This window comes from Cibotium barometz, chromosome 63 (assembly GCF_041138505.1).
Source record: "Cibotium barometz isolate CiBa-2024 chromosome 63, ASM4113850v1, whole genome shotgun sequence".
In the NCBI taxonomy this organism is placed as follows: Eukaryota; Viridiplantae; Streptophyta; class Polypodiopsida; order Cyatheales; family Cibotiaceae; genus Cibotium; species Cibotium barometz.
In genome coordinates, this window is record NC_141108.1 from 6,118,461 (window position 1) to 6,262,639 (window position 144,179).

Genomic DNA, 144,179 nt, shown 5'->3' on the forward strand with positions numbered 1-144,179 from the left:
AACAAAGGATCCCAGCTAGTACCGCATCAAATGCAGCACCATCCACACCGAAATGTATGAGTCGATGATGAAACTGCACTACAATGTATACCAGAAGGCCCCAACCAACATGGAAATTTCCTCTGCATTTGCAAAGGGTTTCGTGAAAGAATTCAGTCCTATCGTGATTGCAAGCGGGACAGCCATTAGGTTCAATTGGGCCGAGTTTGCAGTGCAGTACTTGCAGGATATTCGAGAGAAGGGCTATTATGAGGGCCATGTTAAGAAGTGGAGACTATGCAATCTTCAGCTTCCAGCTTCAAAAGTTGAGGATGAGTCTGCTGACATCTGTGAGGAAAACATGGCATTGGCAGGAAAGAGTACTGCCAAATCTACCAAGGCCACACTTCAGCCTCATCAAGATAGTCGATAGGAGATGGAAGCTTCTTCATTTTGTGGGTTGGAGGAACGGCAGTGCATGAAGGCAGCTGTCCTTCAAATGAAAACACAGCTACATTATGAGAAACAGAATCTAAACAATGTGCAAGAGGGCCTGGAACTTGCTAGGGCTTTGAATGCAAAAAATGCGAAGGTCACTCCTATTGTCACGGCCATGAGACAGAGGTTGCAAGCTAAGATGGAGTTGCAGGCTCTATTGCAAAGCAATGATGTGGATGCCCGGTGAAAGATGGAGCTTGAAGTCAGAATAGAGATAACCAAAGACACCATAGAGGCTATGGGGTTTCCTCTTCGTGAAGATGACCCCATAGATAGTGACATAGACATAACCTGTAAACTGGTAAGTGTCCGTAAGTTTCATCTCTGCACTTTATGTTTGGTACATGTGCTCAGGTAACTCATGTACTTACCATGCTCTTTTTGTCTTGGTTTTGTAGGTTGAGGTGGAAATTGCAAAATCCAAGGTGCAGAACTCTGAAAGCCAACTTGAACTTCTGATGCACATGTAGTCCAAGCTGCAGGGCTCGTTTCTTCAAACTGCCCTAACTAATCTAGCCCTTGCTAGTTTTATGAAGGATAGAGAGGTACAAGACAGCATCGGAACAAACCTGTGTACTGGTTGTGGTCTGCCCCTTGAGGTCCAACCATTCCTTGCAATGGTCAAGCTCCCTTGTGAGCATAATTATCACCTTCTGTGCTGCTACATGCTCCCTTGGGACCGTATGTAGGGCTCCCTTCTGCAAAAAAAGCATACCTACCGCATGGTTGTGCAACCTTGCAACACAACGACATCCAACCACACCAGAGATTGGTAAGAAACCATACTTGAATGTATGCTTGATAGCTATCATACAGGATATACAGTCTGCAAGCTTGATCATATTGGGAATAAAAGGTGTGCTAGTTAGCATAATGAATATGCTAATTAGCATGCCAGGTATGCTAGTTATCATACTAGATATGCTAGTTAGCATATACAGTATGATAGTTAGCATATTGCATATGCTAATTAACATATCCAGTATACTAGTTAGCATACTAGATATGCTAGTAGGATGCTAACTAGCATATACCGTATATGCTAGTTAGCATACCCTGCATGCTAACTAGCATCCTCTTTAGCACACTCTGTATGCTAACTAGCATCCTAGTAAGCATACCCTGTATACTAACTAGCATAGCATATATGCTAACTAGCATCCTCTTTAGCATACTCTGTATGCTAATAACTAGCATAGCATATATGCTAGTTAGCATACCCAATACGCTAACAAGCATACCGGATATGCTAACTAGCATAGCATATATACTAACTAGCATCCTCTTTAGCATACTCTGTATGCTAACTAGCATAGCATATATGCTAGTTAGCATACCCAATACGCTAACAAGCATACCGGATATGCTAATTAGCATATCAAGTAGGCCTACTAGCATATCCAGTATGCTAACTAGCATACGGGATATGTTAACTAGCATGCTAACTAGCATACCGGATATGCTAAAAAGCGTATCCAGAATGCTAATAAACACAATGGATATGCTAGTTAGGATACTGGATACGCTAACTAGCATACAAGATACGCTAATTAGCATAACCAGTATGCTAACTAGCACACTGGATATGCTAGTTGGATGAGTGGATGCTAATTAGCATACCCAATATGCTAGTAAGCATATTGGGTATGCTTATTAGCATACCAGAGTTAGCATATTGAATGCTAATTAGCATATCCAGTATGCTAGTTAGCATATTGGATTGCTATCTGAAATGCTAATTAGCATACAGGATATGCTAATTAGCATATCCTGTATGCTAACTAGCATACTGGTTATGCTAATTAGCATACTGAATATGCTAGTTAGCATACTTGATATGCTATTAAGCATGTTGGATATGCTAATTACCAATTTTTATATGCTAGTAAGCATTTTGGAGCATATTGGATTAGCTTAGAGGTTATAAGGTCTACTAGTTAGCATACTAGGTATGCTAGTTAGCATATTGGATATGCTTATTAGCATACCAGATATGCTAGCTAGAATGATAGTTAGCATACAGGATATACTAATTAGCATATCCAGTATGCTGGTTAGTATACTGGATATGCTAATTAGCATATCTTGTATGCTAACTAGCATACTGGATATGCTAATTAGCATACTTGATATGCTATTAAGCATGTTGGATATGCTAATTAGCATATACTGTGCTCTAGTAAGTACATAGAAGCTTTTGGGTACACTTGAATTGCTTAGAGATTATAAGGTTTATTAGTTAGCATACCTGGTATGCTTGTTAGCATACTTGATATTCTAGTTAGCAAATATGATTATGCTAGCTAGCATACACAGGAATGCTAATTAGCATACTGGCCTAGCTGCACACATAGTTAGCATATGAAACATACTATGTAGCATACATGACATGCGTATAAAGGGTGTAATCAAAGATTTTTTTGTTGCAGGCCTCTCAAAGCCCCTACATGATGTGGGCAGTGTGCATGACACCAAAGGTAAGGGAAAGGCTACAAACAACTGAGAACCCTTTGACTGAGAAGGGTGGTGAGCTAGATACAATGAATGAAGGAGTAGATGCAGGATCCCAACAAATGCAAAGTGCAAGCATGAAAACAACAGAGGAAGGCAGTGACATTAGCAATAAATCAAAAGAAGATGATTTTTTTGTCATGGTTCCTCATGCGCATGCCATGCCTGCTGCAACTGACACGGTAAAAACTTCTCAGCAGACAATGGCTAGTCCCAGTGCATCAGGGGAAACATTGAAGACTAACAGCATAGAGGACCCGCATGAAGTTGGTGATAACAGCCCTCTCGAGGGTTTTTTGTGAAAGGCTAAGGCAAAGAGAAAAGTGGGCCCGGAAGAGGTACCTGAAGAAACTGCAAGCAACGGCTATGGTTCCCCAAAGAAGATGGAGGATAAAGCTGAAAGCACCAAAGGTGAAAAGAAAGCCACCCGCTCAAGAGCTTGCAAAAAACTGTGTTAAGACCTTTCCTTTTTTTCCAGATTCTGTACTGTAAGCAGGCAACTGTCACTTTTCAGTTGTTTAGCCTTTACTTAGTGTTCCCATACCTATGCCCTTCACTCTTATGGCTATGCCATTTTGAAAACCTAATGCCTCTTGTGGCTATCATGTAAATTTTTTTATTTTCCCGGTGAAAATGTCTTTGTGTAATATAATGTTGAGCAGTAGTCCATTATAATTTTCTGCCAATCTATGAACTTCTTCACTTCTATCGCTGTTTCTTTGCAGAGGAAGAGAAACTAGCATTAATTGCCTTTCCTGATGTAAATGCGGCCATGCGATTGGCAGAAATTACGGAAATGGCGAGTCCGCAAAACCAGGCAAATAAGGAGACAAAAATTGGAGATTGAAAAGCGGCTCGAACGATATTCACAGCGTGCCCGTAGAATTTTTGAGCGCCTAAATTATGTTCACCCATCAGGGGAGGTTATATATGCTGAATGGTATCCTCTTCCAGACCCAATATGGGTGCCTAAGCGACTGTGTGATGAAAAAAGGGCTCTTTTACTAGATCTCAATGGTCTTTTGCAGAGGGTGGTAGAGACTCGCTTCGGCGAAAAGCCCCCTGTATATGCAGATGAAATGTTAAAATACAATGTAGAGGATAAGCAGGTGTTCTGTCTCGCAAGGACAGCCACATGTTTTTGGACTGGTGCCTTCACTTCTTCAGTGTGTATATTTGGAGCACAAGCATGCATCGTAAAGTCATGAATATTTGCAGGGCTGTTTTTAAATTACAGGTGCCAAGGATTGCTGGTTTTTTTGCGCAAGAGCACTGCAGTCCGTAACCCTGGCAGATCTTGAATAAACCTGTGTTTATGAAAGATTTAGCCTTGTTTTGGAAATACAATCCGGCGTACAACGCCCAGAACACGCTTCTGATTAATGATAGCCTCTACAAAGTGTTTCAGAACCCAGCACAAGCTTGGCTCGTTACTCCGAAGCTAGAGGACCAGAGTGCTGAGGAGAGAAGATAGTTTCTTATAGAAACTTTGAAAGACTGGCTTTTTCTTTGGCTGCAGTCGGATGTTCGGGCAGCGTATGTGGCTGACAATTTCTTTGATACAGGCTCTGATAACTTCTCTGATGCATTTATCAAACAATTGCTAGAGGCTGAGAGACAAGCAGAACTTCGTCACAACCAAAAGGAAGTTGACCTAGAAGCAGAGAGAGAGAGAGAGGAGAAAGCTAGGTTGGAGAGGGAAAGAAAAGAAAAGGAATAGCAGAGAGGCGACCTAGAAGCAGAGAGAAAGGAAAAAGCAGAGGAAAAGGAGAAAGCAGAGAAAAAGGAGGGAGAAAAAAAGCCCGGTCACTACAAACGCCCTCTGAGGAGGCCTAAAGATTTTTGGCGGGTGTGACTCATTGTAAAATTAAACCCTATGTAATGTTATTTGATGCTGGAAGTTAATGATGAGATAATCTTTTCAACAGTTGTCTTCTACTATCCCATTTTTATGTGTTACAGAATTATGTATTGGGTTTTTTGTTAGGTAGCACACACTATAAAGTAGCAAGTATACAGTTAGCATATACTGTGGTAGTTAGCATACACTATATGCTAGTTAGCATAATCCTGTATGCTAGTTAGCACACTATATAGCAGCTAGTTAGTATACAGTTAGCATATACTGTGCTTATTAGCATACACTATATGCTAGCTAGCATATACTGTATATGCTAGTCAGCATATACTGTTTGCTAGTTAGCATACATTATATGCTAACTAGCATATACTGTATGCTAGTTAGCATACGCTTTATGCTAGTTAGCACACACTATGTAGAAGCTTGTTAGTAAACAATTATCATATACTGTGGTAGTTAGCATACAATATATGCTAGTTAGCATATACTGTATGCTAGTAAGCACACGCTATATAGTAGCTAGTCAGTATACAGTTAGCATATACTATGCTAGTTAGCATACCCTATATGCTAGTTAGCATACACTATATGCTAGTTGGCATATACTGTATGTGCTAGTTAGCATACGCTATATGCTAGTAAGCACACAATATAAATTAGGTAGTTAGTATACAGTTAACATGTACTGTGCGAGTTAGCATACAATATATCCTAGTTAGCCTATACTATATACTAGTTAGCCTATACTATATACTATACAATATATGCTAGTTAGCCTATACTATATACTAGTTAGCATACTATATATGCTAGTTAGCATACACTTTATGCTAGTTAGCACACACTTTGTAGAAGCTTGTTAGTCAGCATATACTGTATATGCTAGTTAGCATATACTGTGTGCTAGGTAGCATAAAGCGTATACTAGTTAGTATACGCTTTATGCTACCTAGCACACACTTTGTAGAAGCTTGTTAGTCAGCATATACTGTATATGCTAGTTAGCATATACTGTTTGCGCTAGTTAGCATATAGTATATGCTAACTAGCATATACTGTATGCTAGTTAGCATATGCTTTATGCTAGTTAGCACACACTATGTAGAAGCTTGTTAGTAAACAATTATCATATACTGCGGTAGTTAGCATACACTATATGCTAGTTAGCATATACTGTATGCTAGTAAGCACACGCTATATAGTAGCTAGTGTGCATACAGTTAGCATATACTGTGCTAGTTAGCATACACTATATGCTAGTTGGCATATACTGTATGCTAGTTACCATACGCTATATGCTAGTAAGCACACAATATAAATTAGGTAGTTAGTATACAGTTAACATATACTGTGCGAGTTAGCATACAATATATGCTAGTTAGCCTATACTATATACTAGTTTTTATACTTTATATGCTAGTTAGGATGCACTGTATGCTAGTTAGCATACGCTTTATGCTAGCTAGAACACACTTTGTAGAAGCTTGTTAGTACACAATTAGCATATACTGTGGTAGTAGTAAGCATACACAAGATACAAAATAGAATAAAAGACCATGACGCTCATGTCAAAAACCGAATGGCATGCTGTTATAGATTGCTTCATAATCTTCGGGGGTGATTGTGTACATTTGCCTTCTCTTTTGCATGTGTTTTATGGGTATCTTGATACAACGTACAAGATTTGAAAGTATGTGAACAACAGGTTGATTGTAGTCTAGTTTGAAGGTGTATGCATCCACTTGCTTGTAATACAGTCCTTGCACGACATAAGAGCCTTTGTCAATTACATTGTTCTACTCATCAATGTAACCCTGTTTTGCCTTTTCTTTTACTACAATGCACTTTACCAAGTAAAAGTCTACATTCTCATCATTGGTTGTAACATCCGGATTCACTACAAAAGTGTCATCAACACACAAAGCACTACTTAATGCATCATGGTGGCCTTCATACATGAATTTTTCATATCCAATGATCTGTCCTTCAAGGGCATCATCAGTCGGAGTGTCTTCTTCATCCTCAACTTCATCAGACAATGGCATCATAATGTGATAATCCCAAGGCTGCACATGAGATTTGTTAGTGCAGCGATTCCAACTATGGTTCATGCATGCATCACAAAAGCATGCCAATGGTCTTGTGGCAATGGCAGTTTCATCCTGCCGGTTGTGACCGCGAAAAGCATGCAAGGTGCAAGACTTCTCAACCGTGGCACAATTCCATTTAACCTCCTTGTTTACATCACCTACTTTGATCTCCCAAAACACACGGGCACATTCCCTTTTAGAGGATATGATGCAGCTGCTCCCTTTGATAGGTTGGCTTGGCAATAGGCAACCACATCTGCAGCACACTTTAAAGTGGCCCCATTAGGCTTTAGCTGTTCATGTGTCAACGATCTTTTAACAACTGTGCCTGCACCGTCATGCTCTCCCTTGCCATGTCCTGATCCAAAGAAGAACCAGCTCATCTCCATTCTTGTCAGTCCAGCATACCTTGCAACAAAATAGAAAGGCCTAGCAGCCTTAAACTGTGAGGCAGCACCATCTGACCAGACCGAGTGACGTTTTGGAGTGACACCTTCTCTCTGTAACCAGCCACAATGCAACATAAAACAATGTTGGACAAACAATGTGTCATGCACTTTGTCATTTGATATGAAGAAGTGGATTTTCTTGACTACTTCCCCTTCCCTACGGTAGTATGTTATGTGCACAAAAATAGTTACTTGACTTGAGTGCCAATGCATGGATTGAATCTCATTTTGCTCCTTGAATGCATAGTTTTCTGCAAAGTCTACAACCGACACAACCACATCGTCAGGAAATCTAAGAATACAATCCTTGAGCTGTTGTGCTTGCCCTCGAGCGATATATTTATGTTTGATAAAAACCTTCAGCTTGGTCTGTAAGAGTTGAAGAAACTCCCAGCACTGCATTTCTTTAGTCACAAGATCTTTTCTCTTTTTTTTGTCTCCGTGCTTATATGTTGCCTCCACATATGCAAACAATTTTACAAAGATATTCTTACCTGGGCTTTGTGTCTCTAAGCAACATGTTTCTAGCTTTTTCACACCACATTTCTTACATTCGCCCATCAAACACTCACTATTGTGGTAACCAGCATCTATCTGCTTCGGGCAGAGAACTGACTCCCATAGATGTGTGACACCTTTGAAAGTTTGACATAAAGCCATGCAACCCCTGCTAGTTTATTTCATGTTTAGAAGATCATGCTCCCCCTGCGGGATAGGACTAGGCCTTACCTATGAATTGTATCCTTGAATCTATGTATGGTCAAGCTGTCGATGAGTAGGAAATTTTCTCCAAGTTAAGACTTTTCTGGAACAAGCGAGATTGAGAGCCTGGCCTAAGGCCATCACGGACATGGGAGGAGGGATGGTTGTCACTAGAGGGACTCTAGGGACCGTGCTTTATCTGCTCATTGCCTCGTAGATTTCTTGGAGGAGTTGTATGTGTAGCGGCGGCTAGCCGACACGAGCTCACGAGGTTTGATACAGGAGTCGAGAAGACTTATCCGGTTGGAAGAGAGAATCAAAGCTCAGGAAGATGCTTATGAGGCCCTCAAGAATAAAATAGATGAGAGAGGGAGAAAGAGAGAGAGAGTCAGAGAGATAATGAGCCAGAGAGGGAGAGAGCTTGAGAGAGAGAGAGAGAGAGAGAGAGAGAGAGAGAGAGAGAGAGAGAGAGAGAGAAACAGGGAGATGTAGATTTCTTTTATTAAATTTTTATCGATCATTTAAAAATATTATTTTATTTATTTAATGTAAAAACACCTAAAGTGTTCATGCATACATGCTTTTCTACAAGCTTCTTTCTTTGTGGGTATAAATGGACAAACACTTCAGAAATTTTAATTATGTGCACACTTGTAGTGGGTTAGTTAAAAAATATTATTTTATTTATTTAATGTAAAAACACCTAAAGTGTTCATGCATACATGCTTTTCTACAAGCTTCTTTCTTTGTGGGTATAAATGGACAAACACTTCAGAAATTTTAATTATGTGCACACTTGTAGTGGGTAGTTAATCATCCTTAACCATCACAAACACCCTCATTCTCACCTTGTATTTATAATCATTCCTTAAGCATCATGAATGCTCTTGAGGTTCTACTTTTCTGAGATGCTAGCAATCATCGCTAGGCACTCCCCCCCTTCCCACACGGGCCACCGAGGACCCTCAGTCAAAGAAGGGGGCGGGAAGGGGTATCAAGGATGGTCCCCCCACTCCCCCGTGGGCCGTCGGTAGAAGCATGTTAACGTGCACAAAAAATGCTGTCCCGGACAATGCTAGTTAGTAGTGCTTGTTAGCATACATCCGAGAGCCAAGAATATGTCCATTTTGAAATAAACTTTCCATAATTAATGTTAAATTTTCTCGGCGCCTGGAGAGACGGAAAACTCTCTCACTTGTAGCAAGAGTAGTATGATCCACACTTAGCTCAATCCAATGGGATTTGCATCCCTTTCGGAGCTAGGGATTCAACCCGTACCGGTGCACAAAAGCTTATCCATTTGATGGAGAGAGTGCTAAGAAAACTACTACTATTGACATAGATTCAACACACACTCAAGCTCAATCTTGCTATTGCTCACTCAACTCCACATTCCACTCATCCATACATCCAAACAAGAAGAAAGCCTAGCTATTGCTTACACAAGATCAAGCATTCTTCATTCTCAAATACTCATTTCCCTAGCATGCACACAATCCTTTAAGCTATCAATAAGAAACATGCATACTAGAGAATTGACAAGAGAAGAGAAACAAATATCAACTCATTGCATTGAATAAACAAAAGAATAGAACTTACAACAATGTAGATGGGGAGTGAGAAGAGCTTGCACCTCTATGGAAGAAGAGGGAGAGCTAGTCTCAAGAGAGCTCAAAACATGAGTTTGCCCAATGTGTCCATGCTCTCAAATGAGCCACCTTTTATACAAAAATTCTAGAACTCCCAAAAAGTTCCCATGTGGGATTATTGTGAAGACCTCTCCCACATTCATCTACAAAGTGGAACTCTTTACAAGAGCCCTAAGTATCTTTTTTGTTGCTTCCTTGTATTGATCTTCATTTGGATGCAACACTCCCCCCTTCCTATTTTGCGCACGTCCTCGAGCACGGTAGTAGCAAAAGCTGCAACAAAAAAAAAGAATGGATACATTAAAGTCTTTTATTGAAAAAGAAAAAGAAAAGAAAAATCAGCAATGATGATTTCACACGTTAGCATACAAGTGCAAGGCTGATTAAAGTTTTAATGAGTCCTAAAATAGGTGAGTAAAGACTGGTCAAAGTGAGACTTAAGTAGTAGATAGTGCTACGTAAAGGCAAGTGTGCTTTGTACACCGCAGGTTATGACCGTAGTCTCAATGTCCTACCAGTATGTAAGTTATTCCTAAGTGGCAAACCTACTCCTAAATATGAGCACAGGTGATTGGAACTCTTTTTTTTTTTCTTTTTCCTTAATGTGTGTGTAGAAGGTGATAAAGATTAAGGTTCTATCCCAAAGAGACCCAAGCAATGGCCAAGAGACCTCCGCCAAGAGAATCTAAAGACCGCTAAGTATCTCAAGGGCGACAGACCCTTTTTCTTTCTTTTATGACCTAAGGAGTACCCCATGAAGATGAGGGCGTCAGTCTCGAGGGCCCATAGTGTACCCCCGAGTCCTACCAACATCTATCAAGGCGATAGATTCCTCAAAGTTCTTCTTCTGAAGTTTTTAGACATCAGTGTTCACCCCATGGAAACCAAGGCATCGGCCCCAAGGTACTAAGACAACCTCAGGTCCTACCAAGCATTTCACATGGCGGTAGACACTTCCTGTCTCAATTTATTTTGGATATATATTTTTTAGGGCACATTTTCGTAAATTTTTATTACTCCTAGCACCTAGCTCATATCTAAGAGAGGTAACTACCACTAAGGATAACTAATATACCTTGAAAACATAAGTACTTGGCATACTCCATTGGTATATATCCTACACTGTCTTTAAATAGAAATATCTTTTACTAAGTCTTCTAAGACTGTAGAACTTACTCACCATATTTTAACAACTAATCAAAAACTCAAACCAGCCAATATTGTGTGAACATGCAAACCATATATTCATAAAGAAATAAAGATTAAGATTTGAATACACCTGTTGTAGTGCCCTGTTGATGTTGTTCGTTTGCATTGATGCATTGCTGATTTTGTGCAGATTGCTCCTCCTTGATCTTTGTAGGCGTAGCATGTCTCCCCCCTTCCTAATTTGTGTGCAAGGTAGGTGGACTAGTGGGGCGTGTTTGATGCTCTTGTTTTTTACGGAGATTTCTGTAAAATTTTTATTAACAAATACGAAAAGAAAAGAAAAAAAATAAAATTTGCCATTAGTGCCAAACACCGAATATAGCCGAGGGGAAAAACCCAATGGGAGAAAAGTGCCCTGGCTTGTCGATCTTATTGTGGAGTCGATGTGCTTACCCTTGCGCTGGTGGTGGATCCGTGTCCTCGTCTGCTGGAAAGATGGTATCAATTTCCTCAGGATGCAGAGACAACCCCTCACAAAAACCTGCCGCCGCCCCGCTGGAGAAGGTGGTAGAGGAAGGAGTGCTTCCTCACTAAAGTATGGCATTGGTTCTATGGGAAGGTTAATCAGACAGTTTCGATTTTGGAACTGTGCAATGTAGGTACTCATATTGATCCAGTATTGACATGTGGAGGCTTGGGGAAGGAGGGCTTGCAAGATCGGTGGTTGCAAGTCATTTAGGCTTGTATCCCTCCATTGTTGTGCTTGAACCTCCTCAGGTAATCGTCGTTGATTTGGTCCCCTCTCTGGTATTCTCACATTAAGAAGATTATGGCGTTGGGGTGTAACTCCCACAATTTGCTTCATTAAGCCCGTGCCATATCGTCTAAAGTAAGAGCGGCATATCCAACAAATATGTGAAGCTTCTTCTAATACAAGCCATGCACACTCTTGGCAATGTGGAAATGGGTGATGCTGTTGATAGAATAATGTGACAAAGTGATGCCCACAGCAATTTTCACCTAAGGGAGCATAGAAGTACCTAGAATGTGTTTGAAATGGAGGAGCACTATAACCCCCGCGATGATCTGGTCGAGTACTGTCAGGGTCAATGCATGGTGGACATGTATCTCGCCAAATATCCATCAGGAGTTATCTGGACGTAGAATAATGAGATTTAGAACACTCATATCCATCATGACAATTCCAATCAAAAACAAGATTATTTCAAAGAAAACACATCTTCTAAAGGCATAAGGAACTACATTATTCAAACATTGATTTACCAAAGAGCTTTAATTGTAGTGTTAATGCCTTATCTGGACGTAGAATAATCAATTCCAATCAAAAACAAGATTATTTCAAAGAAAACACATCTTCTAAAGGCATAAGGAACTACATTATTCAAACATTGATTTACCAAAGAGCTTTAATTGTAGTGTTAATGCCTTATCATTAGTTTTTGGTATATCCTTTTTAAGAGGTGGAGACTTTAGCAGTTGTCTTGGAATTTGAGCAAGATAAGAGGATTTAGGCATTGAAATGCTAGAATTTATGCTCAAATGAGACACATTTGGACTTGTCGTAGGTACACAAGTTGTTGGTTGAATTGTGAAACAAGGAGAAATAGGGACAGCAGGTGTTTCAATACATGTTTTAGGAAGATCAACACAAGTTGTTTTGTAGGTGCTATCACAGCCACCTTTTCTTTCTTGAAGAGTTTGCGTTGATTTCTTTTGCACCCACTGATATGGACAATCAAGGGTGGCTTTTGGAATCTTTCTGAAACACTCTTTTACCCCTGCCAAAGCATGGCATTTTGGAAGCCAAATTGCTGTTGCACCCTCATAATAGCCTTGTGCTTTGAGAACATGTTTCGGGACCCATCGAGTAACAATCTGAGGTTTAGGCTTGGAAATGATGTGCTTCTTAGGAGGCTTAGCAACTGGACTAGATGGTACAAGTTTGTACGCATCTTTGGGTAGCCACATTGATAATTCCTTCTTACCTGGCCTTCTTTGAGCAGCAACTAGAGTAGTTGGAACATGCCAGCCATGGCCCTCACTTGAGTACTCATCAATAATCCACATCATTTGTTTTGGAGCTTCAAGAGCAGATTTGGATTGTGGGTTGGGTAAGGTAGAAACATTACCCCTTTGACACGATAAAGCTCGTTGAGTTGCAGATCCCAAGATGCAATCAGAATTAATTTGCAACTTGTATTGTCTATTCTTCCAATCTAATGAGCAATTGGTAGCACTTAACCACGATCTACCGAGAACAACCTCTACTACTGCCTTGGACTTACGTGCCACATAAAAGGGCACTGACATCTGGTGATCCTGAATGGTCATCATAATGACACATTTTCCCTCTATAGGGTTATCTTCTCCGGAGAAGCTTCGTAGGTCCACAGGAATTTGCACAAGTGGTGGTTGACCCAAGGCTATCCAGGTATCAAACGAGAGAACATTATAATCTGCACCAGAGTCAATTAAGGCAGAGACAAAGTAGGTAGTCTCATGAAGATGAAGTCCCACTTGAATATTGAATGGTTCGACATATGGCTCATCAGTAGCCAACTGTATGGCTAACATAGAAGCTTTGCGACGCTCCTTGGCTTTTGCAACTCTAGCTTTAGCCTCCTCTTGAGCCTGACGTTTAAGTAGGTCAAGTGCTTTTTTCCGTGTTTATGCAGCATGCATCTGTTGAAGCATGGCTTCAGTTAATGGTTCATTGTATTTCTTGAGACGACTTCCATTAATGAAGTTAGGAATTTGCTCACCTTCTAGTGTCTCTAAACGCACTGCACCACTTGGGGTAAGCTCATTAATCACAAACGGTCCTAAGCCACGTTTTTTGAGCTTTCTCTTATGCTTCTTAAGTGTGTATAAGAGCACCAGGTCTCCTTTTTTGAATCGGCCAGTTGTTACGTTTCTATCATACCATTGCTTTTGTCTCCTCTTCTCGGCATACATCCCCATTACTGCCAATAAGCGGGTCTCATCAAGCTTTTCCAATTCGTCAACGCGTTGTGAAAGCTCATGACCAGTCCAATCCAATTGTTTAGCTACTCGTAGAGTAGGTACAAGAAATTCAATGGGAAGAATTGCATCTAGCCCAAAAGCAAGTTCAAATGGGGTTGTGCCCACCACAGATGTTTTATAGGCTGTCCTATATGCCCAGAGAACTGAGTGCAACTTTTGCTCCCAATCAGTCCTATGTCCCTCCACAATCTTTGTGAGTGCTGTGCAGAGAATCTTATTAGTACTCTCGGCTTGTCCATTGGTCTGGGGATGATAGGGTGCAGAACGCTTGTGAATTACCATAAATTCTTGAAGCAAAAATTCTATGACTTCATTTACAAAGTGTACACCTTGATCACTAACAATCTCAATAGGTAAGCCATAGCGTGTAAACACGTACTCATACAAGAACTTAGCTGTGGTTCTGGCATCATTTTTGACTGTTGCCTTTGCCTCTACCCATTTAGTCAAATAGTCGGTTGCGACTATAATATATTCTGCATGCGTGTTACGAGCTGGAGGTTTAATGGGACCGACAAAATCAATACCCCATTTTGCAAAAGCACGTGTGCTTAACATAGGCCACAATGGCATGTTATCCTTTGTGATGGGAGGTTTGGTCCTTTGACAATCGTCACAACGTTTCACATATTCTTCGGCATCCATTTGTAAGGTTGGCCACCAAAGCCCAGACCACCTAATCATCTTAGCTGTGGTATTGCCAGAAAAGTGTCCACCACCAACACCTGCATGTGCATGAGTTAAGATTTTCAGATAGTCAGCTTCACATACACACATGCGTAAGTTGCCATCCTTGCCCCTCTTGTAGAGTTGGCCCTCTATTAGCATATAGTTTGCCGCTTCAATTTTAATAGCCTGCTTTTGATGTTTAGGAATTGTTTGATCCGTATGACCATGCTGAAGATAGTCCACAATATACTTACTCCAACTTGGTGTAGTTGAAATTTGGAATAATGTGACATTATGAATTGGCTTCTGAATTTTACATGAAGCACAGTTACGAACAAATGTTTCAGCATCTGCATGCATGGTAGGCCACCATTGCCCATCTTGAGATATACGTCGCACACAAGTAGTAGAAGCTGATGTATGGATTCCGTCGATACCCGCATGTGCCCATTCCAAGATCTCCTCATATTGGTCGGGGTTAGGTATAAGCCTCAACACTCCATCATTACCCTGACGATATAATCTCCCTGAGATTAGCTTGAATGGTCGCCATAGGTCCACATTAGGACCCGCTAGTTGTATTTGCCCACTTGTCAAAATTTCTAAAATGGATTCAGACCATCTAGGAGCTGTCTCTACAAGAAAAAGTGGTGAATCTAACATATCATCATCCACACCCACAGGAGCTTCGCCAGAGGTGATTCGAGACAAATGATCTGCCCTTAGATGAGTTGTTCCTTTTCGAACTGCAACTTCAAAATCAAACTCAAGAAGGATAATAAACCACCTTACTATCCTTCCAGTTGCACAAGGTTTATTCACCAAATATAGCAATGCTTGATGGTCCACAAAAAATATGAATTTGTTTGCCAAAAGGTAATGGCGAAACTTTTTCACTGCATATATCATGGACAATCCTTCTCTTTCTGTTGTGGTGTAATTCCTCTCAGCATTGTTCAACTGTCGACTAGCATATGAGATTGGGAAGTCCTTATTGTGTTCACCCGATTGAGCCAAAATACATCCAATCGTCGCAAAGTTTGAAGCATCAATATGGACATGAAAGATTTGGTTCCAATTTGGTGCCCGTAAAATGGGTGCAGTCACTAATGCTTGCTTCAACTTTTCGAAGGATTCCTCACACTCATCCGTCCAATTAAACTTTACAAGAAGAGCATATAACGGTCTGGCTAGGACAGCATACATGTAGATGAATCTACGGTAATAGCCACAATGTCCCATGAAAGTTTGTACCCCTTTAGGGTTGATAGGCCGAGGTAATGAGACAATGACATCAATTTTATCCATATCTGTTGAAATCCCATTGCGAGAAACAATATGGCCCAAAATTTTTCCTTGTCTTACCATGAATTTGCACTTGTCAGGATTCAAGCATATACGATAAAGTTGACACTTTTGAAACACAAGTCTCAGGTGTTCTATATGATCATCACGCTCTTGTGAGTGAACACATAAATCATCCATGAAAATCTCAAGAAATTGCCTAAGGTACTCCTTGAATACATGACTCATTAACCTCTGAAAGGTTGCTGGTGCATTTGTTAGACCAAATGGCATAACACGATAGGCAAAGATGCCATCTTCAGTAGAGCAAAGGCTGTCTTGTGTTGATCCTTTGGATCAATTGACACTTGGTTGTACCCGAAGAATCCATCCAAGAAACTATATGCCTTTTTCTCTGCAACTCGTTCCAGAACATGATCCGTGATTGGAAGTGGGTAATGATCACGCACAGTAGCTGCATTTACCTTCTTGAGGTTTACACATACTCGAAGTTTTCCATTTTTCTTGGGCACCACTACAATAGGGGAGACCCATTCAGTGTGTTCAATCTCATAGATAAATTCTGCCTCTAAGAGCTTGTCTATTTCTTCCTTTATCTTCCGTGCAAAGTTTTCATTGTAAGTATAAGGACGTTGCTTGGAGGGTTTTGCATCCTCTCGCAATGGAATTGTATGTTGACATATGCTTGGATCAACTCCTTTGAGGTCTTTATAACTCCAAGCAAAAACATCGCGATACTCCTTTATTGTTTGTATTAATAACTTCTCCTCATCTAAGGATAAGTCTGTGGCAATCCACACATAGCGAGGCTCTTCTCCTGGCTTAGCAATATCAATCTTTTGTGCATCTTCTGGACCATCGTATGAAATCCCTGGCACGCTTGGTTTTTGTCGCATGGGCTGTTGAAGAACAATCTTCCGATCTTGAAGAGTGTACTGTGTGAAATTGGGAGGAACATTTAGACCTTGCTCTTGTCCACTTGAGTCTTCACTCATTGAAGACCATGCGGTTTTGAGCTCTCCTTTGCTATCTTGCATCGGATTTTTTTGTTCAACCATTGTCTTTGCACTTCCCACACTCTTTTTTGAATCAGTTTTAGACTTGAGTTGTGGTTTTTGTTTCTTCGTCTTTTTACGATTTTTGCTAACAGTTGTTAGCTTTTCCCCTGCTTGGAATCCATCTGATCGTTTGACTTGGTCTTTGATACTGTCTTGTGCTTGGACATAGTATAGATATTCATTCTTTCCTGAGAAGTGAGGTGGTGGTCGAGAGTTTTCACTCTTAGACTCCTCCTTTTCTTTTTGCAGTCTCTCACGTTGTTCACGCTCATCTTGTCTACGGGTTCTTTTATGGCTCTTACAGCATTTACGTTTAGGTCGGCTTCTAGGGATCTCTACCTGAACCTCCCTTCCTCTCAAGAGTAGGCGTGCCTTTCCTAACTCTTCCTCAGGGATTGTCACCTCATTATTAAAATCAGAGACCCATCCATCTTCCTTATCAGCATCATTAGCAGATTCGAGTGTTAAGTCCTCTACTGAGACTTCCTCGACATGCAGAGCTGTTGTGGATGTATCTCTATAGTACAAATCATCTAGAAGGGTACGTGGTTGTACCATTCGTATAGGAATAATATCATATCCATCTGAGTCACAAAATTGAATTGGCTTTGGTAAAGCACATGTCGATAATGTTGCAAGGACATGACTCCATTCTAATGGATCAATTAAATGCTCAGGGAAGGGTTGTGGAATGTATGCCTCGTCTGATACACTTCGATTACCCTTAAGTCTCTCAGTGTTGAAATCCCTACATGAGGCTCCACACATCCATAGATCTTCTTGCCCATCTGACAATGTAACTTTTGAGCCCTCGGATGAAGCAGAATCAAACTCATCTATTGGAGACCTTGTTACATCATGATATGAGTGATTTCTTAGGTTGACCCTGGTGAGACAGAATCATGTCGGAGGTACAAATAATTGTATCCCCAATCTTGAATCATTTGAAATTGTCACATGAATGGTCTACCTAATATCACTTCGTAGTTTGGATGCTTTCCGAAATCCACTACTGCAAAGGTATGCTCATATTCAATCCCACATGTGGTGACCAATATGTTCTCAAGCAGCCCAAGGGGATGTTCTAAGCTACCATCTGCTAGCTGCAAGCGCATCCTGGTACTCCTAATAGCTGGTTTGCCCCATTTCTCCCAAATGGACCTTGTCACAATGCCCACTCCTGCACCACTATCAAATATTGCAGTTGAAGATACTTTTCGCACTTCTAATGGGAGGGTAGCATTTCCCTGATCGTCTTCACAAAATTTTCCTACTTTGTTGATAGGAACTGGCATTACATGCTTTGTCTCAGGGTGTATAGTACACTCTTGGTGACCCTTTTGTAGCAATACTTGCTCTGACAAACATGTGGCAATATCATTCCACAACTCGGGTCGACTTTTTATCAAATCAAGCAAAGGTAAGGAACAAGCCACTGGTGCTGACAAAATAGCCTGCACCATACTCATATCTTTCTCCTTTGTCAACCTTTTATGCATGGAGGGTATCCTCAAGGTTTGAGAACAGTTCTCATATTCTCCCAGATATGATGGTAAGGTTTTCAATGTATGCTTACTTCTAGGAGAAACAATTGTTTGAACTTCCTCCTGGATGCTTGGGTGTCTAAATTTGTTTTCCGTGCCTCTGGTAAAATCCACCTCAGAGAATGGAGGCGAACTAACAGAGGACATGTTCTCATTAATTTTCTCATTTACTGCGGCCCACATTTCATTTTGCCATGTCCTCATTAGCATCAATAACTTCATCATTGCATGGGAAGACAAGGCTAGGTGATGGTAGAATGTCATCTTTCAATGGAGTGTCAATTGGTGCAGACCTTTCGCTATGAGCTTGTGAAATGAACTCACTTTTCATTTCTCTACTTGATGACACTTCCGGTATGGTTTCTAATGTTGGCTTAAGAGAGGTTGGGCCCCGAGGAATAGGTGGTGGTGGTCCCTCAAGTATTGACTGAGCTTCTCTAATGAGTTGCTGATGTACAGCTAAATTGATCTTCTCCTCACGAGGGTTTGGGTATTCTTGAAGCTTTTTGGGTAGCTCACATAAAGCTGCAATGCGACTTCTATGAGCATCAATGATGGCCTCTAGAGTCTCATTCACTTTATCCACAAAAACAGAACCCCCAGAACTAACCTCAGTCGTACTAGCCTCATCTTGTTTAACACTAGGCTCAGGTTGAGGTTGATGTTCCTCACGCACTTCCTGGGATGTAAAAGTTTTATCCTTTATGTTTTGTTTAGAGGCTTCTTGAGAACTAGTGGATGCACTTTTAGTTTGCTTGTTTCGGTTCTTCTTCCTCCTAGTGGTCTTTTTTCTATTGGACTGTAGGGTCTTGTCCACTAGATTTGTCTTTGCATCCCTAGTTCGAGGTGTCTCATCAGTTTGCATTTCTGCATTTCGTGTTTGTGATCTAGTCATGACTCTAAGTGGCACGACATCATCATTCTCAGATGAAGGTGGCAATGGAACTGCCCCTACAAGGTTGAGTGAAACCTTTGGTTGAGATGTGAGATCCCCCTGTTCCCACCGGAGCAACGGATTCGAGTACTAGCAGCGGAAGTAGCACTTCTCGCACGGGACAGGGGTCCCACATTCGGGGCCTCGTCCACGGATATCCGGACAAGAGACTAATCCGTCGGTTTTTCAAAAACCGAACCCGCAAAAACTTCTCTTACCCGGAAAGCATGGGCGATTCCACCAGGATAACTCTTTACTCTAACGTAGTCAGATCATTACTGATCAAACCGATCCGACTGCACCTCTAACGGTACTTGGTCAGATCAAGGAAGAACTTGCACTTGGATCATTGGGATCAACGCTTTTTTCCCCATCAAGAGGCACAGCCGTTGATTCCTATCCATAGAACAATTTACTATCCGGAATTTACTTCATCTATCGTAATAATAGAATTTAAATCTCGATTTACGGATCCATCAGTCCAGCCTAACCCCATCCAGTCCCATGGGTTAGCCAACCGCCCAACCACTGTAGTGATGGGATCCAATTTGGAATTTGGTTAGGTTTTGTCCCGGGTACCAAGGAAAAGAGTTCCAAGGCCCCCTAGCCGGAAGTTCATGCAAACATAAAACTAGCCACACCACTTACACACCCAATATGAAATTGCCTTTTTCTTAGCTTCAGCTAACTTTAAAACAATCCTTTAATGAAACCATAGTACCAGTGATCACAATCTTCCAATTTATTTGGTTGATTCATAATTTCCCATTATTCCTTCATCAGAGTATCTATGGCATCATTGGCAACTAGAACGCTCACCACCTGTCCACACAGGGGCCTTTTCAATAGTTCCTAGCCCATAATACTCGGAAATATAATCATTTATAAAAATGAAGATGGACTCTCGTTGAAGATCAGCAAGATCAACCAACAGATCCATATAAAGAGCCATGGACTCATCCATTGAAGACCAGCAAGGTCAATCAACCAGATCCATGCCCAGTTTCACAAAACAACTCTTACTCCTTGTTCCAATATCTTCCTCGACGCACGCGTGGGTATCCTAGGCGACCCAGAGCCCGAGCACCGTATGGTCAGCACCCTCTAGGATCCTTCGCAGGTGACCTAGCGCTTCACTCATAGGCCGCTTCCTTGGTCCCTCATCCACCGTACCGGAAGCTCACCATTTTAATCGAACCGAGGCTGGTCAAGACCTCGGTCGACCTTGCTACGCGAGACGTCCTCCATTGACTCTCCGTCTCAGCAGTTGCAACTTTATCAGTTAGGTCTCCACGACCTTAATCACAAGACGGTCAAAATGCTTCCCCAGCATTCTTGACATAAAACAGCCATTTACAAACAGCATTAACAAACAGTTTATAAATATAGTTTCTATATTAACTCTCATTTTTCCACATTATCCCTCATTAATCCACATTACTTATTCCACATTATCCCTCATTAATCCACATTACTTATTCCACATTCCATTTAGATGTGTACTCATCCAATCACCTCATTTTCCATGTCTTCACTTCAGATTCCTTCACATCACATATCATATATTCACATCCATATCCACATCTATACATCCACATCCACATCCACATTCACATCCATACATCCACATCTACATGCATACCTCCATTTTCACATCCTCATTTATACATCCACATCCCTTATCTACATTCATACATACACATCCATATCCACATCCATACATCCACATCCACACCCACATTCATATTCACATCCATATATCCACATCTACATGCATACATCCATTATCACGTCCTCATTCATACATCCACATCCACATACATACATACATCCACATCCACATACATACATACATCCACATCCACATTCTCATTCACATCTATACATCCATATCTACATCCACATACATACATACATCCACATCCACATTTCCATTCACATCTATACATCCACATTCATATACATCCACATCCACATTCCCATTCACATCTATACATCCACATCTACATCCACATGCATACATACATCCATATCCACATTCCCATTCACATCTATACATCCACATCTACATCCACATTCACATCCACATTCCCATTCACATCTATACATCCACATCTACATCTATATCCACATTCACATCTATGCATATACATCTTCATGCATACATCCATTTTCACGTTCATATATCCATTTTCAGATTCATACATCCATACTCCCATCTCCACATCCACACATCCACATACATACATCCATTTCCACATTCCCATTCATGTAACCCCATATGCCTTCACATCTAATCTTTTACATCACATCCATTCTCGTCCTATCACAACCCATATGCATCTTATCCTATCACATACACTTCTTACCTCATCCCATACACATCTTATCACATCTTAATTCATCTTATCACCTCTTATCATCTCTTATACACCTCTTATCACATCCTATCACATCTCATATCTATTTATAGAATACAAGAGAACTCTTATATTTGATATAAGATTTCTTTACACATTTACTTATGCATAAATTCCATTTAAGGAGATTAATACTTCTGAAGAAAAATCAATCTTTTATGCATCTTCCTATGCATAAATTCATTTTAAATGAAAATGACACTTTTGAATTAAAATTCAATCTTTTATGCATCTTCCTATGCATAAATTCAATTTAGATGAGAATGACACTTTTGAATTAAAAATCATTTTTTTAAAATGCATCTTCGTATGCATAAAGTCAATTTGGTAGGAATTACACTTTTAGAATAAAAGAATTTCTCTTATGCATCTAAGTTATGCATAAAATCCATTTATGATGAAAATCACACTTTTAGTATAAAAAGAATATCTTTTATGCATACCTCCATGCATGAAATCCAATTATGATAAAAGTTACACTTTTATGATAAAATAATCAACTTTTATGCATACCTCTATGCATGAAATTCAATTGTGACAAAAGTAACACTTTTTACATTAAAATAATCATCTTTTATCCATACCTCTATACATGAAATCCAATATGATAAAAGTATCACTTTTGATATTAAAAAAAATTATCCTTTATGCATACTTCTATGCATGAAAATTAAAAATGATAAAAGTAACACTTTTGATATAAAAATTTTCCTTTATGCATACTTCTATGCATGAAAATTAAAAATGGTAAAAGTAACACTTTTAATATAAAAAATTATCTTTTATGCATACTTCTATGCATGAAAATTAAAAATGATAAAAGTAACACTTTTGATATAAAAATTTTCCTTTATGCATACTTCTATGCATGAAAATTAAAAATGGTAAAAGTAACACTTTTAATATAAAAAATTATCTTTTATGCATACTTCTATGCATGAAAATTAAAAATGATAAAAATAACACTTTTGATATAAAAATTTATCCATTAAGCATACTTCTATGCATGAAACAAAAATGGTAAAAATAACACTTTTGATATAAAAATTTATCCATTATGCATAATATTAAAAATCAATTTCTCCATGATTGTAATGAAATTCTTTCAATTAATCTAGGATGATAATTCCTAGAATATGGTAGGAAGTCCTCTTTTTATGCTTTGAATGAGATTATTTTATGCATAATTTTTATAAAAATTTTGCCATAGCTCCGCTGCTATGACTGATAAATCTCAATTTTTCTAAGGGATAATGCTTATCATTAAGAAAATAATTAAAATAATCTCTAATTGGATTATCAATCCATAATGGATTGAATCATTAATATACATAAACTAAAAGCATAGAAAAAAGCCATTAATTTGGTCTCAAGCATAGCTTAATCTTGGGTTAAGGAAAAGCTTTATGAAAAGCTTGATTTGGATTGAGAACGGTTCATGAGTATGACCATTTCTTGAGTGAGAGAGAGAATTTACATAAAAATCATTAGAATTTAAACATAAATGAAAATTAACTTCAATAGCATTATGTAACTCTTCACTACTATTCAAACTTCAATAGCATTAAAAAAAACCATACCAATTAAACTTCTCAAGCTTGAGAGGGGTTGAGAAGAGAGAAACATTGAGAAATTATAGAAAGATCAATATTCACTAATTACCTTACAACTTGCTTGATTCTTTGTTCACGGTAGAGGCCCCCAACCAATCAATTGGTTAAGTATGTTGATGGAGCCACTAATGGGGATGAAGAAAGAGGGAAGCTCCAAAAACTAGTGAATTATTAAATGAATTCACAGTTTCTAGCTTAGGTGGAGTAGAGTAACGATGCATAAACACTATATATTTTTCAACAAGGGGGAGGCTTCTATTTATAGGAAAAATTGAGCTCCTAACCAAACAAACTGATTCTAGAATTTTCTAAATCAGTTTGGTCAATATTTGACCATTTTTAGATCAGTTAAGCTAACTTTTTGGAACTAGACTTGAATGAGGAGAGAGGAGAGATGAAATATCTCAATTTTTATGAGTTTAAAACTCATTCAAGCATGTGAAATATACACCTCCTTTAAAGAACTCCCTTTCCTTACATATGTGTCATAATGGAATCATTTTAATATTGCTCATAGTTTTTTTTTACTAATAAACCTTGTACATTTTCAACTCTTCATCTTATGTGAAATATGCACCTCCTTTAAAGAATTCCCCTTCCTTACATATGTCATATTTTTAATATTGCTCATAGTTTTTTACTAATAATCCTTGTACATTTTCAACTCTTCATCTTATGTGAAATATGCACCTCCTTTAAAGAATTCCCCTTCCTTACATATGTCATATTTTTAATATTGCTCATAGTTTTTTACTAGTAAACCTTGTACATTTTCAACTCTTCACCTCATGTGAGCATTTACTCATTTTTGGGTATTTTCTTTTTACAAGTTGGATTTATCTCCTCCCTACACATGGATTCATGCTATTGGCCCATAGGAACCTTAATTGGACCATAATCCAAAATTTTCTGAAAATCTAGGCCCTTAGACTAAGGTCCTTTATACACATTTCCAATTAATTCCAATTGCACATTGGAAAGTTCTTTTTTTGAATTTCTGTTTCAGGGGAACTTATTTTAATAAGATGAGATAATTTTCTATCTAAAAATATTAAAAATCTGAATATTCTCTCTCTAGAATATTTTCTCTCTCTAGGTTAAAACAGTTAGAAACAAGTCTTTTATATTTCTGAAGAGGGATTGATTATAGAAGAAGATACTAGACATCAAAAAGGGGTTTGGGGGAGGAATCTTACATGAGAGGTGCCTTTCTCATGTGGTTTCAGCAGACAGTCTTTTGGGAAGTGTTCTACACAACACCCTAGACAATATCTTTCAATTGGTGGAAACTGTTGTACTGTTGTATTGGATCGAGATGCTTGCCTAGAGCGATGTGGACAACCAATGGGGTTCTCCACACTCATTAACAGGGGCCCATTGGTTTGGCCTCTACTTTCCTTGGCTGCCACCATTGACCTGAGGGGCCTGGAGTCCTAGGTTGGTAGCCGCCTAGCAACATTAAAGAGTTTTGTTCCCCTGGTTGAATCTCTAGTGCTTGGCTTGGGTATGCGGGACTTTCAAAGATATTTTCTTTGGATGAATATGATACATATTCTTCCTCCACATAGCCTGGGTTTACCAAGTCTCTACACACATTTGAATTGTCATAGTCCACAACCCTTACAGGAGCCGTCCCAGGAGCAGGGGGTTGAGCACCAAGAACAGGTCGTGCTTGCTCTTGTGTCATCGGTGGCTTACGTTCAAAACTAGTATACTGTTGATACATTTGTGGAGCCACTCCACCCCTCGGCTGCTCACGTTCCTGTCTCATTCTCGCAATGCGAGTACATTCCTGTGTGGTATGAGTAAAGTTCCAAGCACAGGCTTGGCACCACTTCTTTGTGGGTTGGTTTGTGACTAGAGGAGAAAAGGTATTACAGTCCTCTGTTTTATGGTCACCGCCACATGCTCCACAAAGATGAGGGCCTGTAGGAAGTACACTCCTCATTCTCTGCTGCTGTTGTTGTGGCTGCATGGGTGGACGATAGGTTTGTCCTAATCTCCTTAGCACTAGGTTGGCTATCTAGTCAGGATTTACTAGCGCGCTAGACCCTGAACTTTGGTCATCACCCCATTGATTTCTAGGTTTCACCTCTGGGCCAGAACCATCTTGGAACTTGAAGTTATCGGTGAAATCCATAGCATCATGGCAACACTCATTGAAACTTGTATGCTTCTTCGCATAGAGATGTGTATGCAGTGTCGAATTTTTGAGTCCTTTTAAGAAGAGAGAAATTAATCGACTTTGGGCGGGCTTCTCATCTTCTGGGCAACGATTAATGTACTGCTTCATTCTATTTACACAGTCTCTAACACTTTCATTCTCGCCTTGTTTGAAAGAGTAGATGTGTGCTACCGTGTCATGTTGAATTCCCATCAAGGAAAAAGCTGCAATGAATCTCTCTTCCAAAACTCGTAAAGAAGTTTTGTCTGAAGCCTCTAATGCCTGAAACCAAGCCAGGGCTTTTCCTTCAAGAGTGAGCCCAAATCCTTCAATTTGAGTATGCTTGTCAGCCACTTGCTCAGCTCGAACTGCTTGCCTAAAAGCTGCTACATGGTCGTATGGATCTCCCGACCCTTCATACTTCTTTACCAGTTTCTGAAGAGTTGATGGTCTTACTTGTCTTGAATACTCGTCATAGGGCCTACGGCCTCTCGCTCTTAGTGGGAATTGTTCCTCTCTTTGGAAAGATGGTTCACATGTTTCCAAAATTGGTGTGGGTACCCTATTACCAGCCTCACCAAACCCCTCCAAAGATCTTGTCACCCTCATTTTAGGAGGTGCATTTATAGGAGGCCAAGTTGGCTCCCCTCTCCTCCGATTGTCATAGTGAAAAAGATGTTGGTGTGGTGTGACCTGTGGTCGCACATTTGGTGTAGGACAATATCTTGGTGCTAGAGTTGGGCTACTAGCTGTGGTCCACTTGGATGTTGAAGGTCCCTCTCTAGTGAACTCTCGTAGGGGAGGAGCAACAGTTTCTCCAAGAAAGGCTGTCTCTCCTGGTTTGGCTGTATTTGTTGATAACACTTCCATAAATAATGGTTGTCCTTTCCACGTGAGTTCCCGAATCTCTTTCCAATCTAAGGCTCGGTATTCATTGGCCCATTTATCAACTATTCTGTTCATGTGTCCTGCAAGCTTCTCAACTACCACCACATGAGCTAGAGGAAGATCTAGCTGTGGCAATTTAGTTGTGGCATAATATCCCTCTAACGAGTCCTTATAGACCTCTTGAAGTGGGTCATCCTGTAAGACCTTTGTCACAGGAATTTGTCGTACAAACTCCCATCGGCATTCAGCCCCCTGATCCATTTTACTCTTGCCTTTCCTATCCCTTTCCAAATTTAGATCTACAAGAAGTAAATCATCTATGGTGGATGGCTTTGAGGACTGGGCATTGGATGGTCCAGGCATGTCCGGCTCGATGAGCCAGTCATCTCTAGACTCCCTTGCTCTGGAAAGTTCTGATAAGTCTAAGAACTCGGTTTTAGAGAGCTCCCCTAATTTGTCTACCTTTTCTGGATGGTAGGTGACTTCGTAGCGAACACCATCTCCACCCATATACATGTTACCCTGGTCATTGACTAGAGGTGCTCTATCAAGTTCGGAGAATATGTCGGCGATCTTAACAAGATACCGTTGTTGTGGGTCCCTAAAGATCTCAGCTCCTTGAGCATTTGTGTAGACATATTGGAGTCTCACATTAAGTGTTAACCCCATGGTGTCGGCTTCAAATGGATTAAAGGATCTTGAGGGTGTCCTATTTGGGGCTACGGGATGACTATTTGTCGGCACTAGATTGTCCATGGACAATGAAATAGTTGTTTTGGAGGAAAGGGTATCGGATTGGGATTCAGAAAGGGTTTCAGCAATATCTGCCAAATTTCCTACCGATTGGATCCCACTTTCTTGCGTAGGTACTCTAGAAGGTGCCCTAGGCCCTATGGCAGAATCTACAAGACGTCCCGACCGCAAGTGCATAAGGTCAAATTTTTTTGGTTTTTTTATGTGTTTTTGTTTTGTTTTGGTTTTGGTTTTTGTGTTTTGTTTTTTTTTAATAGAAATATATATATATATATATGTATATATATATATATATATTTTTCACCCTACCTAACCACTAAAGGCAACTAAAAAGAATATGTGTAGTGTACTATCTACCGTATTTTTTTATTTGTTTTTTAAATGTTTTTTTTAAATGATTTTATGTTTTTAAGATTTTTACCTTTTTTTTTATTTACACAAAAATTATGAATCACACTAAAAAATACTAATTATGCACAAAGTTACAAAAATTTAAAAAAAAATTGCAAGTTACACTATTATGCCAAAAAAAAATTTACAAAAGTTTAATCAAAATACAAATTATGCAAAAAATTTAATTTTAATTTTTAAATTTTTTTAATTTTTCTTTCTTTCTTTATTTTCTTTTCTCTCTTTTTTTTCTTTTTTTTAAATACTTTAAATATTTTATTATTTTTTTCTTTTTATTATTATTATTTTTTAAAAAAAAATACAAACATGAAAATTAACAAAAAACAAAAAATAAAAAAAAGTACTAACCTTATCTTTCTGCCGCCTCCGGATCGTGCGGTCCCTGCGCCTTCGCTTTCGTAGCCTTATCTCCTTCACGTGCTGCAGCCGGCCAGTCGGCTCCACCTTCAACGGCCTTTTGTGCCAGCCTCCAAGCTTCCACCAGCCCCGCCTTGCGCCGCCTCAAGCCTCGCCGGCTTCGAACCAGTCAGCCAATAGCCACCTTCATAGTCACCTTCGCAGGCCACCCTCTCTGCTTCGCCTTCAGCCTTCCCAGCTACTACAGCCACACAATACTTCCACGCGGCCACCCCACTTTCCGCCCTTCAACGTGCAGCAGCGGCCACCTCTTCTCCTTTTCCTCTCCTCTATGCCTTCGCCTTCGCCTGTTGCTCTGCAGACGCCTTGTCTTCTTTCTTGCTACAGCCGGCTAACAGCCGCCTTGCGTCATCGCCTCTCGCCGGCTTAGCAGTTGCCGGCCCTTTTTTTTTTCCCGCTTCCTCGCCTTCTGGCCTTCTGGCCCTCTTCGGCCGGCCTTCGCCTGACTGGTGAGCTTGTTTTCAGCACCTGCACTTTCTCTCCTCTACAGCCCTTAGCGGCCAATCCCGCACATCCTCAAAGAGCCGAAAACAGTTATTATTTTTGGTTTGCTGGCTCAGCGCCAACTGCAGCAGCTTGCTCCTGGTGTCGGCGGCTCAGAAACTAAGGCTTCTAATTTGTGTCAGCGTAGCTGTGTACTTCCTTGCGCTCATGGTGGTAGCGAGCGTCACGGGGTGCCCGATCGCGTCGAGGGCATGTGGGTGGCCGCTCGGAAGTTCTACGAGTAGCCGACCGAGGCCAAGCGGGCTTTCACAAACGACGAGGCGGGACAGCGGCCTTCTCACCTACACCGCCCACTCCTTTCTCTTTTTTTCAGCCAGTTTTTCACCTTCACAGCGGCTATTTTTTATTACTGCCGACTACTAACAGTCATGTTGTTAGCCTTAAAGTTATTGACTTATGGTACTGGTTGTAGCGTTTAGTTTGACCTATTTAGAAAAATGTTTTTTTAACTCTAACCTATGAACAAAACACGAATACATCAATGACAACAACCATGGAAAGCATATACATGAAGAGAAAACATTGGCGAGAGTAGATCTCAACCGCACAACTAAGTACTAATCTATTTTTTTCTCTTCTAATCACTAGCTCCGAGATTCCACACTCATGCTAACCCTAAACCTAAAAACAAAAAGAAATAGTGGTAGTAATGCAAGCTTCTCAACCGGTTTTGAGTCTTATCCCCGGCAGCGGCGCCAATGGAGAGACGGAAAACTCTCTCACTTGTAGCAAGAGTAGTATGATCCACACTTAGCTCAATCCAATGGGATTTGCATCCCTTTCGGAGCTAGGGATTCAACCCGTACCGGTGCACAAAAGCTTATCCATTTGATGGAGAGAGTGCTAAGAAAACTACTACTATTGACATAGATTCAACACACACTCAAGCTCAATCTTGCTATTGCTCACTCAACTCCACATTCCACTCATCCATACATCCAAACAAGAAGAAAGCCTAGCTATTGCTTACACAAGATCAAGCATTCTTCATTCTCAAATACTCATTTCCCTAGCATGCACACAATCCTTTAAGCTATCAATAAGAAACATGCATACTAGAGAATTGACAAGAGAAGAGAAACAAATATCAACTCATTGCATTGAATAAACAAAAGAATAGAACTTACAACAATGTAGATGGGGAGTGAGAAGAGCTTGCACCTCTATGGAAGAAGAGGGAGAGCTAGTCTCAAGAGAGCTCAAAACATGAGTTTGCCCAATGTGTCCATGCTCTCAAATGAGCCACCTTTTATACAAAAATTCTAGAACTCCCAAAAAGTTCCCATGTGGGATTATTGTGAAGCCCTCTCCCACATTCATCTACAAAGTGGAACTCTTTACAAGAGCCCTAAGTATCTTTTTTGTTGCTTCCTTGTATTGATCTTCAGCGCCAAATTCAAATGTAGCATCTTTTCAGTTATTACTGAAGTCATGGTGTAGTGGATGAGCGCTCTCTCTCTCTCTCTCTCTCTCTCTCTCTCTCGCTCGCTCTCTCTCTCTCTATCTATCTATCTATCTTTTTGTCTCTGTGTCTCTCTCTCTCTCGAGGTTTTCCATGATCTGTGTAAGCCAAGCTCTCTCTCTATCTCTCTCTCTCTCTCTCTCTCTCTCTCTCTCTCTCTGTGATGCTGCTCAAACAGTCTCACCCTCTCCCTTTGCCTCACATTCTCCCCGTGTAGCCCACTTCCTCCCCATGTCATAGAGTTATGGCGAACCATACCTTGCAATCTGATCTGGCAGGTTTACTTGCACGTTCAAGGGTAGCAGATGAAGGTAGCAGAAGGGATCCTTTACAGACAATGAATCTGAACTTGGAGGACCCAACTTGTACTGCCATTAGGGGTTATGAGAGACAAAGAAAGAGAAAACAAGGAGAGAAGAAAAAACTTAAGCAGGTTCAGGGTTCGAGAGCTTGCCTTTGAGGAGGAAAAGAAGAAGAAAATCTCGTCTGAGATTGTGGCACTGTTCAAGAGAAGGACTGAAGGAATTAGTACTCACCCATAGGTGAAATTGCTTTTTTCACAGAATCAGTTGTCTTTAAAACAATCATTTAATGAAATCATAGTCACTGATCATAATCCTCAAAATCTTTGGTTGAATCCTTAATTCCAATCATTTCTTCATTGGTGTACCTATGGCATCATTGGAAACCGGAACACTTACCACCTGTACTCAGGGGGCCTTTTCGATAGTTCCTAGCTCATAATAACTGGCAATATATTCACATATCAAAATGGAATCTCCGTTGAAGATCAGCAAGGTCAACCAATGGATTCATATAAAAGAGCCATGGCCTCATCCATTGAGGAGGACCAACAAGGTCAATCAACTAGATCCATGCCCGAATTCAGAAAACAACTCTTACTCCTTGTTCCAATATCTTCCTCGATGCACACGTGGGTATCGTCGTCGATGACCTAGAGCCCGATCACCGTATGGTCAGCACCCTCTAGGATTCTTTGTAGGTGACCTAGCGCTTCACTCATAGGCCGCTTCCTTGGTCCCTCATCCACCGTACCGGAAGCTCACCATTTTAATCAAATCGAGGCTGGTGGCCAACCTTGCTACGTGAGACATCCTCCATTGACTCTCCGCTAGCTGTTGCAACTTTATCAGACTAGGTCTCCACAACCTCATTCACAAGACGATCAAAATACTTTCCCAGCATTCTTGACATAGAACAACCATTTAAAAATAGATCATAAATACAGTTTCTATAAAAAACTCTCGTCTTTCCACATTGTTCCACATCAATTCTCATTTATTTCATGTGCATTCCCATTCCCATCACATCATTTTCCATTTCATCACATCTTTTCTCATTTATCCGCATCAGATCTCATCCACTCCCATCTACCCATATCCACATCTCATCGCATCTTATTCATTCACATCTCATCCATTCAGACCCAATCACATTCACTCACATCACATCTCATTCATTTTACCTCACATCTCATTCATTCACATCTATCCCGATTCACATCCCATCACATCACATTCATTCATATCCATCACATTCATATTCATTCATATCCATCACATTCACATTCATTCATATCCATCACATTCACATTCATTCATATCCATCACATTCACATCCATATATATTTATGACACATCACATCTCTTTCCATCACATCACATTCTTTTACATACACATCTATATCCATTCTTTCACATACTCATTCACATCAATTCTTTTACATATACATTCACATCCATTCTTCACTTATACATTTATATCCATTTTCACTTATACATTTACATCCATTTTCATCACATATCATCCACTCGTATCCCATATTATTCATTTACATCCTGATTCACATGACATCACATCTCATTCATTCTTTCACATCTATGTGATTCACATCACATCTTATCACATCTACTCACCTCACATCTCATCACCTCTATTCACATCACAACCACCCATCCATCCACATCTATCTGATGATTCACATCACATCTCATCACATCTATCCACCTCACATCTCATCACATCTATCCACCTCACATCTCATCACCTTTATTCACATCTCATCACCTTTATTCACATCACATCCATCCATCCATTCACATCTATCTGATTCACATCACATCTTATCACCTCTATTCACCTCACATCTCATCACCTCTATTCACATCACATCCATCCATCCATCCATCCACATCTATCTAGTTCACATCACCTCTATTCATATCACATCTATCCATCCATCCCATCTATCTGATTCACATCATATCTCATCACATCTATTCACCTCACATCTCATCACCTCTATTCACCTCACATCTCATCACCTCTATTCACATCACATCCATCCATCCATCCACATCTATTTGGTTCACATCACATCCATCCATCCATCCACATCTATTTGGTTCACATCACATCTCATCACATCTATTCACCTCACATCTTATCACCTCTATTCACCTCACATCTATTCACCTCACATCTTATCACCTCTATTCACATCCATCCATCCATCCATCCACCTCTATTCACATCTATCCATCCATCCATCCACATCTTATCACCTCTATTCACATCTATTCACATCACATCCATCCATCCATCCACATCTATCTCATTCACATCACATCTCATCACATATATTCACCTCTATTCACATCACATCCATCCATCCATCCACATCTATCTCATTCACATCACATCTATTCACCTCATATCTCATCACCTCTATTCACATCACATCCATCCATCCATCCACATCTATTTGATTTACATCACATCTATTCACGTCACATCTCATCACCTCTATTCACATCACATCCACCCATCCATTCACATCTATCTGATTCATATCACATCTCATCACATCTATTCACCTCACATCTCATCACCTCTATTCACATCACATCCATCCATCCATCCACATCTATTTGATTTACATCACACCTCATCACATCTATTCACCTCACATCTCATCACCTCTATTCACATCACATCCATCCATCCGTTCACATCTATCTGATTCACATCACATCTCATTATATCTATTCACCTCACATCTCATCACCTCTATTCACATCACATCCAGCCATCCATCCACATCTATCTGATTCACATCACATCTATTTACCTCACATCTCATCACCTCTATTCACATCACATCCATCCATCCATTCACATCTATCTGATTCACATCACATCTCATCACATCTATTCACCTCACATCTCATCACCTCTACTCGCATCACATCCATCCATCCATCCATTCACATCTATCCGATTCACATCTATTCATAGAATTTAAGAGATTTCTAATTTTTGATATAAAGATTCTTTACGCATCTATTTATGCATAAAAATCAACTTCAGTGGGAATAACACTTTTATAAAAATCCTTTTATGCATCTATTTATGCATAAATTCAATTTTAAGGAAAATAACACTTTTGAAATAAAATTAAATCCTTTATGCATCTTTCTATGCATAAAATCAATTTTAGTGAGAATAACACTTTTGAAATAAAAATAAATCCTTTATGCATCTTTCTATGCATCAAATTTATTTTAATGAGAATAACACTTTTGAAAGAAAAATAAATCCTTTATGCATCTTTCTATGCATAAAATCAATGAAAATCTGACCACCAAATTTCAGTTTAAAGTAGTACACAAATGGAGGTCCTCTTTCTTCTCCTGGAAGGGCTCCTTGATCTAATTCAAGAAGACAGGCAACTCGGGGTGAAGGGTAGATAGCAACAAAACAGGGGCAAGGAGTGTATGCTCTGATACCAAATGTTGGTTGTTGCAGGAATGCACACACACACACACACACACACAGTGGAGAATCTCAAGGGATAACACACAATGAGATGATAGATAGATAATGAATGTGTGTTGTACAAAGATGATAAGTATACCCCAAGATGGTTGTATAGTAGCACGGGGAAAAAGCGTCCTAAAGAGGGAAAATGTTCCCTAGTTGGTCCTAGTGTGTTCACACATCACTACCAAATATGTTTATAGTTTTAACCACCTACTCTAAGTTCTGGTTTCTCTGTAATTAGTAGCTGTAGTGTGGAAGAACTTCCTCTAGATATTTTTGAGAAAACATTCTTTTAGGACCTTGTTGATAGGATGATCCCTTGCATATCTAGCCTACAAAAATAGTGTGCAAAATTTTATACAACAATCTCGCTACTTTTTCTTCAATTCTTTATACAACAATCTCGCTGCTTCTACTTCAACATGGTAGTTCTCTGACTATCTTCACCATCACAATAATAACCTCACAATTCAAGATTCAATAAGCTAAAAGAAGCCCAATCTCTATTTACCACCTTGAGATCTAGGCATCATACCACCTTGTCATGCCAAACAATTTTGAACCAACACCGATCACTCCCAATTAAATGAAGGTGATCTTGGTGCATTAATCTATAAAGAAAGCCATGACCCTCTTTCTTTGTATATGACCAAATTGATAATACACATCAGGGGAAGAAAAATCTTCACAACATAAAGCACTGAATTGTAAAAAGAAGTTGAATTACTACTTTGCAAACTTTGATTATAAATTGTTGTGGTTGTATACCCATCTGTGTGCTCTAGGGAGGAAGGAGCTTTGATGCCAATCAGACTACACTCTAGAGAGAGGATGTCTTATGCTTACAAGGGCGCTTGAACACAATGAACTCAGAAACAGGTAGCGCAAGAAGTTCGTATCGTGGCTTGCTCTCCCGCCCCTTTCTTGTGGTTCTGCCTGTGCTTCCCCCCCCCTTCCTTCTTCGCAGTTGTGCCCCCCCTCTCTTCTTTTTCGCTTGCCCTTCCCTCCCCCTCTCCGTGTACGTGCACCCCCCCCCCTCCGCCCTCTCCCTTTGCTACCTTTCCCCCTCCGCCCTCTCCCTTCGTTGCTTTTTCTTTTTCTGCCCCTTTCCCTTCGCCGTTTTTCATTTTCTTTTTTTTTCTTTTCTTTTCTTTTTTCTCGTTTCTTTTCTTTTCTTTCTTTATTTCTTTTTCTTTTCTTTTCTTTTTCTTTTACTTTTTCCTTCTCTTTTCTTTTTCTTTTTCCTTGTCTTTTCTTTTCTTTCTTTCTTTTTTTCCCTTCTTCTTCTTCTTTTCCTTTCTTTCTTTCTTTTTCTTTTACTTTTCCCTTCTCTTCTCTTTTCTTTCTTTCTTTCTTTCTTTCTTTCTTCTTCTTTCTCTTTCTTCTTCTTCTTCTTCTTTCTTTCTTTCTTTCTTCTTCTTCTTCTTCCTTCTTTTCTTTTCTTTTTTCTTTCTTTTCTTTTTCTTTTTTCTTTCTTTCTTCTTCTTCTTCTTCTTCTTCTTCTTCTTTCTTTCTTTCTTTCTTCTTCTTATTTATTTCTTTTCTTTTTCTTTTTCTTTTTCTTCTTTTTTGCGCCCTCTGCCCCTCCCTTTCCTCTCTTCTCCACCATCTCTAGCCCATCCTTTGTTCCTCCGGCAGCACCCTTAGGTTGTGGGTATTTTTTCATTTTCTCGGAAAGTTTCAGCTTTTTCTCTGGTCTTCGCCCCCAGGAGGACTCCATGGCAGCCGATCCGTCTTCCCCAACCAAGGTCATCGTTACATGCCTTTCGTTTTCCGAAGCGGGCCTGCAGCTTCTCGCTACGACTCTCACATCCCTAGAGGCCTCCACTATGGTATGCAAGATTGTCGGTAGCCGGCCCATGCGTGGCCAACTCAGAGATCTTCTTCAGGCTAGCCTCCTAGGTGCACCAGCAAAGATCGTAGATATTCACCCTTTGGGGCGTTGCTACTACCAGGTTGAGTTCCCCTCACTAGTGGCGTCTGATCTTTGTTGAAAGAACGGTAGAGGGGGAGGAGACACACACACAAGAGAAAACCCTAATGTATATTGCAAACCCTAACCATAGAGGGAAGCCATGTCCACTCTCACACAAAGCATAATGCACTAATCCATAATCCACACAACACACAATGAGTTGTGTCCACACTCTACTAACCCTAGCTAATGTCCACACACTATGACCAGCTGGACACGTGGTCATTTATGTCTCACACATGTTCCTACCTAATCTGCCAGCACATAGCATAGCTGGCTCATACTGACATTGAGCTTGAATATCTCAACAGCCCCTCTCAAGCTCATGATGTACTGCCGATGAAGATGTAGATGAGCTTGGGATATCAAGACTCTCAACACTCCCCCTCAACTCATCCCATGTACTCCCAACATAGTCTGGAAGTACTCAAACTTCTCCCTGCTAAGTGGCTTCGTGAAGATATCAGCCACCTGCTCATCAGTCTTCACATAGTGAAGATCAACTGTACCATCCCAGCACCTTCTCTCTGACAAAGTGATAATGGACCTCTATGTGTTTGGTCCTCGCATGAAACACTGGATTCTTTGCCAACTGTATACTGCTCATGTTGTCACAATGAATGACAACTTTCCCATCAAGAGGCTCACATAAATCTGCCAAGAGACTCTTTAACCATATAGCCTCGCAAGTAGCAATGACTGCACCTCTGTACTCAGCCTCTGTACTGGATAAAGCAACTGTAGGTTGCTTCTTGCTACTCCAACTCACCACAGCACTTCCAAGTGTAAAAGCATATCCACTAGTAGACCTCCTGTCATATGCGCTACCTACCCAATCAGCATCTGTGTAGCCATGTATGTCCAAGCATATCCACTAGTAGACCTCCTGTCATATGCGCTACCTTCCCAATCAGCATCTGTGTAGCCATGTATGTCCAAGCTTTTACCACTCTCATAAAATAGACCATAATGTGCTGTGGTTTTCACATATCTCATGATGCGTCTCACTGCATCCAAATGTGGTTTCTGGGGCTCTGCATAAACTGGCTGACTAGCCCCACCGCATAACTCAAATCCGGGCGTGTGATAGTCATATATATGAGACTACCAACCATCTTCTTGTACATAGAAGGATCATCCAATTCCTCGCCATAATCAGCCCGCAACTTCACATTTTGCTCCAATGGTGTACTCATAGGCTTACACCCTGTCATGCCATACTTTGCCAACATATCCAATGCATATTGGCGCTGTACTAACCAAGTACCTGCATGATCTTTCACCACTTCAATTCCAAGGAAGTATCTCAACTCACCAAGATCTTTCATGTCAAATTGCCCACTCAAAGCTTTCTTGACATGCATCACATCTGCACCATGATCACCTTGATAATCAAGTCATCCACCTAGATGACTAGTAAAATGATCCCATGCTGTGTCTTCTTCACATAGAGTGAAGAATCTGCTGTAGAAATCTGAAAACCAAGTGAGATAAGATATCTGCTCATCTTATCACTCCAAGCACGTGGTGCTTGCTTCAGACCATATAATGTCTTTTTCAACCTGCATACGTGAGTGGGATATCTAGGGTGTACATACCCTTCTGGCTGTGCCATGTATACTTCCTCTTGTAGATCTCCATTCAGAAATGCATTCTTTACATCCATCTGATGCATTTCCCAGCCATTAGCTGCAGCCATAGCAATGAATTCTCTCACTGTGCCCATCTTAGCCACTGGACTAAACGTCTCATCATAATCCAATCCTTGGGTCTGTGCATAACCCTTTGCTACCAATCTAGCTTTATGTCTCTCAATAGAACCATCAGATTTGCACTTCACTTTGTAAACCCATTTACATCCAATAACATTCTTGTCCTTTGGTAGTGCAACCAAGTCCCATGTATCATTATGGACCAATGCGTCCATCTCCACATCCATTGCTTTTTCCCATACATGCTCTCCAATAGCCTCTGTATAGCATGTAGGTTCCACATGCTTCACCATAGATGTCATGTATGCATAGTGCATAGCAAAATCTCTATATCTCAATCTGTCAACAGGATATCTGACCCTCTGGGATCTCCGCAATGCATGCGGGTCACTCTGTACACCTGTAACTCTAGCATGTGGTGGCACATATCTGTCCTGTCTAGCACCAGGTGTGTGTAAAACAGGTATGCCAAGCTCCTCATCCAAACTCTCAGAACTAGATGACTCATAACCTGTGATTCCAATTCCTTCGACTTTCTTTTTGCCTTTGTCCATAGCCCTACTCCCAGTGCTTACACTCTCATGCCTCAAACGTCCTGACCATGGACGTACACTGCTACTCTCAGCTTCTGCTCTGCTAGCCCAGACATAGTAGTAGAACTAGAACTTGCTTGTGGTGGCAAGTTCACATGAACATCAGCCTCAAGTGACTCAATAACACCCTCATCTTTTGCTTTATACCAACTAGCAAGCTCATCAAACACCACATCACGTGAGATGACCACTTGTCTAGTTTGTGGATTATAACACTTGTAGGCCTTTCGATCCTATGCATATCCAACAAATATACATTTCTCTGCCTTAGGATCCAACTTCCTTCTTCTTTCATCAGGCACATGCACATAAGCTATGCATCCAAAAACTTTAAGATGTCCAATGTCTGGCCTGTAACCTGTGAGCCGCATCTCTGGCGTGCTTCCATGAATGGCTGCTGTAGGTTTTTTGTTCAATATATAAACTGCAGTAGCACATGCTTCTGCCCAATAGTAATCTGGCATGCTCTTTTCATTAAGCATTGCCCTTGCCACTTCACATATAACTCTATTCTTTCTCTCAGCCACACCATTCTGCTGAGGTGTATACCTGCATGTCAACTGTCTTCTTATTCCATGCTTCCTCAAGAAATGCTCAAAAGCTTTTGAGGTGTATTCACCACCTCCATCTGTCCTCAGACATTTAATCCAACAGCCATACTGCTTTTCTACAAAAGCTTTGAAATCCATGAACTTCTCCAACACTTCACTCTTCTCTTTGAGAAAGTATATCCATGTCATCCTGCTAAAATCATCTATGAATGTAACATAGTATAAACTGCCTTTGATAGATGGGTTTTGTGCAGGACCCCATACATCACTATGTACGATCTCAAGTGGCCTGTTACTCATATTTCCTTCTCTAGGAAACCTCAATCTTGCCTGCTTCCCAAACTGACAGGCTTCACAAACATGCATATGTCCATCATATTTGAACCTAGGCAAACCATTGACAATGCCTCTTGTTTGCATGTTCCTTAATCTCTGTATATTGACATGGCCAATCCTCTTGTGCTACATATCAATGTCCTGTACCACATTCCTGCTCTTTGAGAACATGGCTGATTTTAGCTCAGGAATTCCAGCATCCCCAGCTTAAACAGTCTTCCTTCTTTCTTACCTTTAGCAATCACTCTACATCCATGTTTGAAGTCTTCAACGAAGCATCCATGCTCATTGAATCTAACCTGTAATCCCTGTTCTACCATTTGACCAACTAGCTTTTAGTGATCGAAGGCACATACAGCACATCTGACATAGACTTTGTCTGACCATTATGCATGACCAATGGTACACTTCCAACATGTGTAATGACATGCTGGGTATCATCACCTGTTTCCACATAGCCTTTGACATCCATTGGCTTCATGTGCTCAAACCATTCACCATGACATGTCATATGATTTGATGCTCCTGAGTCCATATACCATGTATCTTCATTCTCAGCATTTGTCGTCATAGAACCCACCACATGCTTCATGGCAAACAAATGATTTGCAGTTCCATCATTGCTACTTGATGCATAGTTGCCACCATGTTGTGCATAGTTTCCACCATAATGACCACCACGTTGTGCTCTTCCCCCTCTCAAATCATTCTGTTTGCGAAAGCAATCTCTCGCCATATGACCATATTTGCCACAATAATGGCATTCCACATCTTGCATAGAATTTTGTTGGCCTTGCCAACGTCCTCTTCCACGACCGGGGGTTACCACGACCTCTTTGAGGTGCATATCCACGACCATCTCGAGCACCATAAGAAGGCTGAAAATTCTATTGTGGAGGCCTATCCTGCCATCCACGACCATTACCACCACGTCCACGTGATGCAAATCTCCCCCTACCTCTAAAGCCTCTCTGCGACGAGTAGAAAGCCTGATTTCTGCCATCATCATGGCTAGTAGATGCATCCAGAAATGAATCACTGAGCTTGATTTCCTCAACCAATAAGAGTGAAACCAACTCATCGAAGTCGGGTAAACCTGTACTCCTCACGGAGATAGATGTATCAAAAGATTTGTATTCCTTGCCAAGACCACGCAAGGTAATATCCACCAAATCATCATCAGGCATGGGGGCATTTATTGTGGCCAATGCATCTGCAAACTTCTTGATTTCTTGCACATAATCATGTATGGAGCAGCTCCTTTTATTCCTTTTCACATTATGTATCTGCTGTCGCAATTGAGACTTGCGAGCACTCGTATCTGTATCAAACATCTTGACCAAAGTATCCCATGCATCTTTGGGATTCTCAGCATCCTGAATGTGTATGAGCATAGCATCAGAAATGCATATAGACAAATAATGCAGCACTTTGAATGCTCTCTCTGACCATTGCTTATGAGCAATAAGCTGCTGCTGTGTAGGTTGCCGAGGTAGCTCAGGCTCAGGCTCATCAGCACCTGTAATGAGATTCCAAAATCCTTTCCCTTTCAAGAAACTCTTTATCCTGCACTTCCATGCCTGGAAGTTCTTCCTATCCAGCTTTTCACCAACAATCTGAACTGGATTGTCCGACATGTTGCTCAATGCATACACTTTCCGCACACTTCAAATCTGTAAATGAGCCTTCCTCAGCTCAACCACACTCCAATGAATGTTCCAGATACTCCAAGGTAGCCAACAAACTCCAAATTTGATGTAGAAAATCAACCTGTAATCATCCAAGATGAACTGACTCACTCAGTGCGGGATACCCTGAATTGACACGCCTTCCAAGGCTCCAAATCACAATGTAATGGTGCAATCAAGTGTAGGCAACTTGCATTGACACCTAATGAACCTCAATGTTGAGTATCAACTCCATTTGACATGTGTAATTATCAATTTTTGAAAACCCCTTTCTCTGTTTTTGGAAAAACCAGAAAAACCAGTAGAAAATTTGCTCTAATTTCTTCAATATTTCACTAAATTGGGCAACCAGGCATTCATTGGCTTAGCAATAGTGTCCATCAACTCCATGTAAGAGGAATTTGTCCAATTGTAAAACACCAAAGATTAATTGCTCGATTAAAATGCTCTGTTTCTCTGCAACCAGTGGACAGCCTGTTTTAATCAACTCATTCCCAGCTCAATTAAGCATCATTGACCAAACAAATCACATAGCCCTCTTCTCCAAGGTGTAAAGCATCCAATTGCTAAGGAAGTTGTGGAAGGAATCAAGCACCCGATGATTGACCTCCTCGTAGTGAAAAAACCAGAAATATGCTCTGTTTTCTCTGTATGGACTGTGCCGCCTGCTGTAGGGCTCTTTGGGAGAGGTTGTAATGCTATTTGATGATGTAATCAAGTCCCTAACACTCCTAGGTAGGTGTGTAATCCACCAATGATTGGATTTTTGCCAAATACATGCTCCAAATGCTTCAATTTTGGGCTTCTTTTTCACTGTTTTGTGAGAGCTCAAAAACCAGAGTTTTCCACTCAATTAAATGCAATCAAATTGCTCCAAAAGTTGTTCAAGGCTTGCACATGGGTTGCTAATACATCCCTCTTTGACAAATGCATATGTCTTTTGCCAGAATCACACGTATTTCCACCATACATCAATGTTGTCAAGCTTTAATGGAAAGCTTCAAAAACCAGAATTTTGCTTTGCTTTGATTTGCTCTATTTTGCTTTGTTTTTGCCTGTATCACTTGCAATCCGCTCAAGGATGTTTAGAAGACCTTACCCGGTAGGCCAAGCTCTCAGATCTGATAAGATTCGGCAAGCTTCACAGCTCCAATGGCAAGCTTCACAGCTCCAATGGCAAGCTTCACAGCTTCTTTTCACAGCTTCTTCTTCCCTCTTCACTCACTCACTCATAAACCCTAATAAACAGCACAAGGCTCTGATACCATGTTGAAAGAATGGTAGAGGGGGAGGAGACACACACACAGGAGCAAACCCTAATGTATATTACAAACCCTAACCATAGAGGGAAGCCATGTCCACTCTCACACAAAGCATAATGCACTAATCCATAATCCACACAACACACAATGAGTTGTGTCCACACTCTACTAACCCTAGCTAATGTCCACACACTATGACCAGCTGGACACGCGGTCATTTATGTCTCACACATGTTCCTACCTAATCTGCCAGCACATAGCATAGCTGGCTCATACTGACATCGAGCTTGAATATCTCAACAATCTTGTCATGCAGCTGAGCCCCATTGCACTACGTATGACCCAGGCCTTCTTTGCATAGTTGTAGTACGACTTCGACCCAGTATCTGACCCATTAGCTAGAGTTTCAGGCTTTCCCGTGATAGTCTGCTTTTTAGGCCTCAGGAAGGAATACCTTCCTCTTCTCCCAATGATTGGTGGTGTCATAGGGAGAGTGATGGAATCCCCCCCCCACTCCTGCCTCGGCCCTTGCACGTGCAGTGGGGATTCCATCTCTCCGCATTTGTATTACCTCGCTAGATTCTATGCCTCACATGATATCTATTCCCAGTCTTTGGGGCAATCCCATTATGCAGCGAGTGGAGTATTCTGTGGCTTTCCAGGCCAATGCTTTATTTGCAGACAAGTGGGTCATCTGGCCAGATTTTCCCTCGGCATTAGACTAGTCGACCGCCCCGGTGGCTCCCTCTGCTACTTCCACAACTCAGATCCAGGGGGCCGGCAGGTTCCCAAGCCATGGAGCACCAGGTTCTGACCATGGATGACCCATCAGCTGGAGAGAGTGGTAGATGGTTGGCCCCCGCTCGGTTGCCCTGTCAAGCACCAGAGCTGAGCGTCATCGCCGTGCACGCCATGCTGTCAGAGAACCGTCTCGAGCACTTATCACAGCACCCTCCCACAGACAGTGGGCCCCCTCTAGTCATGGAGAGGGTTCCCCGCCCCCCCTTGAGGTGGCGACGATCGTTGACTTCTCCTCTGGCCTTCAGTGCCTAGTGGGGTAGGTTGACCCCACGCTTTCTTCATCGAGCCTTCCCCAGCATCCTTCCTCTTCGATGGATACCTCTCTCAACAGGTAGCCCTCTCCAGCCTCTTTGCCTTCCCACTCCCCCTTGCTTCCTCTCCCGCTTCCTCTCGCCCCTCCCCCACCCTTATTTGACTCTTACCTCAGTCGCTCCATTTGCCCCTTCCTCTCTCTCCATGCCTATGATCCCCCCCCTCCTCGGACTCTCCAAAGCATTCCCATCGGCCCCCTACTACCCCCGACCCAGAGAGGAGAAAGCCGAACGAGTACCGCTCACCACCTAATTCATCGTTTCTCAGAGCCAGTGGAGATGACCATTGCGGCCTCACCAGTGAGGGCTCTTTCACATGAGTCTCTAGGCGGGCCCCCCCAGGATCTTGGGGCAGCGTGTGGATTATAGTTTCTTCCGGTGTCTTTCGACGGAAGGGGAAAACAAGTTCGAGGAGACCGTAGCCCCTTTTTGGGTATGTGTTGTCTTCCACCACTCTAGACCCTCTACACCAGAGAATGGCATGATGATCTTCTCTTTCCCCTTGAGCGCAGCCCCCGAGACAGAGTGGGATCCAGAGTTGGCGGCCGCTACTATACAGGATCAGATAGTTGAGCTATTGCATCATTTGTAGGATCTTTGGATCACATACGTTCTTACTCATCTAATAGCCTTTGGCCATGTTGGATTAGCGCACAGAGACCAGGGAGGGGAGATGGTGACCTCCAGCCTGGAGGTGCTGCTTTTTGTGTTTATGCATACCTCTCTCGCAGTACCTCTCCCCCCTCTTACAGATACCTCCATCATGATCAATGGAGTACGGAGTATGCATAGTCTCGTGCTTGGGCAGAATGGCAGTACATGGAGGGCAAGATCCACACCCACTTGGCGTGACTTTGCACCGAGACATTTTGTGACTATTCCCCATCTAAAAGCCTGCACCAAAGACTCTTCGAGTGGACGGCAGTTCCGGTAGTTCCACTCTTCGAGTGGACGGCAGTTCCGATAGTTCCACCTCACACAAAGATTGACATGAGGATTGTCTCATGGAACATTGAGGTCTTAGGGGGGCCTCAGTGCTTTCAGAGACGAGGCATCCTTAGAGGAGAGCTGTGAGGACCCCCGCACCCCCTCCGAGGGTGGTGGCGGCGAAAGCAACGTCAGCCTTCGGAGGGCACGGGCGATTCCTCCTCGAAAAAATCTTCTAACGGGGGAATTAATCTAACGAGTCAATTATGCAGCGCGACGAGTGGAGTATTCTGGCTTTCCAGGCCAATGCTTTATTTGTAGACAGGTGGGTCATCTAGCCAGATTTTCCCTCGGCATTAGACTAGTCGACCGCCCCGGTGGTTCCCTCTGCTACTTCCCACTCAGTTCCCTCGGCATTAGACTAGTCGACCGCCCCGGTGGTTCCCTCTGCTACTTCCCACTCAGGGGGCCGGCAGGTTCCCAAGCCACGGAGCACCAGGTTCTGACCATGGATGACCCATCAGTCGGAGAGTGGTAGATGGTTGGCCCCCGCTCGGTTGCCCTGTCGAGCACCAGAGCTGAGCGTCGTCGCCGTGCGCACCATGCTATCCAGAGAACCGTCTCGAGCACTTTTCACAGCACCCTCCCATAGATAGTGGGCCCCCTCTAGTCACAGAGAGGGTTCCCTGCCCCCCCTCTAGTCACAGAGAGGGTTCCCCGCCCCCCCTTGAGGTGGCGACCGGCCTTCCTCTCCGATGGATACCTCTCTCAGCACGTGGCAAGCATGGGGTAGGTTGACCCCATGCTTGCTTCGTCGAGCCTTCCCCAGCAGCCTTCCTCTCCGATGGATACCTCTCTCAGCAGGTGGCTAGCCCTCTCCAACCTCTTTGCCTTCCCACTCCCCCTCGCTTCCTCCCCCGCCCCGCCTCCCACCCCTCCCCCACCCTTATTTGACTCTTCCCTCAGTCGCTCCATTTGCCCCTTCCTCTCTCTCCATGCCTACGATTCTCCCCCCTCCTCGGACTCTCCAGAGCATTCCCATCAGCCCCCTGCTGCCCCCGACCTGGAGAGGAGAAAGCCGGTGAGTACCGCTCGCCACCTAATTCATCGTCTCTCAGAGCTAGTGGAGATGACCATTGCGGCCTCACCAGTGAGGGCTCTTCCACATGAGTCTCTAGGCGGGCCCCCCCAGGATCTTGGGGCACCGTGTGGATTATAGTTTCTTTCGGTGTCTTTCAACGGAAGGGGAAAACAAGTTCGAGGTGACCGTAGCCCCCCTATTCTGGTATGAGTTGTCTTCCACCACTCTGGACCCTCTACACCAGAGAATGGCACGTTGATCTTCACTTTCCCCTTGAGCGCAGCCCCCGAGACAGAGTGGGATCCAGAGTTGGTGGCCGCTACCATACAGGACCAGGTAGTTGAGCTATTGCATCATCTGTAGGATCTTTGGATCACATACGTTCTTACTCATCTAATGGCCTTTGGTGGATCAGCGCATAGAGACCAGGGAGGGGAGATGGTGACCTCCACCAGCCTGGAGGTGCTGCTTTTTGTGTTCTTGCATACCTCTCTCGCAGTACCTCTCCCCCCCTCTTAACAGATACCTCCATCATGATCAATGGAGTATGGAAGTATGCATACTCTCGTGCTTCGGCAGAGTGGCAGTACATGGAGGGCAAGATCCACACCCACTTGGCGTGACTTCGCACCAAGACATTTTGTGACTATTCCCCGTCTAAGCCCACACCAAAGAGTGGAGGGCAGTTCCGGTAGTTCCACCTCACACAGAGATTGACATGAGGATTGTCTCATGGAACATTGAGGTCTTAGGGGGGCCTCAGTGCTTTCAGAGACGAGGCGTCCTTAGAGGAGAGTTGTGAGACCCCCCGCACCCCCTCCGAGGGCGGTGGTGGCGGGCGAAAGCAACGTCAGCCCCCCGCACGGGGCGGGGATCCACACTCGGGGCCTCGCCCGCGCAGATGTCCGGAGGACGAGAGACTAGCCTAGCAGTTCCTCTGACACTGAGCCCGAAAATACTTCCCTCGCTCGGAAGGCACGGGCGATTCCTCCACGGAAAAATATTCTAACGGGGGAATTAATCTAACGAGTCAAAGTCTTAACTAGTTAAACTGATCCGACCGAACCTGAAGTCACATGGTCAGATCAAAGAAGAGACTTGCACTTGGTCCATAGAATCACTACTTTTTTCCTCCTTTAACAAGGCACAGCCGTTGATTCCCTCCCACAGAACAAGGGTCTTCTCAAGACTTAATCTTACTAACGTAACTAATCGTATCTTAATTGTTTCGAGGAATCCCCTGATCCAGCCTAACCCCAACATGGGTTAGCCAACCAAAGACTCTTCGAGTGGAGGGCAGTTCTGGTAGTTCCACCTCACACAGAGATTGACATGAGGATTGTCTCATGGAACATTGAGGTCTTAGGGGGGCCTCAGTGCTTTCAGAGACGTGCTTTCAGAGACGAGGAATCCTTAGAGGAGAGCTGTGAGACCCCCTCCGAGGGCGATGGGCGACAGAAGCAACGTTGGCCTCCCACGTGGGGCGGGGATCCACACTCGGGGCCTCGCTCTTCGCGGATGTCTGGCTGAGAGACTAGCTTGGCAGTTCCTTTGAAACCGAGCCCGAAAAAACTTCCCTCGCTCGGAAGGCACGGGCGATTCCTCCAGGGAAAAATCTTCTAATAACAGGGGAATTAATCTAATGAGTCAAAGTCTTAACTAGTTAAATTGATCCGACCGAACCTGAAGTCACATGGTCAGATCAAAGAAGAGACTTGTACTTGGTCCATAGAATCACCGCTTTTTTCCTCCTTTAGTAACGAGGCATAGCCCCCGCTGATTCTCTCCCACCACAGAACAAGGGTCTTCTCAGGACTTAATCTAACTAACGTAACTAATCGTATCTTAATTCTTTTGTAGGAATCCCCCGATCTAGCCTAACCCCCCAACCGGCCCATGGGTTAGCCAACCACCCGACCACTGTATTGGTGGGATTCCTTTATAAAGATTTAGTTATGTTTTGCTCGGGTACTGAGGAAAAGAGTTCCCAGGCCCCCTAGCCAGCTGTCAAGCAAAAATTAAAGTAGGAATACCACGTACACACCCGATATGAAATTGCCATTTATAAACACATTCGACTGTCTTTGTGAGATCCCTGTTCCCACCGCGCAATGGATTTGGGTTATTAGCAGCAGAAGTAGCACTTCTTGCGTGGGGCAGAGTCCCACACTCGGGGCCTCGTCCACGGATATCCGGACAAGAGACTAATCCGTCGGTTTTTCCAAAACCGAACCCGAAAAAACTTCCTTTATCCGGAAAGCACGGGCGATTCCACCAGGATAACTTTTTGCTCTAACGTAGTCAAGACCATTACTGATCAAACTGATCCGACTGCACCTATAAAGATACTCAGTGAGATCAAGGAAGAAACTTGCACTTGGATAATTGGGATCAACGCTTTTTTTCCCATCAAGAGGCACAGCCGTTGATTCATATCCATAGAACAATTACTATCCGGGATTTACTTCATCTATCGTAATAACAAAAATTAAGTTTCGATTTACGGATCCATCAATCCAGCCTAACCCCATCCAGTCCCATGGGTTAGCCAACCACCCAACCACTATAGTGATGTGATCCAATTAGGAATTTGGTTAGGTTTTATCCCGGGTACCAAGGAAAAGAGTTCCAAGGCCCCCTAGCCGGAAGTTCATGCAAACATAAAACTAGTCACACCACTTACACACCCAATATGAAAATGCCTTTTTCTCAGCATCAGCTAACTTTAAAACAATCCTTTAATGAAACCATTATGTCACTGATGACAATCCTCAAAGTCTCTGGTTGAATCCTTATTTCCAGTCATTCATTCATCGATGTACTTATGGCATCATTGGCAACTAGAACGCTCACCACCTGTTCATTCAGGGGCCTTTTCCATAGTTCCTAGCTCATAGTAACCGGCAATATATTCATATAATAGAATGGAATCTCCATGGAAGATCAGCAAGATCAACCCACAGATCCATATAAAAGAGCCATGGACTCATCCATTGAGGACCAGCAAGGTCAATCAACCAGATCCATGCTCGGTTTCAGAAAACAACTCTTATTCCTTGTTCCAATATCTTCCACGACGCACGTGTGGGTATCTTCGGCGACCCAGAGCCCGAGCACCGTATGGTCAACACCCTCTAGGATCCTTCGGCACAGGTGACCTAGCGCTTCACTCATAGACGGCTTCTTTGGTCCCTCATCCACCGTACCGGAAGCTCACCATTTAAATCGAAACGAGGCTGGTCAAGACCTCGGCCGACCTTGCTACTACGCGAGACGTCCTCCATTGACTCTCCATTAGCAGTTGCAACTTTATTAGTTAGGTCTCCATGACCTTAATCCATAAGACGGTCAAAATGCTTCCCCAGCATTCTTGACATAAAATAGTCATTTACAAACAGTTCACAAAATACAGTTTCTATATCGAACTCTGTCTTTCCATATTATACCTCCTCAATCCAACTTATTCCACATTCATACATCCACATCTATATGCATACATCCATACATTCACATCCATACATCCACATCCACATCCACATTCACATCCATACATCCACATCCACATCTACATGCATACATCCATACATACACATCCACATTCACATCCATACATCCACATCCACATCCACATTCACATCCATACATCCACATCCACATTTCATACATCCACATCTACATGCATACATCCATACATTCACATCCACATTCACGTCCATACATCCACATCCACACCTACATGCATACATCCATACATTCACATCCACATTCACATCCATACATCCACATCCACATTCATACATCCACATCCACATGCATACATCCATACATACACATCCACATTCACATCCATGCATCCACATCCACATCCACATTCACACCCATACATCCACATCCACATTTCATACATCCACCTCTACATGCATACATCCATATATTCACATCCATACATCCACATCCACATCCACATTCACATCCATACATCCACATCCACATTCATACATCCACATCCACATGCATACATCCATACATACACATCCACATTCACATCCATGCATCCACATCCACATCCACATTCACATCCATACATCCACATCCACATTTCATACATCCACATCTACATGCATACATCCATACATTCACATCCACATTCACATCCATACATCCACATCCACATCCACATTCACATCCATACATCCACATCCACATCTACATGCATACATCCATACATACACATCCACATTCACATCCATACATCCACATCCACATCCACATCCACATTCAAATCCATACATCCACATCCACATTCATACATCCATACATACACATCCACATTCACATCCATGCATCCACATCCACATCCACATGCACATCCATACATCCACATCCACATTTCATACATCCACATCTACATGCATACATCCATACATACTCATCCATTTTCATACATCCACATCTACATGGACATTCATACATCCATGCATACCTCTATGCATGAAATTCAATTATGCTAAAAGTAACTCTTTTATAATAAAATATTCATCTTTTATGCATACCTCTATGCATGAAATTCAATTATGCTAAAAGTAACTCTTTTATAATAGAATATTCATCTTTTATGCATACCTCTATGCATGAAATTCAATTATGCTAAAAGTAACTCTTTTATAATAAAATATTCATCTTTTATGCATACCTCTATGCATGAAATTCAATTATGCTAAAAATAACACTTTTATAATAAAATATTCATCTTTTATGCATACCTCTATGCATTAAATTCAATTATGCTAAAAGTAACTCTTTTGTAATAAAATATTCATCTTTTATGCATACCTCTATGCATGAAATTCAATTATGCTAAAAGTAACACTTTTATAATAAAATATTCATCTTTTATGCATACCTCTATGCATGAAATTCAATTATGCTAAAAGTAACTCTTTTATAATAAAATATTCATCTTTTATGCATACCTCTATGCAAGAAATTCAATTATGCTAAAAGTAATTCTTTTATAATAAAATAAAGATGAATTTTCTTTTACTAATTTCTAAAAATTTTACCATAACCTCCTTTATATGGCTGACCATTTTTTAATTTTTTACGTCTTTAAAACTAATTAAAAGTACACCAATATTGAAATTATCCTAAAGTAAACATTTTTTTCCACTTAATTGAGATAAACATTATAAAAATTTGACATTAATCACTTAACCATTCACCTAGGATAGAGAATGGTTGGTTTTGTTAGAGAAGAGAGGGGAATGCCTTTTGTAATGAGACCTAACATTATAGAGAAGACATAAAGCATAAAAAACATTTAAAACCATAAAAATCCATAAAATAATTGAAAGAAAGAAGAATCACCAACTTACTAATGACTTTGATAGCTTTCCTTTGGCTTGATGGTTTGAGGGTTCAACTCTTGTTGAACAAGAGTGGCCAACCAATCTTTGGAAGAGGGAAATGTCAAAAACTAATGAATTATTAACAAATTCATAGTTCTTGGCTTGGGTGGAGTAGAGTAACAATGCATTAAGCATTGTTATTTTTCAACAAAGGGGAGGCTTCTATTTATAGGAAAAATTGAGCTCCTAACCAAACAAACTGATTCTAGAATTTTCCAAATCAGTTTGGTCAATTTTTGACCATTTTTAGGTCAGTTAAGTTAACTTTTTGGAACTAGACTTGAATTAGGAGAGAGGAGAGATAAAATATCACATTTGTTTATGAGTTTAAAACTCATTCAAGCATGTGAATTATGCACCTCCTTTAATGGACTCCCCTTCCTTACATATGTGTCAAAATGGAATCATTATATCCAAAATATCTCGTATTTTTAATATTGCTCATAGTTTTTTACTAATAAACCTTGTACATTTTCAACTCTTCATCTTATGTGAGCATTCACTCATTTTTGGATACCCAAAATATCTCATATTTTTTATATTACTCATGGTTTCTTACTAATAAATCTTGTACATAGTCGACTCTTCATCTTATGTGAGCATTTACTCATTTTTGGGTATCATCTTTTACAAAATTGGATTTATCTCCTCCCCACACATGGATTGATCTTATTGGTCCATAGGAACCTTAATTGGACCATAATTCAAAAATTTCTGAAAATCTAGACCCTTAGGCTAAGGTCCTTCATACCCATTTCCAATTAATTCCAATTGCACATTGGAAAGTTCTTTTTGAATTTCTGTTTCAGGGAAACTTATTTTAATAAGATGAGTTATTTTTCTATCCAAAAATATTCATAATCTAAATATTCTCTCTCTAGAATATTTTCTCTCTCTATGTCAAAAAACAGGCAGAGACGAGATCTCTTATATTTCTGAAGAGGGAATTGATTACAGGGGGAAGATGCTGGACCTTTTGAGAGGATGGGGAGGAATCTTACAGTCTTCAAAACAATCCTTCAATGAAAATCATAATATTATTGATTCATCATCCTCCGAAATTTTGAGTCCATTGTATTACAAAATGTGTCCTCTGGACTCTCATTGAAGACCAGTTAGCCAACCAACCAGATCCAATATCAAAATTTGATTCACAAAAGTCATTCTTCTTAGTCCATCCGAATATTCCTCGATGCATGCATGGGTGTCCTAGCAACCGCGAGCCCGTGCATCACTTGGTCAAAACCCTCTAGGATCCTACTTAGGTGTCCTAGCTCAGGGCCGCTTCGTCGGTCCTCGCCCATCGTATCGGAAGCGTACTATTTTAACCGTACCGAGGCTGGTCACTCAAGACCTCGGCAGGCTTTGCCCCCGCAAGCGACGTCCCTTGACGACTCCCCGCCAGCTGTTGTAAAACGAACCTCCTCTTAGTAAAACACATGCCAAATGCTTCCTCCAGCATTCTGGTGTAAAACAGTCCTTTAAATGAAAAATAGAGGTTCTATGAAAGTAAAATTCCTAGTTTGAGATTGGTTCCACAAAACCCCTTTTTCCTTAATTTCCCAATTTCATAATGAGAATCCTTGATCTCTCATCAGGGTAATCTACCCATCATTTGACTGATTTTCCAACTAGATTCTTGGTGATTTCGGTCAAAGGAAAACAAGTTTAATTCAATTGTAGTCTATTATTTGTATTTAGGGACTGGAATCGGTGTCACGAAGCTTTTGCTGATTCAGATCGAGAGATGGACAAGTAGGTTTATTGTCTGTCCCTCTCGTAGTCTAACTAAAATCATTCGGTTTAGTTCTAACAAGGATTTTCTCAAATAAACAACTACTGAACTTCTAATCGTAAAGAAATTCCAACTTTGTGAATTTTCATTCTGTCTTTTCCATAGTAGATTAAGAAATGGTTTTATTAGAGAATATTGGGTTTTAATGAAAATACTCTTCTTCCAGTTAATCTATTTTTGGGTAAATACCAATTTGGTGATTTAACCACATAAAATATCTAAAGATTTTCTTTCTACCGTTCAATTTCTCAACCTTAATTCCCTAGGTAGAATTATGGTGAAAATTCATCTTTTGATACCAAAAATTAATTCAAATCTTTCATTACTTAAATATCATAAAAATTTTCTTTTAACTAAATACCAATATCTATTTTTTTTGAATAAGCTTAAAATTCCTGTTTTCCTCATTTAAGGATTAGGTTCCAATTGTCATGGGAATTCCTCTTTTATTATAAAATAAATTTATCTAAAATTTCTCTTCAAATTAAATAAAAATATGCATTATTCCAAATATACCAAGAATTCATCTTTTTCCATGTTAATGATTGAATTCCAAATATGATGGGAATTCCTCTTTCATCATTTTAATTTATTCATGCATAAATTAATTTTTATTAAAATTTCTCTTAAAAATTAAATAAAAATATCCATTAATTTAAATATGACAAGAATTCCACTTTTTCCATTTAAACAATTGAATTCCAAATATGATGGGAATTCCTCTTTCATCATTTAATTTTATTCATGCATAAAAATAATTTATCTAAAATTTCTCTTTAATTTTAAATAAAAATATTCATTATTTTAATATACCTATTTTTCTCTTTCTCCATTGAAAATACATGGATCTCCATTATCATGGGAATTCCTCTTTTATCAAAAAAATAAAATTACTAAAAATTTCTCTTTTTCTCAAATTAACTATTTATACATAAATATTAAAAATTAATTTTCATGGATATGATGAGAATTATTCTTTTAGCATAGGATGACTAATCCTAGAATATGGTAGGAAGTCCTTTTTTCACATTATTCATAAAACTGATTTATGTATTAATTTCTAAAAATTTTACCATAGCTCCGTTGCTATTATTATTGATAATTTTCAATAACTTTGAAAAGCATAAGACTTCGTAATACAATTATGATAGATTAACTATCAATAGATCTAAATCCAATTTGTGGATCTAAACCATAAGTTCATCATAATTTATGCAACATAAAAGCATTAAAAAGCCATTTCTTTAGCCTCTAGCTTAACTAGCATAGAGTTTGATTTTAGAATTAAGAATTGCTCCATGAGAAGCATCATTTGAATAGAGATTTGGTCATAGGAATGACCATTCTTTTGGGGAGGAGAGAGATATACTTAAAAACATCCTAAATTAAGCATAAATATAATCTTTTTTATGATTAATCATTAGAAATCATTAGAGAGCTTCATTTGCATTGAAAAACCATTCATTTGAATACTTCTAAAGCTTGAGAGGGGTTGAGAAGTGAAAACATTTAGAATATTAGAGAAAAAAACCATAAAATCACATCTTACCTCTTGATTTGCTTGCTTCTCTATTCTTAGAAGAAGCCCCCAACCAATCAATTGGTTAGTATGTTGAGAGGAAAGCTCCAAGGAAGGTTGAAGAGAGAGAGAAACTCCAATCTCTCCAAATTATAGAAGATTTTTAGGGCATAATAGAAAATATGCTTATTCTAATGTAATACTAGCATGGTCTAGTTCACAGATGAGAATAAAAAATAATGAGGGTCTATTTATAGGTGAGGGAGGCAACTAACTGAGTCCAACTAAGTTTTAGAATTTTCCAGCTTCAGTTTGGCTGAATTTGGACAAGATTTGGAGCAGTTTAGCTCCCATTTTGATCTAGTTGAGAGATAAAAATATCTTAATATTTTGAAATTAAAAACTCATTCACATGTGTGAAATAGGCACCTCCTTGAAGTCTCCCCCTCTCCTTACCAAGGTGTAAAAAATGTATCATTATACCAAAATATCTCATTTTTTTAGTAATAGCTCATAGTTTTTAACTAATAAACCTTGTACTCATTCAACTCTTCATCTCATATGAGCATTTACTCATTTTTGGGTATTTTCTTTTATTCATTGGATTTATCTCATCTCAACACTTGGATTAATCTTATTGGCCCATAGGAACCTTAATTAGACCATAATCCAAAATTTTCAAAAAATCTTGACCCTTAGGCTAAGATCTTTTACATCATTTTTAATTGATTCCTAATGCACCTTGGAAAATTTATTTTGAATTTCTGTTTCAGGGAAATATATTTTTGATATTAGGAGAATTTGTTTATCCAAAAATGTCTCAATATTGAATTACCACTCTCTAGAATTTTTCTTCTCTCTAGACAAAAACAAGAAAAAATAATATTTTCTTGTATTCAGAAACATGGAATGATTACAGGGGATTGAAGTAGAGCCTATTCATTATTCAGGCTGAGGAGGAATCTTACATCCTCTCCCACTTGAAAAATGCGAGATTTTGGGATCCCACTACCCCCTCCACACATTGGATTCCCGGTAGCTAATCAAAGGGTCTTAACTTGATTTCAGATTTGGTGGGTGATTTGAGTAAATTTTCCTGAAGTTGTCAGATCGTCTTTTCTTGAAACTGACGAAGGAGTTGTGTCCTGGTAGTATTTGCTTAACTCATGAATTCCTATGAGGAATAAATTAATCATTTATCTAAAATTCTGACTTCGATAGTTTTTATGAGTTTTCTCATTACCATCCTAGAGAATATGAAACGGTAGAATTTTCTCTCACAGATTATTTACTTATTCATTTACCAATATTCATGGGATTTAAACATAGGATTAAAGAGAACTCTTATTTTGATATAAAAATTTTGTATGCATCTATTTATGCATAAAATCCAACTTCTATGGAAATAACTGAAAGAAAGTAACAGGGGTGGGTTAGTCCCTCACCAAGGGAGTGGCTCATGAAGGAGTCACCACTTAGCATCTCACGGGAGAAGCTCACCATTGATTCTTGGAACAGATAACATTATCATGAATGACCCATAATCCCATTTACATTGGTATTTATACTCCACCCAAGAGTTCACACCTACTTACTAGTTGTCCATGGCCTTGGGCCCATAATGCTTTCTTACAAACCATCCCTTCCCCAATGGTTTCGTCCTCGAAACCTCAAATGAATACCCCAAATTCGGAGAAGAATGTTCCATGTGGCTGAATTTACACCAACCCATATTGCTCTATCAATGCTTCATATCCCTCCAATGCTGAAATAGGTTGCCATGAAGCTTCTTCCTTAGGTAAACCTTTCCATTGAACAAGATACTCCACCAAGGTACGAGTGCGAAGTACCTTTTTCCTTGTACCCAAGATAGCTTCTGGAATGTATTCAATCATTCCCTCTTCATTCATTGGTGGAGGTAACTCATCAACCATTTGATCGATCATACCCACATATCCTTTCAAGTGAGAGACATGAAACACATCATGAATCTTTGTTGTAGATGGAAGTAAGAGTTGATATGCAACCTCCCCAACTCTTCGTATCACTTGATAAGGACCATAATAGCGATGAGCTAGCTTGGTGTTGGTGCTTCCCTTCAAAGACGCATATCTTGACTTTGGTATTCTCAAAAGAACCCAATCTCCCACTTTGAATTCCAATGGTCTTCGATGAACATTGGCATATTGTCTCATTTTCTCTTGTGCAACCTTCAAATTACTTTTGCATTGTTGCAACAAAGCTTGCATCCTTTCAGCTTCCTCCTTGGCATTATGGTTAGAAGTCTCATATGTACCCACCAACATAGGCAAATTGACCTTGTAACCATATAAAGCCTCAAAGGGTGACATGCCAATGCTCACATGATATGTTGAGTTGTAAGCAAACTCAGCCAAAGGTAACCAATCATCCCATGTGCTTTGAGTATCATGACAATAGTGGCGTAGATATGTTTCCACCCATTTGTTTACTCTTTCTGTTTGACCATCGGTTTCGGGATGATAGGCGGTGCTTGGAGTAAGCTTGGTTCCCATATATTCAAACAATGTTCTCCAAAAAGTGCTCATGAATTTGACATCGCGATCACTCACAATTTGTGACGGCATACCATGCAACTTGAAAACCCCATCAACAAATTGCTTGGCAACATTTTGGGCTGAATATGTGACCTTGGAAGGAATGAAATGGGCCACTTTGGTCAATCTATCCACCACAACATACAAGCTGTCCCACCCTTTCTTTGTGCGCGGAAGGTTAGTAATGAAATCCATTGATATATGACTCCATTTGCCTTCGGGAATGGGCAATGGCTGAAGCAAACCTCCCGGTTTATGTGTAGGATCCTTGTTCAATTGACATGACCGGCACCCACTTACATAAGCATGAATGCTCTTCCACATCCCCTTCCAAAAGAAACTTTTCCTTATTGCATCAAAGGTTTTGTAGACACCCAAATGACCAGCCATAGGAGTACAATGCATCTCTTCCATGATCTTCTTGATAAATGATGAAGTAGGAACCAAGTAGACTTTTCCTTTGTAGTAGAGGAGACCATTTTTCAGCTCATAATGGGGTAACTCTTCACATACACCTTGCTGTAATTTCTGCACTATTTGTGAGGTTTCTTCATCAAACAAGTACTCTTCTTGTATCTCCATGATCCAATCTTTATGCACCTCAGAAATAGCATACAATGAGCAGGCCCACATACGAGACAAGGAATCGGCAACCACATTTTCTTTGCCCTTTGTGTATGTGATTTCAAAATCATAGTTTTGTAGTGTTGCTACCCACCTTCTTTGCTTAGGAGGCAAATTGGGTTGTGTGAGGAAATACTTCAGCACCCTATGATCACTTCTCACATAAAAATGGCTCCCATATAAGTAATGGTGCCATTTCTTGATAGCATGGAGTATAGCAATCATCTCTTGCTCATACACATGGAGTTCTCTTTCTTTGTCATTCAGCTTTCTACTTTCATAAGCAATGACTCCATGGTCTTGGTAAAGCACCGCACCAATCCCTCTTCCACTTGCATCCGCCCTTATTGTGAAAGGTTTGGTGAAGTCTGGACATACCAAAATAGGTGCTGATGTGAGCATCTTCTTCATATCTTCAAAGCTTTTGTTGGCAATGGCATCCCAAAAGAAGGTTTTCTTCTTCAATTTGTCCGTCACATTATTGGGGCTGCAATTTCTGCATAGTGGGCAATAAAGCGCCTATAGAATGAAGATAACCCCAAAAATCCCCTCAATTGAGTAGTGTTTGAAGGAACCGGCCAATTCCTAATACATTCCACTTTCTTTGGATCCACACAAATGCCATCCTTGCTCACAATGTGACCCAAATATTCCACCTCATGTGACCCAAATATTCCACCTCATGTGCCATGAAGGTACATTTTGTCTCCTTAACATACAACTTGTTTTGCCTCAAGACCTCCAAAACCTCTTTCACGTGCTTCAAATGCACTTCCTCATGTTTGCTATAGATAAGTATGTCGTCAAAAAAGACCAATACAAACTTGTAGAGGAAAGGTTGAAGCACTTTGTTCATCAATGCTTGAAAAGTTGCCGGTGCATTGCATAATCCAAACGGCATAACCATGAATTGGTAAAGACCTCTTTCTGTACGAAATGCTGTTTTGAACTCATCACCACTTTTCATCCTTATTTGATGGTATCCGGAACGCAAATCAATCTTTGAAAAGCATGTGGCACCCTTCAACTCATCCAAAAGATCATCCACCCTTGGTATTGAAAAATGATTTTTGATGGTGATCTTATTCAAATCACGGTAATCAATGCACATGCAGAAAGTACCATCCTTTTTCTTCACAAGTAGCACCGGAGAAGCAAAAGGAGATTGACTTGGTTCAACCCATCCCATGTCAATGAGTTCTTTGACTTGCTTTGCCACCTCTTCCTTTTCAACCTTTGACAAACGATAGGGAGGCTTGTTGATTGGTCTCCCATTCACCTTGATCTTCAATCTCAATGTGTTGGCACCCTTACTTCCCGCATAAGCATCATCAGAGATTGTACACAAGGTAGTATGTGCACTATTGTTTTCATTCCACACGCATAGAGGCATCCCATCATCCATTTTGTCATGAGCAAACTTTAGTTTCCCACCCGGATCAAAAGGAAACTCGGGATTTTCTTCATCAAAACCATCATCATGAGAACCTCCACCCTCATGAGGATCTCCCCATCCTAAGGCATCATTGCATTCAAGGAATTCCTCCTCCTCATGATTAGCATTGTCCTCAGTGATAATGTAGCTTATGGAAATATCTTTGGATTTGCATACTTTGAAGTGATCCTTGTTCCATTTTTCTCCACATTTGAAACATAGACCTTTGAGCCTCATTTCATGCAAACGGTCCTCCTTGATAACCTTGCTTTTTGAACCCCCATTTGCTGGCTTGGACTCATTGTATGTAGCTTTGTTGGACATAAATGGTGGTTTAAATGGAAGTCTATTAGACCCTCTACCATACACGGTAGGAAATCTTGGAAGATTAGGTCTTGTGTTTGCATGAGAACCCATGTCAATCCTTGTGATCACTTCCCCTTTGATATTCCCTTTGCTAGCCCACTTTGTCAAGTACTTCTCTTCATGAATTTTTGCAAGCATCATTGCCTTCTTTAAAGTGGCGGGTTCATGAGACTTGACATCACCACCAATAGGAGCTTTCAAGCCCCTTATATACTTGACAACAAGATAATGCTCATCAAAGTCGTCCAAGTATAATAGAAGCTTTAGAAACTTATGAGAATATTCCTTCACGGTAGTGATTTGCTCTAGCTTGTCCCATTCCACAATGTGATTGTCCCTTTGCATGCAAGAAGTAAACTCTTCTGCCATGTCATTCTTGAATTCTTCCCAAGTAGTGATGACATAACCATGAGATTGCTTCCTCCTCCACCAAGTGTGAGCAAAACCTTCAAGATGAAGTGAGGCGAAGTAGACTTTGGCAATCTTGCTCCTTGGGCTGATTTCGAAGTAGAGATCCATCTTGTTTGCCCACTCTTCAAAGTCTTCGATAGAATTTGATTCTCCTTTGAACTTATTAAATATGATTTTGTCCTTCACAGCATTGTCAAAATCACCATGCATTCTTGAACCCCTCTGCCGTGCTCTTGGATCATCAAATCATCTTCCTTCACCCAAGTGTCTATGCATTTGCTCATCTTCCAATTGCCAATCACCTGCATCTTTAAATCCCTTCTGTTCATACCCTCTTCTTGCATCTTGCATAAAGGATGAAGTTCTTGGAATACTGGCATTGGATCTCTCATAAGAAGCATCACCCATAGGTCTCTTGCCCTTGTCCATGTAAGAAGAATGTGGCATCATTTGAGGTGGCATCATTTGTCTTACTTTGTTCTCTTCTGGCATAGAAGGCTTTCCATCATGTTTGGCATCATAATGTACACCATCCATTGCATTCATATCGGCTTCTTGGTTGAGCTTGAGAGGAGCCAATGCACTAATGGCTTTCTCCAAGTCTTTTAACCCTCTTTGCATCACATCATCCAGGTAGTGGTGTCGCTTGTCGAACCGTTCCATGAGGTGTTCACCAAATTGTTGTTGCCGATTTGTTTGGTTATTTTCAATCCTTTGAAACATACTCTCCATAGCCATTAACATCATGTCCACTGTTAGCGGAGTAGTTCCCAAAGATTGAGGCATTTCCACTGGCTGATATTCATCTGGAGATGGTGCTTTTATGGTTGAACTTTCTTCATTCCTCGTTGATGAACTCGTTGCCATCATTGCTTCCGGTTGTCTTTGATCATTTTCATTCCGGGCTCCCTTGTTTTGACCTCCTCTAGTCATTTCCATGCGCGTAATTGATCCCTCCTTGCAAAGACCACTTACTTGATTTTTTTTCTCTATTCAAACGGTATCCGATTTGGGTGATCTTTATATCGATGCGAAGCTCTTGATGAGACGAATAAGAATCCCCAAAAAACAGATCTGAAAAAGTCAACAACCTTTGACCAGTCAACTGTACCGACTGAAAGTCAACTCTTAACTTTGACCGCTCAATACTACTCCGATTTGAGTGATCTTTAGCTTGTTTGAAAGAGGTTTTTGGGTAGATTGAAGAGCTTTCAGGACAGATTTGAAAAGCTTTTGAAAAACCCTAGAAATTCAAGGATTTGTCCTGGCTGCATTTTGTAAAAATTTTGCCATGGTCTCCCCTCTTTTTGCACCAAATCTCAATCAAATCAAAGCATCTCAATCAAGTATTAAAATCCTTATGCATTTGACCACTGTAAGCAAATCAATCCTCAATCATTTTTCCATCTGAGCATGTGACCTTATGGCATCAATTTTGTCCTTTTGCATAAGAAGTCGATGTAGAGGATTTGCTTGTTTGCTCAAGTCGAATAAAGTGGTCGATGAAGCGCGTCGATGCTTGCCGATCTCCCGGCCAAGCACTTCTCACCCCTTCACCAAACCAAGGCGAAGGTTGAGGCCATTTCTTTACCACCAAGTACCTAATCCTCTTCCTTACCGCGTTACCTGGCACTAACGGCGGCAAGGAAGATTCAAGACATTCTCCCCTTGGCCTCTCCTCCAAATGTGTAAGATTCCTCCCCAGCCTCTCAAAAGGTCCAGCATCTTCCCCTGTATCAATCCCTCTTCAGAAATATAAAAGACTTGTTTCTAACTGTTTTAAACTAGAGAGAGAAAATATTCTAGAGAGAGAATATTCAGATTTTGAATATTTTTGGATAGAAAAATATCTCTTATAATTCAGATGAGTTTCCCTGAAACAGAAATTTAAAAAGAATTTTCCAATGTGCAATTGGAATTAATTGGAAATAGGTATAAAGAACCTTAGCCTAAGGGTCTAGATTTTCAGAAATTTTTGGATTATGGTCCAATTAAGGTTCCTATGGGCCAATAGCATCAATCCATGTGTAGAGAGGAGATAAATCCAATTTTGTAAAAGAAGATACCCAAAAATGAGTAAATGCTCACATAAGATGAAGAGTTGAAAATGTACAAGGTTTATTAGTAAAAAAAAAATTATGAGCAATATTAAAAGTATGACATATGTAAGGAAGGGGAGTTCTTTAAAGGAGGTACATATTTCACATAAGATGAAGAGTTGAAAATGTACAAGGTTTATTAGTAAAAAAATTATGAGCAATATTAAAAGTATGACATATGTAAGGAAGGGGAGTTCTTTAAAGGAGGTGCATATTTCACATAAGATGAAGAGTTGAAAATGTACAAGGTTTATTAGTAAAAAAATTATGAGCAATATTAAAAGTATGACATATGTAAGGAAGGGGAGTTCTTTAAAGGAGGTGCATATTTCACATAAGATGAAGAGTTGAAAATGTACAAGGTTTATTAGTAAAAAAACTATGAGCAATATTAAAAATATGAGATATTTTGGGTATAATGATTCCATTTTGACACATATGTAAGGAAAGGGAGTTCTTTAAAGGAGGTGCATATTTCACATGCTTGAATGAGTTTTAAACTCATAAAAATTGAGATATTTCATCTCTCCTCTCTCCTCATTCAAGTCTAGTTCCAAAAAGTTAGCTTAACTGATCTAAAAATGGTCAAATATTGACCAAACTGATTTAGAAAATTCTAGAATCAGTTTGTTTGGTTAGGAGCTCAATTTTTCCTATAAATAGAAGCCTCCCCCTTGTTGAAAAATATATAGTGTTTATGCATCGTTACTCTACTCCACCTAAGCCAAGAACTGTGAATTCATTTAATAATTCACTAGTTTTTGGAGCTTCCCTCTTTCTTCAATCCCCATTAGTGGCTCCATCAACATACTTAACCAATTGATTGGTTGGGGGCCTCTACCGTGAATAAAGAATCAAGCAAGTTGTAAGGTAATTAGTGAATATTGATCTTTCTATAATTTCTCAATGTTTCTCTCTTCTCAACCCCTCTCAAGCTTGAGAAGTTTAATTGGTATGGTTTTTTTTTTAATGCTATTGAAGTTTGAATAGTAGTGAAGAGTTACATAATGCTATTGAAGTTAATTTTCATTTATGTTTAAATTCTAATGATTTTTATGTAAATTCTCTCTCTCACTCAAGAAATGGTCATACTCATGACCCATTCTCAATCCAAATCAAGCTTTTCATAAAGCTTTTCCTAAACCAAGATTAAGCTATGCTTGAGGCTAAATTAATGGCTTTTTTCTATGCTTTTAGTTTATGTATATTAATGATTCAATCCATTATGGATTAATAATCCAATTAGAGATTATTTTAATTATTTCCTTAATGATAAGCATTATTCCTTAGAAAAATTGAGATTTATCAGTCATAGCAGCGGAGCTATGGCAAAATTTTTATAAAAATTATGCATAAAATAATTTCATTCAAAGCATAAAAAGAGGACTTCCTACCATATTCTAGGAATTATCATCCTAGATTAATTGAAAGAATTTCATTATAATCATGGAGACATTGAATTTTAATATCATGCATAAAGGATAAATTTTTATATCAAAAGTGTTATTTTTATCAATTCTTATTTTCATGCATATAAGTATGCATAAAGGATAATTTTTTTATATCAAAAGTGTTATTTTTACCATTTTTATTTCATGCATAGAAGTATGCATAATGGTTAAATTTTTATATCAAAAGTGTTATTTTTATCATTTTTATTTTCATGCATAGAAGTATGCATAAAGGAAAATTTTTTTATATCAAAAGTGTTACTTTTATCATTTTTAATTTTCATGCATAGAAGTATGCATAAAAGAAAAAAAAAATTTATATCAAAAGTGTTACTTTTATCATTTTTAATTTTCATGCATAGAAGTATGCATAAAGGAAATTTTTTTATATATCAAAAGTGTTACTTTTATCATTTTTAATTTTCATGCATAGAAGTATGCATAAAGGAAAATTTTTTATATCAAAAGTGTTACTTTTATCATTTTTAATTTTCATGCATAAAAGTATGCATAAAAGAAAATTTTTATATCAAAAGTGTTACTTTTATCATTTTAAATTTTCATGCATAGAAGTATGCATAAAGGAAAATTTTTTATATCAAAAGTGTTACTTTTATCATTTTTAATTTTCATGCATAGAAGTATGCATAAAGGAAAAATTTTTATATCAAAAGTGTTACTTTTATCATATTGGATTTCATGCATATAGGTATGCATAAAAGATATTCTTTTTATACTAAAAGTGTGATTTTCCTCATAAATGGATTTTATGCTTAACTTAGATGCATAAGAGAAATTCTTTTATTCTAAAAGTATAATTCTCTACCAAATTGAAATTATACATAAGAAGATGCATAAAAGATTGATTTTAATTTCGAAAGTGTTAGTCTCCTTAAATGGAATTTATGTATAAATAAATGTGTAGAGAAATCTTATATCAAATATAAGAATTCTCTTTTTTAAAAAAAAAAGATATGAAATGTGATAAGATGTGATAAGAGGTGTATGAGATGTGATAAGAATTGATAAGATGCGTATGGAAAGTGATAGGATGTGATAAGAGGTGTATGAGATGTGATAAGAATTGATAAGATGCGTATGGAAAGTGATAGGATGTGATAAGAGGTGTATGAGATGTAAAAAGATGTGATAAGATGTGTATGAGATGTGATAAGATTTGATAAGATGCGTATGGAAAGTGATAGGATGTGATAAGAGGTGTATGAGATGTAAAAAGATGTGATAAGATGTGTATGAGATGTGATAGAATGTGTTAAGGTGAGTTAGGATGTGTTAAGATGTATATGGGATGTGTTAGAACGAGAATGGATGTAATATGGTTGTATGAATGTGACGTGGATGTATACATGTAGATGTATATGTATGAGTGTGAATGTTGATGTGGATGTGGATGTATGGATGTAGATACGGATGTGTATGTATGTATGTAGATGTATATGTATGAATGTGAATGTTGATGTGGATGTGAATGTATGGATGTACATACGGATGTGGAAGTATGTATGTGAATGTGGATGTATGAATGAGGATGCGAAAATGGATGTATACATGTGAATGTGGATGTATGAATATGAATGTGGATGTGTGGATGTGGAAATGGAGGTATGGATGTATGAATGTAGATGTGGATGTATGCATGTAGATGCGTATGTATGAATGTGAAATTGGATGTATGATGTGGACGTATGAACATGGATATGTATGTAGAATAATGAATATGAAGATGTATGTGAGATAATGTAGTCTATATGAGTGAATGGATGAGAACGAGTACACACTGAATGGAATGTGGAATAAGTAATGTGGTCCGAGAGTGGATAATATGGAAAGACAAGAGTTCGATTTAGAAACTGTATTTTGTGACTGTTTGTAAATGACTGTTTTATGTCATGAATGCTGGGGAAGCATTTTGACCGTCTTGTGGAATTAAGGTCATGAAGACCTAACTGTTAAAGTTGCAACTGCTGACGGAGAGTCAATGGAGGACGTCTCGCGTAGCAAGGTCGATCGAGGTCTTGACCAGCCTCGACTCGATTTAAATGGTGAGCTTCCGGTACGGTGGATGAGGGACCAAGGAAGCGGCCTATGAGTGAAGCGCTAGGTCACCTGCGAAGGATCCTAGAGGGTGCTGACCATACGGTGCTCGGGCTCTGGGTCGCCGAAGATACCCACACGTGCGTCGTGGAAGATATTGGAATAAGGAGTAAGAGTTGTTTTCTGAAACCGGGCATGGATCTGGTTGATTGACCTTGCTGGTCCTCAACAGATGAGTCCATGGCTCTTTTATATGGATCTGTGGGTTGATCTTGCTGATCTTCCACGGAGACTCCATTCTATTATATGAATATATTGCCGGTTACTATGAGCTAGGAACCATGGAAAAGGCCCCTGAGAGAACAGGTGGTGAGCGTTTTGGTTGCCAATGATGCCATAAGTATATCGATGAAAGAATGACTGGAAATAAGGATTCAACCAGAGACTTTGAGGATTGTCATCAGTGACATAATGGTTTTATTAAAGGATTGTTTTAAAGCTAGTTGATGCTAAGAAAAAGGCAATTTCATATTGGGTGTGTAAGTGGTATGACTAGTTTTATGTTTGCATGAACTTCCGGCTAGGGGGCCTTGGAACTCTTTTCCTTGGTACCCGGGACAAAACCGAACCAAATTCCAAATTGGATCCCATCACTACAGTGGTTGGGCGGTTGGCTAACCCATGGGATCGGATGGGGTTAGGCTGGACTGATGGATCCGTAAATCGAGATTTAATTTCTATTATTACGATAGATGAAGTAAATCCCGGATAGAAATTGTTCTATGGATAGGAATCAACGGCTGTGCCTCTTGATGGGGAAAAAAGCGTTGATCCCAATGATCCAAGTGCAAGTTCTTCCTTGATTTGACCAAGTACCGTTAAAGGTGCAGTCAGATCAGTTTGATCAGTAATGATCTTGACTACGTTAGAGTAAAGAGTTATCCTGGTGGAATCGCCCGTGCTTTCCGGGTAAAGGAAGTTTTTCCGGTTTCGGTTTTGGACAAACCGACGGATTAGTCTCTTGTTCGGATATCCGTGGGCGAGGCCCCGAGTGTGGGACCCCTGTCCCGCGCGAGAAGTTCTACTTCCGCTGCTAGTACCCCGAATCCGTTGCTCGGTGGGAACAGGGATCTTACAGTTGGTATCAGAGCGAAATTGAAAGCTAATAAGGATAATTAAATTCTTATCTGAAATTGGTAATAAGAATTCAGAAACAACATTTTCATAATGTATTTTCATTCCGTAAGCTTCTTTAATGGAGAAATTTTAATCAAAGAAATTGTTTTTATAGATGGAAGTTCCACATTTATCTGGTATTTCCGACCTCACCCAGTCTCAAGATATGATTGCATTTGCCTTCGAGCATCTCATCTCTTCCGCTTCAACTCAAACAAGCCGAGCAAGACTCGCACGCCATTTCGCGGATTTATATTTTCCTACCCCAGCGGAGAGAATACAACATAAGTGGTTTGCAGGGCAATATGTCCACGCCCATTGCAACCGCCGTACAATGCTGTGGCAGAATCTCTCATTGACTATGATCCTGTTAAAGCTGAAAATGGTGCGTGGTGTCATTCTATATCATTCGACACCTCGAAATTTTAGACTTTCATGTCGAATTTATAGACTCCTTAGTCGATTTATCCCTAAGGAGAAAATAATAACTCCCTTCGCAGTTAGAGAACTTATGTAACAGGGCATGACTATGGCCCAGTACCGTCGTCTTATGCGTCTCTCGAAGAGATTTTGAATTTTGGAGCCGAGCCACTCTATGTAATTATTGCAACTTGTATATAAATATACAAATGTTTTTTTTACGGACGATCGGATAAAGAAAAATTTATTTATCAGACTTAAGTCATAGATCTCCAATAAGATTAACTGAGGAGCAAATTATGTCAAAAGTTTATCAAGACGCACAAAAAGGTTGTAATTGTTTGATATAATTCATACAAATTGTTAATTCAAATTGAAATTCGTAAATTAGTAATTGGGTCTTCAATTGGAAGTACCGCAATTGTATGGAACCCTGACTTGCTTGAGACCTAGACATGATGGTATTTACCTTATAGTTTCGAGTATCATGACTATCCGTATATACCGAGGGTATAACTGCAGCTCTTTACCGACAGTATATACGAGTAAATCTAAGACTTGAAATTATAAGCGTTAATGCTATCCAGAGGATGATTTTGAATGTGGTTGATATGATTTTTAATTCTGTTTGAGAATTGATGAATTGATTTGGATTCTGATTGAAAAATGATGATCCCTGAAATTTGGTTGAAATGTAATAAGCTTCAATGAGGATGAATGGGATGAGTCCCTGTGATGATATTCATAACTGGAATGATGATAATGATTTCAGCAAATCACTATGAGATTAGTGGATTGTGCTATCAGATTGCTACTATTAATACTTGACTTGGCGGATCAAGTTAAGGGATGACAAATTGAGAACTTGCTTGACTAAAATTCCTGTGGAGGAATGTTCAGAAGAAAATTTTTTGGTCTAATGGACCATTATCGTGTTAAAGATATGAATGATATGATTTGAATGAATTGTTATTTAATGATGAATTCTATATAAGGGATATTTATCCCCATATTCTGTTGGGTTGACCGGAATATAAGGAACCCCAGAATAAATTGGATCTTAAGCAAAAAAGTTGTCCTCTACTTGCGAGATGAGGACATCTTGCACCTTTTAAGTGGGGTAGAATGTAAGATTCCTCCCCCAGCCTTAGAGGTATACAGGAGTAAGAATCTCCCTTTCTGATCTTATAATTATTCTCTCTCTAAAATAAAAGAAAGATTCTGTTTAAAAAAGGAAGAACCTTTTTCCTGAATACTTCTCAAGAGTCCCACCTGTTTTAAGGATTCAGAACAACGAGTTCAGAAGTGAGAATCGATGTTTTGGATATCAAGGTTTTGGTCTCGAGTACGGCCCAAAAGAAGTTCTTTATCTCTTAGGAAGTATAAGAAGTTATCTCCCAGATATTGTGGACCAAAGAAAGTAGGTGATTTAGCTTACGAACTTCTTTTATCTCCTCATCTCAAAGTTCTGAATGCCTTCTATAGAAAAATATGCCAAACCCAAATTATGGAAAGACAGTAAAACTTCAGTGTGGCAAGTTACCGTTGGCTTCTAAGTTACGCTAGCTCCTTCCTTTATATAAGTCGCAACTTTTACTTGTCGTTCACACAGTAATCTTACTTCCATCGATCTTCTTTCTTTCTTAATCTCCTTCATGGCTTGGCAACAAGAATTAGTTTTATCCATGATGATTTCTCACCTTCAAGACGCAAGGGAGTCTGTGAAGAAAGATTTTATAGAGCAGTATGAGCGCTCACTTTTCCCTCACTTGGGAACTTCTGTAGCGCACACAAAATGGCGGACCTGTCAAGACATAACTAGGGTAACACCCTGGGGTCAGCAGCACTTCCGTAACAATGTCCGCTTGGCCATGGTTATTGAAGCTTTGGGTTTGGGTCCCCGATACTACTGCGTCATGAGATCAAGGCATCCTGGGTTTTCTGAGCGGGTCTTCTTACTGGCGTGTTTTCTTCCTCATGAGAAGATATGCCTTTACCCCGTTTTTGGCTTGCCTCTCAGAGGTCCTTTTGTTAGAACACCTCATACCACTGAGATAGGCGCAGCAATAACCCACAGAATCATTCCAATAGATGAGTTACCTTATACTTGTGCAGCTTGTGAGGACTGCTTTTGTGACCATATGATGGACGGGCTTATGGAGGTGTAAAGAGTTCCTCTATCTTTACTGTATGAGTTCCGAGAATGAATAAAGTTTAAATCTTGTTCGTATTTTGAATCTTACTCTCTTTAAGACTTATCTTGGTGGTTAATCTTGATTAAAATTTTTCTCTAAGTCTCATATTCGTGAATCTTGCGAAATTATCACAAGTTGCGAGATGAGGACATCTCGCGTTTTTTAAGTGGGGTAGAATGTAAGATTCCTCCCCAGCCTCTCAAAAGGTCCAGCATCTTCCCCTGTATCAATCCCTCTTCAGAAATATAAAAGACTTGTTTCTAACTGTTTTAAACTAGAGAGAGAAAATATTCTAGAGAGAGAATATTCAGATTTTGAATATTTTTGGATAGAAAAATATCTCTTATAATTCAGATGAGTTTCCCTGAAACAGAAATTTAAAAAGAATTTTCCAATGTGCAATTGGAATTAATTGGAAATAGGTATAAAGAACCTTAGCCTAAGGGTCTAGATTTTCAGAAATTTTTGGATTATGGTCCAATTAAGGTTCCTATGGGCCAATAGCATCAATCCATGTGTAGAGAGGAGATAAATCCAATTTCGTAAAAGAAGATACCCAAAAATGAGTAAATGCTCACATAAGATGAAGAGTTGAAAATGTACAAGGTTTATTAGTAAAAAAAAAATTATGAGCAATATTAAAAGTATGACATATGTAAGGAAGGGGAGTTCTTTAAAGGAGGTGCATATTTCACATAAGATGAAGAGTTGAAAATGTACAAGGTTTATTAGTAAAAAAATTATGAGCAATATTAAAAGTATGACATATGTAAGGAAGGGGAGTTCTTTAAAGGAGGTGCATATTTCACATAAGATGAAGAGTTGAAAATGTACAAGGTTTATTAGTAAAAAAATTATGAGCAATATTAAAAGTATGACATATGTAAGGAAGGGGAGTTCTTTAAAGGAGGTGCATATTTCACATAAGATGAAGAGTTGAAAATGTACAAGGTTTATTAGTAAAAAAACTATGAGCAATATTAAAAATATGAGATATTTTGGGTATAATGATTCCATTTTGACACATATGTAAGGAAAGGGAGTTCTTTAAAGGAGGTGCATATTTCACATGCTTGAATGAGTTTTAAACTCATAAAAATTGAGATATTTCATCTCTCCTCTCTCCTCATTCAAGTCTAGTTCCAAAAAGTTAGCTTAACTGATCTAAAAATGGTCAAATATTGACCAAACTGATTTAGAAAATTCTAGAATCAGTTTGTTTGGTTAGGAGCTCAATTTTTCCTATAAATAGAAGCCTCCCCCTTGTTGAAAAATATATAGTGTTTATGCATCGTTACTCTACTCCACCTAAGCCAAGAACTGTGAATTCATTTAATAATTCACTAGTTTTTGGAGCTTCCCTCTTTCTTCAATCCCCATTAGTGGCTCCATCAACATACTTAACCAATTGATTGGTTGGGGGCCTCTACCGTGAATAAAGAATCAAGCAAGTTGTAAGGTAATTAGTGAATATTGATCTTTCTATAATTTCTCAATGTTTCTCTCTTCTCAACCCCTCTCAAGCTTGAGAAGTTTAATTGGTATGGTTTTTTTTTTAATGCTATTGAAGTTTGAATAGTAGTGAAGAGTTACATAATGCTATTGAAGTTAATTTTCATTTATGTTTAAATTCTAATGATTTTTATGTAAATTCTCTCTCTCACTCAAGAAATGGTCATACTCATGACCCATTCTCAATCCAAATCAAGCTTTTCATAAAGCTTTTCCTAAACCAAGATTAAGCTATGCTTGAGGCTAAATTAATGGCTTTTTTCTATGCTTTTAGTTTATGTATATTAATGATTCAATCCATTATGGATTAATAATCCAATTAGAGATTATTTTAATTATTTCCTTAATGATAAGCATTATTCCTTAGAAAAATTGAGATTTATCAGTCATAGCAGCAGAGCTATGGCAAAATTTTTATAAAAATTATGCATAAAATAATTTCATTCAAAGCATAAAAAGAGGACTTCCTACCATATTCTAGGAATTATCATCCTAGATTAATTGAAAGAATTTCATTATAATCATGGAGACATTGAATTTTAATATCATGCATAAAGGATAAATTTTTATATCAAAAGTGTTATTTTTATCAATTCTTATTTTCATGCATATAAGTATGCATAAAGGATAATTTTTTTATATCAAAAGTGTTATTTTTACCATTTTTATTTCATGCATAGAAGTATGCATAATGGTTAAATTTTTATATCAAAAGTGTTATTTTTATCATTTTTATTTTCATGCATAGAAGTATGCATAAAGGAAAAATTTTTTATATCAAAAGTGTTACTTTTATCATTTTTAATTTTCATGCATAGAAGTATGCATAAAAGAAAAAAAAAATTTATATCAAAAGTGTTACTTTTATCATTTTTAATTTTCATGCATAGAAGTATGCATAAAGGAAATTTTTTTATATATCAAAAGTGTTACTTTTATCATTTTTAATTTTCATGCATAGAAGTATGCATAAAGGAAAATTTTTTATATCAAAAGTGTTACTTTTATCATTTTTAATTTTCATGCATAAAAGTATGCATAAAAGAAAATTTTTATATCAAAAGTGTTACTTTTATCATTTTAAATTTTCATGCATAGAAGTATGCATAAAGGAAAATTTTTTATATCAAAAGTGTTACTTTTATCATTTTTAATTTTCATGCATAGAAGTATGCATAAAGGAAAAATTTTTATATCAAAAGTGTTACTTTTATCATATTGGATTTCATGCATATAGGTATGCATAAAAGATATTCTTTTTATACTAAAAGTGTGATTTTCCTCATAAATGGATTTTATGCTTAACTTAGATGCATAAGAGAAATTCTTTTATTCTAAAAGTATAATTCTCTACCAAATTGAAATTATGCATAAGAAGATGCATAAAAGATTGATTTTAATTTCGAAAGTGTTAGTCTCCTTAAATGGAATTTATGTATAAATAAATGTGTAGAGAAATCTTATATCAAATATAAGAATTCTCTTTTTTAAAAAAAAAGATATGAAATGTGATAAGATGTGATAAGAGGTGTATGAGATGTGATAAGAATTGATAAGATGCGTATGGAAAGTGATAGGATGTGATAAGAGGTGTATGAGATGTGATAAGAATTGATAAGATGCGTATGGAAAGTGATAGGATGTGATAAGAGGTGTATGAGATGTAAAAAGATGTGATAAGATGTGTATGAGATGTGATAAGATTTGATAAGATGCGTATGGAAAGTGATAGGATGTGATAAGAGGTGTATGAGATGTAAAAAGATGTGATAAGATGTGTATGAGATGTGATAGAATGTGTTAAGGTGAGTTAGGATGTGTTAAGATGTATATGGGATGTGTTAGAACGAGAATGGATGTAATATGGTTGTATGAATGTGACGTGGATGTATACATGTAGATGTATATGTATGAGTGTGAATGTTGATGTGGATGTGGATGTATGGATGTAGATACGGATGTGTATGTATGTATGTAGATGTATATGTGTGAATGTGAATGTTGATGTGGATGTGAATGTATGGATGTACATACGGATGTGGAAGTATGTATGTGAATGTGGATGTATGAATGAGGATGCGAAAATGGATGTATACATGTGAATGTGGATGTGTGAATATGAATGTGGATGTGTGGATGTGGAAATGGAGGTATGGATGTATGAATGTAGATGTGGATGTATGCATGTAGATGCGTATGTATGAATGTGAAATTGGATGTATGATGTGGACGTATGAACATGGATATGTATGTAGAATAATGAATATGAAGATGTATGTGAGATAATGTAGTCTATATGAGTGAATGGATGAGAACGAGTACACACTGAATGGAATGTGGAATAAGTAATGTGGTCCGAGAGTGGATAATATGGAAAGACAAGAGTTCGATTTAGAAACTGTATTTTGTGACTGTTTGTAAATGACTGTTTTATGTCATGAATGCTGGGGAAGCATTTTGACCGTCTTGTGGAATTAAGGTCATGAAGACCTAACTGTTAAAGTTGCAACTGCTGACGGAGAGTCAATGGAGGACGTCTCGCGTAGCAAGGTCGATCGAGGTCTTGACCAGCCTCGACTCGATTTAAATGGTGAGCTTCCGGTACGGTGGATGAGGGACCAAGGAAGCGGCCTATGAGTGAAGCGCTAGGTCACCTGCGAAGGATCCTAGAGGGTGCTGACCATACGGTGCTCGGGCTCTGGGTCGCCGAAGATACCCACACGTGCGTCGTGGAAGATATTGGAATAAGGAGTAAGAGTTGTTTTCTGAAACCGGGCATGGATCTGGTTGATTGACCTTGCTGGTCCTCAACAGATGAGTCCATGGCTCTTTTATATGGATCTGTGGGTTGATCTTGCTGATCTTCCACGGAGACTCCATTCTATTATATGAATATATTGCCGGTTACTATGAGCTAGGAACCATGGAAAAGGCCCCTGAGAGAACAGGTGGTGAGCGTTTTGGTTGCCAATGATGCCATAAGTATACCGATGAAAGAATGACTGGAAATAAGGATTCAACCAGAGACTTTGAGGATTGTCATCAGTGACATAATGGTTTTATTAAAGGATTGTTTTAAAGCTAGTTGATGCTAAGAAAAAGGCAATTTCATATTGGGTGTGTAAGTGGTATGACTAGTTTTATGTTTGCATGAACTTCCGGCTAGGGGGCCTTGGAACTCTTTTCCTTGGTACCCGGGACAAAACCGAACCAAATTCCAAATTGGATCCCATCACTACAGTGGTTGGGCGGTTGGCTAACCCATGGGATCGGATGGGGTTAGGCTGGACTGATGGATCCGTAAATCGAGATTTAATTTCTATTATTACGATAGATGAAGTAAATCCCGGATAGAAATTGTTCTATGGATAGGAATCAACGGCTGTGCCTCTTGATGGGGAAAAAAGCGTTGATCCCAATGATCCAAGTGCAAGTTCTTCCTTGATTTGACCAAGTACCGTTAAAGGTGCAGTCAGATCAGTTTGATCAGTAATGATCTTGACTACGTTAGAGTAAAGAGTTATCCTGGTGGAATCGCCCGTGCTTTCCGGGTAAAGGAAGTTTTTCCGGTTTCGGTTTTGGACAAACCGACGGATTAGTCTCTTGTTCGGATATCCGTGGGCGAGGCCCCGAGTGTGGGACCCCTGTCCCGCGCGAGAAGTTCTACTTCCGCTGCTAGTATCCCGAATCCGTTGCTCGGTGGGAACAGGGATCTTACAAAATGCCAAGGTACCCTTACTTCATTCTAGATTCTAGGAATAAAATCGTGAGTTACAAGCTCAAATGAATGAGTAGAGTTGACTTACAATTGATTTATAGCATGACTCATGCTCATTCATATCATAATACATGGTTCCTAGTGCTTCCTTCATCACATCCACTCATGGCAATGTCAATACATTTCCACATACATCAACAACATCCAAGTGTCACGGAGCGGTGATCTCGGGTCGTGTTCTGGGCGCGAGTGCTCGGGACTAGAAATCCAGTATAAAAGTGAAAACAGAGAGCACTTGCTGAATCCTGCACCTCAAGACCTATAGCTCGTCTCGAAGAGGACGATGAGCCGATCGTTTTGAGTACTAGAACTCCAAAAACGGAGTTTGTATGAGAGAGTTATGACCAAAAACGTGCAACCGGCAATGGAAAACGGTGTCACCAAAAAGTGGGCTTCCAACCGAAAAGATTTTATTCAATCCCCCAAATGTGCCAAAAGCTATGCTCACTTATGCCAATATGCAAGGCATAGCATTGAATGGCTATGTGTAGCATTCAAGCATTCATAATGCATAAAGAGCAGCATGAATGGCCATGATTAAAGTCCAATTTCTAAAAATTAGGATTTTATGTGTAATAAAACCCTAATTCACTCCATAGCTTGAAAGAATGCTTCAAAATTGTAATGAAGTGATGGAGCAACTCACCAATGTCACCCGGGAAGCCTTAATGCTTGAATTTGTTGAAGGAGATGAAGATTAGGGTCACTTTGGTGGCTGAAAATCACTTTGGTAGTGATTTTCAGCCACATTGCGAGCCCCATTGCTCATGGAAAATAGGTGAAATACTTCATAAAACATTGCTAGATACATGAGAGACTCAATGCCCTTTGCTCATGTTGAGATTCCATGGCTACGGTTTGCAAGAAAGCTCCCAAACAAAAAAACGTTTTTGATTAACAATTGCTAATCAAGATTAGAAATTTTCCCCAATTTGGTCCACTCATTCAAAAAAAATAGGTCCATGTGCTCAGATTTGAACCACAAACTCTACCTTAGCCATATCCCCTTCCCCCATGAATCAAATGAAGTAGAAATTTCACGAAATGAGAAGAAGAAAAGAAAAATTAAAAATCATGGATCAAAAGCCAGGCTCTGATACCAATGAAAGAAAGTAACAGGGGTGGGTTAGTCCCTCACCAAAGGGAGTGGCTCATGAAGGAGTCACCACTTAGCATCTCACGGGAGAAGCTCACCATTGATTCTTGGAACAGATAACATTATCATGAATGACCCATAATCCCATTTACATTGGTATTTATACTCCACCCAAGAGTTCACACCTACTTACTAGTTGTCCATGGCCTTGGGCCCATAATGCTTTCTTACAATAACATTTTTATATAAAAGAAAATCCTTTTATGCATCTATTTATGCATAAAAATCAATCTTGATGAAAGTAACACTTTTATAACAATAAAATGATTCTTTTATGCATCTATTTATGCATCTATTTATGCATAAAAATCAATTTTGATAAAAGTAACACTTTTATAACAATAAAAATGATTCTTTTATGCATCTATTTATGCATAAAAATCAATTTTGATAAAAGTAACACTTTAATAATAAAAAAATTCTTTTATGCATAAAAATCAATTTTGATGAAAGTAACACTTTTATATTTAAAAAATCTTTTATGCAACTATTTATGCATAAAAATCAATTTTGATGAAAGTAACACTTTTATAATTTAAAAAAATTCTTTTATGCATCTATTTGTGCATAAAAATCAATTTTGATGAAAGTGACAATTTTATAATAGAAAAAATTCTTTTATGCATCAAAATCAATTTTGATGAAAGTAACACTTTTCTAGTAAAAAAATCCTTTTATACATTTATATATGCATCAAAATCAACTTTGATGAAAGTAACACTTTTATTTAAAAAAATCTTTTATGCATCTATTTATTCATAAAAATCAATTTTGATAAAAGTTTCACTTTTAAAATAAAAAAAATCTTTTATGCATCTATTTATGTATAAAAATCAATTTTGATAAAAGTAACACTTTTATTAAAAAAAATATTTTATGCATCTATTTATGCATAATTTTTTTTTATGAAAGTAACACTTTTAGAATAAAAAAATTTCTCCAATATGCATCTTTCTATGCATAGAAATTAATTCTAACGGAAATAACACTTTCATAATAAAAATATTTCTAATATGCATTTTTCTATGCATAGAATGAAAATAACACTTTTAGAATACACAAATGGTGGGGATTACTCTTTTTGAATAATAAAAGATAAAACTTATTTCACAAAATTTAAGAAAATTTTGCCATAACCTCCTTTGTATGGCCGACCATTTTTCAATTTTTTTTTCATTCTTGAATTACTTAGAAATTATCCCAATTGGTTTAAAGCATTCTAAACTAATCAAATTTCACTTTTTAAAGAGAAACAATATGAAAAGTTTAATTCTAAGAATTTGATTACATATCTAGGATAAAGAAAGGCTAAATTCAAGAACGAAGAGAGGGGGAAAGCCTTTCCAACAAGGCATAACATCATTTTTCATTTTAAAGAAAATAAAAATTAGAAAACCATTAAATGGAATAAAGAAAAAGTAGGATTTTTGGCTTACATGATTTTTTGTGAGCTTTCCTTTGGCTTGATGGTTTGAGGGATCTACTCTTGTTTTTGCAACAAGAGTGGCCACTAATTCTTTTGAAGAGGAAATGGTCAAAAACTAATGAATTATGAATAAATTCACTATTTTTGGCTCTGGGAGGAGTAGAGTAACAGTGCATAAAACACTATTAAGCTTCTACAAAGAGGGAGGCTTCTATTTATACGAAAAAGTGAGCTTCTAACTAAGCCAACTCATTCTAGAATTTTCCAAATCAGTTTGGTCAATTTTTGACTATTTTTGGGTCATGCTAGTTCACTTTTTGAATCCAGTTTTGAATTAGGAGAGAGGAGAGATAAAATATCTAATTTCATTCATTTAAAATTCAAGAGCAAATGATGGAAAAAAGGTGCCTACTTCATGAGGGGGAATCTCCACTCTGAGGTGTCAAAAATTCATTTTTTTAGTGTTTCCTTTGGTCCTTAGTCCACTCTTCATCTTATGTGAGTATTTACTCATTTTTGGGGGGATTTTCTTTATTTCTTCAATTTACCTCCTCCATACATTTGGATTAATCTTATTTTTCCATAGGAACCTTAATTTAAATTTTTTAGAAAATCTGGACCCTTAGGATAAGGCCTTTTGAACAGATTATAATTTATTTCTAATGCACCTTCTGAAATTTTTTTTGAACTTCTGTTTTAGGAAAATTTATTTTAATAAGATGAGATATTTTTCCATCCAAAAATATTTAAAAACTGAATCTCCTCTGTCTAGAAGATTTTCTCTCTCTAGGCCAAAACAGGTAGAAACAAGATCTTTTATATTTCTGAAGAGGGATTCGATTACAAGGGAAGATACAAGACTTCTTGAGAGGCTGGGGAGGAATCTTAAATTCTCTCACACTTGAAAAACGCGAGATGTCCTCATCTTGCAAACCGGGGGTAATCGCGCAACAGTTTGGTTGTGCTGAATTTGGATAAGATTTGGGCCAGTTTAGCTCCCATTTTGATCTAGTTTGATTCAGGAGTGTAAGATTCCTCCTCAGCCTCCTGAATAATGAATAAGTCTCTACTTCAATTCCCTGTAATCATTTCCTATTTTTGAATACAAGAAAATATTATTTTTTCTTATTTTTTTCTAGTGAGAAAAAATTTTAGAGAGTGGTAATTCAATATTGAGATATTTTTGGATATATAAACTCTACAAATATCAAAAATATGTTTCCCTAAAATAGAAAATCAAAATAAATTTTCCAAGGTGCATTACAAATCAATTAAAAATGATTTAAAAGAACTTAGCCTAAGGGTCAAGATTTTCTAAAATTTTTGGATTATGGTCCAATTAAGGTTCCTATGGACCAGTAAGATTAATCCAAGTGTTGGGATGAGATAAATCCAATTTTTGGATTATGGTCCAATTAAGGTTCCTATGGACCAGTAAGATTAATCCAAGTGTTGGGATGAGATAAATCCAATGCATAAAAGAAAATACCCAAAAATGACTAAATGCTCACATAAGATGAAGTGTTGACAGAGTACACGATTTATTAGTTAACAATTATGAAATATTACTAAAACAATGAGATATTTTGGAGTAATCATACCATTTTGACACCTTGGTAAGGAAAGGGGGAGCCTTCAAGGAGGCACCTATTTCACACATGTGAAGGAGTTTTAAATTTAAAAATATTAAGATATTTTTATCTCTCCTCTCTCATGGATCAAACCAAATAAAAAAGGGAGCCAAACTGGTCCAAATCTTGTCTAAATTTAGCCAAACTGAAGCTAGAAAATTCTAGAACTTAGTTGGACTCAGTTAGTGGCCTCCCTCACCTATAAATAGACCCTCGTTCTTTTGTATTCTCATCTGTGAACTAGACCATGCGAGTATTACTCTAAAATAAGCATATTTGCTATCATCCTCTAGAAATCCTCTACAATTTGGAGAGATTGGAGCTCCTCTCTCTCTTCAACCTTCCTTGGAGCCCTCTTCAACATATAACCAATTGATTGGTTGGGAACCTCTCCTACGACTAAAGAATCAAGCAAAACAAGAGGTAAGGTGTGACTTTATGATTTTTCTTAATCTTCTAAATCACTTCTCAACCCCTCTCAATCTTGAGAAGTATTCAATCGAATGGTTCTTCAATGCAAATGAAGCTCTCTAATGAATTTTAATGATTAATCACATATAGTTTACATTTATGCTTAAATTAAAATATTTTTTTTTAAAGAATGTCTCTCTCTCCCCCAAATAATGGTCATTCCTATGACCAATTCTATAATCAAATGATGCTTCTCATGGAGCAATTCTTAATTCTAAAAGTAAACTCTATGCTAGTCAAATTAGAGGCCAAAGAAATGGCTTTTTAATGCTTTTATGTTACTTAAATTATAATAAACTTAGGGATTAAGTCCATAAATTGGATATTAGTCCAAATGATAGTTATTCTATCATATTGTATTACTAAACTTTTTGCTTTTCAAAATTATTAAAAATTATCAGTAATAGCAAGCAGAGCTATGGTAAAATTTTTAAAAATCAACACATAAATCATTTTTATGCATAATGTGAAAAGAAGATTTCCTACCATATTTTAGGATTAGTCATCCTATATCAAATGAATAATTCTCATCATATCCATGAAAAATTAATTTTTAATTTTTATGCATAAATAGTTAATTAGAGAGAAAGAGAAATTTCATTTTTATGATAAAAGAGGAATTCCCTAATAATGGAGACCATGTATTCCAATGGAGAAAGAGAAAATTAAAATATCAAAATAATGGATATTTTATTTAAAATTAAAGAATAATTTTAGTTAAATTTATTTTTATGCATAAATAAATTTAAATGATGAAAGAGAAATTTCCACCATATTTGGAATTCAATCATTTAAATGAGAAAAGTGGAATTCTTAGTATAATAGAGTTAATGGATATTTTTATTTAATTTTAAAGAGAAAATTTAGTTAAATTTTTTTTATGCATGAATAAATTTAAATGATGAAAGAGGAATTGGCACTATATTTGGAATTCAATCATTTAAATAGAAAAAATGAAATTCTTGTCATATTAGGATTAATGGATATTTTTATGAGAAATTTTAGTTAAAATTATTTTATGCATAAATAGATTTAAATGATAAAAGAGGAATTCCCATTATATTTGGAATTCAATCATTTAAATGGAAAAAGAAGAATTCTTGGTATATTTGGAATATTGAAAATTTTTATTTAATTTAAAGAGAGATTTTAGAAAGATTTAATTTACGATAAAAGAGAAATTCCCATGACATTTGGATTGCACTTATTAAATGAGAAAAAGAGGGATTTCAAGCTTATTCAAAAAAGAAAAGATATTGGTATTCAATTAAAGAATAATTTTTATGATATTTAAGAAAAGAAGGATTTGAATTAATTTTTAGTGTCAAAAGATGTATTTCCACCATAATTCTATCTAGGGAATTAAGGTCAAGAAATTAAGTGATAGAAAGAATATCTTTAGATATTTTATTTGGTTAAATCACTAAATTGGTATTTACCCAAAAATAGATGTTTATCTGAAGGAAATCCTTGTTAGAACTAAACTGAATGAATTTGGTTAGAGAGGAACGGACATTAAACCTACTTTTCCATCTCTCGATCTGAATCAAGCAAAAAACTTCGTGACCAATTCCAGTTCCTAAATACAAAGAATAGACTACCATTGAACTAAACTAGTTTCCATTTGACCAAACTCACCAAGAATCTAGTTGGACAATCAGTCAAATGATGGATGGATTACCCTGATGAGAGATCAAGGATCCTCATTATGAAACTGGGAATTATGGAAAAAGGGGTTTTGTGGAACCAATCTCAAACTGGGAATTTTACTAGAACCTCTGTTTTCATTTAAAGGACTGTTTTGGAGGAAGCATTTGGCATGTGTTTTACTAAGAGGAGGTTCGTTGTTTTGCAACAGCTAGTGGTGGGGAGTCGTCGAGGGATGTCGCTCGCGGCAAAGCCTGCCGAGGTCTTGACCACCCTCTCAGTACGGTTAAAATGGTGCGCTTTCGGTTGTACGATGGGCGAGGACCGACAAAGCGGTCCCTGAGTGAAGTGCTAGGACACCTAGGGAGGATCCTAGAGGGTTCTGACCAGGTGATGCACGGGCTTGCGGTTGCTAGGATACCCATGCGTGCGTCGAGGAAGATTCGGACGGACTAAAAGGAAAGATTTTTGTCAATCAAATTTTGATACTGGATCTCGTTGGTTGGCCAGCTGGTCTTCAACGGAGAGTCTAGAGGACACATTTTGTAATACAATGGACTCAAAATTTTGGAGGATGATGTTCAGTAATATTATTATTTTTTGGGCATGGATCTGGTTGATTGACCTTGCTTGTCCTCAACGGATGAGTCTATGGCTCTTTTATATAGATCTGTTGGTTGTATCTTGCTGATCTTCAATGGAGATTCCATTCTAATTTTTAAAAGTGAAAATATTGCCGGTTACTATGAGCTAGGAATATCAAAAAAGGCCCCTGAGTGGACAGGTGGTGAGCGTTCTGGTTTGCCAATGATGCCATAGGCACACCGATGAAGGAAAAATTAGAAATTAGGATTCAACCGGATATTTTGGAGGATTATGATTCAGTGACACTATGGCTTCATTAAAAGATTGTTTTAAAGACAGTTGATTCCGTGAAAAAGGCAATTTCATATTAGGTGTGTAAGTGGTGTGACTAGTTTTAAGTTTGCATGAATATCCGGCTAGGGGGCTTGGGAACTCTTTTCCCTGGTACCCGAGACAAAACCTAACCAAATTCTTAAAGGGATAGATGAAGTAAATCTCGGATAAAAAATTGTTCTATGGAAAAGAGTCAACGGCTGTGCCTCTCAATGAGGAAAAAAGCATTGGTCTCTATGATCTAAGTGCAATCTTTTCCTTGATCTGACTATGGGACTTATGGGTTCAGTGAGATCAGTTCCGTTAGTTAAGGCTTTTTACTACATTAGAGTAAAATTATCCTGGAGGAATCGCCCGTGTTTTTCGGGCAAGGGAAGTTTTTTCGGGTTTGTTGGTTTTGGAAGAACTAATGGATTAGTCTCTTGTCCGGATATCCGTGGGGTGAGGCCCCAAGTGAGGGACCTTGCCCCGTGCAAGAAGTGCTACTTCGGCTGCTAGCACCCCTGAATTCATTGTGTGATGGGGATAGGGATCCTTCATAGGAACTCCGACTCTCTCAAGAATACTAAGGGAAGAGCTTCGAAGTGAGAACAGCTGCTTCAGATGTCAGGGGTTTGGGCACCTTGCCCATCTCCTTCTATGGGCCAAAGAAGCTAGGGACCCAGAATTCCATTAGGGAAAGGTTGAGGTCTACAGGGGCCCTTTAAGCTGCCATATTATGATTTTAATGACTTTTTGTTAAAATGTTAAGTTTCTTTGACTTTAGATACCTTCTTATTCTTCAAATGGCTAGAAGTTTGAATTTCAAAGTTTCCCGCCAAAATTGAATTTAAAATTGAGTGGGCAAAACCATATCATGTGACATATCAATGGAAAGAGCTCAGCGAGAGTAGATTCTGGATCTCTAATCTTCGACAAATTTTGAGCTCATATGTAGAAGTTATGGATGTCCGAAATTTCAAAAACTTTCCCCCCCACTTTTTGGGAATGAAAAGTACAAAAAGGCATCTTCTAGAGAATCTTTTTACCACCTTTAATCACCCAACATTTTTGTATACATGGAATCACATGATTGGCCCTTTTCCTTAATAACCTTTTAATCACATGGCATCTTAAAGGGCCCCTATAGACCTCAACCTTCCCCTAATACAGAGACAGACTCCTTCGTATCAGTCCAATCAGGGTCCCCCAATCAGGGTCCCCCATGCCAAAATCAGGGTAACCCAAGAAGAGTGCCAGCTCAGCCTGCAGCCTCCGTGCAAAGCACTCTCCAAACTCCCTCCCAAAATTGGGGTAGCCAAAGAGAGAGAGTTCCACCTCAGACTGCAGCAGCCAGAGCTGTCACTACAGTTGATGAAGTGGAGGAAGAAAAAGGACAGATCTATGCAGCAATAGTTCATCAGGGGAATAACCATAAATTTTCAGTCCTCCAGACTCCAACAGAGTACCAGGGTAAGCAATTCAATCTTTTAATTGATTCAGGCAGCACTCATTCTCTTATTTCCCTAGGATGTCTTCGTAAATTAGTCCTAAATCAAAAATCAAGGAAACCTATGCAAGTGGAATTGGCCAATGGAAAGATTATTTTCACACACCTTGAGACAGACCTTATTCAGTTTAGTCTAGATGGGAACATAACAGAGTGCCAGTTCACAGTCCTACCCTTGGGAATGTGTGAGATCCCTGTTCCCACCGAGCAATAGTTTCAGGGTGCTAGCAGCGGAAGTAGCACTTCTCGCGCGGGACAGGGGTCCCACATTCGGGGCCTCGCCCACCACGGATATCCGGATAAGATACTAATCCGTCAGTTGTTCCAAAACCGAACCCGGAAAAAATTCCTTTACCGGAAAGCACGGGCGATTCCACCAGGATAACTTTTTACTCTAACGTAGTCAAGATCATTTCTGATCGAGCTGATCCAATTGCATCTATAAGATACTTGGTCAGATCAAGGAAGAAACTTGCACTTGGATCATTGGGATCAACGCTTTTTTCCCCACTCAAGAGGCACAGCCGTTGATTCCTATCCATAGAACAACTTCTGTCCGGGATTTACTTTATCTATCGTAATAACAGAATTTTTGAGTCTCGATTTACGGATCCATCAGTCCAGCCTAACCCCATCCGATCCCATGGGTTAGCCAACCGCCCAACCACTGTAGTGATGGGATCCAATTTGAAATTTGGTTAGGTTTTTGTCCCGGGTACCAAGGAAAAGAGTTCCAAGGCCCCCTAGCCGGAAGTTCATGCAAACATAAAACTAGCCACACCACTTACACACCCAATATGAAATTGCCTTTTCTTAGCATCAGCTACTTTAAGACAATCCTTTAATGAAACCATAGTACCACTTACACACCCAATATGAAATTGCCTTTTCTTAGCATCAGCTAACTTTAAGACAATCCTTTAATGAAACCATAGTACCACTGATCACAATCTTCCAATTTATCCGGTTGATTCATAATTTCACATCATTTCTTCATCAGAGTATCTATGGCATCATTGGCAACTAGAACGCTCACCACCTGTCCACACAGGGGCCGTTTCCTAGTTCCTAGCCCATAATACTCGGCAATATAATCACTTATCAAGATGGACTCTCATTGAAGATCAGCAAGATCAACCAATAGATCCATATAAAGAGCCATGGACTCATCCGTTGAGGACCAGCAAGGTCAGTCAACCAGATCCATGCCCGGTTTCAGAAAACAACTCTTACTCCTTGTTCCAATATCTTCCACCACGCACGTGTGGGTATCTTCGGCGACCCAGAGCCCGAGCACCGTATGGTCAGCACCCTCTAGGATCCTTCGCAGGTGACCTAGCGCTTCACTCATAGACCGCTTCCTTGGTCCCTCATCCACCGTACCGGAAGCTCACCATTTAAATCGAACCGAGGCTGGTCAAGACCTCAGTCGACCTTGCTACGCGAGACGTCCTCCATTGACTCTCCGTCAGCAGTTGCAACTTTAACAGTTAGGTCTTCATGACCTTAATCCACAAGACGGTCAAAATGCTTCCCCAGCATTCATGACATAAAACAGTCATTTACAAACAGTCACAAAATACAGTTTCTAAATGGAACTCTTGTCTTTCCATATTATCCACTCTCGGACCACATTACTTATTCCACATTCCATTTCAGTGTGTACTCGTTCTCATCCATTCACTCATATAGACTACATTATCTCACATACATCTTCATATTCATTATTCTACATACATATCCATGTTCGTACGTCCACATCATACATCCAATTTCACATTCATACATACGCATCTACATGCATACATCCACATCTACATTCATACATCCATACCTCCATTTCCACATCCACACATCCACATTCATATTCATACATCCACATTCACATGCATACATCCATTTTCGCATCCTCGTTCATACATCCACATTCACATACATACATCCACATCCGTATCTACATCCATACATTCACATCCACCTCTTCATTCACAATCACATCCATACATCCACATCTACATACATACATCCACATCTACATACATACATCCATACATCCACATCTACATACATACGTCCATTTTCACATCCTCATTCATACATACACATCCACATACATACATACACATCCGTATCTACATCCATACATCCACATCCACATCAACATTCACATTCATACATATACATGTACATGTATATGTATATCCACATCCGTATCTACATGTATACATCCACATCACATTCATACAACCATATTACATTCATTCATCTTAACACATCCTAACTCATCTTAACACATTCTATCACATCTCATACACATCTTATCACATCTTTTTACATCTCATACACCTCTTATCACATCCTATCACTTTCCATACGCATCTTATCAAATCTTATCACATCTCATACACCTCTTATCACATCTTATCACTTTCCATACGCATCTTATCAATTCTTATCACATCTCATACACCACTTATCTCATCCTATCACTTTCTATACGCATCTTATCAATTCTTATCACATCTCATACACCTCTTATCACATCCTATCACTTTCCATACGCATCTTATCAATTCTTATCACATCCTATCACTTTCCATACGCATCTTATCAATTCTTATCACATCTCATACACCTCTTATCACATCTTATCACATTTCATATCTTTTTTTTTAAAAAAAAAGAGAATTCTTATATTTGATATAAGATTTCTCTACACATTTATTTATACATAAATTCCATTTAAGAATACTAACACTTTCGAAATTAAAATCAATCTTTTATGCATCTTCTTATGCATAAATTCAATTTGGTAGGAAATTACACTTTTAGAATAAAAGAATTTCTCTTATGCATCTAAGTTAAGCATAAAATCCATTTATGAGAAAAATCACACTTTTAGTATAAAAAGAATGTCTTTTATGCATACCTATATGCATGAAATCCAATTATGATAAAAGTCACACTTTTATAATAAAATAATCAACTTTTATGCATACCTCTATGCATGAAATCCAATATGATAAAAGTAACACTTTTGATATAAAAAATTTTCCTTTATGCATACTTCTATGCATGAAAATTAAAATCAATCTTTTATGCATCTTCTTATGCATAAATTCAATTTGGTAGGAAATTACACTTTTAGAATAAAAGAATTTCTCTTATGCATCTAAGTTAAGCATAAAATCCATTTATGAGAAAAATCACACTTTTAGTATAAAAAGAATGTCTTTTATGCATACCTATATGCATGAAATCCAATTATGATAAAAGTCACACTTTTATAATAAAATAATCAACTTTTATGCATACCTCTGCATGAAATCCAATATGATAAAAGTAACACTTTTGATATAAAAAATTTTCCTTTATGCATACTTCTATGCATGAAAATTAAAAATGATAAAAGTAACACTTTTGATATAAAAATTTTTCCTTTATGCATACTTCTATGCATGAAAATTAAAAATGATAAAAATAACACTTTTGATATAAAAATTTATCCATTATGCATACTTCTATGCATGAAATAAAAATGGTAAAAATAACACTTTTGATATAAAAACTTATCCTTTATGCATGATATTAAAATTCAATTTCTCCATGATTGTAATGAAATTCTTTCAATTAATCTAGGATGATAATTCCTAGAATATGGTAGGAAGTCCTCTTTTTATGCTTTGAATGAGATTATTTTATGCATATTTTTTATAAAAATTTTGCCATAGCTCCGCTGCTATGACTGATAAATCTCAATTTTTCTAAAGGGATAATGCTTATCATTAAGGAATTAATTAAAATGATCTCTAATTGGATTATTAATCCATAATAGATTGAATCATCAATATACATAAACTAAAAGTATAGAAAAAAGCCACTAATTTAGTCTCAAGCATAGCTTAATCTTGGGTTAAGGAAAAGCTTTATGAAAAGCTTGATTTGGATTGAGAACGGGTCATGAGTATGACCATTTCTTGAGTGAGAGAGAGAATTTACATAAGAATCATTAGAATTTAAACATAAATGAAAATTAACTTCAATAGCATTTATTAAATTATGTAACTCTTCACTACTATTCAAACTTCAATAGCATTTAAAAAAAACCATACCAATTAAACTTCTCAAGCTTGAGAGGGGTTGAGAAGAGAGAAACATTGAGAAATTATAGAAAGATCAATATTCACTAATTACCTTACAACTTGCTTGATTCTTTGTTCACGGTAGAGGCCCCCAACCAATCAATTGGTTAAGTATGTTGATGGAGCCACTAATGGGGATTGAAGAAAGAGGGACGCTCCAAAAACTAGTGAATTATTAAATGAGTGCACAGTTCTTGGCTTAGGTGGAGTAGAGTAACGATGCATAAACACTATATATTTTTCAACAAGGGGGAGGCTTCTATTTATAGGAAAAATTGAGCTCTTAACCAAACAAACTGATTCTAGAATTTTCTAAATCAGTTTGGTCAATATTTGACCATTTTTAGGTCAGTTAAGCTAACTTTTTGGAACTAGACTTAAATGAGGAGAGAGGAGAGATGAAATATCTCAATTTTTATGAGTTTAAAACTCATTCAAGCATGTGAAATATGCACCTCCTTTAAAGAACTCCCTTTCCTTACATATGTGTCATAATGGAATCATTTTAATATTGCTCATAGTTTTTTTACTAATAAACCTTGTACATTTTCAACTCTTCATCTTATGTGAAATATGCACCTCCTTTAAAGAACTCCCCTTCCTTACATATGTGTCATAATGGAATCATTTTAATATTGCTCATAGTTTTTTACTAATAAACCTTGTACATTTTCAACTCTTCACCTTATGTGAAATATGCACCTCCTTTAAAGAACTCCCCTTCCTTACATATGTGTCATAATGGAATCATTTTAATATTGCTCATAGTTTTTTACTAATAAACCTTGTACATTTTCAACTCTTCATCTTATGTGAAATATGCACCTCCTTTAAAGAACTCCCCTTCCTTACATATGTGTCATAATGGAATCATTTTAATATTGCTCATAGTTTTTTTACTAATAAACCTTGTACATTTTCAACTCTTCATCTTATGTGAGCATTTACTCATTTTTGGGTATCTTCTTTTACAAATTGGATTTATCTCCTCCCTACACTTGGATTGATGCTATTGGCCCATAGGAACCTTAATTGGACCATAATCCAAAAATTTCTGAAATTCTAGACCCTTATGCTAAGGTCCTTTATACCCATTTTCAATTAATTCCAATTGCACATTGGAAAATTCTTTTTGAATTTCTGTTTCAGGGGAATTTATCTTAATTATAAGAGATATTTTTCTATCCAAAAATATTCAAAATTAGAATATTCTCTCTCTAGAATATTTTCTCTCTCTAGGTTAAAACAGTTAGAAACAAGTCTTTTATATTTCTGAAGAGGGATTGATTACAGGGGAAGATGCTGGACATTTTGAGAGGCTAGGGAGGAATCTTACAGAATGTGAGACCCCTCTGCGCCCTCTGCGCACCGGATTCCCGGTTGCTAGCAGTAGCGAAAGTAGCTTCCTCTTGTGCGGGGCAAGGTTTCCCACTTCGAGCCTTGCCCTCGAATGTCCGGACACGAGACTAAACTGGTGGTCATTTCGAAACCAAAACCGAAAAAATTTCCCTTGCTCGAAAAATGGGGACGATTCCATCTTTTTTATTTTCTTAACGAATTTTCTAACGGGTTCAAGAGATTAAACTATCCTTCACTTGATTAAACCAGATAGAAGGAAACTATCATTTGAAGAAATCAACACTTTTTCCTAACCAAAATCAGGCACAGCCATTGATCTAATCATGTGAGAAAATCAACGCTTTTTTCCTAACCGAAATCAGGCACAGCCGTTGATCTACTCATTTGAGAAATTCTTCAGGGTTTTATTTAACTACTCGAATTCTAAGTGTATTCTTATTATTTAACTACTCTAATTCTAAGCTATTCTTATTATTTCAATTTAATTATTAAAACTCCACTGATTCCAGCCTAACCCCATCCGGCCCTGGGTTAGCCACCACCCAACCACTGGAATCGGTAGAACCAGACAATTACTCTCCCACCCATAATTGAATGTCTTTCTTAACTTTTGCTTTCGAATACAGATACACACACACTCCTCTTTAAAACTTTAACATATAAAATAATCCATTGACAAACAGTTATTGGTTACAGATATCATAACTCAAAATTTCCATCCAATCCCTTGTTTCTCAAAAAACAGTATCACTCTGGACTCTCCGCCGTTTTGAGATCATTGGCCAATAACGAGATCCAGTAACAGATTACAATAATTATTTCGTCCATCATACATCTCTTCCATGACATACGCATGGGTGTCCTAGGCACTGTGAGCCCATGCATTGCCTGGTCAGAACCCTCCAGGATCCTCCTTAGGTGTCCTAGCACGTCACTCAAGGACCGATTCATCGGCCCTCGCCCATCGTACCGGAAGCACACCATTTTTCAACCATACCGAGGCTTTGCCGCGTGAGCCGTCCTTTGAACACTCCCCGCCAGCTGCTGTTGCAACCAAACTTCCATTAGAAAGATATATTTCAAATGCTCCCTCCAGCATTCTGGCGTAAGAAGCATTCTGGCGTAAGACAATCCTTTAAGAAAACAGGGTTTCTATGCAAGTTTTCAGTTTGATTTTCTTTTGAATACAAGGAGTATTTCATGAGTCAGTATTCCCAAAATGTCTTAATCGGTATTCTGAATTTCATACCATAATTCCTCGAGTTCTGTAACCTTTATCCATAGATCAATTCGAAGGGTCTCAAACTTAATTTCAGATTTGGCGGGAGTTTTGAGAGTATCTTTCTAAACTGGTCACACCTTCTTTCCTCAAAATTGACAAAAGAGTTTGGTCTTGGTCATAGTCTGATTCATGGTTCGAGTCGGATAAGATTTTTCCTGAATTATCTTTCTCGAAAAGGTTTGATAGTTCAGTTACTATTTTACTAAATTTCTTTCTTTGAATATTCACTTAACTGATTTCTAAATTAGTTATGAATTCCAATGAGGAATAAATTAATCATTTATCTCAATATTTTGATCTCGATAGATTTCTTGAATTTTCTTTTTACAATCCATGTGAATATAAAACGATAGAAATTTCTCTCTTAGAGTATTTAATTATTCATTTATCAAATACTCATAGAATTTAAAAATAAAATTTAAGAGAACTCTAATTTTGATTTAAAAATTCTTTATGCATCTGTTTATGCATAAAAATCTACTTCAATGGGAATAACACTTTTATATAAAAAAAGAATTTCTTTATGCATCTATTTATGCATAAAATTAAATTTAATGAGAATAACACTTTTATAATAAAAAAATTTCCATTATTCATCTTTCTATGCATAAAAATCAAACTTGATGAGAATAACACTTTTATTATAAAAACATTTCCATTATGCATCTTTCTATGCATATAAATTAAATTTAATGAGAATAATACTTTTATTATTAAAACAAATTCCATTATGCATCTTTCTATGCATAAAAATCAATTTTGATGAGAATAACACTTTTATAATAAAAACATTTCCATTATGCATCTTTCTATTCATAGAAATTTGATTTGATGAGAATAACACTTTTATAATAAAAAAATTTATATTATGCATCTTTCTATGCATAGAAATTAAATTTAATAAGAATAACACTTCTATAATAAAAAAATTCCTTTATGCATCTTTCTATGCATAAAAATTAAATTTAATAAGAATAACACTTTTATAATAAAAAATTTCCATTATGCATCTTTCTATGCATAGAAATTAAATTTGATGAGAATAACACTTTTATAAAAAAATCCATTATGCATCTTTCTATGCATAAAAATCAAATTTAATAAGAATAACACTTTTATAATTAAAAAATTCTATTATGCATCTTTCTATGCACAAAAATTAAATTAATAATTAATATCAGTGATATCCATGCATATTCATATGTGAATATGTACATGGAGTAATTAGAATATTTCTTTTAGCAAAAATGGTGGAAATTACTCTTTTGGAATAACATAAAAACAAACTTTCTTTTCCACAAAATTTTGGAAAATTTTGCCATAACCTCCTTTGTATGGCTGACCATTTCTCATTTTTATCATGCTATTTTTAACTTAAATTAACCCAAATTAGATTCATAGAACTCTAATCTACACAATTTTCTAAATTCTAGAGAGTAAAAAATAAGAAGAGTTTAATTAATCCCTTAGTTAATCTTTCTAGGATTTAGAAAGGCTCGAATGTGAAGAAGAGAAGGGGGTGGCCTTTTCCTCAAAGGCATAGCATTTAAATTTAATCAACTGTAAAACATAAAAATCAAGAAAACCATATATTTAAAATTTACAAATAAGTAAGAAAATTAGCTTACATGAAGCTTGTAAGCTCTCCTTTGGCTTGAGGGATTGAGGGTTCTACTCTTGTTTGAAGCAAGAGTGGCCACCAATTCACTTTGGAGAGGATTAGGCCAAAAACAATTGAATTATTAAGAAATTCAATGTAGATGGCTCAAGACAGGAGTAGAGTAACAGTGCATAAACACCATTAAGCTTTTACAAAGAGGGAGGCTTCTATTTATAGGAAAAAGTGAGCCTCTAACCAAGCAAACTCATTCTAGAGTTTTCCAGATTAGTTTGTTCAATTTTTGATCATTTTTGGGTCAGCTCAGCTTACTTTTTGGATCTAGTTTTGAAATAGGAGAGAGGAGAGATGAAATATCTCATTTTATTGATTAAAAATTGGGGGTAATGATGAGAAAAAAGGAGCCTCCTTCATGAGGGGAGATTCCCACTCTGAGGTGTCAAAATTTAAATTTTAAATTATTTTCTTTGGTCCTTAGTCCACTCTTCATATTATGTGAGCATTTACTCATTTTTTTGGGGGGGGGGGGGGTTCTTTTATTCTTCAATTTATCTCCTCCCTACATTTGGATTAATCTTATTGGTCCATAAGAACCTTAATCCAAAATTTTTAGAAAAGCTGGACCCTTAGGCTAAGGTCTTTTGTGCACATTATAATATATTTCTAATGCACCTTAGGAATTTCTTTTTAAACTTCTATTTTGGGGAAATTTATTTTAATAAGAAGGGATATTTTTCCATCCAAAGATATCTAAAAATTGAATTACCTCTCTCTGGAATATTTTCTCTCTCTAGGCCAAAATAGATAGAAACAAGATCTTTTATATTTCAAAAAAGGGGGATTGATTTTAGGGAAAGATACTAGACATTTTGAGGGGCTCGGGAGGAATCTTACAACAAGGAATCTATGATGGAATCCTTGGAATGGATTGGCTTCAAAAGAATCAAGCTGATATTAATTGTCACAAAGGAACCATCTCTTTCCTTGACCTTCACAAGAATAAAGTTCAAGGAACTAGAATTTCTAGATCCCCAGTGCTACAATTAGTCAAGGCTTCCAAATTATTAAAAGGGCTCAGAAAGAGGCAAGCTATTTATGTCGTTAAGATGAATCCAGTAGACATAAAATGCAAGGCTAAAGAGCCAAAGTGGTTAAGTGAGTATGCAGATGTGTTCCCTCCTGAAGAGCTGACTGAGATGTCTCTGTCTCGTGAAGTAGATCATGAGATCGAGTTAACCCAGGGAGCTTAGCCAGTGGCTCTGCGTGCATACAAAATGCCAGTCCCTGAAGCCATAGAACTTAAGGAGCAGTTAAGATAACTGTTAGAGCAGGGATTTGTCAGACCCCCAGTGTCTCACCTTGGGGTGCGCCCGTTCTCTTTCAAAAGAAGAAAGATGGAATGTTAAGACTTGACTACAAGGGACTAAACCAATTAACAATTAAAAATTAGTATCCTATTCCTAGGATTGGTGAACTTTTGGATCGGTTAAATGGGACCCAAATGTTCACAAAGATAGATCTCAAATCCGGGTGCTACCAGATCAGAATCAAAGAGCAGGACATCCCAAAGATAGCATTCAATACTCGCTATGGGAATTATGAGTTCACAGTCATGCTCTCTTTGAATTGACTAATGTCCCAGCGACATTTAATCATCTTATGCAGGATATTCTTAGAGAATACTTGGATGATTTTTTTCTTGTCTTCTTTGATGATATCTTGGTATACTCAAAGAATGTTGCATATCATGAAGATCATGTGTGCAAGGTCCCAGAAATCCTAAGAAAACACCAACTCTTTGCAAAAAAGAGCAAGTGTTCTTTCTCTATTGACCAAGTGGAATACTTGGGATTCATAGTGTCAAAAGATGAGATTTCTCCTGACCCCGCAAAGATCCAAGCAATCGTAGAATGGCTAGAACCCAAGACGGTAAAGTAAGTCAGAGGATTCCTAGGATTAACTGGATGGTAAAGGATCTTTATACCTAGGTATGCTCAGATAGCATCCCCTTTAACTAACCTTCTCAAGAAGAGTACCCTTTTTCAATGGACTGCAATGTGTCAGAGTGCCTTTTGATAATTTGACGACAGCTTTAGTAACCAACCTTGTCCTTAAGTTACTAGATTTTACCAAACCCTTTGAGGTAGTTACTGATGCGAGTGGGTTTGCCTTAGGCAGTGCTCTTATGCAGGAAGGTCATGCAGTGGCCTATGAATCCAGAAAACTTAGAACACATGAGAGAAATTATGCCATCCACCATGACTTAGAGTTACTCTTAGTAGTGTGTATGCTCTGAAGTTATGGAGACATTATCTTTTGGAACAAAGGTTCACCTTGATGACAGATCATCAAAGTTTAAAGTGGATCTTCACCCAAATGGATCTCAACATATGCGTCAAAGGAGATGGATGCAGACCCTGTAGGAATTTGATTTTGAAATTAAGTATCGATCGGGGAAAGAAAATGTGGTGGGGCAGATGCTGTAAGATTCCTCCCCAGCCCCTCAAGATGTCCAGTTTCTTCCCCTGTAATCAATCCCCTTTTGAGAATAATAAAAGATCTTATTTCTTCTTGTTTTGGCCTAGAGAGAGAAAATATTCTAGAGAGAGATAATTTTGTTTTTAGATATCTTTGGATGGAAAAATATCCTTTCTTATTAAAATAAATTCCCCCAAAACAAAAGCTTTAAAAAAAATTCCTAAGGTGCATTAGAAATAAATTATAATCTGCTCAAAAGACCTTAGCCTAAGGGTCCAGATTTTTTAAAAATTTTGGATTAAGGTTGTAATGGACCAATAAGATTATAAATTGAAGAATAAAAGAACCCCCCCCCCCAAAAAAAATGAGTAAATACTCACATAAGATGAAGAGTGGACAAAGGACCAAAGAAAACATTTAAAAAAATTGAGTTTTGACACCTTAGAGTGGAGACTCCCCCTCATGAAGGAGGTGCCTTTTTTCTCATCATTACTCCCCAATTTTCAATCAATTAAATTAGATATTTCATCTCTCCTCTCTCCTATTTCAAGTCTAGTTCCAAAAAGTAAGCTGAACTGACCCAAAAATGGTCAAAAATTGACCAAACTGATCTGGAAAAATCTAGAATCAGTTTGCTTGGTTTGAGGCTCACTTTTTTCTATAAATAGAAGCCTCCCCCTTTGTAAAAGCTAAATGGTGTTTATGCACTATTACTCTACTCCTACCCAGAGCCATTTATGCACTGTTACTCTACTCCTACTACCCAGAGCCATTTACTTGTAAAAGCTAAATGGTGTTTATGCACTGTTACTCTACTCCTACCCAGAGCCATTTACATTGAATTTTCTTGATAATTCAATTATTTTTGGCTTAATCGTCTCCAAAGTAATTGGTGGCCACTCTTGCTTCAAACAAGAGTAGAACCCTCAATCCCTCAAGCCAAAGGAAAGCTTACAACTCCATGTAAGCTAAAATTTTCTTACTTTTTAATTTCAAATCTATGGTTTTCTTGATTTTCTTGTTTTATAGTTGATTAAAGTAAATTCTAATGCTATGCCTTGATGAAAAGGCCATCCCCTTCTCTTCTTTACAATCCAACCTTTCTTTATCCTAGATTGATTAACAAAAAGATTAATTAAACTTTTCTTATTGTTTACTCTCTTGGAAATTGAAAATTGTGTAGATTAGAATCCTAGACATCTAATTGGGGTTAATATAAGTTGAAAATGGAATGATAAAAATGAGAAATGGTCAGCCATACAAAGGAGGTTATGGCAAAATTTTCTAGAATTTTGTGGGAAAAGAAAGTTTATTTTTATGTTATTCCAAAAGAGTAATTCCCACCGTTTATGCATTCTAAAAGAAATATTCTAATTTACTCTATGTACATATTCACCTATGAATATGCATAGATATCACTGATATTAATTATTAAAATTAATTTTTATGCATAGAAAGATGCATAATGAATTTTTTTAATCATAAAAGTGTTATTTTCATTGATTTTAATTTCTATGCATAGAAAGATGCATAATGGAAATTTTTTTATTATAAAAGTGTTATTTTCATTGAACTTAATTTCTATGCATACAAAGATGCATAATGGAATTTTTTTTAACTATAAAAGTGTTATTTTCATTGAATTTGATTTCTATGCATACAAAGATGCATAATGGAAAATTTTTTATTATAAAAGTATTATTTTCATTGAGTTTCATTTCTATGCATAGAAAGATGCATAATGGAAATTTTTTTATTATAAAAGTGTTATTTTCATTGAATTTAATTTCTATGCATAGAAAGATGCATAATGAAAATTTTTTTATTATAAAAGTGTTATTTTCATTGAATTTGATTTCTATACATAGAAAGATGCATAATTGATATTTTTTTATTATAAAAGTGTTATTTTCATTGAATTTGATTTCTATGCATAGAAAGATGCATAAAGGAAGTTTTTATTACAAAAGTGTTATTCCTATTAAATTTGATTCTATGCATAAATAGATGCATGAAAGGATTTTCTTTTATATAAAAGTGTTATTCCCATTGAAGTTGATTTTTATGCATAAAATAGATGCATAAAGAATTTTTATATCAAAATTAGAATTCTCTTTAATTCTATGTTTAATTTCTATGAGTATTTGATAAATGAATAAAGGATTCTTGGGATTGAGTGGTTGGTATAGGATTTTTATACCAAAGTATGCTCTCATAGCTTCCCCCTTAACTAATCTTCTCAAGAAGAATATCCCGTTTGAAGGGTCTGCCAGGTGCTAGAATGCTTTTGATAAGCTGAAGACCGCCTTGGTAACCAATCCCGTTCTGAAGCTGCCAGATTTCTCTCTACCCTTTGAGGTAGTAATAACTGATGCCAGTGGTTTTGCCCTGGGAGGTGCACTCATGCAAGAAGGTCATGCAGTGGCCTATGAATCCCGAAAACTTAGAACACATGAGAGGAATTATACTGTCCACGACCTGAAACTACTTTCAGTAGTATATGCCCTGAAGTTGTGGAGACATTACCTACTGGGTCAAAGATTCACTTTGATTGACAGATCATCAAAGCTTAAAGTGGATCTTCACTTAGAAGGATCTCAACATGCGCCAAAGAAGGTGGATGCAGACCGTGTAGGAATTTGATTTTGAAATCAAGTACCGCCCATGCAAAGAAAATGTGGTAGCAAATGCCCTCAGCAGAAAAGCCTCCTTGCTTGCAATTATTGTAGTGTCAAATCCTTTGGTTATTGAAGCAAGTGAGAAGATCATGCAGGATAGATTCTTTGGCCCTATTGCTACCCTACTTATGCAAGAAAGCAAAACTCCACAGGAGTTGAACCTAGTTCAAGGGTACAACCTGGATGATGAATTATGTATTATAATCGTAGGCTATGCATTCCCAATGATGAGGGAACTAAGGGTCAAATTTTGAATGAAGCCCATGCGACCAGCCAGTGAGTGTGAACACTTATGGCCATGTATACAAATAAAAATTTCTCATAATACAGAGAACTCTCCCATTGTGCAATTGAGTGTGGATCTTGCTAATCCTCTTGCTAATATCTCTCTAATACATGCTAGTGAGTGTGTGTGAGTGAAGTGAGGTGAGAGGAGAAATGAGTGCATGTACTGCAACGTAGCGTTGTGACAACACACGCAGGAGGCTAATGACGGAATTTCTACTCAAGTAGTGGTGGAGCTTGGAGACCTCAAGGACTACAAACTCGACCAAAGATCCCCAACCACCACGATAGTTGCAGTTCACACTAGGTAATCTTCTTGTTTTAAATGTGTTTCGAGAACAAGGGTTTAGGCAAGCCATAACATTTTTTAGCTCCGCTGTTGGGGGAGTATCCCTTGGTTTTTTCTATCACATTTCTCTAATCTACGCATTACCCATTGCCTATTGTCTTTAGAAATGGTTTACCATGAAAAATATGTGGTTTTGATGGTGGTGATTTTTGTATGATTTGGTGAGAAATAGATCTCTTTTTTTGTTTTGTAAAAAATGTTTTTTTGCTTAATTTTTAGCTTAAATCGTTGTTTTTGTGGTTGTTAATTTGGTTTGTAATGCTCCTATAGGCTTTGTTTGCTTCCATTGCATTAAGAAATGCAATAGAATACATTTTTAGTGATTCTTTGCTCTCTTTTTTAGTTTAACACAGAGTGAAAATCGTTAATGGATATTATAATGAAAATCCCATCATATGGTTTACTAAGATTCAACAAAGTGAAGAAATCCTCACCATTGACTTCAATTCCAAGAACTTCACCTAAAGTTTGACAAGAATGGAGGCCCAAGAAATACCAAGCAAGCCACTCAACCCCTCTCATGCATATAACACAAGATCTTGCGTGTTCAGTTTCATCAACACCAATGACAACCAACCAGAAGTTGTACCTACTACCTCGACAACACTTGAGACATATATTCAAGAATCGATCTCCACATCTACAAAACGGAGACTTATAAATGCATGAAGGACAAACTCACAATGCTCTTTTCACCCCTCTGGATGAGAAGCATGAGTACAGAAGCTATGCGGCATACATAAGAACCTATTCTCTAAAAAAGGAGAGTGTCACAAGAACATGTTGCTCGCAAGTTTTTTTTTCAAAAAAACAAAAAAGAAAAAGATAAAAACACAATGGAGTCACACAAAATGGCCTACCTAAAAATGGTAGAATATCATAAGAAACTCCCAACAATATTCAATAGCCAATACATTTTTGTTTTGGCTAAGTCAATGTAGTGCTCAGCTGCTCCATGAGTACATATCCATACTCATACACTAGAGAACATTGGCACCAAAGCCTCATCATTGAAAACTTTCCAGGTACATCTCTGGATGGCTTGCCATGGTGGGCGAAAGTGTCATGACAATGGAATTACTGGGAGCATAGAGAGCTTGACCGTCCGGACAAGGCGGGGTTTAGGGGAGCCAAAATGATCGGTTACGAACTCAAGAGTGCTAGTGAAAGTCATTGCACACTAGTGAAAGTCATTGCACACATGTGAAAGTCATTGCACACATGTGACGAGCTATAAGATATTAAAAGAGTAGGAGTCTTAAGATAGTAGTCGTGTTTTTTTGGCTATGGTTGGGAGGTTAATCGAAAAGCTCTAAGCACCTATGTCTGGTGCAGCCATGGTTTCCCTTATATTGGTATCATAGCGTTAGGTCCTCAATCGTTGAACGCTACAAATCGTGGAGGAGTCCGCCAGCCTGTATGTGCTTAAATAACCAGGATTTGCCCACCATCGTTGCTACAGCCATAACATGTAGCACCGATACGACAACCACAGTTCACGGGCATGCAAGATATAGCTAGTCTACATGTATACAGCGCACCACCAAAGAGATTGGTAGGCACAATAGCCAGTGCGGACACCCTCATCGTGGCTAAATAGATAAAGCCACCACCCACTCACTAAACACCCGCCACAGAGTCAACTCTACCCTTAACGCCTTAACAATCGCTGTATCGCAAGACTAGGGAGCCGTGGCATTGCAGGGTAGCGCTGGAACTTCATCAAAATTCAGAGATCTCTAATTCAAAAAAACAATCGCTGTGTTGCAAGACTAGGGAGCCGTGGCATTGCAAAGGTTTATACCTTTGTACCCAAGAGGCTATTCCCATGGTGGAGTTTCCAAGTGGAGTTTTGGGGTTATTCTTGGAATATTGGAAGGTGCTTCTCAACGACAACTCTAAGATTTTATGTTGCAGCTAACGAATTCACTTCGAGCTAACAATTCAGTTGATTTCCAAGAGTTTGGACTAGAGGTTGGTGCTTGTGTTTATTCTTTTGCATTGCATTTAGAGGGACCATATGGAATCTAATAACCTAATGAGTCTATAAGTGGAGATGCTAGTTGCTTGTCAAACACGGAAAAAGGACTGGCCGATCCTGATGTCACGATGACAGACGATGACCTCCTTGATGATAATTTGGCACTAAACAATTTAAGGCTCTAGAGGCCCGTACTTTGGACATTGAGGCCAACACGATAAGATACTCCTCTTTCTTCAGGAGTTAACGGATAATATACAAGCTTCTACATTGTAAAACTTTAGAAGAAGCAATTACGTTTGCTTAGATCTTTGACAACACTGTCGGAAAGAAAAAGCTGTGCCTAGAATGCACAACGGACACCTAGTGTGTCCAAGGGTTCCAAGGAGCAAGGTCAAAATAAAAGAAAGGGACCTAACCAAAAGAATGACCAATCTATGAAGTCTAAAGGACCACAAAAGTTTTTGAAGCATGAAGATTTTGAAAGAGCTAAAAAAGAAAATTTATGTTTGCACTGCATGGGAAAGGGTCATAGTAATCTACAATGTCCTAAACTTAAAGAAAATGAGAAGAATAAGGGTGATCAAAGTAAAGAAAAGCAAGTGCACACTATTCAAGTGCTCCCTCTAGAGACTTCTCATAAGGGTGATCAAAGAAAATCAAACTGAAAACTTGCATAGAAACCCTGTTTTCTTAAAGGACTGTCTTATACCAGAATGTTGGGGAGGGAGCATTTGGTATATGTTTTTCTAAGGGAAGTTCGATTGCAACAGCTGGCAGGCAGGGAGTGTTCAAAGGACAGCTCACACGACAAAGCCTGACCAGCCTCGATATGGTTGAAAATGGCAAGCTTCCGGTACGATACAGGAGGGCTAACGAAGCGGTCCCTGAGTGAAGTGCCAGGACACCTAAGGAGGATCGTGGAGGGTTCTGACTAGGCAATGCACGGGCTCGCGGTGCCTAGGACACCCATACGTATGTTGTGGAAGATTTGTATGATAGACGAAATGATTATTGTAATCTATTACTGGATCTCATTGTTGACCAACGGAGAGTCCAGAGGGTGATACTATTTTTTGAGAAACAAGGAACTAGATAAAAATTTTGAGTTATGACATGTGTAACAAATAAGCGTTTGTCAATGGATTATTTTAAATGTTAAAGTTTTAAAGAGGAGTATGTGCGTATCTATATTCAAAAGTTTTAAAGAGGAGTATGTGCGTATCTATATTCGAAAGTTTTAAAGAGGAGTATCTATATTCGAAAGCAAAAGTTAAGAAAGGCATTCAATTATGGGTGGGTAAGTAATTGTCTGGTTCTACCGATATTCTAGTGGTTGGGTGGTGGGGCTAACCCATGGGCCGGATAGGCTAGAATCAGTGGAGTTTTGATAATTAAATTGAAATAAAAGAATATGCTTAGAATTCGAATAGTTAAATAAAACCCTAAAACATTCCTCAAATGAGTAGATTAATGGCTGTGCCTGACCTTGGTTAAGAAAAAAGCGTTGATTTTCTCAAATGATTAGATCAACGGCTATGCCTGATTTTGGTTAGGAAAAAAGCGTTGATTTCTTCAAACTAAGTCAGTGATGGTTTTCCTTCTATCTGATTTAATCAGGTGAAGGATAGTTTAGTCTCTTGACTCTGTTAGAAAATTCGTGAAGAAAATCAAAAGGTGGAATCATCCCCGTTTTCCGGGCAAGGAAAATTTTCTCGATTTTGGTACACCAAATTAGTCTCGTGTGTCCAAACATTCGTGAGCGAGGCCCTGAGTGGGAAACCCTGCCCCGCGCAAGAGGAAGCTACTTCCATTGCTAGCAACCGGGAATCCAGTGCATGGAGGGGTCTCACAGGTGGTATCAGAGCGCTGTTGTAAACTTACAAAGCAAAAATTACCTAAAATTTTAAAGTAAATCTGGGAAATAATGTTTTCACTTGTTAAGATTATGTTTGAAATGAACTTCATAAATTGAAAACTCATAAGTTGAACTGGATTTTTAGATGGATATCCCAAATCTGTCTAGCATTCGTGGACTCTCCTAGAGTCAGGATATGATCGCCTTTGCCTTCGAAAATCTCATCAACCGCACTACAACCCGAGAAAGCAGAGTGAGACTCGCTCGTCACTTTGAGGATCTATACTTTCCTGATCCAGTAGAGTGACGTCATATGCAGCAAGAAACAAGTGCCTCCTAATATCTCTCCTTCTTGCTAAAAATTTCTCCATGATTCTAGCCGCATGTCTACAGGGCATCCAACTTGGCATCTAATGTGGAGTTTTGCTTGGATAACTCATATCCTATGTGTACAACATATGCCAACTCAATCCAACATTTTAGGCTCACTTGCAAGTCAGCAAAACATCTAATTTCTTAAAATACATGGAAAAATTTTCCCTCATTTTCACTGAACCAAATCTTGTTTATAGCTTAGGTTGAAAATGTTGATCCACACCCTGTATTTAGTTGAAACCTCTAAGTGAGCTGAATTTTGAAACTGTCAAGGATGTCCAGAAACCCTGATTTGAAATTTTGATGAATGGAATCTAAACCTTAATTAAACTTTAAATGGATATTTCCCATGATGTCTAATCTTCATTTGAAAAATCTACTTCATGTTTGGATGCAAACCTTAAAAACTTTCCTTTGAATTGTATCTGTTTTGATTTTTTGAATGTTTCAGATATCCCTTTTTCTCTAATCCTTGGGTACCCTATGGTGAAGAAGAACTTCATATGTACAACCTACCTTGCAATCCATACTAGTACAATGGGAGAAGACCCTTGGATTTATTCAGCAGACTCCATGTCCATCCATGCCCATTCACCTAAAACAAAAGCATATGTATACTATATACAATAATTAAATGGATTAGATTATCTTTCATCTTTTAGCCCACCCCTTTGATTAGGGACATTCATGTTCCTAATCCTTGATTTTTCCTCTCTTAACATCATGACTTGGGATTGGTAATTCTAAAGTATATAAATTGGGAAAAGCTTCATGTAACCACTCCTCAGGTTTCTCATATATGGAGGATGTGATCACCTTGATGTTCTGATTTGTTTATTAGACCAATTCCTTATTAAGGCCTCCTTCATCAGTGAATGGGGTGTCTTTGTGGAAACTGTTATGATGTTTAGCTTGAAAAATGCCCTTGCTACCTTTCAGATGGTGTAGGAGATTTTCTATGACTACCTAATAGACTTCATGAAAGATTTTGTGTGGATGATTTCAATGTGTCTAGAGATAAGGCAAAGCACATCTATCATTTGAGGCTATGTCTCCAAATATGTAGAGATATAAGGCTGAAGTTAAATCCGGCCAAGTGTGCTTTTGTAGTAAAATTAGGAACATTGCTAGGATACATTGTGTCAACCCAACAATTGGCTATAGATTTGGCTAAGGTGGAGGCCATATCCGAAATGTCTGCTCCACATAACATTACGCAACTTGAAAGATTCCTTGGTAAGGTGAAGTGGCATGCTAGATTTTTGAAATATCTCGCACATGTAGCTTACCTATTGTATGCACTTACCGAGAAGGATGCAAAGTATGAATGGAGTGTGGAGTGTCACAAGGCATTCCAATGGCTAAAGAGCATGGTGTCATCTGCACCAGTGAGATGATCAATCCAGAATGGAATCTAATGTTCCATGTGTATGTAGATGCGTCAAAAAAAGTAAGGCAGTGGTACTGAATGGAGGAAAAGCAAAAAGGATATATGCAGCCCATCCATTTTGCCAGCAAAGCCCTCACAAGGGCGGAAAGGAACTACAACACAACAAATCATCAAGCCCTTTTAATGATCTATTCCATGAACAAGTTCCGACACTATCTCTTGGGAAACAAATTTGTTTTCCTGTGGACAATCAAGCCCTCATTTATCTGGTGAATAAAGATTTTCTAGTGGGAAAAATGGCAAGATGGATGCTCCTACTTCAAGAATTTGAGTTCACCATCCCCAGCACACACCCACAAAAGAAAATGCAGTGGTGGAATTTTTTGCCTAGATTGGATTTCAAAGAACCTAGTATGGATGGTGTAGATGATCAACTCCCAGATACCAACTTATTCATAGTAGCAACAGCTAAAGTGGAAGAAAACTGGTATTATGATATGATTTAGTTTCAAGAAAATGAGACTAGAGGAATGAAGGCAAATCAGCTCTCTATAGATGGAGATAGTGCAGCGAAGAAGAAAGGCTTGGACTGATAGGCATCTCAAGCACATTATTTTCAAGAAAGGATACCTTGTGTTGGTCTACAATTCCAAGCTAGGATCTCACCCCGAAAAGTTCAAAATCTAGTGGATAGGACCATTCAGCTCTCTATAGATGGAGATAGTGCAGCGAAGAAGAAAGGCTTGGACTGATAGGCATCTCAAGCACATTATTTTCAAGAAAGGATACCTTGTGTTGGTCTACAATTCCAAGCTAGGATCTCACCCCGAAAAGTTCAAAATCTAGTGGATAGGACCATTCATAGTAAAAGACCCAGTTAGAAAACTTGGATGGTACACCTTTTACAAAGATATTAAATGGCTTGAGGATGAGAAAATATCAAGGCCAACCAGTGGTAATTACATGGAAGAAGGAGAAGCCGAGGACCAGGAGCCAGTCTCCGGCATGATCTCACTAATGGTGGACGTGGATGTGTAGAATTCAAAAAACCACAAAAGCTGCGGGGAAGGGTGGCCAGTCCGCAACAAAATCTTAGATTTTTGCAACCAATCATAGCTAGGTCAGTAAAAAAGCAAGTGACCAGGTGTACACCAGCTCGATCCATGTCAAGAACTCAAAAATCCATGATGCCAGCATAAGCAACTGCGTGAAGGACGTGTCATAACATCATTGAAATTTCTTTTACAATAGTAAGATGGAAAGATGCCAAGGATGATTTAATGCCATTAAGCCGAGCAACGGGCATGATATGAATCAGGGGTCACATCACATCAAAAATTGGGAAGCTAAAAATGACAACGCCCTGAAAAAGGAAGCAAAAAGGAGAAAACATCGCAAAAAAAAAACACAGAGTCTTAATAGGCACATTCACAATCTTCCCTCTTGCTCACAACTTTCTCACCCATATGTAGCACTCTCTTAGAAGAAGGTGCCATTCCAAAGATCAACAAGAACCTAAGGCCAGACAAAGGGCCGAGAAAAGCCTCTGCATGCCCATGATAATCCCTGACATGAGGAAGAAAGAACATCAAGAGTGGGTGTTAATCCCATTTTGGATTAACAAATATGCTCCTCCATTTGAGGACTCAGGACATTAATAAGTGTCATGCAAAGGCACTATAAAAGTTGTAGATTATGAGATATCGGCCACCCAAGGCCTTAGTTAAGTAAGTTTTGGGTGCCCAAGTGTGAATAAGGGCCAATTGTATATAAGGCATTTTCTCATAATGAATGGACACAATCCCCCTTTGAGGGTTCTTGCTTTTGTCTTGAGAGAGAGATTGAGAGAGAGTACTCTAGCACATGTGCCTTCTCTATATTTGTATGCTTGTATGCTTGTGTGGAGGAGTGAGAGAGAGTGATTGCCTTGTGTAGTGGTGTGACTGACTCTACAGTGATAGCGAGGTGGTAGAGCTTGGAGGATTGGAGCTTCTCAAGTGAGCTTGGAGACCTCAGAGGACATGAGCTCGAGGTATTGGTAAGTGCCCTATGACAGTTGTGTTCTATTGCTCTTTTCAAAGGTGAATGCATTGAGTTCCTTCTTGGAGGTGTGGTATCTCAAACATTTTTGGCACTGCTACTAGGGAAACACCTTTGTTTCTTCCATCCTCTTTGAGTTTCAACTCCCATTACATAAGTTTCATCATTGCCTTTGCATTTTGGTAGTGAATTGTGTATGGAACGAATGAATAAGATTTGAGTGGAAGTGAAAGTTTGTGAGAAATTTGTTGTTTTTGTTGTGTGGTTGTGTATTGGAGTGACCTTGGAGGAAAGATCCATCGTTTTTTCCTTTCAATTTTGATGTTTGTATCACCAGAATTGTGAACATGAATGAGCAGGGTGATACTCTATTTTTCTTTCCTTGTTGAAAAAATCTACAAAATTTGTAAAAATAAGGAGCCATTGGTTGTCTTAACTCGTATTACATTCTTTATGCTTTGGCACAATTATTTTGGAAACATCTGGATAGGTATTTTGCACCCAAACTCCTCTCTATTGACATGCAAGAATTCTCCACGTGAAACTGCAAGAAAATAGTTCACGACGTGAACTACTCCCTCCAATCTCATAGGGTGAAACGCTCCTGAAATCATCACCGTAATTAGCGCCACAATTCACTGGAGATTACCTTGCTAAAAATAGGTCGTCTTATTATGACACCTCTGACACCACGGGTCAAACAAAATTGTAACCCGTGAATAGGCAGAAAATGCTTCATGACGTGAACGATTTACATTTCACGGCGTGAACTATTTCAGCCCATCTCACAGCATCAACCAATTACGTTTCCCATCGTGAACTATTTAGGAACTCACGATGTGAACAGTTTCCATTTCACGACATGAATTGTTTCTATAGTTTCACGACTTAACCAAATCTAGCTTAAAAACTTGGTATTGTCAGATTAAGGTTAAGCAAGTGCTTGAGACCAGTAAAGATTAAACACAATTTTTTGAGTTTGAAGTAAAATTTAGAGCACGTGAAAGTACAAAAATTAGTTCACAATGTGAACGGTTCTCTGACCTCATGCCATAAACTGTTATCTGCATTCTCACGGCCTCAGAAAACAAATCGACAATATCTAGCAAAAATTTAATTGGGGTAGCAAATTATCTTATCAAATCATATTCACATGCACTTGAGGTCTAGAAAGCTCATCGGAGATGACCTAACTCCTGACGATAGTGCATTGAATCACCCAGGATCTTCCTATCAAAAGAGTGTTGGTTCAAGCCACTCAATTGAGTGTCTTAAGGAATCTAACCATCATCGAGACTAGTAGTGAAGAATCCATGGAAGAAGGGTTGCGATTCTTTGGGTTTGGGGAAGAGGAGAAACCACCCTCCTCAACCAGATCCAGTGGTATCATTGATATAGCTTGGGGATTTGTTGGTCTCCAAACGAGCGTGATGAGGAGGCACGAGTCCATCAACTAGTGCTAGACTTGGTCCAAGGTAAGAATTACCAATCCAGCCTTCAAGTTCTAGGCTGTCTAACACTGGCACCCCCCCTGAATGAGAAGAGACCTTGAAAGCTCAACCAGTACTAGTCAAGTATTCTTCCCAACCTCAAAGGAATTATAATTAGATCTGAAAAGGATTGAAGCAGAACGACAGCTATACAAGAATTGAGCTTAAGGAAACAAGCTCGATACTCAAAAAAAGGGCTAGGGCCAAACAAAAGGAGATGGGAAATGTGAACCTATTTCAATCACGTGGCAAAGATCTGGAAATGGTCATAGGCAGGAGTGAGGGAGAAATTCCAAACTTAGATCCCATTAATGAAGAGCCAAGAGTGGAGGAAGGGTTTGTAACCCAAGATGAAGGGGATAATCTACCAAGGGAAATGGGTGAAGTAGAAGACCGTTCTGTACACCAAGAAAGACATCAAGCAAATGACAATCATCCCACATTCTTACAAGACATGGAGCTCTTGATTCTACAAAGGCATACGGAGTCTGCTAAATGATGAGCCAATCCAGAATGAAGTGGCCGGACCATCCTATAGACTAGAAATGCCTAGAAGAGCCAATGTTGGAAGATGACGAGGTCTAGGTAGGGGGAGTAGCTCCTCAAAGACCAAGGGCAGATCTAAACATAGATCTTAATGCAGCCACAAGGAAAGATTTGTTTAATATGGCTGCAGAAATGGCTGAGGAATGGTCAAGGAACTAGGCATTGCTCTAGAATCCGGACCATCCTAAATGAAGCCACACATCATTTCAAAGCTCATACAAAAATTTTCTGGGGATGGGGATCCTATTCAACATGTAGAGATCTTTGAGTCCACATGTGAAACCTGCGGACCAGTAAGCAATGTAACCATGATTCATGCCTTCTCATTGACCCTAGAAGGAAAATCTCATCAATGGTTCCGAACCCTCAAGCCAGAAGATAAGATTAATTTCACCATAGCTCAAGAATGTGTTTGTGCCAAGCTTTGCCAGAAGTGGCGACATATCGAGTCTTGTGGCACAGCTGCACAACATCAAACATAAAGAAATTGAGTGAATACAAGACTATATGTCCCGAATAAAGCACTTGAATTCAAGATGCAAACTACAGGAGAGGTTAACTGATGTTAGTTATTGCCATGCTTCCAGAGAGGAGTCCAAGACCACAAGATCCATGACTATCTAGTATGTTGAGATATCGAGCTCATCTAGTGAGGCGGTGGACACTGATGACCCACTTGGGGGATAGGCCCCACACTTACACTGCTAGCATGGTTGGTGAGATCATGGGTGATATGCGGCCAGTGGGATGATAGACTGTGTGACAACCATTCTAGAGACTGGCATAGTTATAGCGTCAGCTCATTTAGTTGGGTTCACACTATAGAGAACCCTAGTATGTATTTGGTTGAGTACCTTTTTATATGTGTGTACTCTTATCTTTGTATATGGTGTGTTGAGTGTTGAGTGAAGAAGAAGAAGATTTTCAGCCTCTCACCTTGTGTGTTCTCTTTTAGGGTTTTGTGAGTGTGTGTGTGCTTGCAAGAGCTCAAGCTCTCTTCTCCCCTGCATCTTTTCATGGTATCAGAGCCTGGTTCATGATAAGGGCTGAGGTGCAAGCAAGAGAAGCACAGGAAGCAGTACGAGGGTAAGAGCTTCAACTACTCTTCCCTATTTGTGTTGGCGACTACACCCTTGTTGTGAGCTCTACGGGAGGCACTGGCAAACGATCTCTGATTGAGGAGCTTTCTTCGCGGGAGTAAAGCTATAGGGCAACTATACTATTTTATTGGACAATATTTTTCAGGCCAAAAAATTGTTTTGGGCGCGTTACGACCTCCGTTTTTTAGAAAGCAGGCGATTTCAAGCATTGCGATTCTCTGCAGAACTCTATTTTAAGAACTGCAGGAAGACAGATTGGTTGTGTAGACACTTTGTGTGCTACAAGAAGGTCAACAGTTGCCATTGGGTGTATGTATGCACATTGAGGTCACTGGTTATGATGTTTGAGTGTACTACAATACCGCTACAGAAAATACAGCAGTTTGTGCAGGACAAACCAGAGTGTTGTTTCTGGTAAATTTGTGTGTCTGGCAAGATGTCAAATGATGGCAAAAACCAGATTGTTGCTGATAAGCTTGATAAGAACAACTTCCATGCTTGGAGGTTCAGGTTGACAAATTTCCTGATGGGAAAGGGTTATTGGGACTACATAGAAGGTGAGCATGAAGAGACACCGGAGATACCGGAGATCAATCTGACTGCTGTAGATGTGAAAGAGTTCAAGGATTGGAACCAAGGAGCCAGAAAAGTTATGTATTGGCTCTCTCTCAGTATACAAGACACCATGATTGGGCACATACAGGATGCCAAGTCCCCCAAGGAGGCCTGGGACACCTTGGTAAAACTCTATGAAACAAATACCAAGGCACAAAAGATATAGTTGAAGAATGAACTTCGTACTGTGGAGAAAAAGAGTATGTCTGTGAATGACTATGCATTGAAGATAAAGGGTATTGTGGAATCCTTTGCATCTATTGGTGTTTCAGTAGTAGATGAATGATGATAAGGTGTAAGTCTGTCTACGTGGTCTCAGGCCACAATACAAGGTGTTCAAGCCGTCTATTCAGACTTGGGAAAACATTCCCAATTTTACAGATTTGGTGTCTATGTTGATTATAGAAGAGCAGAGCTTGGATGAAGACCAACAGTTTTCACAAAACAAAAACAGTTCAGAGCAACAGGCCTTCTACACAAGTTCAAGAAGAGGACGAGGTAGAGGAGGCCATGGACGCGACCAAGGAGGTGGCCAAACAGGTAATCAGAATTATGGCCAGCAGAGCAACAACAACAACACGCAGGTGGAAGAGGCCAATTCAGAGGAAGGGGGAGTCAACAGAATTATGGCCAGCAGCAGCAGCAACAACAACAGTCCCAAAATTCACAACAACAACAACAACAACACGTAGGTGGAAGAGGCCAATTCAGAGGAAGGGGGAGTCAAAGAGGTCGTGGAAATTGGCAAAGGCAGTATAATGATACACGTGGATGCTTTTATTGTGGTAAGCCTGGACATGTGCAGGCAAATTGTTATAAGAAGCAGGCTGACATGCAAAATGGAAAATTGCAACAAAACAACTATGCATCCTTGAGCAGAAACAATGAGGATAATGAAAGGTTGTTTGTTATGCAGCATGTTGTTAATGCCATGTCTAAAATTGTTGAAGTAGCACATAAAGATGATGTATGGTATGCTGATTTAGGTGCTTCGAACCACATGACAAGTCATGGGGAGTGGTTCAAGGAGATGAAAAACCTTGAAAGACCAGGTTTTGTGGAAACAGGGGATTACGCTGCTCATCCAATTGCCCATGTTGGAGATGTGCCATTGTCTATGCAGGATGGCAAAGTGAAGTACCTTGCAGATGTACTTCATGTTTTAAACATAACAAAGAATCTGGTTTCAGTTGGCCAGATGATTGAGCAGGGTTTGCGGGTTCGGTTGTTATGTTGAAGACTTTAAAGACAAGTGCGGGTTGGTTGCAAAAGGCAACAGAGTGGGCAGAATGTTTACGTTGAATGTAAACATGCCTGAATTGAGTGCTGCAATGTTTGCAAATGGTTCAGGAATTGTTGCAGACACAGACATTTGGCATAAAATAATTGGACATGTGAATGTGCAGAGAATGAAGTCTATGCAGACTAAAAGAATTGTGACAGGGCTGCCAAAATTTAAAGTTGAAGGTATGCAGAGAATATGTGAAGCATGCCAATTTGGAAAGCAAACAAAGCATGTATTTCCATGTAACAGAAATGTGAGCAGAAATGCACTAGATGTTGTGAATTCAGATGTATGGGCTCCTACGAAGACCATGTCTATGGGAGCCTATAGGTATTATGTGACATTTATTGATGACCACACAAGGAAAGTGTGGGTATACTTCATGAAGGAGAAGGGTGAGGTGTTCACTCACTTTCAGAATTTTTGAGTTATGGTTGAAAAGCAAAGAGGGAAATATGTAAAGTGCCTAAGGTCAGATGGAGGGGGAGAGTACTTCTCCAATGAGTTCTCTGAATTTTTGAAGAAAAATGGTATTCGAAGACAGTTTACATGCAAATACACTCCGTAGCAAAATGGAGTTGTTGAGCAGAAAAACAGGCACATTGCTGAGATTGCGCGAGCATTGATGGAAGAGAAGAATATGCCGCATAGCTATTGGGCTTTCTATAGCAGTTTACATCATGAACAGGACTCCAAATGCAGCCATACATGATGTAACTCTAGAGGAGAGGTTTACTGGTAGAAAACCTAATTTGTCTCATCTAAAAGTTTTTGGATGCATTGCATATGTGCATGTGCCAGATGAGCTGAGAACTAAGCTAGATCCAAAAGCTAAAAAATGTATGTTTATTGGATATTCCCTTGAGAAAAAGGGATACAGGTGTTTTAACCCTACTACACGTGAGTTGAGGGTAAGCAGGGATGTTAATTTTGATGAGATGATGAGTAGCTGCTGGTATGCTGCTGAAAAAGAAGATGTTGGGGCTGTTGAGGCTGATGTAAGTGGAAATGTGGTTGCACAAAATGCAAGTCAACAATCACAGTCTTTGAGTGGACCAGGAGAGTCATCATCTAGTGGTTCAGTTTTGATAGACCATGGAGTGGCAGGCTGCGTCATAATACCAGTCCTACAAATGTGATTAGTACATCACATAAAGGCAAAGAGAAAGTGGTTGAGCCCCTTAGTATGCCTGACATTTTTGCAGGGCATTCTCATGTTGATGGAGAGTCTAGCGGCTCAGAGTTTATCCTTGATGGGATACCAGCTATGAGAACACCTAGTGTAAAGAAGGCTATGGAAGCCATGAATGTAAAGCTGCAAAGATCTGGGAGAGTGAAGAATCCTGTGCAGACGTTTACCTATGATGGTTATGTGGCACATCACTATGCATACATGGAGAGCCCACATGCATTGATGAGGCTGTTGGAAATGTGTGTTGGGAGAAAGCTATGGATGAGGAGATGGATGCACTATATGAAAATGAGACTTGGGATTAAGTGCAATTGCCTGAAGGCAAGAAAGCCACTGGATGCAAGTGGGTGTACAAAGTAAAACACAACAGTGATGGAAGCATAAGCAGGTACAAGGCTAGATTGGTAGCCAAAGGATATGCGCAGACATATGGCATTGATTATGAGGAAACTTTCAGCCCAGTTGTTGCCAAGATGGCAATAGTGAGAGTTGTGATAGCAGTGGCTGCGTCAAAGAAATGGTCTTTACATCAAATGGATGTAAAGAATGCATTCTTGCATGGGGATTTGCAGGAGGAAGAGGTGTATATGTTGCAGCCACCTGGTTATGAGGATGTGAGTCACCTGGTTATGAGGATGTGAGTCACCCTGAGCATGTGTGCAGGTTGAAGAAAGCCTCGTATGGCTTAAAACAAGCACCAAGAGCATGGTCTCACAAGATTTTTGAATATCTTGTCACTATTGGTTTTCATGTAGCCAATGCAGATTTCTCGCTGTATGTGAGACACATTGATAGAGAGGGGTTGTGCTTATTGTCATCTATGTAGATGACTTGATCATTACGGGGGACCATGATGCCGAGATCTTTGATGTAAAGATCTTGCTTAGACAGAAGTTTGAGATGAAGGCTCTGGGGGAGCTCAGATATTTCTTGGGCATTGAGGTGATTAGGTCACCACATGGTATTGGATTACTGCAGAGACAGTATGGCTTGGACATGTTGTCCAAGTATGGTATGACAGGCTGTAAGCCTATTTCAGTGCCATTGGATCAGAATGGCAAGTTGAGTGTGCAGATTCAGGAGAGATTTTAGAGGATCCTACTATGTATAGGCGCATAGTAGGAAGCTTGATCTACATGACGATCACCAGGCCAGATTTGAGCTATGCTGTTGGGTTGGTGAGTCAGTTTATGCAGGTTCCTCGAAAACCGCATTTGGATGCATTGAGACGCATACTGAGGTATGTGAGGTCTACTCTGCATTGTGGACTATTTTATGAAACTGGGACAGAGATATGTGTACATGGATACACAGATGCTGATTGGGCTGGTAGTATCTCAGATAGAAGATCTACTAGTGGCTTCATGTTTTCTTTGGGGAGTGCTGCTGTGACTTGGAGCAGCAAGAAGCAACCTACAGTTGCTCTATCCAGTACAAAGAGGCCAAGTACAGAGGAGGTGCTATGGCAGCATGTGAGGTAGCTTGGTTGAGAAAGCTACTTACAGATTTGGGTCTATCAGTGGATAGACAAGTTATCATTTTCTATGACAACATTAGCACTATACAGTTGGCCAGGAACCCAGTTTTTCATGCTCACACGAAGCATATAGAAGTCCACTACCATTTTGTCAGAGAGGTCTTGGCAGAGACGACCTTTTTTATGTCAGCACACGGGATATCAGGTAGCTAACATCTTCACCAAAGCATTAGGTACAGAGAAGCTCCGCAGATTTAGGGCTTCGCTTGAGATGGAGTTGAGCTCGAGGGGGAGTGTTGAGATATATCAAGCTCATCTAGTGAGGCGGTGGACACTGATGACCCGCCTGGGGGATAGGCCCCACACTTACACCACTGGCATGGTTGGTGAGATCATGGGTGATATGCGGCCAATGGGATGACAGGCTGTGTGACAGCCATTCTAGAGATTGGCATAGTTATAGCGCCAACTCATTTAGTTGTTGGGTTCACACTATAGAGAACCCTAGTATGTATTTGGTTGAGTACCTTTTCATATGTGTGTACTCTTATCTTTGTATGTGGTGTGTTGAGTGTTGAGTGTTGAGTGAAGAAGAAGAAGATTTTCAGCCTCTCACCTTGTGTGTTCTCTTTTAGGGTTTTGTGAGTGTGTGTGTGCTTGCAAGAGCTCAAGCTCTCTTCTCCCTTGCATCTTTTCATAGTATTAGCCTAACCGGCTACTTTGGATGCATGTTGTAAGTTGGCAATGAAATATGAAGACAATATGCTGGGACTGCCATAGCGAGAAGATGTCAAAATATCTTTGATAGCAAAAGACTTTGTGAGTTTTGAGTCACCAAGATATTGGAACTTGGAGCAAGCAAGTTGGGAACATGGCTGTGGGGAGGAACTCAGCAATGCCATACTGGAAAAATTGAAGGTGAAGGATGGAAGAGAAACATCTGGGCATGGGCATACCCATATTTACCCTCGTAGAGTTTTTGTGTGGTGTTCTATGTGTAGATTAAATCACACTACCACTAAATGCCCACAGTTAAGAGCAAGGCCATTACTCTATTGTGTGCACTATGTAAAATTAGGGAATCATGACACCTCCATGTGCAAATATCCAAGATTCCAAACCATAGCACAGCTACCGGCACCTACAGCCCCACTAGCCTTACCAAAACCACCCGTGCAAATCACTGCAGTTGCAAGATAGCCAAACCCTTCCTATTTACCTAGAGGGATGTTTCAAGTACAGGACAGTTCACCTCAGCCACACCACCTGTTCTACTACCACAACCACCACAAGCTAAAATCAACCAAGTATTGATTAAAGAGCCATCAGAGGATATGGATATGGTGTGTGAAGTAGAAATCAGTGGTGGTACTATGAGAAAGCTGCGAGATGAAGATTGCACCAAAATTTTATTTCTTACAAAATAACACGAGTACCTGTGTTTCAAAATAACATATGAGTACCTGTGTTTCAAACCACGGTACAATGGAAAGGTAAAGACATAAATGCAAATATGAGGAGAGGACCACTACAATGTTTTGGTTGTGGTGGACCACATCAAATCATCTCGCTGAATGTCCTAAACAAGAATGTGGTTCATATGCATCAACCTCAACAATTGATTGCACCACCCAATTGCATGCTATTACTTACTTGTACTAAATGTGGGGTTGATCATTTGATCAAAGATTGTCCATACCATGCAAGTGGTTCGACTTCCATTTCTAACCAGGCCACCGTCTGGACCATAAGTGTGCAACCTAGAAACATCACGCCACTGAATGTCTTGACATGAGCCTAAGCCCAATTAGGGGACGAAGGGAAGAACCCAGCAGATGCAACCACTTCTAGAATTGGTAGGAGAAGGAGGGTGAAAAAAGTGGGTAAAGGTGACACCCAAGTCACAATACAAGATGGATCTGAAGAAGATACGATCGACACCCGATACACTCAATCAAGAGAAGAGAGGGATCAAGTGCTCAAACCAAATGAGCCTGACCAAGAAGTGCAAGGGGAAAGACCATCAACCCCTAAAGGAGTCAGTGAATACCCACCAAATGCTGAAGAAGAGATAAGGAAGCTTGAAGAAGCCATGGCCCTATTAGAAGAGTGTCAATGATTTCATGAAGCCAAATTACGGGCTAACCAGGTCAGGGATACAATGTATCCAAGAAACGAACTAACAAGGGAAAGGGAATTAGATGTACCTACTCCAATTCTCGAAGAGTCAGAAGAGGGATATCAAGGAAACATGATGTCAAGAATGTTTAAGGAGGTTGCGTAGGATGAGTCAATCCATTCATTCCCTATGGATGGATATGAGACACACACATGGAAGGAACCCTTAATTGCCAGAGAGCCTAGAGACATAAGCAGTCTTGCAGAGCTGTACTATCCACTTTCATGCAAATTCCATTGGAGCAACTACTAACGTAGTTCACCAACATTGTGGACAAACATAAAACAATGGGTAGAGGGCAATGGACACTACAGAGAAGATTCAGTCACCTCTCAAGAACCTTAAAACATGCAAGGGAAAGAACGACCAGACTTGTCAAAATACCGGTAAATCAATTGGGACATTATCAAAAGTGACAACACTAATGCTATAATCCCAATTCATCATAACGGATACCAGGGACTATCTATCATGGATGGTGGGGTGAGGGTCAGCATCATCACAAAACGATGTTGGGAAAATTGGAGAAATCGATTTGAAAGGAGTGGACCTTATCGTCATTAAAATTGTAGACGGAACATCTTCAAGACCCATTGAGCTTTTAGAGAATGTGTGACTCAAACTCTTTATGTTTCGCTACCATCATACATTTGTGGTAATGGACTTTTTGGACCAACCAGACTCATATGACATAATATTGGGGAGACCCTTCATGAGGGAATCCAAATTGGTGCACAATTGTGCATTAGACCATGTGTATGTTCGAAGGGATTCGCAAATTCTAAAGATAGATCTGCGAACATGGAAAGCACACCCCATGGAAGGGAAACTATTTGGTAATGATTTGGTGACAACCAAACGAACCACATCCATACAAATATACCAGCCCACAGTGGAAATTTTCAAAGCGGAAGAGGAAGCGAAAATGTATGCGTCACTTCCTCCTCTAGATTTTAGTGAAAACTGGATGCATTTGCTAGCCACCATAGATGTGATGAAACCCCGAGGAACCCAATACGTGGAATTGGGGACTATTCCCACTACCTCTCTCTGTATGGTTAATTGGCAACCCGTTGATGAGGAATCAGAGGAGGAAGTTTCTAGCAGAAAAGGGACTAGATCACAAGGTCGTACAGTGCCCAACACCTTAGAAGATGGCGAAATCAAAATTGATATATCGCTCGATGGAATGCCCTGCTTTGAATAAAACCCATGGATGCCCAGTGGTTGAGATACCTCGAAGCTACTAAGGTACACGATGAGTTTTCTAAGAATTGGGCAAGGAATTGAGTAAGATATCCCTTTAAGAGAAATATAGGGAGGAAGCCACCTTTCAAGAACCGGAAATGCCTAAGCTTATAAAAGCTGGGCACCGAAAAACAAAACAAAGCTTGGTAGAATCCGAGCGAGAGGCTAAGAAGGTGAAGGCTAAAACAACAAGTGATAATGACGATAAAATAGACCTACTTTCAGTACCATACCATTTTAGAACATACATAATTGATGAATAAAAGGTGGTCCAATTGAGGACAAAAAGAGTTAAGGAAGATGGGTTATCCACATCATACGATGGCCCAACTGAACTTAAGGAAATTGATATTGCAGAACTAGGGGAGGAAACCAAACCTATTTATATCGCTAAAGGACTTGACTCTGGCTAAAGAAAAGGAGCTTGTTGCTCTCCTAAAAGAGTTTAAGGATTGTTTTGCTTGGAACTACAAAGAGATGAAGGGTGTACCACCTGAAGTGGTGCAACATACGATCCCAATCATGGACGGATCAAGACTAACTAGACAAAAACCAAATATGCCATAATTGTAAAGAAGGAAATTGATAAACTCATTGTTGTAGATTTCATCTATGAGATAGAACATACAGATTGGTTATCACCAATCGTAATAGTGCCAAAGAAGAATGGGAAACTTAGGGTATGTGTTGATCTCAAAAAGGTTAACACAACTACTAGGAAGGACCATTACCCACCGTTACCTTATACGGAACACGTATCGGAGAGAGTTAAGCTAGTGAAGAAGCTTACAACTTCTTAGATGGATTTTTAAGCTACCATCAGGTGTCTATAACACCTGAAGACCAGCATAAGACAGCCTTCAATACAATGTGGGTGACGTTTGCTTATAAAATCATGCCTTTCGGTCTCACCAATGCCCCAATAACATTCCAACGATTAATGTGCACAGCCTTCAAGGACTACTTTTTGCAAAAGTGGTTGGAGGTATTCATTGATGATCTATGTGCACACTCTTGATGGACAAACCATTTGGCTTGCTTGAGGAAAGTGTTTGAGCGATGCCGATTGTATCGTATATCCTTAAACCCGTTAAAGTGCCAATTTTGGGTCAAACACGGTGTGATATTGGGACACATTGTCTCTAAGAGCAGTATATCCACTGATGATAGCAAGGTCAGGTTGAAAGTTGGAATTTCCCCGCCCACTAATTACAAAGGTGTTGAAAGATCCCTGCCCCCTCCACGCAACGAATTCAGGGGTGCTAGCAGTGGAAGTAGCACTTCTTGTGCAGGACCACAGAGCCTCTCACTCGGGGCCTCACCCACGCCGGATATCCGGACAAGAGACTAATCCCTCAGTTCTTCCAAAACTGAACCCGAAAAAACTTCCCTCGCCCAAAAAGCACGGGCGTTTCCTCCAAGATATTTTTATTCTAACGTAGTCAAGAGCTTTAACTAATCAAACTGATCTGAGCGAACTCGTAAGTCACATGGTCAGATCAAGGAAAAGACTTGCACTTGGAACATAGAGTCCAACGCTTTTTTCCTCATCAAGAGGCACAGCCGTTGATTCTTTTCCATAGAACAAGGGTTATCCGAGATTTACTTCAACTATCGTAACTTAACAGAATTGAGTCTCATTTTAGGGATCCATTAGTCCAGCCTCTAACCCCATCCAACCACTGTAGTAATAGGATCCATTTAGGAATTTGGTTATGTTTTGCCCCGAGTACCAGGGAAAAGAGTTCTCAAGCCCCCTAGCCGGTGCTTCAAGCAAAGTTCAAGATAGTCACACCACTTACACTCCCAATATGAAATTGCCTTTTTTACAGATTCAGCTGTCTTTAAAACAATCTTTTAATGAAACCAAGTATCACTGATCATAATCCTCCAAAATATCTATATTCCTTCATCGGTGTACCTATGGAATCACTAGCAACTAGAACGCTCACCACCTATTCACGCAGGGGCCTTTTCAATAGTTTCTAGCTCATAGTACTCGGCAATATAATCACATAAGAAAATCCACATGGACTCTTCGTTTTGAAGATCAGCAAGATCAACCAGCAGATCCATATAAAAGAGCCATGGACTCATCCATTGAGGACTAGCAAGGACAATCAACCAAATCCATGCCCGAGTTTAGAAAACAACTCTAACACCTTGTTCCATTTTTCTTCCTCGACGCATGCGTGGGTATCTTCGGTGACCCAGAGCCAGAGCACTGTATGGTCAGCACCCTCTAGGATCCTTCACAGGTCACCTAGCACTTCACTCATAGGCCACTTGCTCACCATTTAAATTGAACCGAGGCTGGTCAAGACCTCAGTCGACCTTGCTACGTGAGATGTCCTCCGTTGACTCTCCATCAGCTATTGCGACTTTATCACTTAGGTCTCCACGACCTCATTCACAAGATGGTCAAAATGCTTCCTCAACATTCTTGACATAAAACAGTCATTTAAAAACAGGTCATAAATACAGTTTCTAACGAACTCTCATCTTTCCACATTGTTCCACATTATTTCTCGTTATTCTACATTCTTCTACATCAATTAACATTGCTTAATCCACATCCAATCATATGTATTCCCATCGTCCTTTATCCATTCTCATATACTCACATCATATTACATCTCATCACATCTATCCTCATCATATCTCATCCATTCACATCTAACCATATCCATATCACATCACATCACATCCATTCACATTGCATCTCATGCATTCACATCTATCCTGATTCACATCACATACATTTCACATCACATCTCATCCATTCACATCACATCACATCTTATTTGTTCACATCTATCTTGATTCAGATCACATCACATCACATCACATCTCATCCATTCACATCTACCCATATCCATATCACATCACATCACATCCATTCACATTGCATCTCATCCATTCACATCTATCTCGATTCACATCTCATCCATTCACATCTATCTCGATTCACATCTACCCATATCCATCACATCACATCTCATCCATTCACATCTATCTCGATTCACATCACATCACATCTATCCCGATTCACATCACATCTCATCCATTCACATCTATCTCAATTCACATCACATCACATCTATCCCGATTCACATCACATCTCATCCATTCACATCTATCTCGATTCACATCACATCACATCTCATTCATTCACATCTATCCCGATTCACATCACATCACATCACATCCATTTCACATCACATCACATCCATTCACATCACATCTCATCCATTCACATCTATCTCGATTCACATCACATCACATATCGTTCATTCACATCTATCTCGATTCACATTACATCACATCCATTCTCATCACATCTCATCCATTCATATCTATCTCGATTCACATCACATCACATATCATTCATTCACATCTATCCCGATTCACATTATATCACATCACATCACATCCATTCTCATCTCACCACTCATCCATTCACATCTATCTCGATTCACATCACATCCATTTTACATCACATCTCATCCATTCACATCTATCCATTCACATCTATCTTGATTCACATCACATCTCATTCACCTCTTATCACATCGTATTCTCATCTTATTTGCATGGTATTCACATCGTATTCATATCTATTTACATTTAGTAAAATTTTCTACTTTCGATACTGACAATACCGATGGGACTTTTTCTAAATCTCTGCCAATTGCTTGGCCTAGTTAAAGGTACTTTTTTCTCGATGGATATTTTCATATTCTTTCTCAAATGAAATATATTCAATATTCTTATTTTGAGTATAAGATTCATGGGATTTACAAAAATCAATTCTACCCATATTTTCCAATAAAATTAATAATGCTCAAAATTCCACTTTTGATAAATACTCATAATTTGAATTATGCTAAAAATTTCTCTTTTTCTATTTAATTTCTTGGATCTCAAATATCATGGGAATTCCTCTTTTTGCATTTAATTGATTGAATTCCACATGTCATGGAAATTTCTCTTTTATCATAAAATAAATTTATCTAAAATTCCTCTTTTCTTTAATAAAAATATCCGTTATTTCAAATATGTCAAGAATTCCACTTTTACCATTTAAATGATTGAATTCCAAATGTCATGGGAATTCCTCTTTTATCATCTAAAAATTTCTCATGCATAAAATAAATTTATCTAAAATTACTCTTTAAATTTAAATAAAAATATCCATTAATTCAAATATGCTAAGAACTCCACTTCTACCATTTAAATGATTGAATTTCAAATGTCACGGGAATTCCTCTTTTATCATGTAAATTTTCTCATACATAAATAAATTTATCTAAAATTTCTCTTTAAATAAAAATATTTATTATTTTAACATATCAAAATTTCTCTTTTTGCATAAAAATAAAATTACCAAAAATTTCTCTTTTCTTTAATTAATTAATTATGCATAAATACTAAAAATTAGTTTCACATGAATTTGATGAAAATCGTTCTTTTAGCATAGGATGTCCAAATCCTAGAATATGGTAGGAAGTCCTCTTTTCACATTATACATAAAAATGAGCTATGTATTAATTTTTAAAAATTTTACCATAGCTTCGCTGCTATTACTGATAATTTTTAATATTTCTAGAAAGAATAAGACTTTGTAATACAAGTATGATAGAAGCACTATCTTTGAACTTAAATCCAATTTATGGAATTAAATTGTCAATTTACCATAATTTTATTAACATAAAAGAATAAGAAGCCATTTTCTTAACCTCTAGCTTAACAAGTTTAGAGATTGATTTTGAATTAAGAATTTATCAATGAGAAGCATTCATTTGCTCAAGAATTAGTCATAGGAAGGACTATTCTTTTGGGGAGAGAGAGATATACATAAAAATCATCCATAAAGATTAACTTTTTTGTGATTAATCATTAGAATTCTTATAGAAAGCTTGATTTGCATTGAAAACAATTAATTTGAAACTTCTCAAGCTTGAGACGGGTGGAGAAGTGAAATCTTTTGAGAATATTAATGAAAACCATGAAATTACTTCTTACCTCTAGATTTGGCTTGCTTCTTTATCTTAGAAGGAAGCCCCCAACCAATCAATTGGTTTAGTATGCTGAGAAGAAAGCTCTAAGAGTTGTTGAAGAGAGAGAGAAGCTCCAAGTTCTCCAAAAGTAGAGGATTTTTAAGGGATAATAGAAAATATCATTATTTTAATGTAATACTGGCATGATATAGTTCACAGATGAGAATACAAAAGAATGAGGGTCTATTTATCGGTGAGGGAGGTCACTAATTGAGTCCAACTAATTCTAGAATTTCAGTTTGGCTGAATTTGGATAAGATTTGGACCAGTTTAGCTCCCATTTTGATCCAGTTTGATTCAAGAGAGAGGAGAGATAAAAATACCATAATTTTTTGAATTAAAAAACCTTCCCACACATGTGAAGGAGGTGCCTACCTCAAAGGTCTCCCCCTTCTTACCAAGGTGTCAAAAATTCATCATTTCTCTAAAATATCTCATTTTTTTTAGTAATATCTCTTAATTTTTAACTAATAAATCTTGTACTCAGTCAACTCTTCATCTTATGTGAGCATTTACTCATTTTTTGGATATTTTATTTTATTATTTGGATTTATCTCATCCCAACACTTGGATTAATCCTATTGGCCCATAGGAACCTTAATTGGATCGTAATCAAGAAATTTTTGAAAATCTAGACCCTTAGGCTAAGGTCCCTTATATCATTTTTAATTGATTCCTAATGCACATTGGAAAGTTCATTTTGAACTTTTGTTTCAGGGGAAACCATTTTAGACACTAGGAGGATTTTTATATCCAAAGATATCTCAATTTTAGATTACCTCTCTCTAGACATTTTCTCTCTCTAGGCCAAAACAGGGTAAAACAAGATCTTTCTCCTATTTCAGAGAGGGGAATAATTACAAGAACAGAAGGGGAGGTTCTTACACCTTTACACCTCAAAAGCTGGAGGGAGGAATCTTATAGGTGTGCAGAGATTAATGGGCCACGTTGACCTATTATCGCTGCTTCATAATATTTTATGTTGAAATTGCCATACCATTATATAAGCTACTCATTGTCTTTGAATGGAGTGAAATTGCTAGACCATTATATAAGCTACTCATTGTCTTTGAATGGAGTGAAGAATTCGAGGAAGCATATGATAGATTGAATCAAGCAATGGCCAGTGCGCCAATTCTAAGACCACCTAACTGGGAGCTTATATTTCATGTGCACATCGATGCATCGAACTTTGCCTATTGGATGTGTATTGGCACATCCTGGTGAGTTCAAATTAGAATAACCAGTTTGCTTCACTAGTTGTCTTGCCGATTAAATGATGGAAAGGTGAAATATACCACCACACAGAGAACCACATATGCTGACGTTCAAAGTGACAACAAGCAAGTCTCACTCTGCTTGCTCGGGTTGTAGCGCGGAGTTGATGAGATTTTTGAAGGCAAAGGCGAGCATATCCTGACTTTGGGAGAGTCCAAGAATGCTAGACAAATTTGGGGTATCCATCTAAAAATCCAGTTCAATTTATGAGTTCTCAATTTATGAAGTTCATTTCAAACATAATCTTAACAAGTGAAAACATTATTTCCCAGATTTACTTTAAAATTTTAGGCAATTTCTGTTGCAATTTTGTAAGTTTACAACAGCGCTCTGACAGCTCTGAGACCCCTCTACCCCCTCCGTGCACCAGATCTCAGTAGCTAGTAGAGCGGAAGTAGTTTCCTCTTGCACGGGGCAGGGTTTCCCACTCGGGGCCTCGCCCTCAAATGTCCGGACACGAAACTAATCTGGTGGTCATTCCGAAACCGAAACCGAGAAAATTTCCCTTGTCCGAAAAATGGAGATGATTCCACCTTTTGATTTTCTTAAACAAATTTTCTAATGGGGTCAAGAGACTAATCTATCCTTCACTTGAACCAGATGGAAAGAAAACTATCACTGACTTAGTTTGAAGAAATCAACGCTTTTTTCCTAACCAAAATTAGGTACAGCCGTTGATCTAATCATTTGAGAAAATCAACGCCTTTTTCTTAACCAAAGTCAGGCAGCACAGCCATTGATCTACTCATTTGAGAAATTCTTCAGGGTTTTATTAAACTACTCAAATTCTAAGCGTATTCCTATTATTTCAATTTAATTATTAAAACTCTACTGATTCCATCCTAACCCCATCCGTCCCATGGGTTAGCCACCACCCAATCTCACTGGAATTGGTAAAATCAGACAATTACTCACCCATCCATAATTGAATGCCTTTCTTAACTTTTGGTTTCGAATACAGATATGCACACACTCCTCTTTAAAAATTTAAATATAAAATAATCCATTGACAAATAGTTATTGGTTACAGATATCATAACTCAAAATTTCCATCCAGTCTCTTGTTTCTCAAAAAACAATATCACTCTGGACTCTGCGTTAAGACCAGCTGGTCGGTAACGAGATCAGATTACAATAATCATTTAGTCCATCATACATATCTTCCACAACATACGCATGGGTGTCCTAGGCACCATGCGAGCCCGTGCATCACCTGGTTAGAACCCTCTAGGATCCTCTTAGGTGTCCTGGCACTTCACTCAAGGACCGCTTCGTCGTCCCTCGTCCATCGTATCGGAAGCGCACCATTTTTTAACCATACCGAGGTTGGTCAAGACCTGGCAGGCTTTGTTGTGTGAGCTATCCTTTGAACACTCCCCGGTAGTTGTTACAACCGAACTTCGCTTAGAAAAACATATAACAAATGCTCCCTCTAGCATTTTGGCATAAGACAGTCCTTTAAGAAAACAAGGTTTCTATGCAAGTTTTCACTTTGATTTTCTTTTGAATACAAGTAGTATTTCTTGAATCAGTATCTCCAAAACTTCTTGATCGGAATTTTGAATTTCATACCAGAATTCCTCGATTTCTATAACCTTGATCCACAGATCAATTCGAAGGGTCTCAAACTTAGTTTTAGATTTGGCGAGAGTTTTGAGAGTATTTTTCTAAACTGGTCACACCTTCTTTCCTCGAAACTGGCAAAAGAGTTTGGTCTTGGTCATAGTCTGATTCAAGGTTCGAGTTGGATAAGATTTTTCATGAACTATCTTTCTCGAAAAGGTTTGATAATTCAGTTACTATTCTACTGAATTTCTTTCTTTGAATATTCACTTAACTGATTTCTAAATTAGTTATGAATTCTAATGAGAAATAAATTAATCATTGATCTGAATATTTCGATTTCGATAGATTTTCTTAATTTTCTTTTTACAATCCGCGTGAATATAAAACGATAGAAATTTCTCTCTGAGAGTATTTAATTATTCATTTATCAAATACTCATAGAACTTAAACATAGAATTTAAGAGAATTCTAATTTTGATATAAAATTCTTTATGCATCTATTTATGTATAAAAATCAACTTCAATGGGAATAACACTTTTATTAAAAAAAAAATTTTATGTATCTATTTATGCCTAAAATCAAATTTAATAGGAATAACGCTTTTATAAATAAAAAAATTTCTTTATGCATTTTTCTATGCATAGAAATCAATTTTATAAATAAAAAAATTCCTTTCTATGCATAGAAATCAATTTTAATAAGAATAACACTTTTATAGTTAAAAAATTTCCATTATGCATCTTTCTATACATAAAAATCAAATTTAATAAGAATAACACTTTTTTGAAAATTTTGGATTTAGGTTCTTATGGACCAAAAAGATTAATCCAAATGTAGGGAGGAGATAAATTGAAGAATAAAAGAAAAACCCCCCAAAAATGAGTAAATGCTCACATAAGATGAAGAGTGGACTAAGGACCAAAGAAAAGAGTAAAAAAACTAAATTTTGACACCTCAGAGTGGGGATCTCCCCTCATGAAGTAGGTGCCTTTTTTCTCATCATTACCCCCAATTTTTAATCAATAAAATGAGATATTTTCATCTCTCCTCTCTCCTATTCAAAACTAGATCCAAAAAGTAAGCTAAACTAACCCAAAAATGGTCAAAAATTGACCAAACTGATCTGGAAAATTCTAGAATTAGTTTACTTTGTTAGAGGCTCACTTTTCTCTATAAATAGAAGCCTTCCCTTTTGTAAAAGCTTAATGGTGTTTATGCATTGTTACTCTACTCCTGTCCTGAGCCATCTACATTGAATTTCTTAATAATTCAATTGTTTTTGGCCTAATCCTCTCCAAAGTGAAATGGTGGCCACTCTTGCTTCAAACAAGAGTAGAACCCTCAATCCCTCAAGCCAAAGGAGAGCTTACAAGCTTCATGTAAAAATCTGGACCCTTAGGCTAAGGTCTTTTGTGCACATTATAATTTATTTCTAATGCATGTTAGGAGTTTCTTTTTAAACGTTTGTTTTGAGGGAATTTAATTTAATAAGAAGGGGTATTTTTCCATCCAAAGATATCTAAAAACTAAATTACCTCTCTCTAGAACATTTTCTCTCTCGAGGCCAAAATAGGTAGAAACAAGATATTTTATTATTTTGAAAAGGGGATTGATTACAGGGGAAGAAACTAGACATCTTGAGGGGATGGGGAGGAATCTTACACTCCTGGATCAAACCAAATCAAAAAGGGAGCCAAACTGATCCAAATCTTGTCCAAATTCAGCCAAACTAAAGTTGAAAAATTCTAGAACTTAGTTGGACTCAGTTAGTGACCTCCCTCACCTATAAATAGACCTTAATTGTTTTGTATTCTCATCTGTGAACTAGACCATGCCAGTATTACATTAAAATAAGCATATTTTCTATTATCCCCTAAAAATCCTCTACAATTTGGAGAGATTGGAGTTTCTCTCTCTCTTCAACATTCCTTGGAGCTTTCCTCTCAACACACTAACCAATTACATGGTTGGGGACTTTTTCTAAGATAGAGAAGTAAGCAAAAACAAGAGGTAAAGTGTAATTTTATGGTTTTTCTCTACTATTCTCAATGTTTTCACTTCTCAACCCCTCTCAAGCTTGAGAAGTTTCTAAATTAAATGTTTATAATGCAAATCAAGAAATCCTTAAGAGTTGTAATGAATAATTAAGAAAAGTTTACATTTATGTTTATGCTTAATTAGGATGCTTAATTAGAGTTATAATGAATAATTAAGAAAAGTTTACATTTATGCTTAATTAGGATGCTTTTTATGTTTATCTCTCTCTCCCCAAAAGAATGGTCATTCCTATGACCCATTCTCTATTCAAATGATGCTTCTCATTGATAAATTCTCAATTCACAAATCAAACTCTAGGCTTGTGAAGCTAGAGGTTAAGAAAGTGGCTTTTTATACTTTTATGCTTCTAAAATTATGGTAATCTTACGATTTAAATCCATAAACTGGAATTAAGTTTAGAAGATAGTGATGCTATCATAATTGTATTACTAAGTTTATTCTTTTCAAAAATATAAAAATTTATTAGTAATAGCAATGGAGTTATGGTAAAATTTTTAAGAAATTGATACATAATTCATTCTTATGCATAACCTAAGAAGAGGACTTCCTACCATATTCTAGGATTGGTCATCCCATGCTAAAAGAATGATTTTTATCACATTCAATGGAAAACTAATTTTTAAGGTTTATGCATAATTAAATAATTAAGAAAAGAGAAAATTATGATAATTTTATTTAAATGATAAAAAAGAAATTCCCATGACATTTGGAATTCAATCATTTAAATGGAAAAAGTGGAATTCTTAGCATATGAATTAATGGATATTTTTATTAAAATTCAAAGAGAAATTTTAGATAAATTTATTTTATGCATGAGAAATAATTAAATGATGAAAGGAATTCCCATGACATTTGGAATTCAATCATTTAAATAGTAAAAGTGGAATTCTTGGCATATTGAATTAATGGATATTCTTATTAAAGAAAAGAGGAATTTTAGATAAATTTATTTGATGGATAAAAGAGGAATTCCCATGACATTTAGAATTCAATCAATTAAATGTAAAAAGAGGAATTTCCATGATATTTGAGATCCAAGAAATTAAATGGGAAAAAGAGGAATTCTTACTATAATTCAATTTATGATTAATTATCAAAAGTGGAATTTTGAGCATTATTGGGAAATATGGGTAGAATTGATTTTTGTAAATCCCATGAATTCTTTTATTCAAAAGAAGAATATTGAACATATTTCACTTGAGAAATTTGAGAAAAAAATATGAAAATAGCCATCTCAAGAAAAAGAACCTTTACCTAGGCCAAGCAATTGGCAGAAATTTAGAAAAAGTTTCATCGTCGATATCGAAGTAGAAAAAGCTATTAAATGGGAATAAGATGTGATAGGATGTGAATGAATGTGATAAGATGTGAATGGGATGTGATAGGATGTGTGATAGGATGTGATTGAATGTGATAAGATGTGATTGAATGTGATAAGATGTGAATGGGATGTGATAGGATGTGTATGTGAAAGAATGTGATATATATGAACGTGGATGTGAATGATGAGATGAGAATGAGATGTGAGGTTATGTGATAAGATGTGATGTGGTGTAAATGAATGTGGGTGTGGATGCGATAAGATGTGATGTAATGTAAATGGATGTGGATGCGGATGTGGAGTGAGATGTGATGTGATGTAAAGGGGATATGGATGTGATGTAATGTAAAAGGGATGTGGGTGTGATGTGATATAAAGGGGTGTGGATGTGATGTGGTGTAAAGGGATGTGGATGTGGTGTAAAGGGATGTGGATGTGAATGTGACGAGATGTGAAGTGATAGATGTGATGTGATGTAAAGGGGATATGGATGTGATGTAATGTAAAGGGATGTGGGTGTAATGTGATATAAAGGGATGTGGATGTGATGTGGTGTAAAGGAATGTGGATGTGAATGTGACGAGATGTGAAGTGATAGATGTGAATGTGAATGAATGGATGGATGTGAATAGTTATGCATATGAATGACTGGATGGATGTGGATGTTACCAGTGGATCATAAGCCATGGGTGGTTAGAAGTATATAATACTCAACAACATTTAAATATTTGTGGGTCTACATTATATCATCCTTTTGGCATTCTTAAACTATATCAAGATATCCACAAACAACTAGAAGCCATGTTGACCACCACTTTACGGGGTTTTTTTTTGCGAGAATTTTCTTGCAAGCTTTTTTGGCATCTGTGAGGACTTTTTGAGCTTTTTCATAGTCATAAGCTTATGAATTACAAAACCTCAAAGCTACCAACCTCCATAGTCATGTACATACAACCCACAATATCCTTATATATGCATGTAATGTAGCAGCCCACCAAAATGACTAATAAAAAATTGAGCTATGCATATATACATGATGCACATAACACCAAAATGAGGTCCACAAGCTCATAGGATGCTTATGAATATCTCACCAAATCAAAATAATGAGTTATCCATATATACACACATAACACCAAAATGAAAACCAAAAGCACATCACACCAAATCCAAACCATAAGAAAGCTTGTGCATACTACCAAAATCCAAACCATAAGCTTATAAGCTTATGAATCGCAAAACTAAAGCTACTAACCATGTACATACAACCCACAATATGCTTATATGTTCATGTAATATCCAAATATACATGATTCACATAACACCAAAATGAGGTCCACAAACTTATAGTATTCTTATGCATGTCTCACTGAAATCGAAACAATGAGCTATCCATATATACACACATAACACCAAAATGAAAACCATAAGCACATCACACCAAATCCAAACCATAAGCAAGCTTATACATACTACCAAAATGAGAACCATAAGATCATAGGAAGCTCAAGCATATACATACTACCAAAATGAGAACCATAAAATCATAGGAAGCTCAAGCATATTAGACCAAATCCACCAAGCCATAAGCTTATAACCTTATGAATCACAAAACTAAAGCTACTAACCATGTATACAACCCATAATATCCTTATATATTCATGTAATATGCAAATATATATGATGCACAGAATACCAAAATGAGGTCCACAAGCTCATAGGATGCTTATGCATATCTCACCAAATCAAAACAATGAGCTATCCATATATACACACATAACACCAAAATGAAAACCATAAGCACATAGAAATATTTTGCATACCACACCAAATCCAAACCATAAGCAAGCTTGTGCATAATTCCAAAATGAGAATCAAAAGCTCATGGAAGCCACCAAATCCAAACCATAATCTTTTAAGCTTATGAATTACAAAAACTCACAGCTATTAACCATGTACATACAACCCACAATATCCTTATATATTCATGTAATAGGAAGCCCACCAAAATGACTAATCAAAAATTGAGCTATCCATATATACATGATGCACATAACACCAAAATGAGGTCCACAAGCTCATAGGATGCTTATGAGGTCCAAAATATCCATGTATCAAAAAATCCTTATATATCCATGTATACACGATCACTCAACTTGACTAATCACAAATTGAGCTATCCATATATACATGATACATATAACACCAAAATGAAAACCACAAGCTCATAGGAAGCTTATGCATATCATACCAAATCCAAACCATGAGCTATCCATATATACACAATGTGCATAACACAAAAATGAGATCCATGAGCTTATGCATATATACCAAATCCAAACCATGAGCTATCCATATATACACAATGTGCATTACACAAAAATGAGAACCATAAGCTCAAAGGAAGCTTATGGATATCACACCAAATCCAAACCATAAGCTTATAAGCTTATGTAAAACAAAAAACATCCATGTAATATAGTTGTATGTTAAAATAGGATAAAGTTCACTCATCTTCTCGATCACATGATCCATGAGGACTTTTTGTGCAAGATATGTGTCTCTCTCAATGCAAAGACAATGGCGATGCAAGTCCTTGCATCAGCATCCCAACTCTCCACATCCAACAAAGACATCAATAACACAATCTCCAAGAACCGTGAAGGTATTGACAAGCCCCTTGTCAACCATAAAGATCATTGCTTTCATCAATCCTATAAAAGACCATTCATTTATATTCAAATAGATTGGTTTTGGACTTACTTGTAGAAATGCTCCATTCTTTCTGCACCCCCACGTATGTAAGAACCCCCCACCTTTGTTTGTTCAAAGGAGAGTCGATGGCTTAACTCATGCAACATACTGCTTTTGGCATTAAATAGTGTCTTTGATATCTTCTCACCCACCTCCTGATCCATCTTTGGGAGTGCATGCTTGCCTCGCCAAAAGACCCCCATCAATAAGGTTCACACCTAGAAGAAGCACCACACCATACAAAATTTTGTAGCAATAATACGTGAGAATATGTGATAGAGACAACGCATATATATTAAATAGGTTTAGGCTCTATTGTTTACCTTTTCTCCACACTCAAATAAGTAACCGTACTCCGCAATAATTGTGTATGTGCGATGTAGAGTGAATCCTCCCTTGTTTGCATGTAGGAATACGGTAGGGAATTGATCTACCAAGCTGCAAGTCACATACCATCCTTCGTCTATGAAGGATGCAGCAAATTGTGTTACTACGGTAGACAAGTCCCTAGAGAACATATTCCAATCTGAGCAACCTAGATCTGGCAATAGCTCAATTGCCAAGCTCATGGGAAAGTCATCCCAAACCAATCGGGCCACCTCTCACCATGATGTGAGAGGTCCTTAGCATTAACCTTGCCCAAAAAAGCATCAATCCTGTAGCCAACAATATGTAATGAAAGTTAATATGATTAATATTCAAGTGAGTTAAGAATAATTTGTATTGACTAAAGTCCTCACATGTATGTTGCCTCAATAAGCATCGTGACATCTTCCATAATCATGTCCACACACGTGAAATAGCGCACACCCACAATATCAACACTTATTCCATGAGTGCCATTTTTTTGCATCAAAATTAAACATGTAGAAAAGTTTTATACCATTTTGGTGTGTTGATCTTGGTGTCTCTTTGTCTTATTTTCCTCCCATATGAAAGTTAAGCCCTTTCTTACTTCGAACTTCACAAGAATGAGATGATTCTGCCATATTGGAGGTCTTTTCTTTGCTGTCCATTGGAGGTTATGGATCTTCTTCCATTGGAGGTTGTGGATCTTCTTCCATTGGAGGTTGTGGACAATCATCTTCTAAGTTTTCATCTCTCTCTTGATTTTCTAATTCTTCTTGATAAGCCTCATAAGCTTCAACCATGTGATTAAACAAATAAACATGAGATTTACAAAAAGACATTTATTGTAATGCATTATAATATGTTACAAGGACATAATACCTATCCATAACTCATGCTCACTTGTATGTATCTGTCCAAGTGGACAATCCAACCACCAAAAAGGACATACATTAAGCTCCCATCGACTTTATGTCCCTCTCTCTCCATGTGGAAGGGTACATACACATATCTGTCTATGGCCTAATAGCTTCGGGGGTGCTTATTTAAACACCAATTTTCTACACAAGTGATGGGTTGTTGCAAGATCAGGGTGTCCAGTTTTGTCCATTTTATGCTGGACTGGGACAATTCTTGGACAACAAATTTAGGGGGGAAAGGTACTTCAAACGAGATCAAGAAACTAATAGAAAATACACATACACTCAAATTTAACCCCAATATAACTTAAATTAGTATAAATTAGTCCAATTTATCAAAATTAACCAAAAATATGATAAAATAATAAAAAAATGATCTTTCCATACTTAGAGTGATCTAATTTTTTTTCCATAGATGCACCAATACAAGTACACTAGTCCCTATAGGTTTTAAATGATTTACATCAAAAATGTAATTTTACCAATTAAATTATCAGTATTTGCAGGCCTTCTGATAGCCTGGAAGAATTTTAGAAAAGAGATCATTAAAAATCAAACCATTGGATTTGCAATTTTGACTAACCACCACATTCTACCAATGTCTCACTATCTACCACTCTTTTGATCTACAAGATTATGCATTTTTAAGTTGTAGTTATTGTGGGTGCAAAAAGTGGCATATATTATAACACTTTACAGACCTTGAAATATTTAAAGAAAATAGACAAATAGCTTAAAAATTTCTCAAAAAATCAAGTTAAGCTCTATATTATGTGAAGATCTAAGATGCAAAGTGGAAATCTCATATGAGTTTATATGTGAAAGATATTAGCATTTTATGGAACCAGCCCAAATTTGGGACATGGTGTATACATTGAGCTTGTACCTAAGGAAATGAGGACTTTTAACTATCTAATGCTTAATTAGATTATGTAACTATATTTCCAACTTTGCATGTGACGTTCCAACAAAAGAACTTGAAAGGAAATTCCTTCGTTAGCTAGGAGAGATTGGCCACTAAAGGTAAATAAATGCCTGTTTTTTTACTATTTAAAAGGGTGCCTGAGTGGACAAAACTGGGCACCCTAATCTTGCAACCACCCTGATGTATCCATCTGTCCAAGAGTTTTATGCACAAGTTTCATGAATATGTATATACATGTATAAAGCAAAAATATAATAGAGTTCAAGGCTTAAGTATTACCTATACACAAGACATTTGGAAGATTCCTCCATTTGTGGTTGCTTCTCTAGCTCCAATGTTGCCTTCATGTCCAACCAAATATCTAGGAAGGCCTGTGTAACATGCAAGTCCCTTTGCTCTTTCCAAAAAGCCTCAAAACCAATTGGGAGATCCAATCCAAGTGCTTGAAATTGTTGAACTATGGTCTTTCCCTGATCAAGCATGTACTCCCAATAATTCTCCTTCCTCACATGTAATTGTATCGTCTTTGTATCACCACCAAACTTTGTAGATGTTGCAGGATCCTTAGCTCTTGTTGTCATCATCATGAGCAAAATTTCTTTTTTCCTACCCACATGTAGAAAGAAGTCAACACTTTGATTGCATTCTCTAAACATGTGTAAATACAAAGAATAAATTATGTATTCATTACCTCTCTGGACTCAATCGAGAGATGCATAGCACATACAAATTTTCCTTAGTGAGTGGTACAAGAGCTTTCTTACTCCAATTTAATAGCTATAAAGCAATTAAAAAAAACCATCACTATTTCCATGGTTAGCAACATGGAGCATCGTATATGCACGATCTTGAAAGCTAGTTTCCACACCCCTAACTGCCTTCATGTATTGTTGATTATATTCATGTGTTGAGAGTGTTTCTTTATCCAAAGAGGCCGTAGCTTTCTTAACGGCATGTGTAAATTCAACTTGCATTTATGAGGGAATAACAAGAAAACATCCCAAACAATAAGATTTTATAATGATTTTTCAAATCACACGAGAAACATAATTCTTGACATAAAATTGTATGTCTTACCTTCCACACAAGCTGTGATAAAATGGTAGCTGGGGTAGTGTACCATGGATTGTTATTCCTCTTTTCAACTGCCATCTCTACTTCAACCCATCTTCTATCCTCTTCAGCCAAGAGCTCAAGAAGAGAAAACTTATCTGCTAGGCCAAACTTTTGAAACAAGAAAACTTCATACAACAAAGTTGGAACAACATGTGTTCTAGCAAGTCTATGATCCACATTTCAATATATTAAAAAAAACCTTCACTTAACTCCACAAAAAAAATACATGTATATAACTTACTCATTGGTGGATTTCAAAGCAAGTAGTAGTTCCCCCTCTTTTCGTTTCTCCACCTCAATGAACTGGCACCTTACTCTCACATGATGATGATAGTAGTGCTCATAAGCTACATGTAATGACAAAAGCCCAAAGTCTTAATGAGTTTAAAAAATAAGAATTTTTAAAAATTAAAGAATTGGAAGGTGTTTTACCTTCATGAATCCGAGCAAACCATGCCTTAAGCCTATGATTCCTATCCCACACAAGAAATTCTTGCCCTTTAGATCCTCTCACTCACCATCCACATCATTCACTAGATTCCATGTCGGTCCCCACTCCAGCCGATCAAGGTCTATGAGACGAAGGAATTCATCACTCCAAGGCCTGCGCCGCATAGAGACTAAGAATGGTGCTTGTGTAGACACATAGCCATTGGCGTCAAAACCATCATGAAGGTTTGACACCTCACTAGTTGCTATACAAAAATTACCTCATTAGGTATAAGCCTGCACAATGGTACAAGAGGTGGCTCTGTCACTCTCCGCACATGGAATTCCCCCAAAACATCTTGCAATAATTCAATATCTATTTCCTTTCCCAGCACTCTCACATGAGGAGGAGCTCTCTCATTCTACCCAACCTCCCTGCCTGTCTCCCCTTCTGCTTCCACAATAGCATAATCTCCACCACCCCTTTCCACATGATGATGATAATCACCTTGGGGTCGATCAGGCTCTCTCTCACAAAGAGCCCCTGGCTCAATGGTTATAGTAGGCTTCATCTCTGTCACATTCTCCCTATTGCGAGAGGTGGCCTCCTCGTTCACAATTCTACCTGAAGGGCTAGATCGAAGTCCATAGCTTTTGCTACCTGCAACACAATTCTACCTGAAGGGCTAGATCGAAGTCCATAGCTTTTGCTACCTGCAACACAATTCTACCTGAAGGGCTAGATCGAAGTCCATAGCTTTTGCTACCTGCAACACAAAATGTCGATTACTCACAAAATACATGCAGAATATGTGCATCATCTAAAAGTAAGTGCCAAGTACCTCTTGTTGTAGATTTCTTTTTACTCTTGTAATTCTCAAAGAGCTAACTCATGTAACTAGATCACCTACATCGCGGAAGAAAAAAGGCGGCTCCTAGAGTCCCCTGATGATCTGCACTAGATCATCAGCAGGGGGGCTCTAGGAGCCCCCTTTTTTTTGTGGAGGAGTACAACAGAAGAGAAGGGATTCTCGGAGTGATTCTAGGGGAGTACAACAGAAGAGAAGGGAGAAAAAGGGGGCTCCTAGATCCCCCCTGATAAAACTTTCACTCTAGCCAATAGAAGAGAAGGGAGAAAAAAGGGGGCTCTTAGAGCCCCCCCTGATGACTTGGCGCTAGTGCAGATCATCAGAGAGGCTGTAGGAGCCCCCTTTTTTTGTGGAGGAAAGGAATTAAGGCTCTTAAAAAGTAAATACAAGCTCAAGTGACCCTCAATGTGTACCTGGTTGTAATTCCTTTATGCATCTTTCTATGCATAGAAATCAAATTTAATAATTAATATCAGTGATATCCATGCATATTCATAGGTGAATATGTACATGGAGTAATTAGAATATTTCTTTTAGATGCAAAAATGATGGGAATTACTCATTTGGAATAACATAAAAACAAACTTTCTTTTTCACAAAATTTTGAAAAATCTTGCCATAACCTCCTTTGTATGGCTGACCATTTCTCATTTTTATCTTTCTTCACTTGACTTAATTAACCCAATTTAGAATTATAGAACTCTAATCTACACAATTTTAAAAATTCAAGAGAGTAAACAATAAGAAGAATTTAATTAATCACTTAGTTAATCTTTCTAGGATTAAGAAAGGTTGGAATGTAAGAAGAGAAGGGGGTGGCCTTTTCATCAAAGGCATAGCATTTGAATTTAATTCAATCATTTGAATTTAATTCAATCATTTGCAAAACAAAAAAATCAAGAAAACCATAGATTTTCATCAAAGGCATAGCATTTGAATTTAATTCAATCATTTGCAAAACAAAAAAATCAAGAAAACCATAGATTTTCCATTAAAATTTGTAAACAAAGTAAGAAAAATAGCTTACATGGAGCTTGTAAGCTCTCCTTTGGCTTGAGGGATTGAGGGTTCTACTCTTGTTTGAAGCAATAGTGGCCGCCAATTCACTTTGGAGAGGATTAGGCCAAAAACAATTGAATTATTAAAAAATTCAATGTAGATGGCTCAGGACAGGAGTAGAGTAATAGTGCATAAACACCACTAAGATTTTACAAAGGGAGAGGCTTATATTTATAGGAAAAATGATCCTCTAACCAAGCAAACTGATTCTAGAATTTTCCAGATCAGTTTGGTCAAATTTTGACCATTTTTGGGTCAGTTTAACTTACTTTTTTAATCTAGATTTGAAACAAGAGAGAGGAGAGATGAAAATATCTCATTTTATTGATTAAAAATTGAGGGTAATGATGAGAAAAAGGCGCCTACTTCATGAGGGGAGATCCCCACACTGAGGTGTCAAAATTCAGTTTTTTAATTCTTTTCTTTGGTCCTTAGTCCACTCTTCATCTTATGTGAGCATTTATTCATTTTTGGGGGGTTTTTTCTTTTATTCTTCAATTTATCTCCTCCCTACATTGGCCTATCAAACCTTTGTTTGGACCTTAATCCAAAATTTTCTGAAAACAGGGGCCCGTAGGCTAAGGTCTTTTGTGTGCACCTTAGTAATTTATTTTAAACTTCTGTTTCGAGGGAATTTATTTTAATAAGAAGGGATATTTTTCCATCCAAAGATATCTAAAAATTGAATCATCTCTCTCTAGAACATTTTCTCTCTCTAGGTCAAAACAGGTAGAAACAAGATCTTTTATTATTCTGAAAAGGGGATTGATTACAGGGGAAGAAGCTGGACATCTTGAGGGGCTAGGGAGGAATCTTACATCCTCTCCCACTTGAAAAACGTGAGATGTCCTCATCTCGCAAACTGGGGGTAATCCCACATCAATTCGGCTTCTTTCTCCTAGGTGGCGTCTTCAAAAGGATAGAACTTCCATTTGACTAATAATTCTCTCAGAATTCTGTTTATGAGAACCTTCTCGGTCAAGGATTTCTTCAGGTTGGAGTTCCATCTGCCCTTGGGTTGAAGAAGTTAAGAGTTCATCATTAAGCACATGATTCAGGCTCTCGGTACATACTTCCTAAGTAGGCTGACATGAAATACATTATGTACTTTGAGATGAGGAGGCAGAAGAAGTTCATAGGCTAAGTCACCTACTTTCTTTGTAATCAGATATGGCCCTCAGTATCTGGGGGGGATAACTTCTTGTACTTTCCAAGAGATAGAGAACTTCTTTTGGGGCATACTTGAATGAAGACCATATCTGCTTCTGCTTGACCTCTTCTTTTGGGGCGTACTCGTTGGGGCGTACTCGAATGAAGACCATATCTGCTTGACCTCTTCTTATCTGCATAATACTTTTGTCTATCTTGGGCAGCTTTTATATCCTTGCGGATTGACTACATCTGCTGCTCCATGTTGTCAAGCATCTGTCTGGACATCTTGACCCTAATCAATGGGTCGGACCAAGTTAATGGTGTTAGGAAGTCTTGTCCATACATAGCTTTGAAAGGACTCATCCCGATACTTCGGTGTAAGAAGCATTGTAGGCAAATTTGACTAGGTGCAGATAGCTTAGCAACTTCTTAGGTTCCCTACCATAGCATGACCGAAGTATATCTTCGATTACTTGGTTCACCCTTTCTGTTTGACCATCGGTCTCGGGGTGGTAAGTTGTGCTGAGATCCAAGAAAGTTCCTACTGCTTCAAAGAATGCAGTCCAAAATCTTGACGTGAATTTGGGATCTCGATCACTTACTATTCTCCTGGGTAGGCCATGCAATCTGAAGATTTCCTTGAGGAACACTCTAGCCACATCCACTGCAGTGTAGGTTTCTTTTACTCGAATTAGATGGAAAACTTTGGTTAGTCCGTCAACTACCACAAAGATGGAGTTGTAACCTGATTGCACTAAAGGTAGTCCAGTAATAAAATCCATACTGATACATTTCCACTTCATTTGGGGGATTTCTAATGGATGTAACTTCCCAGGAATTTTTACTCTCTCGGCTTTGACTTTCTAACATATCAGGCATTGACGTACATGATTAAGTACATATTCCTTTTTTAGTCCAGGCCAAAAGAAGCTTTTCTTTACAGACATGTAGGTCTTGATAAAACGTGGATGTTCTGCTATAAGGCTATCATGGGCTTCATTCAAGATTTGACCCTTAGTTCCCTCATCATTGGGAATGCATAGCTTGCTATTATAATACATAATTCCTTCATCCAGGCTGTACCCTTGAACTCGGTTCAACTCCTAAGGAGTTTTGCTTTCGTGCATAAGTAGGGTAGCAATAGGGCCAAAGAATCTATCCTGCATGATCTTCTCTCTTGCTTCTAATCAATGGATTTGACACCATTGTGATTGCAAGCAAGGAGGCTTTTCTGCTGAGGGCATCTACTACCACATTTTCTTTGCCTGGACAGTACTTGATTTCAAAATCAAATTACTGCAGGGTCTGCATCCACCTTCATTGGCGCATGTTAAGATCCTTCTGAGTGAAGATCCACTTTAAGCTCTAATGATCTGTCATCCAAGTGAATCTTTGACCGAGTAGGTAATGTCTCCAACTTCAGGGCATAGACTACTGAAAGTAGCTCCAGGTCGTGGACACCATAATTTCTCTCATACGTTTTGAGTTTTCAAGATTCATAGGCCACTGCATGACCTTTTTGCATGAGCGCACCTCCCAGGGCAAAACCACTGGCATCAGTTATACTACCTCAAAGGGTAGAGAGAAATTTGGCAACTTTAGAATGAGATTGGTTACCAAGGCGGTCTTCAGCTTATCAAAAGCGCTCTGACACCTGGCAGACCATTGAAACGGGGTATTCTTCTTGAGAAGATTAGTAGGGAGGGAAGCTATGAGAGCATACTTAGGTATAAAAATTCTATACCAACCAGTTAATCCCATGAATCCCCTGACTTCTTTCACTATCTTTGGTTCAGGCCAATCTATGATTGCTTGGACTTTTGCAAAATCTGGAGAAATTCCGTCTTTGGATACCAAAAATCCCAAGTATTCAACATGCTTGACAAAGAAAGTGCATTTGCTCTTTTTTGCAAAGAGTTGGTGCTTCCTTAGAATCTCAAGAACTTTACGGACGTGAGCTTCATGGTCAGCTGCATTCTTTGAGTAAATTAGAATATCATCAAAGAAAACAAGAACAAAATCATCCAAGCATTCTCTGAGAATGTCCTGCATTAGGCGATTGAATGTAGCTAGGGCATTAGGCGATTGAATGTAGCTAGGGCATTTGTCAAACCAAATGGCATGACTGTAAATTCATAGTGCCCATAGCAAGTATTAATGGCTGTCTTTGGGATATCTTGATCATTAATCCTGATCTAGTAATACCTTGATTTGAGATCTATCTTTGTGAAGATCTGGGCTCCATTTAGCCTGTCCAAAAGCTCATCAATTCTAGGGATAGGATACTTATTCTTAATTGTCACCTGATTGAGACCTCTGTAATCCACACAGAGTCTTAACATTCCATCCTTCTTTTTCTGAAAGAGAACTAGCGCTCCCCAAGGTAAAACACTTGGTCTTACAAACCCTTGTTCTAACAGCGGCCTAAGCTGTTCCTTGAGTTCAATGGCTTCAAGGACTGGTATTTTGTACGTGCGCTGGCTAAGCTCCGGCGGGGGTCAATTCTATCTCATGAACTACTTCCTGAATCGGAGCTCTGCTCGGAATAAATCATCATACTCACTTAACCATTCTAGTTTTTAGCCTTTAACTTTGTGTCTACTGGATTCATTTTGATAACATAAATGAGGTGCTTCTTTCTAAGTCCTTTTAGTAACCTAGAAGCTTTTACTAATTGGAGATCTAGGGATCCAAAAATTCCAGTTCCTTGAACTTTGTTCCCGTGAAGGTCACGGAAGGAAGAAATGGTTCCATTGTGACAGTGAAATGTCAGCTTGATTTTTGTGGAGACAATCCATTCCAAAGATTCCGCCAAAAACTCCCAAAGGTAAGACTCTGAACTGAGTGTCAGCTTGATTTTTGTGGCAGTTAGTTACATTCCCATCTAGATTAAACTGAATATGATCTGTCTCATGGTGAGTGAAAAGAATCTTCCCACTGGCCAATTCAACTTGCATAGGTTTCCCTGATTTTTGTTCTAAGACTAACTTACGCAAGCATCCTAGGGAAATAAATGAATGAGTACCGCTTGAATCAATCAAAAGCTTAAATGGCTTACCCTTATACTTATCTGGAGCATGGATGACAGAGAATTGATGATTTGGCTCTTGGTTTTCAATTGCAGCATAAATTTGACCTCTTTCCTCTTCCACTACTTCTGGTATCGTAACTGCTCTGGCTACTGTAGATTGGGGCAGAACTCTTTCTCTTTGGTTACCCCAGTTTTGGGAGGGAGTTCTGAGATTACTCTAGACAGAGGCAGATGGTTGAGCTAGATCCTCTTGGGATTGCCCTGATTTTGGCGAGAGACTGATACAATGGGGCTGGTCTCTGCACTCTGGGTCCTTGACTGATACAAAGGGGCTGGTCTCTGCACTCTGGGTCCTTGACTTCCTTGTCCTCTTGACATGGCAGTCTTTAAGCTGGTGACCAAAACCCTGACACCCAAAACACCTATTCTCACTTCTAAGCTCATCCCTCTGAATCCTTGAAAGAGGTGGGGCTCCTGAGAAAGTGTTCTGAGGGAAGGGTCTTCCTTCACTTCTTCTGAATTTCCCAGCATCTTGATTCTGATTAGGGCCTTGCTACCTCTTTGGGGGTGGAAAGTTTGAAGCACTTCCCGGGGTTTGGAATCTTTTAAAGTTTGAGTTTGTAGGCTTCCGCAGGACCTTTACAACAAATGTGAAAGATCCCTATCCCCACCGTGCACAACGAAATTCAGGGGTGCTAGCAACGGAAGTAGCACTTCTTGCACGGGGCAGGGTCCCTCACTCGGGGCCTCACCTCTACGAATATCCGGACAAGAGACTAATCCATCGGTTCTTCCAAAATGAAACCTGAAAAAACTTCCCTTGCCCGGAAATCATGGGCAATTCCTCCAGGATAATTTTACTCTAACGTAGTCAAAAGCCTCAACTAACTGAAGTGATCTGACCGAACCTATAAGTCCCATAGTTAGATCAAGGAAAAGATTGCACTTGGATCATAGAGACCAACACGTTTTTCCTCACATTGAGAGGCACAACTGTTGATTCTTTTCCATAGAACAATTTTTTTATCCAGATTTACTTCATCTATCATACCATAATAGAATTGAGTCTCATTTTTGGGATCCATCAGTCCAACCTAACCCCATCCAGTCCCGTGGGTTAGCCAACCGTGCCCAACCACTGTAGTGATGGGATCCATTTAGAATTTGGTTATGTTTTGTCCTGGGTACCAGGGAAAAGAGTTCCCAGGCTCCCTAGCCGGATATTCATGCAAACTTAAAACTAGTCACACCACTTACACATCCAATATGAAATTGCCTTTTTCACAGAATCAACTGTCTTTAAAACAATCATTTAATGAAACCATAGTGACACTGATCATAATCCTCCAAAATATTCGGTTGAATCCTAGTTTCCATTTTTTTCTTCATCGGTGTACCTATGGCATCATTGGTAACCAGAATGCTCACCATCTGTCCATTTAGGGGCCTTTTCGATAGTTCTTAGCTCATAGTAATTGGCTGGAAATTTTTTTACTTATAAAAATCAAAATGGAATCTTCGTTAAAGATCAGTAAGATATACCAACAGATCTATATAAAAGAGCCATGGGCTCATCCGTTGAGGACCAGCAAAGTCAATCAACTAGATCCATGCCCGAATTCAGAAAACAACTCTTACTCCTTGTTCCAATATCTTCCACGACGCATGTGTGGGTATCTTTGGTGACCCAGAGCCCGAGCACTGTATGGTCAACCCTCTAGGATCCTTCGCAGGTCACCTAGCGCTTCACTCATAGACCACTTCCTGTTGAGAGGTAGCGATTGTGGTTGTGCAATGCTACATTGATATGGGTGATGGATGATGGGTGAGTTGTGGAACACCTTGATTAAGAGGGGGTGTTGAGAGATGTAGTCGCGGTGTTGTGTGTATGTGGGAAAGCACCCTAGAGGTGCAAGATATTGTAGTGAGATAGGAATGCCACATGTAATATTGCATGGTGTGTGAGAGTTGACCAAAAGAGTGGAAAAGGAGTTGCCACATGGATGATGATGATGATGTGTAAAGTGAGATAAGGCTAGAAAGCCTATATCATTGTATGGTTCATTGTGATATGCAATACAAGGGAATAGTGTTGAGTGTGCAATCTCTCTCTCTCTCTCTAGTTATGGAGTTTTTAGTGTGGTTTAATCCACCTTAATCTTATGCCTAATCTATTTCCTTCACCATGATCAATCCCATTTCTAGATTGTTAACATGGTATCAGAGCCAAATGGGCTCTTGGTCATGGTGATTATTATATATATTAGCTTGTTTGTGTGTTTGTTTGATTAAGCATGTTATTATGGTTCATTTTAAAAAAAAATTATGCACACTCTATTATTGTTCTCTATTTGCATTTAAGAGAGGAGTTCAAAGCTGCCCATGAAGCTGAAAATCAAGATTTCAGCATTATGAAGACTATGGAGTCTTCATCAAACATCAAAGAAGCTGCCCAAGAGAGTTGCAAATGGAGTTTTGCAACATGGAGAGGTTGCTCATCATCAAGGAAGCTAAAAATGGAGATTTCAGCATTATGAAGGCTGTGGAGTCTTCATCATCGTCAAGGAGAAGCTGCCAAGAGAAGATATGCTGCTGATTATGCCTCAAGAAGGTTCGTTTTGTGAAGTTTTGCCTCAAAGTTTTGTGTTTGAGCATGGAAAAATGCTCAATGTATAAAGGTTGCTTGATGGGATGGAAGAATCCCAAGGTTCTTTGCTTCCAAGCAAAGAGTTGAGGAGGTGCATGCTTGTCAAGTGATGGCAAGCTGTGATGGGCTGATTTGCAGCTCATGTTAGAGCATGTTGAAAGGGCATGGCTCACAAAGTTGCTCATGGAAGATGGGCAACAATGGTGGAAGCACTTAATAGCTTTCACATGTTTGGCACCTAGAGGTTTCTTGCGAGAAATCTATGTTAAAGCACCCTTGAATGGATGCATGCATTGAAGGAAAAGCATGCTGATTTGGAGGCCATGAAGGCCATGCCAATGGTCATAGAAGACCTCAATTTGGAGACCGTGGAGAAGCATGTGTAGCAACAAAGAAGTTGCGAAAGAAAAAGATCTCAGGAAGAAGGGCTGGCAGGTAGAGCTTCACCAAAACATGTAAAAGAAGCTCTTGAACATGAAGAAAATGGAGCAACAGCACCTTAGAGAAGATGGTGCTTTGGAAATACAAAGATTAGCAATATATGGCTGCAAGACGAATTGTGCAGCATTGCAGAAAGGTAAGCAACTAATAGTAGCAAAATAAGAAAACATAAACAAGAGAACGAAGAGCAAAGCAAGGTAGCGCACCAGAGGGAGCAACAGCACCTTAGAGAAGATGGTGCTTTGGAAATACAAAGATTAGCAATATATGGCTGCAAGACGAATTGTGCAGCATTGCAGAAAGGTAAGCAACTAATAGTAGCAAAATAAGAAAACATAAACAAGAGAACGAAGAGCAAAGCAAGGTAGCGCACCAGAGGGAGAGAGCAACATTGGAGCTTGGCCAAGGTAGCATTAAGTACAAAGAACCTCTACTGCAGGCAAACAAAATAAGAAAACATAAACAAGAGAACGAAGAGCAGAGCAAGGTAGCGCACCAGAGGGAGAGAGCAACATTGGAGCTTGGCCAAGGTAGCATTAAGTACAAAGAACCTCTACTGCAGGCAAACAATTGGTCAACTAGGCAAGTAGTGAACAGCAGCTCGAGCAGATAGCTGCCTCTGTAGCATGCTCTTGGAGGCAAGAGGCGACAGCAGAGCAGCAAACAGAAAAGGAAAGCTGCGAATTAGAAAGCGCAGCAGCAGAGCAGAGCAGGAGCAAAGGAGATCGCCATAGCTGGCCGCTGTGTAGAATCAGTTGAGAGGAAGGAGACGGTGCTGTGCAGAAGCACACTGTGAGGAAGAAGAAGACCAAAGTGGGTCCCGAGTTGAAAATGGTGCAACTTTGCAGATGCCAGAGAAGCAGGGAATGCAACCTTGCAGAGATGGCAGGTCTAGATTCGAAAAGGCTGAAGAATTCGGTTGCAGCATTAGCGTAAAGAGTGCAGAGGATGAAATGGGGCCTTGAGAAAAAAAAGAAGACCGAGTCAGCCTTCATTGAAGAGCTGCCACGCATTGCCATCCCCACAAGGAAGACGATAAGCTGCAAAGGGCAGTTTGCAGAAAGCTGGATATCAAAGCCATGTGCAGTACGTGTATTCTTTCGCGCGTAGCAGATGCACTCGTGGCTTCACCATATGGCATAGAATCATCAATTTTGATATTTTAAAAAAAAGGTTTTTTAAAAACACACTAATAACCCTTAGTCCATATAAGGATGGCTCCACATGTAGAGCCCGAGTTGTATTCTTTTTCCACAAGAGGTTCACACACGGTTCCCTGCCCAGCTTTGGCTAAAACGGTTGTATTTTCTCTCACCCACAATTGATGATGGGTAACCGTGCCCGAGTATGTGTGCTCAAAACGAGATGTGTATTCACCCATGGTATGAGGGTAACCATGCCCGAGCTCACCGAGAAGTTCAAAATGGTTGTTGTGATGTGTGCAAGAGCGATGCACGTGTGAGGTGCATGCGCATGGGTTGGTTCCCACCCGAACTTCCATGTTCAAATCGGACTCAGTGGTTC

The 144,179-nt window shown here is 38.6% G+C and overlaps 1 pseudogene; it reads left to right on the top strand.

Moving 5' to 3' along the window:
* The first annotated feature begins 415 nt into the window (after positions 1 to 415).
* Positions 416 to 3,446, top strand: LOC147603598 (uncharacterized; annotated as a pseudogene).
* Positions 3,447 to 144,179: the final 140,733 nt, after the last annotated feature.